The sequence below is a fragment of the Falco cherrug genome, chromosome 8 (genome assembly GCF_023634085.1).
Source record: "Falco cherrug isolate bFalChe1 chromosome 8, bFalChe1.pri, whole genome shotgun sequence".
Taxonomy (NCBI): domain Eukaryota; kingdom Metazoa; phylum Chordata; class Aves; order Falconiformes; family Falconidae; genus Falco; species Falco cherrug.
Genome location: NC_073704.1, coordinates 39,607,929 through 39,752,107, shown reverse-complemented (window position 1 = coordinate 39,752,107; position 144,179 = coordinate 39,607,929). Strand labels below are relative to the sequence as shown.

The following is a 144,179-nucleotide window of genomic DNA, read 5'->3' as shown; positions in this document are numbered from 1 at the left end:
GCTTGCTACTGGGTAAGGGTTGTCATCATGAGAATGCCCTCCCTGCCTTAATTTCTCTGCTTAGTGAGATGGTAATTAAACCAGCAAGATTTTCAGTGTCAAATGTGATCATGTTCTTTCCCTTTCCTCCTGTGGGGTGGACAAGTCTCCATTGGATAGTACCGTCTTCATCCCTACTTTCTTCATGGTGGCCATAACAGGGAAAGTCTTTATGATTCAGAAGCTCAGTTTCCAGTTCTTGGGGTTCTTTATGGAGTACCTGCATGAGGAGGTAGTTTGATAATTCCTGTTGCTTGAGCACAGTGCTCCTGTAATACCTGAGAAAATACTGTAATATAATGTAAGGAAAAAACTGGCACTGATGAGTATTGCCCTCTCCCCTAGTGACTGGCCACCATTCTATGAAATACAGGTAAAACATTGAAACCAAAGAGAAAACAGACAAGAAAAAGACACTGAAGGTTGCCTCAATATTGTTTTTAAGGATGAAATTGTCAAATATTCATTTTCTCTCACTGCTAAAAGGAACCAAGGAGTGTGCCAGGTTTTGGTGTTGCTAAAGGGGGGAGAAAAAGTGTTCTGTCCATATAGTTTTTCCCCCAGACAAGAGTCCAAAATTTGGTATTGGTAATATTCTTTTAGGTTTTTGTTGTTTTGAAGCTTTTTTTGTTTGTTTTCTTCCACCTCCCCCCCCCTTTTTGATATTGGTAACTTTTAGAGGAGACAGTGTGCAAGACCATGGTTTTGCATTAAAATAGAGTTGTGCTGATACATATTTATCTGCATATTTTAAAAGGGGGTGAAGCATGAAGTGAAGCATGTAATATACTTCAGAACACACAGGTACAACTAAATGGGAAGGAAAACAATCACTTTCCACTCTTGCTCTATTAATACTACATAGGAAGGACTACCAATGGCTGGAAAACAGTTTTCCGAACTGAAAGGGGGGAAAGGAAGATGGAAAACTCCCACATTCCCATTTCCATGGTTGTAAAAACCCACATGAAAGTGGGCAAAGCAAAATTCCTAAAGCCAGAGAAAAACACCCACTCCAGAATACTTAACAAGCCAGGAATCATTGCACGAATAGCGTGAGATATTGTTTCCAGTCCCCAGCTACAGGGAACTCAAATGAAGGTTTCTCTCGCTCATCCATCCCAAAGCCGTTCCATCCTGCTATTTGTTTTAATTAAACACAGAGATTCACAGCTCCGGTAAGTTCCCTCATCCTTGGGCAAAAGCTTTGGTCTTGGGCTGTGCATAGAGTCAGCCATGGAGGGCGTCCAACTGGAAAGATGGAAAGGGAAGAGAAAGATGTAGGACAAGGCACAGCTGCCACCGAGAGAGGAGTAAGGAAGGTCTCCCCCTTCCCACGAGCCTGCCCTCGCTGCCCCGCGGTTGGGCAATCCTCTTGCAAAAGAGGAATGATCTTCCACAGTTTCGAGCTAAGACGAAGAGTCCTTTCCTAGAACTGGGGAAAAAAAAAATCATCCCTGGTCTGAACAGGGGAATTTCTATGAAAAGAACTTCTGATTTCAGGAATCTGTAGTCTCCTGATGCAAAAATCACTTTGCTGAAAACTTTCCAGCCAGCCTCTGTGATTTTAATTAAATAGCAAAGACCGTGTGTCAAAATTCACAGTCTCTATCCCCATTTACTTGTGGGTGTTGAAAAATGACATTAAAAAAAAAAAAGTTTACTCTTTACTCAGCAACTTGAACAGATTTCAACTCATTTTGTAGTTGGGAGGAATGCTCACAGACAGAGATTTTCTTGACTGAGATCATCAGAGCCCAGAGCTTAAGCAATTGTGCAACTGAGAAATATATTCAGGCTTATTTCACAAGAATTATTTATTCTTTAAACTATTAATTCACACCTACGAGGGAAAAAAAAAAGTTTCAGAGAAACTCTCTGCCTCCCCTGATATCTTCAAGATGATTATCTGAACAGAGGGCTGACTTTCTCCAGCAGCCAAAGGCAGGAGAGTGCTCGTCTAAGGCCCTTTAACTCAATGGGCCCTCAAATTGTGCCTTTGCATCTGCATAGCCTGATACTTGCAGGAGGCAGAGACTGATTTTAATTTTCTGTACTCTGACTTCCTAATAAACAATAAGCAGATCACCACCTCCCTCTTTTGTGCGAGTGAAAATAACCATTTTTTTATTATTATTTTTTTTAAATATTACAAAAAGGGACAATATGCTAAAAATATGCAGCGAACAAATATCATCTGTACAGACTGGAAGAGAACCTTCATAAATTAACCTTATTAGTGCATTACTGTAAGCGAATGCCAAAAAAGCTCCTAATTTGCATTAAGATAGATTTTTCAGGTTGGCTGCATGATTTAATTAAAGAAAAGATTAAGAATCATTAAACAAGCTGCTCTACCTTGCAATAACAGAATTTATATCTGATTCAGGTTAACGAAAACACAGATGGTGATTCAGTAACTGTTGAGTTGCTGTAACAGAATGAAAATGATCCCATTAGTTCTCTGGAAATGTGAGGGAATTTGAAAATTAGCATGCAGATACATTGTATGGTGCTAGACAGCTTGGTCTGCTTGGATCATCACTGATTACTCTTTGTTTGGGTTGGCAACACTGAACTTAATAAATGAAAAAATGTTCCAGTATACCACAGTTGGAAACTGTTCAAGGTTGAAATAGGTGTGCAGACTTTCAAGAAGAGAGAGTTAAGTAAACAAATGTCAATCAATTTGGGGCTGGCAACGTTTTTTTCTTCCAGAATGTCTGTTCTTGAGAAGCAAGTGTCATCAAAATTGAAATCCTTTGCTTGATACATATGTTCATGTGGTATTTATTATTACAAAGGTATTTTAAATGCATATCGTTCATTTACAAAGGAACCTCTACAGTGTTTTGATACTAAAAATGGAGAAGAGCTCCCAGGAAAATGGATTAGGTTATGTATGTTACTGACAAAGAAATCAAACTTACCGCAAAAAAGGTTATAACAGAAGGAGATGTAAAATATAGGTAAACCCCCTTCTAAATATTTCAGCTAATTCAATAAGGCACATAAATGATCATTGTCACCCCATCTGCGAAAGCGGCGCCTGGGCAAGTGCAGCAGTAATTTCGTTCAGCATATGAAATTTTGAAGGCGCTCTCACAGAGATAACTGCATTATACAGTTTATAATACCTGAATCACAGCAACCTTACGACTCCAAGCAGGAGATTTTTATGATGGATCTCGCTGAGCACAGAGCACATACTAAGATCAGCACCAAGTTTTCCAACGTATATAGTGACTCATTTTGCTACATGAACAGTTAAACAGGAGAACAGGAGGGTGTCTTCTCATTCTAAGAGGTTATTTTTCCTTTTCTTTTTGACTTCTGAATTTTATTGCAAGTGACTTCAAGGCCAAAAGGTTGTGCATAGGGTGTTACAACAAAAAGGAGGTTGTAACACTCAGACTTTTAGGTTAAAATGTTCTTTGCTTATCACGTGTTAAGATCTTTCAGAAATGATGTAATGCACCAGGGACTATGGTGCTACATTTGCAAACCACCTTTTTTTTAATCGTTAATTGACATCATATAATAACGTCCAGCTCACTACTCCCAAAGTGATGGTAATTAATCTTGTGGAAAAAAAAATGACACTTTTAGCTTTTAGCATAGAAAGGTCATAAACAGGTTGTCTTTGGTTTGACTGGATTTTAACCATCTGATCAAACTTTTTTTTTTTTTAACATTTCTTTAACATTACCTTGTTTTTTTTAACACTTACATATTTAAAGATTGCATATGAGAGATAGCCTCAGCAACTTGGCAACATTTGAAAGCACACGTTATTACAAACAAGTGTGTCTTAGTTACAAATGAAACCTTTGCTGTTCTTCCATGACTAGCACTTTTTTATGGCTTTAGAAACTGTTCGGTACACGATGAGTGATGGTACTGCAAAACATTGATTTTATTTTTTTTTTTCTTCTCCCATTTCTGAGCCATGGTGTGTTCTCAAACAAGGTAAACCACAGGGAAAAATGTCATTAAATATTTTCTCAGCACTCCAGCTTGTCATATACTGGCTAAGCGTCCTGTCTTTGTACTGATCACGCTGCTTGCAGTTTTCATATAATTGCAAATCCATCTCCCTCCTTGGCTCCTCGAGCAAGAATGTAAAGGACTGTGAATTGTATGCAGTCTTCCCTCAGAAACTGTACAACCGAGGAAGATGTTAAGGGGTTATGCTGTGCATGCCAACGTAGAGTGTTAGTTGGAAAGGATTGGATTACTGACTAAAGAGAATAGATCAGGATATTAACTGCCAGCTATCAAATGATCACAGGATATTTTGGTAGTTGCTGCTGCAAAACTGAGCAGATCTTTTTAATATTCTGCGTTGTTTCCATGAAAGCTACAAAGAGCAAAAGAGGATATTTGATTTATATTTGTGCATTTTTGTTTGGATGAGAACTGTGAGAACCCAGTGCTTTTGGGTTCTTGGGAGATCTGGCACATCGCTTTCTTGGTTTTGATTCAGGCGGGTTCACATCCCTCGAGTTTCACTTTGACTTTTGAGTTTGAATAAATCCAAAAAAGTCAAAACAAAACCCCAATGAACCAGCTAACTTTCACATGGTTTCCACCCAAAATTATAAACTTTGCCCCCTTCACAAGTGGAAGACTACATTCAAAGAGATAAGCTTTCCAAATGCCATTAATTGGAGTTATTTATATGTCAGGAGAGGAAGATGACCCAAATTCTTTTGATTTCTCCAGGATGCGGAGCCCAAACATCCAACCAACGTTTGAAATCCTCTTTACCAGAGAGGTAGTTCTGCACATAAGAAAAAAAAAAAAAAAAAAAAAAAAAAAAAAATCAGAGCAAGGAATTGAGTCCTCTCCTGGCATATTTCTTGAGAAAACACATCTATGTCATTCCTACCTCCACCCTTAAATTCATTTGCACTGGGCATTTTGGTGACGGGTTAAGCAGGGCAGACTCTCTGGCCAGAAGATGCCATTCCCCTAAAAGAAAGCTTTCTCACATTCTGTGGGGTCATCTAAAATGGATGCTTCAGCAAAGACTTTTGGATGCTTGACAGGACCTTCTTGTAAACGATGTGTCCTTGGCCAGATCAAGAATACCTCCCATGTGAATATATCACAGGAAATCATGCATATAGTTCTGGCCCTGGTTAAAAAAAAAAAAAAAAAAAATGAAAACCAGAGAAAACTCTGAACATTCAGGAATAACTTTCACAAATATCCTCAAAGGAGAAGATTACATTTTCCAAATCAAATACCTCTGGGACCTACTTATATCAGTAGGTCCCTTCTTACAAAGCAATATTCACCATTTTCAAAGCAATATTCGCCATTTTCAATGCATGCTTCTGCTAAATCTTATTTTATCATCAGCTGATCAGACTCAGATAAGGTTTACATTTTTATTCTTTCTTTCTTTTTTTTTAATATTGGATTTATATATTTCCTCAGAAAAGTGATCTAATACTTATTACAATGGACGTTTGTTACTGAAATCAACTAACTCACCATTCTTTGCTGTAAAAGAATAGTGTTGCGTTTACCTTTCCTATAAGGAAGCAGACGTAAAGACCTCATTGTAAAGCATCAAGCTGGACTACTTGGACACTTTCTTTATCTTACTTGCTCTCCTTTTTTTTGGGTTGTATATTTTTTCCCCTTTTCTTTTACTTTCCTTGTTTTGGCAGAATTGTCTTGGTATCTTCAGGGTGTTTGGTACTCCTGAGTAAGAAATTACAGCAGCTGGCAGCTCTGCCCAGGTTATCACTATGCACCTACCTCTAGATATACAGCTGACATTTCACAGGATGCTGGAATCCGCTCCATTATCTCTGTGGAAGCACTTTGTAAACTTGGATGGGATTCATTTAAGGAGCCAAAAACAATACTGTGGAAATTACCTGACCAGTCAAGTCTATAAAAAGTGAGTTACAAACAGCATAAGCAAAAGCCAATAATTCTTGCAAATATTCCTTGAGCATTCCATAAGTTAAAAACTATGTGATTTAGTGTAATGAGAACATTTTAATATTTTAATGTGACTAAATAACAAACATATTGGCTATGTTTGTCTGAAAATTTGTCAGCTTTTAGTACTTGAGCCAGCCTGATTGTCCACGTGTTTGGGATCTTGGACACTGGCAAACAGCGTGTAACTTTACGCCACACACTGAAACAACCCCGTGGGTGGATTATGGGACCCAGGAGAAGCACCAGGCAGCACCAAGCAGAGCTACCGGATCAGACCTCGGTTTGTGTTCCCATGACACTCAAAGGAGGCAAAAGAGGCACATTTTCCGCAAGTCTGTAAACATAACATAGCTTCAAGAAAAACCGATGAGAAAATTTTGGAGATTTTTTTTTTTTCAGGCATCTACTCCATGTCACTGGTGGGAGCTGGGAAAGTAGAAGTGTTGCAATAAAATGGACCATAGGCTCCTTACGAAACAGGATGAAATGTTTATATTTGGCTATTATGGTGATGGCCATTTAAAAAAAAATAATAAAAAAGCAAACTAAGATAAATAAGTATATTAATTATGTGTCAAACCACAGGATATCTCTTAGGACACTGTGATGGGAAGACTCAAATACTAGAGCTAACTTTGCTTCATTTCAATGTATTTCTTGATGAGCTTTATTAACCTTTAGGGACAAATGAACTTCAGAAATAGTACTTGCTACTGTGACCTTCTGTATTTCCTCATCATGCTTTAAGAGCGGATGATGTCCATCCAGCAAAGAATCTAGGTATTGGCCATGCATGGGATCCTTGTGACTTAAATGCATCCTTGTGCTCAGGGGGGTTCCAGAAACTAGTGTCCCTGTAACTAAACTGCACTGGAGGCAATTTATTTATGAAAGGACAAGTATTTCCCTCCTTTCCAACCCCTACTGAGAGAATTTTAAATTCAGTCAGCTCATTCCCCATAATTTCTCTCAGTAGCCCAATAAAACAGATACTTTTCTGTTTTTCAAAATCAAAATTCAGATGGAAAATGCAGCCACATTAGAAGGACAGAAAATAACTTTCAGATTCTTCGCTCCAGTGTACAGAATAAGTCCTTTCATTAAAGGAACTCTCTGGTCAAGCTGACACTTCCTTTTTAATTGCAGCCTCCTGTCACCCTGTAATTTATTTTATTTTAATTCGTTAGGGTGTGTGAAAGTTTCAGAGTGCCCCAAACGAAATCGGGGCTGTCAGAAGATGCGATGCTGCGTCATCACGTAGCTGATGGCCAGGAGCCAGCTCTGTCAACACTTGGCTTTGTACTGTCTGGGGGAGAAAAGCTGATTCTTCAGCAGTGTCTAATCAGTTTAAAACGAATCTGGAAGATGTTACTAGAAAACAAGATGAGATCCAGGCCACGGCAGTCTCTGCATACAAAGAAGTGAAGGATTTTGTTCGAGATCAAAATTAAAGAAGTGAAAACAACACTTGACAGTTTCAACGCAATTATAATAGTGAGCAAGGAGTGCACTACTGGTTTGGGAGGTGGGACTAGTGGTACCTAGCGAAATACCTCGCTATGTCCCCTCTGTTGTAGCAACCAGAGATCTCAGAGAATTAGATCTCCCATTCAGCAATGGAAAATTTCCTGTAAGTTCATCAGATCCTGGCTAATTCTTGAAAGGAAACCAAAGACAAACAAGTTACAGTGTAAAGATGACAGGAACAGTTACCTAGTAAATCACAGGAGGTATATATAGGAAAAAGGTAAACACATACTTTCAGTTTATGGAACAACTTCCACTTCGAGGAACTTTGAGTCCCTTGAAAGGTTTCAGAAATTAAATGTTTTCATGCCCACCATCGATATCAGAGACACTTATCTTTCTAGTGCCTCATCTGGAAACCTCCTAAAAGCCCTGGATCACACAGGTATGCTTGAAAATGAGAAACTGAAGATTTTCTTTGGGCTGTTTTTCTGGGAAACTCCATTTACCTCTGACACAATGCAGTAAAAGTGTGACACAAAGGAATGAAGGTAGAAAGCCAAACTTTCTTTCCCAACATAATATGACATACTCTATGTGATATGACCAAGGCGCACACTTTGCCCCACCAGGATTCAAGTGCAGGGACAAACGTTTCATCTCAGTACCTAGAGAGGGAATGGAAAATTAGAAAAGTAGTAGTAGAACCACTGGCATCTACTCTCACTGCTCCTGAGAAGGCTCTGCAGAGGTAAGAGAAGGATGCGTCTCTGGGAGAGCCATGAGCTGGACTTACAGTAGAAAACCGAAAGTAACACCTAACACACTGAGAACAGTCAGATGAGGACTCGGAAAACAGCTGTTACTGGGAAAGGGGAGGGGAGGAAGGAAAAAAAAGTTGTAGAATTTCTTGCACCAACCTGAAGGAAGCCTTCCATTGCTGTTATGTGTTATGAACCAGTGGGAAGGAGCAGAAATGTTCTGCCTTTCTCCCAGCTGCTCAGTGGGAACTGCAAGTTTCCATCTTCTGCACCAGGACAGATAACGCCTCAGAAGGCCAGGCAGCAGCATCTCTGAGACATGCCGCATCACCCTTTGCTATTCCCCCACCACCCCCCCTTCCCCATCCAGTATGCTATAATTATGAGATTTCATTTATTTTCTTCTTATGACAGGGAAGCACAAGAACTCCCAGCGAAAAGAAAAGGCAGAGGCTCAGAGTACTAGGGTGTATTCTTCTTCCTAATCATATCGGGGGGGGGAACCCAAAAAACCCCACCACCACAACCAAACCACATTTTTCCCCACATTTCAGGCATTTTACAGTATTTGGTCCCAACTGTCTTTCTTCTCTTAGAGATCTCTTCCCATATTTCCCTCACTTTGATGACTGCCCATGTTCTTGATGGCATGGGCATTGGCTCTGATGCATTACAGGGAGCAGAGTTTATCCCTTGGCCCGTAGGGCTGCATCTGTTAAACCTCCCCAACGTTATCTGGGTAAAGCCTGGCGACACATTCTTTTGTGGGAATTAACCTGAGATCTGAGTTGTGACAAATTCCCCTACCTCTCTGTAAAATGCTGCAGTTCGTTTTTTTCACCTCACATGAGGATTTTTCTCATGGTCTGTGAAGCCAGTCAGATTACCTTAGATACTTTGTCGGTAGGTGAATGGATAGGATATTATAAACTCTAATTTACAGTTTCCTGTAACTTACTGTATATAAAATACTGGACAATTACAGATCCACTTCAGTTAAACCTCTAAATGTCTGCGTGCTTAACCAGGTTTGGTTACAGACTCATTGCTTTTAAGTCCTGCAGAATCCCTGACCTGACATCTCCAGAGCAGTGTGGGCCATATAGTTTGAGCTACCCCCATTTTCCCAGTGAAGTCCTGGGCCACACCTGGCTATTTTGGAATCTTGAATTTTCTTCCTTCTATTGCCTGACTCCACACAACATGTCAAAACTTACTCCAGCAACCTCTACAGCCACTGGATTCAAACCAGATTATATATTGGCAGCCCTAAATATTGGTGTTCTAGCACCATGGTGCATGTTTTAATTAGGACAGGGCACTGCAGCATGCTTTAATAATTGCTTTCAGCCCCTTCTCTTTGTTCATTCCTTCAAATCAGTAATTTCACTCCCTTCTCTTTTACTCATTTCCACTTCAGTGTGTCATCAACAGCAATGAACAGAACATGACCATTTGGAAGATCTGAAAGCTTTGTTCACTCTCACTTTCTCCACTCTCCTCACTGTCACCAAGATTTAACAATGTCCACCACAATGTCTTGGCAGGGCCTGGCATCCTCTTCATCTGCTTTTGAAACTTGCCTGTCCCAGGAGGTGCAGGATCTGGCCTACCAGGTATGAAATACCCTCTACCAGCACTCTGAGTGCTTTGTTTCAAGCCATCAAACCAGCTGTGGACCCCTGAAGCTGCTGGAGCAGCTGCAGTGGAAGCTGGGGAACTGGCCAACATGACAGACCTTCCCTGGGAAGTGAACGGGAGATCTCCGTGCCGTTCCCTGCAGAAGATTCCCACCATAAAACCTAACACCACAACTGATGCTAATTACAAACTGTGTTACTAAACTGAATTACAGCCCTAGCTGAGGAAGCAAGGAGAGAGCAGACACACGCTGTGGCAGGAATAACGCTGGCTGCTTGGTTCTTCTCACCCCAAATCAAAACTCTCCCAACTGAAGCTACGAGGCCATGCCACCTGCATTGCTGACTTTGGGAAGAAACAGAGAGGATGCTACAACCTTAGCTGCATCTCTCAGTTTGGACTACCACATCTTCCTCATCCTCATCAGTCACTGAATTCTCTGTGATAAGGAGCATGGGCTGATTTAAACTGCAGTTCCCAATGCAGAAACAGTTCTGCAGATAAAGACCTAAGTCTGCAGCATCTTCCACTAGCACAAAGCATACAACTGTGCAAGAAACCTTTTCATAATCATGAGGAAAGAGAGAAAAAAACAAGCCAGATTCTTAAACATATTCAGACTCAGCTGCAATTCGGACCAAGAGATGGACTAGCTCTTACTTATTGCTGAGGCACTTTCACCCATCTATGTAATTAAGCTCTTGGGCTGTTTTGTTTAGTGTTGAGAAGCAGGATTTGCCAAAAGTCATCTGGCTTTCTCCCTTAAAACAGTGACAGGTTTTTTCCCCCCTTCTTGCTAAAGAAACCTTTCAATTTCATTGCTTATGTGCTTTAGGTATAATTATTATTTTTTTTTACCTTTCACAGTGTTATTTCCTACACATAAAATTATACAAAAATGGTCATCAGTGAGCCTGCTAAAAGACCAGCCACCATACATTGCAGAGAATAACCTTAATATTATAAAAAAATAAAGACCATACTTCTTTTAAAGATCTTGCTCTAAACAAACTGAATTATTCATGCATAGAATTGTACAGCATTAGAACACCTGTTTTCAATCATGCATAATGTAAAATCACTCATTACCTCACAAGAGCCTCTACATCTCCAGCAATCAAATGGCATTGAAACAGCAAAACAGGTGCTTGGCAGGTGGATCCAAACAGATGTTGTGGGCTTGGTTGTCTTTTCTTGTACAGGTGTGGTGATCTTGTTTTCAAAGGCATAATTGCTATTTGAATAGGTGATATTTAATTCTTACGTCCTTTAATATTTATTTTTGCTTCTTCAATTCCTTTTTCCACTTTGCGAACTGCACGAGTTCAAAGCAGCTTCTGAGATATGTGAAAGCTCCCAGCTGAAATGCAAGGCAGAGCCATGCAATGGAACATACAGTTCTTTTTACTCAGACCATCATCCACACATCCTTGTCCATGAAAATTAGTCCCCTTTCTAGACAACTTGTGCAGGACCACTGCAGAGACCACCAGATTCTCAACCAGGGGCTGGGGTTTCCTTCCTGAAGGATATTTGAATGTTGGATGTACAGAGATAGGACAAACCTTCATGGAAACTATTCAAACCTGGGAATGGAGAAGATTTCTGCATGTTTTTGCAGGTCTCAGTGATGCACAATTTTAAGGTGCCAGCCGCCCTAGCACCCTGACGATGTAAAGGAACAATGCATTACAAACCTTGGCTGTGCTTCTGCCCAGACTTCTGCCTTTCAGGTGGGCTCCGTGGGCGAGTAAGGCAGAGCAGTGGCCTTTACTAAACCAGCCGGTGGACATGGCACCCTGCAGGAGCTGCAGAAACACTGAATCTGCAAGGGAGGAAAAAAAAAAACCCAAACCAAAACAAAACACCAGCCATGGAATTTACAGAAAATGAATCAACAATGGCCAGAAAGTACTTTGGTGCTTATTGCTTTCAAGCACTGATTACTGGTTGGCCAAAGCAAACCTGTTTCCACTCCTACTTCAGTTTTCAGCAATAAAGTGGCAAATCATTAGAAACAGCTTTAAACTTGGCACCCTGTCTAGCATCTCAGCAGACTGGCCAAGGACCGACAAGCCATGGTGGCAGTTTATTGCTCTGACAAGTCACTTGCACCCAGGCTGCGTCGGATCCTTGTGGTCTGACATCTCGGGGACAGAGAGAGAAACACGGGATGCAGTGACCCGCATCAGTGCATCACGCAGGTGGATTAAGAGCAAAACGATCTTCCATGGTTAGCGTATAGTGCTTGTAGGGTGTAAACAACTGACTGGTCTTATGTCAAGCTGTTGTGTACTATGGACCAGAGCAGTAAAGGTTTTGGAGCACAATGTGCCACCATGGGATTCACCCTGATCACACAGACAGTGCTTCGCTCCACATTGACGTACCCTAAAAGATGTGCTCCAGCTCAGCGCAGAGGAAAATTGGTCTCTGGAGTGAATCCCAGTACATGGGCAGAGGGAAAGAGCTCTTCCCAGACAGGTGAAGACTATCCAATAATACGGGGGAATATTTCATTCAGGATGCCAGTGGACTTCTCTCTTGAGACAAGGAACTTCAAAATCCATTTTTGGCCTAGTCTCTGTGTATCATAGTCCACTATTTAAAAACAGTCACATGGTGGGGTAAGAAAGAGTAGGTTGTATAAATTACAGTACTCAGATATCACAAAGATAAGAGTGATTAAGAAGCAAATTATACACAACGTAGTGTGTTTGCCTAGGTAGCAAAATGACATCTCCCTTACGTCTACCATGAAGGCTGTCAACATCTCATGATGTCCAGCTTCACAGTTGTGTATCTACAGGAACATTCTTTTGTTCCTTTTGTTAATCTGGATGCATAAATAAATAGATGGAGGGACTCTTAGTCAGAGCATCCATTGGTCCTTGCATCCAAAATTTCTTCCTCTCCTCCCACTCCACCGGGCTGTGGTGGAGAGCAACACACAGCCTGATACTGCTACCAGAGAGGTCCTCGCTCCAATAGACTGGTATGTCAGAATCACATGTACAAATAAATCATGTATATATATATAAAATACTAAAGATGATAACAGCAGTATTCATGGAATATGATCAGTTCTTCTGCCAAGATATAGAAAATAATTTGTATAAGCACAATAATTCAATTATTCTGCCTCAGTATACTACAATATTTAACTGCATTTTTCAGTGTCAGATATCTCATTTTGCTTTGAGTTTAGGCATCTTTCAGTATTTACCAGCAAGAATGGTGAAAGAACCTGGAAAATTAAGGGATTTATTCTGGATTTACTTCAATGAAATAGGTGCTAAGATGCCAGGGTAGAAGGAACAGTTAATTAATCTGTCCTGAACCAAGTATGACAGAATTTAGGTGATGCAATTACCGTAACAAGTAGGATACCAACACTGATAACAACACATAAATATGTACATGTGTATATCTATATAACTCACACTTACACAGACAAGAACTACATCCAACATTATGTGCTTATTCATCTGTAGCAATTAAAATACATAGAAACAATCTGAGAAAAAAAAATTCTACTAGTACATGATGTCTTCTTACCTATCCAAACTGAGCACAGGCCTCAAACCAGAAACTCCTCCATGAACGGCAGGTGCCCACAGCAACCTCAGTGGACCCCCCTTCACACCAGTCCTCCATCCTTCTCCTGGGGCTCTGTGGTAAGCGCACAGACAGGAGGCCCCAGTCCCGGCTGAAAAGCTGAATGAAGGCTTAAGCTCCAGAAAACCTTACTTCAGCACATTTCCTTAGAGACTGGGCAATCCTTGTCTTCCTGGGTCAGATAGGTGTGATTCCTGATGTAGACAAAGTTACTTTAAATGGAAGAACAGCATAGAAAAACAAAGGATCCAGGTTGAAATTAAAGCTCAGCAAAAACTTCCTAAATTCCCTTTGTGAATCATTTCTGAACATATTTATTTATTTTTTTTAGCAGAAAATTTTAACACTTACATTTGACAGAACAGGTCCATCTCATCAGCTCTGGCACAGCCCCAGCCTCAGCATCTACAGACATCCCCCAGTGCTCCTCCTTTGACCTCCCATCCAGCCCCAGGTGCTGGAGCTCATCCTCATCCCAGGATGAGGTTGTTGTGTGGGGTTTTTTTTTAACATTTCCACAAAGGACTGTTTGATCTAGAGTGTTGCCTTCAGGAAACGGAGCCGCTCACGTCCTCCTCGTAAGAACTTTTGACCAAATTTTGCTGCAGGATCTTTTCCCACATCCTTGTCTCTGTGTCCGGGCTTCAAAGGACACCGTGCTGCTCTTCCCTTTGACACCCCTCGCCAGCCACGCTGCTTGGCTTGTGATGGGTCTGTGCAGTTTTTCTCAGCAATATCCTTCAGTTCATGCCTTGTATTTAGTTTGTGTCTCAGCTGATCACAGAGGCAGCATGGATTGGTCTCTCCAGGATGCTTCTGATCAATTTTCTTTTCACATGAAGCATGAATTATTAACAACCACCAGGCACTCAAAACCAACACACTCCCAAAGTTTCCCCCAGCTTACAAAAAAACCCTAAATAAATTAATAACTCAAACATTTTCCTCAAAAGATCAGTAAGTGTGGGGTCTGTAAATTCAAGGTGGGCGAGGAACTTCTGAGATAAAGAACTTCTAATGAAAAACATCTTTTTCATTTATGGGCCAGTCGTAGCTCTTTTTTGCCTAAGGACAAAGAAGTCATTTAATATTGCTGTGACTCTGTTTGTTCACCAATAAAATGCTCATATTGCTCCTCTCAGAGAGATGTTACAAGGGGTTTATGAAGTATGTGGAGAAATTAAAAGGTTTTTGCCCAGGTGCAATGAGCTGTTCACATCCCACTTGTCTGAGATATGCAACGAGCAGTTCCTTCACTCAGCTGTGCCTCCAGAGCATGGCAGGCTCACGCTCATCCCTGTGGTGTGAGCAAACCCAGTAGCTTACAGATATGTTGGGCTGGGTTTGTTGTTGGGGTTTTTTTGTTTGTTTTGGTTTGAGTTTTTTTGTTTGGGTTTTTTTTATGATAGCAGATGGCATTCAAACACAATGCGTCAGTTTGGGTTGGCAAGAAAGGATGGAGCCACTGTTAGAAAAACCTCAAGCTGGACTAACGCAGGAGCTTTTCTCCTTGTAGTTTTAGGTAGTGGGTGCTGTGGGGAGCTCAGATGGCAGCTCAGAGGGGCTAAACACAGGTCCTGTGCATGCACCGTTAGAGCACTGGGAAATATGAATGGATGGGACTCATCCTCCAGAATCCCCATCACGAGGGAGCAAACCGCTGGCAACTTTGCTGCTTGCCTGCCCTGTGCTCCCAGTCCCCTCGCACAATGCACCAGGTTTGCAGTGGGATAGGTCAAACCCTGGGGCTGGGTTTCCTATCTTGCAGCACAATTACTACCACCCAAACCTCACTTACAACCCCTGACAGGCAACCTTGCAATCAGTGTAAACATGCTTCGGCCCTACACATGTTGCTGAAGTACAGTTTACTTCTACTGGAGAACAAAATTGCAAGTCACCCAGAGGAATGACACAGCTTTGCAAAACTGAGGCCAGCCTGTGACATCCCAGGGTTTCTTACACCCGTTTACATGGGTCTGCACCCTCTGTGCAGCACGGGGATGCCAGGTCTCCCCGTGGAGACCAAAACCAGCCACTGGAAATAGTTATTCCAACTCTTTAGGTGAGCATAGGTGTGTTTGTACGCATGTTTGTGCACACATGTATACACACACACATACATAAAAGAAATACATACTAAAACCATAGATTTACATAAAAGGGAATGCAGCATTACATAGGAGAGTGGGTGGAAGCCCCGCAGCCCAGACCCCCTTGATTTTCATCCCGTGCCGGGGCGCTGCGGCTGCCAGCAGCTCACGGCACGGGGCCGGCCTGGCAGCTCCACTTTCAGCCCGACAGCTGCGGATCCCAGGTGGTCTGACATTCGAGCTAGGGGCTGCGGGTAGGATTGAAGGTGTTTTAGGGGAGAAGGAGGCTGCAAATAACAGTGAGCCCGCATCCAGATGGAATCGTTCATGAAACAACCTGAGATACTCTATTACTGCCCATATGTCTCCCAGGTCTCCAAAGGCATACTCAATTGATTTATTAGAAATCTGCCTTTTCCAGAATTTCTTTCCAAAACAGAGTATAATGTGGGATTTACTAGCATCTGAAACACTCCTTTTTAAAAATCAGGTCTTCACGTAAGCTAGTCCTCACAAATGCTTCAATAAACACCAGCTTAGAAAGTAAGTGTTTTGGGATGGGAGCCTCCTCCTCACGTAGCCTTTAAACAAGTTTCTTCCTGCCACAATGAATGACAAAACATTTTATAGGGCATCTTTATGAGAAGTAAACGGCTGAAGGTACGGTACAGCTAGGACAAAACCCACCAGACACAACTATGCTAACAGTCTGCCTTACACTTATTTCTTCCTTTGCATATAAGCCTGGAAGAATTATTTTATTGTTTTAGCACTGCAAACAGTTGTTATTAGTGTATCTTATTTATAGTCAGTTCTTTGAGGCACTATAGTAATATAGAAAAATGTCAGTTATTTCATCACACTGGTGAATTTAATGAACCTGAAGGTGTGTGTTATTTTAGCACTTGCTGTAGCTCCTGTGAAAACCCAATGGTGCTAAAATCTGTAAACCTGTCACTGCTTAAGTAATAACCTTGTTAAAAGCATCTTCATTTAACTTATTTCAGCTTTTGCAGAATGCAGGTTTTATTTTATCAGTGCAGGGAATAGGTGTTTCCAACCAAACCACTTATTGTAAATATACTTAATTGTAGTTCATTAATTTATTCTCAGTGTTATTGCTTTTATTTTAACACTTAGTTTAAATTAAGCATTGTCTAGAATTGAGTTCCCATTTTCGATTTTTTTAAACAAACTCTTAATTTATATAAAATATCTTTGGTTAGAACAGTAAATTTTATCCTGCAATATGGAAAATGCTCTTTTCATTCATTAATATCCCTTTATGCTGCAAGAAATGAGCTTTCTTCCTTAACAGTAGACAGAAAAACAAAATGAGATTTTTTTTTTAATCTTACACTGTGAAATTGGGCTTCTTTCTTTCATTTAAAAATAGAGAGAAAATGAAATATTGATGGCCTGTGTGTTCCAAATTATCAATCGATCCCTGCAAATGTACATGTACAATTATCGAAATTCTGGTGATAAAAAAAATGGGAACTCCCTGCTATTTAGCACCATTCAGCAAAAGAGAAGTGTAATTTGCACCATCACTTTTTTATAGCACCAATGATACTTCCTACGTTATTACACTGTGGAGTTGTTTGTGACAAATGATAAAAGTATCAGGTTCCTAGTAAATTTTTACAAGGTGGGCAATTATCCATCCATTAATACCTTTTTCTTTGAGACCTGCTATGCTACTCAGTGCTGTATGGCAGACACAACGCTCCTCAGGGATAAAGTCCTCAGTAACTGATGCTGGATGCCGATACAGGGCCCCACTCTTGAAGGCAGAGAGACCGCTGTAGAAACCCACATGTCTTGGCTGCTTTGAAATAATTATCAGAATTAGCTATCCAAGATGCTTTTGTTACATTACTATTTCATTGGGGGGGTTATTTAATTTTTTTTCCCCTCATAATTTAGCTCTCTTTCTCAATGTGTTTCTGTTTTGGTGTTCATTGATCCACGCCTCAGCATGGGGCCGCGACTAACGTAAATCAGAGCACCATCGCCAAAGAGAGTGCGACAACCCCAATGTGCGCTAGGCACAAAGCTGACCTTGGCTATTTAATCTCTCCCATCATCAGAAGTTTCTGGCCTAATCAGTCTTGATTTTATTTTGCAAACAAGTCAAAAATGTTACTAAACTTCATCCTTTCTCCTGGTTTTTTGTGCCAAAATCCCTAAGAGGGGTGGCAGTGCAGTGCTTTGTGCACCGTGCTGGTACCTCTGGGTGGGTCCTGCACAGCAAGCAAGGCAGATGCTCTGGAGTTACTCTGTAATTGGATGTTAGGAAGCAAGGATAGTTGAGGACAGTCAGTGGGCAGCCTCTGAGATGGAAATGAGGAATAGAAGTGGGATTGAAGGCATCAGCATTCCCCAACGGCATTATGGGCATCTCTATGCCAAAACAGGAGCACATAGATCTGTGCTGGTGCTGGGGAAAAACAGCAAAGCATACCAAAGAGGTGAGGAGGAGGAGAAGAAAAGACACACTGCCTATGTGCTGTGTCTACAGCAGGGTCATGCCACAAAAAAGTAGGTCTTGTCACAGATCAAGAGTGTGAACGTGCCCAGAGAGCTATGGCCAGAGGAGGAGGAGGAGGAGGAGGGAAGCTAAGCTGCCAGCTCCTGTGCCTGACCATAGGATCAGGATTTCAGGCAGAAGTTAAGATGCTTCAAATCCTGACAGCTGCAGTATGTCTTCAGGATCTGAGAAACCGGACTAAGCAACTGAAAAGGAATCCAGTTGTTTAAGCTTAGACTGGGATTGTGTTTGTATTTGTTTTGCTTGTAACCTTTCATTTCCAGCCTCGCAACTAAAAGCCTGACCTTACATCTTGTTTAATAAATGTTTTGCAAAAGCTTTGTTTTATCGTTCAGCTTGTCCCATGCTGTAGGGAAGATGGATGGGAAGGAAGGGCTGAAGCTGTGGTGCAGAGGCGCGGAGGCACGTCCCGTGGGCGTCGGGTGGGCAGCCGGGCTGTGCCTTGTCCTGCCTTGCTGCCACAGCCCAGCCAACGATGGGAACTGAAGGGGAATGCTGTTCAGCACAGCCATAGGCATTCCTGGTTGGTATTAGACAGTTAAGAGAGATCCTGTGGCTTAAAGCATCTCACAGATACTCCTTATAACGCATTCAGTTGAAAGACTACAGATACCTGAAAGTGTACCTAAAACTAGATAGCGGATAATGACCAAATATGATTTAGATCTAAAAGTAAATGCTCTGCAAATACATGTGTTATTTTGGAGTGGCACGTGGGGCAGGAGCCCTGGGAGCTTCACTGCTGCAGAGCCATGAGTCCATGAGCCCAGTCTGGTGGGGGTCAGCATCACCATGCCTCTGGAGATCCTGCCTAACTCCTCCTCATCCCTCCCTAACAGTGTTTTTGAGGACTTCGGCTGGATGTGCTGTTAAAAGAAACCTTGTGCCCCAACACAGGAAAAAATTCCCGTACCAAATATCTGGCTTGTTTTCAGAAGCCCTATTATTCCTCCTGATGCTGTATGCTACCATAGTCCACATAGAAACAAGGCAAAGCCAACATCTATAACACACAGACACCACTGATGAGAGAGCACTGCATACAGCTACGGGAGGGAGGATGGAGAGAGGCAATACCGGCATCACCACTCATTTGAACCCTGCACAGCAGGGAAGTCCAGCTGCAAACTCTGGAAGGTCTGAAAACCAGCATAAAACTGCCCAGCAATAGGTTTCATACACATTTACACTGTATTGACTTGGGCTGGTTTATAGCTAAAGCTATAGCTATTTATCCACAGTACGGAGAGAAAAAATTATTCCAGGTAGGGTTTCACATTACTGATCTTTTCTTTTTAAAATATAAAGCCAGCGTCACATAGTTCTATATCTATTACTAGTACCAAACTGGAGCTAAGTCAATATTATGTTTATGGCTGTAGCGTTAAAAATGTAAGATTAAATTTAAAATTATTGAGCAGAAAATTTGAATTTAATAAGATTTTTCGTTAAACCAGCATACATTTATCCCTCACACTGACACCACAGTAATAACAATTTGACCCACATAACTTTTTTGTTTCTTAAGTTGTACTATTACAGACCAATTACACATTCTTTAAAGAAATGTTATTAATTATTGAAACATTAAAAAGCTGAAGTCATTGTTTTTGTGCACTTAGCATAGCTTTTAAGACAGATTATAGAGAGAGAATCTTTTGGTAGATAGTCTTAAAATATTCACCAGTGCTGGAACAATTTAATGAAATTCACATTTATTTCAAGGATTTTTTTAATTAAATCTATTGGTTGTTGGTATCCGTAAACCCTTAAGAATAAACACCTGCAGTGTTTTATTATGTAAAAAGGTAGTTTAATTGCATCATATTTATCACAGACAAATCAAGCCCTATTCAGAAGATAATAATGACACAGTAATTGGACCAGTAATTGGTTCAGGATGATTCAATATTGTACTAATAATCATAAATACTACTGTCTCCTGCTTTGGTACAAGACTGACACTATATTATAGATTGGATTTGGTGCAATAAATATTCGTGAACTGGGTCCAGTAGTGCATAGTTCCTTAGTTCAACTGTGTTAGTAAATAACAGGTATCAAATGATGCATCCTACTTGTGCAATCATTCCTGGTGGGCGTCACAGGGAATATTGTGCTTTTTTCTGCATCTAGAAAGGACTGGACGAGGCATCCTTATGGCAACGATTATTTTGGCTCCTTGCATTAAGCACTGCCATTTGCCTTAGAGATATATACGTCCTTTCTGAGTAAACCTGGTCATGCTCAGAGCCAGTTGTAAAGTAGATCCCTTCAGTTCACATCTTGCTTTCTTTGGCTTTTTGCCTATTTGTTGCTATTTGTTTGCATTCCTGTCAAGGGGGGAAAGGGGATACTTCAAGGAGGCCCAATTTGCAAAGAATGCTGAGCATCTAGCCTCGAAGGAGAAATAGGAGGATGGTTAAGGTCACCCCAAACTGGTCACCGCAAACTCCACAGTAAGTCAGGGAATACACATCATGTGGTTTTTGCCCAGCGGGTTGTGCACCCCTAGGGATGGCCACCAATGAGCCCCTGTGGGCCACCAGACCCCAGCAAACCTCTGGCATCTCCTGGCCTTATGTTCCCCCCAGAAACCAGTATTGCTTTCTTTAACTGTGCATTTTTCATACATTTCCAATATTTTCTCTGTTTGGCAGGTCCAAGGAACTACTATCCAAACGAGGTGTGTTGACCTTGGTACCTGCCTCCTGCACACCATCACAGGGGTCTTGCTGCAGCATTTTGGCAATTTGGAATGGTTTTCTTTCATAAAACCCATGGGGTTTTTTGCTCATGAATATGCCTCTGCAAAATAATCATGATAAAAAGGCCTTTACTGGTTCCTTATTCTTACTCAATGTGACACATTAGCAATTAGGTCTGAGCTTCCCAAACACAGATGGCCCTAAATAAAAGTACTTGGGTTCATACTTTGGCAGGTAAAAAGAGTTGTCACATTTTCAAAGATGCTACAGCTTCACTGGATTCCACTTGGAGCTTTGACCAGAGTTTTCCAGACTGTTCTGATATGATTTGAGCACCTGCTTAGTTTTTTGCCATCGTGACTTCCTTACCATGTTAATAAAAGCCTTATTTCTCCCAACTGTACAAAATAAATTGATATAGTGGTACCCAGCTGTAATCTTTTTTTTGTTGTTGTTGTCTGTTTCTATTTGTATGTGGTAATATACCATTTTTTATTTTCTTTCTTTTCTTGACTTGTGCAGGGAGCGGGGTGGGGTGGGGAATCTAATCAAGCAAACACAACAGCATTATGGCAAAGGGTGGATGGTGGGAGGTGGCGGTCCTGTAGCCAGTTGCTTGTTTATCGTGGGTTGATACAGTATAACATGGCGCACAAAACCACTCACATGCCATTTAATGATAACTGTGAAAATCGTGCCTGTCACCACTGCATTCAGCAGACACTTGGCGGACCTGCAGCACTGTTTCTTCGCCAGTGCTGTGGTCTTTCAGAGAGAGCCAAAAGGGAGTGGAGACTCATTATCCCCGAAACAATGATCCTTATTCACTAGGCAGAGAAACTTGCTTTTCATCGGCACATTATACAGTGCGGAGCTGGAATAGAGATAACGTATCCCCTTTATCACCAGAACAAAAGCTCAGGGTCTGTGCTCCTGGCTTGGAATAATGCCCTCAGTGGCCTAAACCGATGCATTTGTAAGCGTCTACCTCTTTTCCTTTAATTGCTTTGCACTGGAGGGATGATGCAGCGAGGCCCAGGTACCAACTGAAGACGGACGGTGCGATGCTGAGCTGCCATCGCTTCCGCAGAGATACTGCGGCGCTGCCTGGCTCCGGCTTTCCTTACCACCCCACCCCACTTGTTGACATTTCTGCTCCAAAACAGTACCTGAAGGATGGAGGAAGGGAGGGAGATGAGGGATGCAGACAGCTGAAGAGACAACTGATACTGCAGAAGGTACTTAGGGAAACCTTTTAAGACTATATAGCAGAGCAGCCCTAGTGTAGGCACTAGGGCTAAAAGCAATCTGTACAAATGAAATGCCATGGCAGAATGGCATCAGGGGACCAGTTCACTCATAATGGAGTCAAAGTAGTGGAGCCCAAACACACCGGTTATGCACGTGTCCTGCAACGGTGGCAGCTATGAGAAGGCACACACCATCCCTTTTACAAATATTTTTTTTTTCCCCTCAGTGCTCCATCCCCAAGCCATTTTTTTTCACTTTGCCTGAGTGTCTCTTACCTTAGCTTCATGCAGGGAGGAGGGAAAGGTGAGAAGACAGGAGAGCTATCACTGTGCACAGCCAGGCAGGCAGGCAGCAGAGGTAGATGAACAGAATGTGTTGAAAGCATCATGATCCAGCGCCAGGAAATAACAGTTAGCATATCCCTGAATGACATTTACAGGAAACCTATGTTTCCTTTTCAGGGCCATAAGCTTCAACAAACTGGTGTGTTCAGTCAGCCCTTCCCCATGTACAGTATGGATGCCACAATTTTCTCAGCATATGCTCAGCTGCGTCCTTCTGATGGCATCCATGTTGGCGCCTTTCCATCTATAGGCATGGAGGGATGTCTTCATCTTCTGCAGGAGTCTGGGGCTACTGCCAAAGGCAGGGATCCAAGCACCGCAGGCAAGGAAAGTGGATCGTTTTGGTTCCTGAATAAGGATTAGGCTTTGCAACACCTGAGCAGTGAAAATCCTGCAGAGCCTTCATGGCCAGAGCCAGGAAACGCCATGGTTCTGCTGAATATTGCTGAGCGGAGTCCTATTTAACCAAGGTGAATGTTTGCTGCAGAGCAAATTACAGAAAATTTAGGAAACAAATGGCAAATAGGCAGCCACATGTAATGTCCACATAAAGGCTTCAATGGTTTTGGTTCTGACGCTTTCTCAACATGTAAGAGATAATACTTGCATTATCTTAGCTCACTTCCAGCTCTCACCTAAGGAAAAACCACATAGCCCGTGCCTTTACTTCAAGAACTGATTTACTTACGTGATACAGAGATCCTTTTGATCTTTTGTTATGTGCTGCTGAAGAGCCCAGTTATACACCATCCTAAGCAACAACACTAGTCAAATCCCTTTATTATTTACTTCTTTATTTTCACTCACAAACTGGAAAGAAAAAAAAAAATCCCCCTATTTTTCCCCTGGAGCTTATCTATTTCTTGCCTTTTCACAATATGCGCCAAAGCGTACTCTTCTTACTTGAGAAAGGAGGATTTCACTGAAGTAAACAGGATACCCAGAACTAAGGGCAGGATTTTGTCTACACACTGTTTTATCCAATGTACATTTATCGTATCTAATAAACTTAGGAGAGGAGAAGGGAATTTATTTGGATATTAAATGGCCTTGGAAATCATTCTCAACAAGGAATAAAACATTCCCTTTACAAAAAAATCACATTATAGAATAAATGTTTAAGTTAATTTAAGGAGAAAATTTAGAAAACAAAAGCCAAGTCACAGCCATACGCAAAGTCACACCTCTCCTGCTTGAGTAAGAGAAGCTGAAATATTTCCTCTCCTCCTCTCTGATCAGCTTGTTTTACTGAAATGAGAAGGCAACCTTATTGATTAGCAGTGCATAAAAGCCAGGCATACACAAAGCAACAAGAGGTGATACAGAAGTGAATTAAAAGCAGTTTTATGGCTCTGCACCTGATCAAGAAAAAAATCTTTTTAGCTCAGCCACAAGAAAGAAGTTGTCTCCTACTTTTGAGCCATTTTTCTGCTTCTTCAAACACGTGCCTTTTCCAAAGAAATGATGACAACACATGGCTGATTAACGACAAAGAATAATTTAACTATAGCTACAACTATCTACCTTTAAATCAAAGGAAGAAGTCAACCAATAGTAAAATTTAATCTGTCCTCTGGGGCTGGAGACAGCTTACAGGTTCAAGTCAGATAGCAAATGTAGCTAAATGGCAGTCAGAAAAGATCATGTGACTGGGGGCTAAAAACTAATTAATCTCCATAAAGCTGTAAGTGAGGTAGGTAAGATGACTTGAAATCTGATTACATTATTGCATTTAAGGAGGGAAAATGCAGCATGTATTTTTCATGTTGATTTTAACCACCTGAGCCCTTAATGACATTTCGTACCTTGAAAGAAAACTCATATTTCATTTATATTTAAAAAGATCTACAAAGACGCTATTGTCATCTGCACAGAATTTACAAATTTAGTCTAAATAATGCTGCTATGAATCACAGAGAGTGCATTTCTAAACTTTTTTTCCCAGTGTAAGTCAGAAGAAAATTCCACATAACTATGGGAAGCCGTAAAGCCAAACATTTAACAAAAGCTGAAATACATATTAGGGAAGGAATAATTTTACGATATACTCCAATACAGAAGGAAAAAGAGACCCTGAATTCTAACTGACGTTTGAAGATGTATGTGTTTTGCTCCTCTGATTTGTAAACAACCTCCAACGCTAAATTTTGAATTAGTGGGAACACAGCATTTCTAATGATTTCTATTATTTATAAATAGCTACAAAGCAACGAACAAACAACAAAAAAATGTCAAGCAGACGGGAGACCTCAATTCAATGAATCTAGTCAAAATATGTACGAAATAGACCTGCTTAAACTTAGCATTTTTGATTGTGGAGGAGAGATGCTGGAACAGAAAGGGGGAGAGAGGCAGCAGAAAACTGCAACCACACACCGAGCTGAAACGAACCCTGAAGTTAATTGTGCAGGTTTCACTCATGGCTATGGGCCACTGTGCATCATCTCTGCTGCTTCTGTTGCAGCATCCGTATAAATATTACAGAGTGGAAAACATCAAAGACCAAAAAAAATAAACCCAACCAAAAAACCCACTTGCATTATTGGAGTCAATTACGTGTTTCTGAGATTCGTTATCAGCAGCACCTGCCAACCGCCGCCGCACTGCAACTGCCCGCATCTGCAGGGGGACTGAGACGGGGACAGCTTTATGTGATGAAAAAGCGTACTTTTAAAATGTTCATAATATACTTGATATATACTGCTATACAAGTATATAGCGGCAATAAATAAACAACATTTAAGTTAACAAGCACACGTTTATAGGTATAATAATGGCATTTTGCACTGCTGCAACACCTTTGATCCCAGAATTTCCAAGTCCTTTGCAAGGATTAATTAATTAAGCTTCAACACGCCCCTGCACCAGATGTTATTAAAATACTTTTTATGGCTTACAAATTCTACGAAAGACATGCTTGTATTTCATGTCTTGTTGTGCCTCCTATCCAAAGCAATTACTTTCCTCCTCACTTGGCTATGTGGTGGATGGGAATGATGGTGGGGTCCCCCTGCCCACTTGGGCTGGCAGATGCTTTTGCAGCTTTTAGCCTTTAATTGCTGACCAGGAAACTCAGGGGTTCACGTCTGCCTGCACACCCCTTCCCTGAGCAGCTCCTCAGCTTTGCCTGTCTTGCTCCTAAAGCCTCAGATCCCTGTTCCCTGCCTCCTGTGTTGCTTTTTACTATGACTGATCTTCCTGAAATGTTCAGGGATTTTACAATTTTGCTATTTAGAGTTAGAAAGACTTTTTTTCCCACGTGGTGAAACTGCCATGTGGCTGTAAAGTGCCCCCCACCCCCCCCACCCCCTCCCACTTTGCTCTCAGGAGCCAAATCATTATACTTCTTACATCTTTATTCCCAGTTTTGCCAGAATCCAACAGGAATTACAGGTCAATACCTACTTGCTTGTGATTTAAAGTAGAGCAATTTGGCGGTAAAACTCGCAGGATGAGAGCGTGTGTTTGCAAAGTCTGGCACAGAGGGATGCACCTCCTCGCAGGAACCCTTAGCCTCTGTGGGAAAAGGCAGTTACATGGGAATTGGCTCTCAAACCTAATCCTCTGTTTATCACGCTTATCTAGAGCTGGCTATGCATCCTTCCCTGGACCGTGATTAGTAGAAAACTCCCACATGAAGCAAAATTTGGCCCTATAACTTGTCAGGCTTAGGAGAAGCCACGCAGACACTTGAATTAAGTATTTTATTACTGTCGGGCAATTTCTAACTCCTCTTTCCTCCTGCTTCCAGAAAAGGACTTTCAGGTACCTAACAACAAGCTCACAATGCTGGTGTGTGAGGACGTTAATTCAAGTCTCTCTACCTAATTTATTATTTTCTGAAAATGGTTGTGTCTGCTGGCCATCAGCCAAATTTGAGCAAAATCTGGCTGAGTTCAATTACTGGATCATATAACCACCCACGTCGATAGACAACCTCTCTTCATGCACATCACCTCCTAGAAAACATGCCTGAAAATATTTTAATGTCACTCACGTATGCCAGCCTGAGACTGATCTTCTCTTGGCCTATCTATATTTCACCCTGAAAGGTAAAATACTTTCTCCAAAGCTGTCCACGTCACTGTTTCCAGCTGTAATGGGGCTCTTAAGGACAGGTAGTATGAATGAGCTTGAAACTCTCCCTGAGTTTGCCCTTTAAGTATCAGTGACAACAGGCCCCCTGCTGTGCCCATGGGTACCCAAATTCCTATAAGCACCAGGAGATGGATCTCTTTGAGACCCACCAGCCACAAACACTCCGGTGACAAAAAATCCCTCCCCAGAGCGATAGGGTCTACTGGCTGTGACCATGGGTGGCTTGGTGACACACGTACACAATTATCCAGGACATTTTTATCGTGCCACTGACAAAGTCATAGTTCTCTCACTGAGCAGATAACTTTTGGCGTTTCCTTACCAATACCATTTTTTCTCACGGTGGTCAGCACAGTCTCAGAGTTTCCTTTCTCTGAACTACGTCTTTGCTGCTGTAAGAATGGCTCACCAGAAACCAATTTTAGGTTTCCTGTATTATCCTCCAGACATTGAACATGAACCACGTCACCGCTCGCACTCCTAACAGATGTGCTGTTGCTCGGTAGCTGCAGCGCTCCTTTAGACTCAGTGTTTCCTCTGCTGTTGCACTCCCTTATTCAGGCCATAAAGAGCAACTGTCTGACCGGCGGACATACAGAGCTCAGCTTCAAAGCATGGGTTTGTTTTCCTTTTCTATAGCGCAGTGCCATAATGTTTTGCTATGTGGAGTCTTGTGCCAGCTACTTTTGGGAAATGTGCTGCTACCAGCGTCGTGTGGAGCTTGTTCCTTAAAAAGGTATTTTGTGGAGCCCTTTTTTGAGGAAATAAAATCGTTCCTTTTATGGTGGAAGGAGAGGGAATCCCCAGGCCAGATTTCAGATTCCTGACATAATTCTCCACCTACTCAACTGCAGTCATGCCCCAGTGCAAGCACGTTCCCACACAGTTCGAGGACATTGCAGCTTCCATGTGCCTACAGAGAGCAGCACCCCCGGAGAGCAGGAAAGGCAGAACCTACCACCAACGTGCATTTTCCTTCAATGAAGAGAATCCTTTAAAAATAAACTGTGAACTTACCTTTTTCAGGTCACTTAGATAATGGAGCTGAGTCCAGCTGGGCTGAAAAAGTATTTGTACCATATGGATGTTGATACCACAGCTCAACGTGCTTAAATTTTTAATTACGCTAAGGTACTATACAACCAAAATACCTTGACTTAATTTAGGTTACATCTGCAAAGACATCATTTAAGATGTCAAGTGGTGGTTTTTCTAATTTTTTCTTTCTCTCTTTTTATAAATCTGCAATTTTTATTCATAAGTTTTAAGGTATATAAAATTCAACTTTTTTTTTTTTTTTTTTTAGATAGAAAGATAATATTGTCATCAAAGGATTGGCTCTTGGACTGCATAGCCCTTGGTTTTATAGACTTGAGGCAAAACATTAGATACAAATGTATCTGAAGGCTCTTTAATAAGAAAGATGGCAAGCAAATTCTGGTTTAATATAAAAGCCAATTCAACTATTAATCATGATTACAGATAATTCCTAATGTGGCATGATATCATTTAATTTCCAAAAAACCAGAGGAAGTGACAGCACAGATTTTTTTTTAACCACGCCATGCCATAATATCATGCAAAGAAAGCCTTTTATAACATATTCTGTTCATAGGTCATAAATTACCAATCAGGCACATAGATCCCATTTAATATTTTAAAGTCTCATTTTATATAGTCTTTTTCCTTGTTCATGCTTTGTCTTAACAAATACACTTGGCCATAATGAAAATAAACCTGCTGAAGTCTCTGTGGCCTGAGACAAGCTATAACACATTTCTGCACCACGGGGTGGGCTCATGGGATACCTACTGAGAAAATGCATCCCCTCTGCGCATGCCCAGACTATTAAAATGAATTGACATGTTAATGCTGACAGGAAAAGAGCACAAGAGAGCTTGCTAAATTACTGCTCAGTCAGGCACTAGGAATTCCTGAGTGGCTAACTCCTGAGCAAAACCTGCAGCAAGGAGACGGGGAAAAAAAGAGAGGAAGAAAGGGGAGGGGGGGAGGAAAAAAAAAAAAGTGGGTGAAAAAAGAAACTTTATTGTCAAATGCAACAAAACAAACAAACACTAAGGGGTTGTCACGTTAGTAATGCACCTACTCATAAATCATATGGATTTTAATCATACCTGCCACCTCAGCCTGCTTTTCCCCTGAGAAATTGTTTTCTTTTTGCTCCCTCCTTCACTCGCTTTCAATTATCTGGAAGCTGTTTCTCCTGTTTATTTATTTATCTAAAGTTCACATACAGTATGCATGCACAAATTTCCTCTGGGGGACTGAGACTAGGCAGATCATACAAGGATTCGGTGGAGCGTAGCAGCTAACATCTCAGATGAATGTACTCAGTCTCAGAAAACCTGCTTTGGACCACGGTGACAAGAGAAGGGGAGGACAGAAAGTAATTAGTGTGTGTACAATGATGGATTATGGCTTAATATTCAGGCATTTCACCTTTTGACTGCTATAGGTAGGCCCACAAGATGACAAACAAAGTCCACATTCTTGCCAATAAAAAAAAAAAAAAGGAGGCAGAGGGGAAGGACGGGGGTAGGGGAAAAATCCCAGGTTTTCAATCTTTTAGCCTTGTCCTCTGTTTGGTGAATAAATTGTCATTAGTTGTTTTAGTTGCATTTCAGACCTTTTACAGTTTGGAAAATGCTGTATATATGCATATACACATCTACGAGAAACCTGAAGGACAGCTGCTTGGCAAATTTCTGACAAGCTGGCATAATATTGTTTTTATGTCTCACAGCTTCTATATGTAACTTTAGTACTAAAAAGCAATTCACTCTCTCAAATTTTAAGGAGAGAGTGAACTGCCAGTGACCTTTTCTCAGCTCTGGGAGGTGAATGTGTAGCACAGATCCATCATGACATGAAGATCTTATAGACAACTTTTTTAAAAAAAAGATTATCATTTTGATAAGCCGGATTGAAGGAAAAATAGATGAGGAGAATTTAATAAGGAGTTACGACTACAGGTTAAATAGAGTTTTAACTCAAAAAATTAGTTTAGAGCCGGTTTCAAACTGAAGCTCTGTGTGTGTTTGTGTGTATTAGGTCTACAGCAGCTTTTTAAGGGGTGTTTGAATCTATAGTTGCTATGCAGGGCATTGCTCAATTAAAGGAACATCTAGACAGCTCTCCGGTTTGGAACACTTGTAGAAATTAAATGGATCACATGCAGTTTGACATTTTGCAAAATAAAAGAATAATTGGGGCACCGTATTGTTTTTGCCTTTTAAAGGGAAGATTCAAACTCACCCTGTGAAGCTTAGTTGGAACCAGAATTCAGAATTTGGGTCCAGATTTCTTCCCCCCACTGCTTTCTCAGAAAACAAATGATGCTAGAGTTAACTCTTTCACCACTACACACTCCTCATTGGACATTTGATGCCCTTCTAGCCCCACATTTTGAAGTACCAAGAACTTCTTTAGTCAAATTTATATGAGGCGAACTAGTTATCTGGTATGGCAGACTCTTCAGTTCAAAATTTTCCTCTGAAGGCCATGAGCTGGTTATGAGACAAGTCCTGTGCTTCATCTTCATTGAATAAAGACTTTCTGGAGGAGTTCAGCTACCTGCCAAGGTGAGGTGGAGGGTGAGGGTGGGTTTCTCAGAACCCCCAGCCTCCCCTCCACAAGCCGAGTGCCCCCACAGACTTGCACATGGTTTCTGTTCCTGCTCAACCTCTGCCAAAACCAAATGGACCAAAACCTAGAGATCAAGGGATTTCTGGTGTCCTGTGGGGCTCCAGTCCTTTAATGTATGACATGCCATGGACAGAGCAGATTTACCAGATGAGGAGCCACAAACACTTCTGTATGTGCCATCTTTCAAACAGTTTAGCAGCCCCATTAAATGTTGTTGCATAAACTAAAAATTAACCGTGAAGATACACTTTTTCTCACATTCACTACAGCTGAGCCTGAAACAAAATCCCAGATTTTCCCAACCTTAGTTCAAAAGCCATCTTGAATCACTATTCTCCAGAAAATTGTTTCAAAAGAAATCCAGGGAGATATCCCTTGTTCTGATTTCATGGACACTGCCAGAGGTTGCAGTGGCGTTGAGGGACCTTCAATCCAACACACCATAGACCTTTAGTCCAACTCAGGACAGCCGCTCTCATATACCTGTACATATTTGGAGGGTCCATATGCTCCATAAGATCCACTGAAGACTGCAAAACACAAACAAACCATCCTAAAGACACAGTGCTCCATGAGAAATAGTGCCACGGTAGCATTGGTGCCTGCCCTGGGTCACAGTCATGGCCTCACAAGGAGCCTCTTTCCCTTTCTCTCTCCGAGCTATCTGAGCCAGAATATATCACAGGTGGTTTCCTGTGATCACAACTTGGTTTTGAAAAACCACACACACTTTCTGCCTGCAGCTTCTTCCACCTGAAGATCAAAGCCCTAAATTGCGTAGAGTTCACTCCTCTGAAATGCTAGCTTCCTTGGTATAAATGAAGTATTGCACATTTGGTATAACTTTCATTTCATTTTGTATTTTAATTTGCAAACTCAGGTATCAAAGAAAACCAAACTGACAAAAGCCAGCTTGTAAACCCATTCAAGTGGAGCTTTCAATGGTTTACAGAAACTAACCCATAATCTGCTTTATTTAAATCTCTGGATGTATAAAAGGTGCACTTTGTCAGAGTAAGACAGAATCATAAAATCATAGAAACATACAGATGTCTATTTTGGAAGACCTTTAAGATCATCAAGTCCAACTGTTACCCTAGCACTGCCAAGTCCACCACTAAACCGTGTACCTACGTGCCACATCTACACGTCTTTTAAATTCCTCCAGGGCTGGTGACGCAATTCCTTCCCTGGGCAGCCTGTTCCAATGCTTACAGCCCTTTCAGAGAAGATTTTTTTCCTACTATCCAACCTAAACCTCCCCTGGTGCAGCTTGAGGCTGTTCCCTCTGGTCCTGTCACTTGTTACCTGGGAGCAGAGCCCGACCCCCCTGGCTGCAGCCCCCTTCCAGGGAGCTGTAGGGAGCGATCAGGGCCCCCCTGAGCCCCCTCCTCTCCAGGCTGAACCCCCCAGCTCCCCCAGCCGCCCCCCATCAGGCTCGTGCCCCAGCCCCTGCCTGGCTCCGGCCCCTCAACACCCCCCTGCAGCGAGGGGCCAAAACTGACCCCAGGGTTCGAGGGGCGGCTTTACCAGTGCCGAGTATGGGGGGGCCATCGCTGCCCTGGTCCTGCTGGCCACACTCTGATACAGGCCAGGATGCTGCTGGCCTTCTTGGCCATAATTCTTCTATGTTAATGAGAATACAGAAGAGTAACACGAAGCAACATGAATCAGTTCACAGCAATAGGACATAGACTTGTGTCTCTGTTAGTTGCCACCAGTCATGGTGAACCCCTTGGCATAGCTGTCCCCTGCGGGGGTGGAAAGTGGGTCTGAAGGGCTTATTCCAGCCCAGCAATCACTCGCAAAAAAGCACCCAGAATTAATTGGGACTTACCTCCACAGGATAGGTGTTTCTCCAACCTGGTCATCATTTGGCTATATGCTCTTCTACCAGCTAGTGCTCCAAACTGGGAACATCACAATTTTTTGACTGTTTTATCCTCAGGGACCTATAAGGGATTGTGAGTTATCAGTCACCCAAATCTTTGCAAAAGTAGCATCTCTAGCAAATAGTACAGGTAAATAACCTGGCAGCAATAAAATTATACAATTTGGGACTTTCATGAGATAAATAGATCTAGACAAAATAAAAATACCTTACCCTCAGTTTCATGTTACTGGGATGGCAGGAATGAGTGCCAAAGTTTTGACAGACCTTAAATTAAAACAAATAAACAAACAGGCAAACAAAGCAAGAAAAAAATCAAACAAAACCCCTAAGCTCTTTAGTTAGCTTCAGTTTCTCCCAACCTTGCAGTAATGCGAGTTTTCCTTATGCGGCTGGGGGGAAAAATGAATAGTTACCATGGAAATTGCCACAAATCTTTTTATTTCAGCCTCCTCCAAGCTACAGAGCACGTTTATGAAGACACACAGAATCCACTCGTCATTAAAGCTAGCGATGAGAAGTTAGGCAGCAATATAACTATGATGTTTTCCCAAGTTTTACAGTGTATTTCACAATAATTTGCTCTGCTCTCGTTCTCATTACAAAGGCAATATTAGAATGATAATGACTTACATGCTCTGTCATACTATACTACTCTGACCTTTTCAGTATGCTGCCTTTTGAAAGCTTGACGAGGCCACCTCTTCTGCACACGTTAGCATGGCCGAAAACTGGGACCAGGGAAGGGGAAGGAGGGAGAAATGGATGGCAGCAATAGACACTCTGCCAAATTCTTTTAAGCTTACTCTAACTCATCGGGTTTTGTGTGTGTTTAAACAGATTTCCTGTCTTTCCTCCAGCACTTTGTGTCCCTGGAATTGCACCGGTCATCCAGCACAATGACTTATCCACAGTAGGTGCATTGCAGAGTGAGAGGTCTACACCCACACTCGGCTACTTGGATATCAGTTTGGCCCTCTGAATTATTCATCAGCTCAGGAACAAAGTCAGAATTTGGTCCCAGGTGACCAGACGTCTCTTTTCTCAGCATGTACAACTTTTGTTTGTTTGTGGGGTTTTTTTTCCATGCATATTGTAGACACGAGGCCTGTCCCCTTACACGCACGCAGCATTTACTTTTGTAGGCTAGAAGATTTTCTTCAGCTGCACTTGCTTCTGCAAATTCCCTCATGAATGATCAGTAGGTGAAGGAAGCTCCATGTCATGGGGCTGGTGCACAAGCATGGAGTCACAGGGAACACCGCACATTGAGTGCCTTCCTCCCAATGCCTCGTTTGCTGGAGGATAGAGTCAGAGAGGGGTCCAAAGGAGAGCCATTACCAAATCTCCTTCTCCTTGTGTACCTTTTTTTAATGGTATAAAGCCATATCATTCCTTGAAATGAGTGCAGAAAAGGGCAGAAGCCTCTAAAACCACTGGAAACCTTGTGATGGAGGGAACGGCTGCAGGGATGCTAAGATGTGTGCAGTGGATGGGGCTCCTTGTCTCCTTGGCTGGTCACTCCCCATCCCAGCTTTTTGATGTCCAGTACTGGAATCAACCTGAGGAGCACCAAGACTGGCATTAATCTGCAGTTTTAGTGATTCAAAGGGAGCCCTCAGCTTCCTTTTGCTTATCAGGGTTCAGCCTGACCTCCCACAGACACTCCTCTGCTACTGTGATTCTCCCTACCTCCCTACAGCTGAGATGGGGACTGAGAGGTTTTCAGCCTTTCCTATCTCAATCTCACACCTGTCCTCTCCAATGATATTTGCAGGTGTTTGAAGAAGACCCATACACACTTAGGACTGCCTTTTATTTTTTCCCTTCCATTTCTCTGAAATAGGTTGCCCTGTACATTAGATCTGCAACATTATGCTCCTCGATTACACCGCTTCAATAAAACCCAGGGCTTTCACCACTTTCCTGTGGGATACTATCCCACTGCTAGGCATGTGCTTTGCAAAATACCCTGATACGGTAACTGAAGAGTTAATAATCTCCGAGCCTACTGCTTGAGGATTATTTAGCACACCAGGTGCCTGCTGCACTCTCACTGGCGAGGAGAGCATGGGAACAGAGATGAATCATGGCTGCAGCTGCACGAGAGAGGGGTCTGGAAGCTGGTGAGGGAGCTGGTGAGACAATTGCAATCTCCCTGGGACCCTCTTCTATTTACACAAATACGTAGCATGTGCCAAGCAAACCCGTGTGGACCCCCGGCCACCCCAGCATCCACCTTCTGATTGCACAGACAAGTATCGCTCAGCACCAAGGGTCCCATCTTCCTGGGGAACGCCACAATCCTCGCAGTCTGACAGTCCTCAAATACGCGCAGATGCTTATCACGGTCTTTTACACGTCACTTGTAAAGCTGCTTTGCTCAAGTACGAAGACTTTTTGTATCTGTAGGGAAGTATAACAATTCACTATGGCTTTCAGTTCTCCTAATCTTCACAAGAGTCAATACTTCCAGCCATCTAGAGGGTCCTATTGCTTGTCTTCAGAGTCCTCTTCTCCAAAGGCATCTTTCTTTGCCTTCAGGGAACAGCTGGTTTGATTCTGGGGCTTTTTGGTGGTTTTGGTTTTTTTTCTAAACTAATACATAAAGATATAATTCAATACTATAAATAAGTTATTTTTCCAATTTTCTTTTTACACAGGAGTGCAAAACCTGGGGACAATGTGACATGGATAGGAATGCAGGGGACACCCTCACAGGGCACCAGGGACTGTAACTAGAATACCAAAAGGCATGACGGTGGCAAAGAGCCAGGTGTCTTTCTTAGGTACAAAGCTCAGGCACAAGGCACTCAAGAGAGAAATGAGCCATCCCAGAACTATCCCAGGGCAGTGAGACTTCACATTATTTTTTAATCAGGATACACTGTTTCAGAGACAGTGAAAAGTTATCCTCAGATCCAATCCAGCATGGTTTTATTTGTGTAATTCATAATGTAAACAACAAATCTGTAGGGTTTCAGTCAACTTGCCAAAGAAAATAGATTTTTTTATTAAAGGGGAACCTACCAAAGAAAGGGGAATCAATACGGAAAAGACATTATAACACTAGTAGGGAGAGAAGTTTTTGACCCATCTGAGCACTTTTCCTGTGCTTAACTGTATCAGAGAAATCCATAGCGATAACCCCTTTCTCTCTATAAAAAGTTTGTTCTGAATGAGATAAATATGTTTTCTCTGTTACACCACCTCCTTTGTCCCACAGAAGCTAAATATGTTACTTACAGAGAAGGCAACGCATACCTCCTTTGCAACGAGCAGTCTCATAAAAAAGCATCTCTACCTACAGCTCCCTTAGCCTGGAGGTAATAAAAAAGATTTCACGTCAGTGCATCAGGTATGTGGGAGGGAAACTGTAACACTTCACCTCCGCTCTTTTCTGTTCCTTCCCTGACTTATGAAACAAGCAAACAGAAATTAATAATAAAAAATAAAAATGTAAAAAAAAAAAAACCCAAAAACCAGACCCAAACTTACTCCACTCCAAATGCTGAAAGAGCAGAAAAGAAGAGAGCAGTGTAACACCACAGTCCTTTGGGACTACCTGCCCACACACAGGACCATACGTACTCTTCCCAAGTGTGGCTGAATGACATTTGTAGACACCTTTCTTGCCCACATTTGATACCCCAGAAAAGTGTTCCTGCCTCCCCACTACCCCACAATGGATGCTGCTGTATCATCAGCTGCTTTCCCCACTCAGCAGAAATGAGGTCTTCCCTACAGCTGCTGCTGGGAATGAGGTAAGCATTCAAGGTACATCCTAAAATGATGCCTAAGTGACTCTTACCACCATGTATCCCGTATCCAACCCTTTTCCTTCGCTGTTCTCTGCTTCATGAGTTTCTTTTCACTTTCCTCAGTGTTTACTGTACTTTGAATAGTTATGTGACTACCATCCATAGGAGAACCATGGGAACTGGCAGGCAATGAATGACTGGCATGCAAAGGGGTTTGGGCTGTGTTTTTTTTCCCCCTTCTTCTTCTACTTCTCCTTCTTGAAAACAACCTTGGCTAGGCATCAGATGAAAAAATCTATTCTTCTGCCAGCTCCTGCCCAGTGCCAGTGTCAGGCTATTTAAAGCTTTCTGAGAAGTGTTTTGGGGGAAGGTAACATCAAAACAGCATACCGAGCTGCATCTTTTGACTCTGTATCAAAAAAACCCCACCAAACCCAAAAGATGCAGAGCTCTCTTTTCTACCCAGACTTGACTTAAGTTAAATATCCAAGCCCCTGACATAAATGTACTCTGTAGGAATCCATAATAAGGTACCGCAGTAAAAACTAGCAACTGCATTTTCGAGGCGAGAGCATAATCCTCATTGTTACTGGGGAGTCTGGATCTTGCCACAACAGAGGGGGTTTTGTTATATTACATGCCTACCAACCAAGTCCTTTTCTTTTATAGCTCCCTATGGTAGGGAAAGGAGAAAGAGTGGATTTAAGTTTCCAGGGAGCTGTCGGCCTTTGTAATAAGGTACATGGCTCACTGCTAGTTCACAAAGGGGGTTAGCACTAGAACTGCGGTGAACTATTCATCCTGCCAGCGAGCTCAGGTGAACACAGCACTCAGAGCCAAACAGGAACGCTCGGTCCCATTCACCCAGTAGCTAGATAATGTACCACAAGCTGAAAACTGTTCATTGAGCCAGCAGGAAATTCAGACGTTTAGCAAGCGCTGGAACCAGAGCTGCTGTGAAGGATGGTAATATCCAGACCTCGGGAACTGTGCAGCGATGCCGGGCCGGGCGTGGGGTGGGTGGGCTGCCATGGCAAGGGAGCGCAGCGCTTTTGAGAGCAGCGAACAAGGCTGGGAGACACGGGAGAGCAGGCTGAGGTGTTCCTCCTCTCCTCCTTCCTGGGAAACTGCAAGCAAGAAGAGATGAATTTGATTTATTTCCCATTGTCAACTACTGGGAAAGGAGCAAAACTAAGAGCAGAATGCACAAACAAAACAAAAGACTTAACTCTAGGAGGGAAAATGCCTATTCCCAGGAGGGAAATGTGATACTCCCCAGCTTGCCCACTATCAGCACTCCGAGACCCACTCCCAGCTGCTCCGCATTCTTCGGTTTCATCACTCAAATCTGAATTACAGGAGAACATTAACTCTGGCCGTGCTGCTCCTGCTGCTCTTCTGGTGCTGCCCGTCAAAGCGATGCTCAGCCATTTACCAGAGCAGTGCAACCTTGAGAGGTCAGCGCCCACCACAGCAGCAGCAGGCAGAGAGGCGCAGACACCCGGCAGGGCTACTGACAGAAGTCCAAAACCCAAGGGTCCCAGAGCATACAAGATTTCTTGCAAGGTGAAATTCTCTTCAAAAATGGCCAAATAGGAAGATTTAGCAGTTTTGCCTCCTTGAGCTGTTGGGTGCAGATTGAAAGCAGACCCATCAGAAGCCTTCTGACTCACACCAGAAGTCCAGAAGGAACAGGGAGGAGAATCTGGCCTGTCCACTGCAGCACATCAAAACCTTTCATATTGAGGTCCCCCCAGCCACCCTTGATGCCTCTGCTTCATTTGACAGCTCTGAATAGATCATTAGAAATATAAAGGCTTACACATATTAGTAGTGTACAGGAAATACAGCACCCTGCCCTGTGGTTCTACAACATTTGTCATTTGATGAAATAAAATAACTTGTTATTTGGGGAAACTGAGGCACAGTTACATTAAGAGGCTTGCAAAAGTAAAAGGACGAATCACTGGCTACCCACTGAGGGAATTTGGTAGGAGCTGGTGATTTTCATAGCTTCCACTCAAATGCACTCAACCCCAATCACACACTGCCCAAATCCACCACGTTGCTCAGTACTATTAATGCAGAGATCACCTCTAAGTGCAGGGGTAAGTACTGCTCGCACAAGCACCACACGCTGCCAAAGCTCTGTCTGAACGTTCTCCCTACCTGCTGATCTTAATTAACACTTTCCCCCAGGACTGTGAAAAGCATGCCCATAGCTTCGGCATCACCTCTTCAGTGGCTCGGCACAGCCACATCTACCTTCCCAGAGATGCCATGCCTGCTGAGAGGGACGGCCATCACCCTGGCTGCCGCTGCCTCTCATCACCACTTGACCTCCCTGCCTCTCCGCTATAGCAGTTGTCCATCCGCTGCCAGCTCACAGGCAGCACGTAATGAAAAGGGTAGAGCAAGGAAATCCGACAGTGACCCAGAGCTGGCAGGGAGCAGGGGAGATGCGGTTCCGATTCCAGCTTCGAGCCTTGGCTGTGGAGTGGGATTTACATAATAATTAACTCTGGTATTCTTGGACAACTCACTTTCTGTGCAACAACTGCAGATGATTCCCCCGTACACCCTTAAAAATCTGTCTAGCTAACGAATCCAAAAATCAAACACCTGTGTGTCAGCACGAACAGCTGTACACTTGCCACTGCTCCTCTATCTGCAGAGGATGCCACATGCCAGTTGCTTTACTTAGAGCGTGTGGGGAGGCCAATCCATTAGAGAGAGAACACAGCATAATTAAGAAGCAACATGCTTTCTTGTTCCTGCTGGCCTAATTTTTTTTTCCCCTCTCCCTACTTACTTTGTTTAAACTACATCAATTTTATTATGCTGATCTTCGAGCTTGCAGGGCTAGTGAACTTGGGAGGCAGGGTCTGTTTTCCCAAGTTCTCACAGCACTCATCAGCTGGCGTGTTAGGGTAGAGAAGCTTCCAGTTGAACTACATTTTTGCATTTTTTTCTTTCCTTTTTTTTTTTTTTCTTTCTTTTCCTGAGAAATATCCTCAATAAGAAAGATCTTGGAATAAATAACGGGAGACGCGAAGAGTGCAGAATCTAAACACATGCATTCCACACACTGTGTGAAGGCAACAAATGATTACATCCACCCTGAAACATCCACAGACGGTCATGTTTGTTTTCATTGCATTCCAGATATCAGTTGCACTCACTCTCTATATATTTCTTTCTCTTTCTTGCCTGTGTATGTCTGTGTTCCCTTTATACATGGAACAGAAGAAACATTTTGCTAAACTGAGCTTTATCTTCAAACCCTGTGTTCCGTGTGATGCACACTGTGTATTAAAAAGCAAGCTGAAAAGGGGATTTTAAAATCAAGCTGAACATCTCAGGGTCCGTTTGGAGCCATAATGTGAGTTTATCTTCATAGGACTAATTTGCACTACTAGCCCTAATTTGGCAAGCAAAAAGTGCAGCATAGCTTCACAAGCCATAGTACCTTTGTGCTCTTAATTCTCTAGGGGCTACCTATACTTGTCTTTCTGTCCATTGGATCACTGCTAGTGGAGGTCTGAAAAGCATCTCCAGCAATCTTTAATTCATGTGATTAAAAATTCAAAAGAAGCCCTTGTACCAGCTGTTAAACTATGTTAGTAAGCTGTAATTCAGAGTTCAAATCCCAGCAAATTGAAGGTTAGGTTAACAGGATCACTCAGTGGAACTGCATTATATCGTAGCAACTAGAACAGTAGGTGGACTGTTTTATACATGCTCATTTGCAGAAGATAAACTAAGGATGAGCAAACTCGTAGCACTGGAAACCTTGCCTTGGATTTATTTTCCCCCTCTCTTTTTGTGGCTTGATTTTTTTAGAGCCTGGCAGTTGAAACCAACTGTGGGTTTTGTTTAATCTTTGCACAGATAGAAGCAGAATAAAATCAGCATGAAGTGTTTTGTTTAAGATTATCTGGAATCTGAGAAATGTGTTTTTCATCTCTGAGACTAATTAGTTTAAATATTACAAAGGTGAAATGAGTTTGATGGTCTTAAGTCTACTGTTCATTCTCCTTCAGTAAATAAAAAAATATATGAGGGAAAAAAACCCACCTTATTTAGCACAGTTTGATATGATTATTCTCAGCTCAGGCTGGTCCCAAGATAAACTTACCAGGAAGTCTGGAAGAACCAGCCTTAAGTGGAAATAAAGCTAAAAGTATTATGTATGATTACAATTATTATTTATTATTACCACTACAATAGTCATTAGTCTTCAGCTGAGAGCGAAACACTATCGTGGAAAGCGCAGCATAGAGAAGTGCCAGTATTTGCTCTACAGTGCTTGCTGCCTCTGCAGCTTTACAGAGCTTGCAGGGAGAAGGTGAGAAACAGGATGTAATATCATCTTTAGTTTGCAGATGGGGAATTATGGCACAAAGTGTCTTTCCCAAAACCACACAGGAAGCATGCAGAGCTAGAAGCTGAATTCTGATCTCCTGAAGGCTTTAACCAAAATACCATCCTTCCTGTCTATTGAAAGACTCCCACTTATTATAGAATAGGCTGTAAAGCCTGGAGCCCAGACTCCAGACCTAAATGTGGTCCTATGCCTATAGTATCCATAAAAAAAAAAAAAAAAAATCGGCCCATTTAAAATATAAAGTCTACATTTCTACATTTCTGTTTCTGGAGACTTTGGTGAGGTAGGTTTTGTACAGTAGAGGGAAACGCTGAAAAAGGAAAACAGGCTGGTGGAAAAGGCTAGGAAGGATTGACAGCTTGCTCGAGGTGGCAACACAGATAGTGGAAAGGAGCCTGTTGGGATTACTGGAAAGGTAATACTGGGCAGTGATGCTTCCCCATAAAAGCAATTAAGAAAACTATTTTTTTTTTCAATTTTTCAAAATTTTCAAATTCAGAAGATGCCAGATAAGAAAAAGTGATGAGGATGAGTGTGTCAGGAATTCTGGTAGAGCTGAAGAAATAGGTGAAGAGAAGCTTGGTAGGAGAGGAGTTTTAGGGCTACAGCACTCCTGCCAAAGCACAAGAGCTTTTGCATAAGGTAACAAAGGAATACAAATTAAAAGAAGACTGAAATTTTGCCTCCTTGTTGTTGGTAAGATACCAACTATTGAAAGTCCCAACATACATGCAAGCTGTCCTCCCAGTGGTGTACTCACAGGTTTGAAGACAGAAGACATCTGTTCATGCATCTTTTGGCCATGGTGCCTGCAAAATTGTTCCTTCTCAATTCCCACCTGAGACTGCATTTCTCCTGAAATAACTAAAAGTCCTAGCCATTCTTCCCAACCAAGGTTTTCAAATAAACATAAAAAAATATATATTGTTTGTGACCAGCACATGTTTTCCTGTATGTGAATGGTGTGTGGTTGGTTCCTACCACTAAAACCCTCCGTTGACAAATCACTCCCACTGTGGGTCAGATGTCATGTCTATACACATGGCACTCCCCAAACACTTTTAGTGCTACATCAAATACAGTGTTTAAAAATAACTTTGTCTAACCAAGGACTGAGTAAAACTTGTGAAGGACTTGGCCTCGTAATTTAGAGTCATCATCATCAACAAGCTTTCACTTGGATAGCACCTTTCATTCAAAGACCTCAGAACACTTAATTTAATTAAGCCTTTCAACAATGCCGTAATGCAGCCAAATGTTATAATAACTGCTTGTAGAGGTTTGAATCTGAGACAAAGAGAGGTTAAATGAGTCTCTTAAGGTCCCAGAATGAATTAATAACATCGCCAAGAAAAGGCTGCAAAGCCAGACCCGTAGCCCTCTTCCTCACCACAAGCCACGCTCCTTCCCTGCTCTCCCACCCTGATACACAGACATGGGTGGGTTTCTGCGCACGCTGGGCTGTGCTGGGGGTGCCACTGGACCTCCCTCAGCTTCCCAGGGAGGCTGGGGGCAGTCTGCATGAAAAACTAGCTGCAATTTTTCAGCAGGCTCTAGCTGTACCCTGTAAAGGAAGGTGGCAATGGGAACATCCTCCCCCCAAAAAAAGCACAAGATGAGAAAAGGTCTCATGGTGCTTTCCTCCACACCACCACTTCCTCTGGGTTACCTTGGGAAGTGGGATTGTTTGCTGTTTTCCCATGGCTAAGACCTGCGAGATCTTTTATAGTGCATTAGTGGTCTATTTTATAATCCACGTCATCCAAAAGGCTAGCGCTGGGAAAGCACACAGTCACCTTAGCCCCGCGTGGGGAATTGCTTAAGCCCAGAGGGAGGAACATCTTGTCCTCGTACCGACACAATATGCTGTACTCTGACTTTTTCTAGGAGGTCTCTTGCATTGAAATACTGACTCGTCCCGATTCCTTTAGCCTGGGAGATCTGAGGAGCATACAGGCTGCAGTGGTATGGCTCCAGGCCATACAGCACACACTAAGCATTACCATATGTCACAGAGGCAGCTAAACAAAATCTTCCCTGAAATGCGAAGAGGAGTGCTGGATACATGTAAAACTTCGCTAGTTTAAGACCAAACAGCAAAGGTTTTGTAAAACAAAATCGGTTTACTGCTGAGCATCAGCAGCTGCTTTCAAATGTACAAATACATTTACGTTCTACAGAACATAAATGAGAAGCAATTGATTTCCTAGCTGGCTGCCAAGACCCGAGATGGGGATTTGTTTTTTCCCAGGCATTGCTGCAGGATTTCATGCACCACGACCTGCAGGTGGAGCGACCACTGGAGCACCGGGGTCCGCAGCTCTCACCCTGCTACCGAAGGAGAGCTGGATCTCATTGATGTGAAACACCCTGTGCTCTACGAGAAGGATTTGGTCTTAATTGTACCCAGGATTTCCCTGGCACGGGAGGAGCTCCAAGATTAAATACTTGGCCCTTTTGTTCTGGGGACTGGCACGAGGGACAATGCACTGCAGGAGATGCATCATGCGCAGGGCACGTGGGGTCTCGTCAGAAAAGCCACATCACATATTCTTCCAACTCTATGACCTCATGAATGCAAATATTTAACGTCCACCCCAGCCCCAGAGTTGTCAAAGGTCATCTGTTAACTGCTTTCACTGGTTCCCAAATAAGCTATTTCCATGGCAGGGTCGATGCCGCCCACGATTGACACAATACCGTCGATTTGAGGATAAGGTAGTCATCTGGACTAATTTTCTTGTGGAAAAACCCTGTGTAACTGAACAGTGTTGAAAACAAGTGGGGCTGAGCAGAACTGCAAACAAGGCCTGCCTTGCTGATGGTACCCCTTTCACTAGTGCAATCTAACTAAAGCACAAGCTCTGGGAATCAGATCATGCTTAAACCCATCAACTTTTGCTTTTAAAAAGCAGCCCCTGGTCCTTATTATCAAGAAGTTCAAAATGTGAGGTTAAGGCTGAAAAATAAAAAGACAAAGAACAATTCCAATTGTATTTTTTAAATCTAATTACTTCAAGCCTGATTTTGGAACGTTGGGCGCTGGATGCAACAGTGTAAATTACGCACAAATTCCTACAAAAAGGAAATTATGTGGGTTCAAATGGCATTATAATGGCTTAAGCTTATCTATATTAATTAAGCCCAACAAAATAATATGTGACTTTTAATACATAAAGCAACATTAAAATATAATCACTGGTTTTTTTTAAAGGTTAAATGGGCTCAATTCTTTGCCTGTGCAAATGAGTGTCATTGCATTGCATTAATTGCCATCATCTTGCTTGCTCATGTTTCTTGAAAATGCAAGTCTGGGAACTTTTAGCAGGGGAATTTAGCTGTAAACTCCTTGCCATAAAGGACCCTGGTCACAAGGTGACCCGTGTAGGTAGTACAGAGCCTGCAGATGGACCTTCAGTACTACACAACACCTGGCTGAGCTTACAGGCTCCATGGAAGATTCTGAGCTCTGCAGATATTTTCCTCCAGCATTGTTCATAGTCTTTAAAACACACAATGAAACTTGCATTTTAAATTTATTTTAATGAGCTGAAACCCACAGTCCTAATCGGTGTACACATAGCGTGTTTTTTAGTTACAAGATAAACAATTTACTCTGGTATCAAGGAAACATCAGTTAAGATTTTACTGGATTCCCAAATATGTATGATAAACGCACCCCTCTGTTTGTTGCAACAGCTATGGTAAAATAAACTCCCAGCCCATACTGCGGTGACCAAGCCGAGCTCTTTGTCTCAGCGCGTGGAAATGTGCCCTGCTCCCACCCACCGCCCACTGGCCCCGCCGCCTCCACCAGCGCTTCGCACCCAGCCGCCGCACGGAGCTTGGCAAAAATACCGTCTGTGCTCTTACAGGTGTTACATTTTTTGCTCCCCCCAGTGACCAGTAACAGTGCTATTGGCCTAAAATAATGTATCTAAAAACAATGTGCTGGCATCGCTGAGAACATACATATAAGGCCACTGAGGTCCACACAGCAAGGATTGCACAATAACCCATTAAAATAAACATTTGCAACCACAGATAGCTGGACTGAAATCCCTGCTCTGATACAAATAACATCTGGACAACTTTTGTATGCATCTTCCAGCATAAAACACCCTTGAGAAAAAATAGAAGGCAAGCTAAAAGACAAAGGACCACTAAAGATTTTATTATGCTATGGGTGTGGTGCCATAAATTTGAGGGGATTCAGGCAAGAGTTGCCAAGCTAGAATTTAAACAGCATGTTGTTTTTAAAAGTTGTAACATTAGTGACGAACAAGTCAGTATTCTTACATAATTAATCCAGTGTGAAATAGAGTGACTGGAAGACATCCAGTGGTTTAAAAATAACTCAATCATCTTTAAGTTCCACAGTACTATAGGATTTAACATTAAGGCACAGGAAGTGAAGGCATCTTGGTACAGAGCATGCTGTTTTAATTCCACAAAAGCTTTATGAATTCAGCTTAACTGAGATCACTGTACAACAGCCCTGCACCATGCAAAGCGAGGGAGCTTCCTCTCCAGCGAATCCCAGGTTTAATGACTGGGTTTTTTCTCTCCGCTGAGTAGAGTTGTCTTTAGCTGGAGATGCCATTAAACAGACAAAAATAAGAGTGCTTTTTTCAAAATGGTAATGCTTAACTGGAAAGACTGGGAGAAAGACAAAGATATGTGGGAAAGCTAATGAGTGTATTCAGAAGACCTATAATCGCGGTATGAATTTGAATGGACTTTAACACCCAGTGTTATTCGTTAGTGTTGTTTCCAGCTGGCAACAAGCACAAGTAAGTGCAAACTGGAGACACAGTGTGAGTGGGGCTCAACGTAATGATAAAGAAAAATAGCCAAACAAAACTCTCATTCACTGTGCTGACCTGAAGTTGCCACTTACATTTGCAAAGCAAGGGCGCGATTCTGTGATTCCAACTCAAATCTCCAGCAAAGCTGCCTGTAGAAGTAAAACACGGTTATAGTCACTGTTCCTGCAAGCAAGCAGCAGGCATAGATATATTTGAGCCCTCCCCTTGTGAGTCCAAGACCTGCATGGGGAAGGTCCAAGCAGAGCTGTCTCTGGCTATACTTATTTTCCAGTTCCCAAATGGAACCGGTGCACCTTGCAGCACTTTATTTTGGTGCAAGGTCCTGGGCCCCACCCAGCTGTCCTGCCTGCACTCAGCTCTCACCCAAGTGCCTGCCAGTGCTGCAGGAAGGGATGCTGCTGCAAGGCGGACACCTGGGGCAGGGTCTGGTGGATTGGGAAAACTCTACAAATCTAATTCAGAAGGCACATGGACATACAGAGTGTTACATCCATGCCAAAGATAAGGAACGTCTTCCTTGCAGCATATATCACCCATTTGCCTGACCCCGCTTAGAGAAGGGCTCAGCACAGTGTGTGCTCACTCTGGAGGCACTAAAGACTTGTTGGGATCAGGTCCCAAGTGAATTTCCATTTCTGAAACATCACAGGCCTGCCCCAAACCCCCAGCCTGCACAAGTATATCATGTTTCTTGTAGCACAGAAATTGGTGGGGGTCCAGAAGAAGCTAAACCCTTTATTTGAAACCAGTCTCCAGAAAGTTGCTGGTTTGGATAAAGTAAGATCCAAATTTGAACCACTTTTGATAGAAATGGTGCTCAGCCAGATTTCAGGCTGACTGTCCCGTATGTGTGTCTAGCTACAGGACAACCAGTATTGCCTATGGCCACCAGCCTGGCATGACCACCACATCATGCTTCCAGGTCTAGCTGGACATCTCAATGGCATTTCATCATTCACTGCATCACCCAGCCCTGTGAGAGCCCACCAAAACTAGGTTTTCCCCAAAGAATATCTGCATTCCTGATAAAGGGAAATAAAGAATAAAATAAATAAATAGAAGGTGACTCTTCTTTAACAGTGCATTTCCTCTTTGCCTGGCTTGACACACAGGATGAGAACAAATACATCAAAATTGTAATCTTGAACAATCAAAATAAATCACATACAATTGATTTTGACTAAAGTAAAACTAACTGAATACATTTCTGGAAACAGTACTTATGAATTAATAATAGTGATTAAGATGAATTAAACACACAGACTACATTCTGCCCTACAACATGCTGACTTCCATGGAAACTGTGCGTGCATTTAGGGTCTGAGTCTAGCAAGTTAATTCTGAATTATTTTTATCTGTTGAATCAAAGTAGTATGTTCAAAAGAATTTACGTGACTAAACAACATGCTATACTTACCAATGTTTACTGAGCTTTGAACATTATTTTTGCAAATTAACAGTGTACTTGCTTAACAATGCAAAAAAGTGGCTTTGTAAAACCCATTACTGCTGGACTGTAACAAGCCTTAACTAAACAAAGGTGCAAGAAGTGTGAGTCAAAACAGAAACTTTTATTTCAGTGGATAAGGACAAATCTTTTTCTTTTTTTTTTAAGTTTACCTATAAAGAGAAGTCTGACCCACAAAGTCTCCCTCCATTCTGATAGTATTATGTCCCAAGTTTGACCCAGTAACATTATGACAATTTTTCCCTTGAAAAAATCACTTATACTTTTGTTATATACTTCTCTTTCTATAAAGCTCTCCTTTTCATAAATATTTATATTTATATGCACACATACATTTTTACATGTGTAAGATGTATTTTCTTATATGCATTTGTCTTTTTGTCTCTATAACAGATTAATTCTTTATGGCAAACTTGTTCTTGAACTAGAAACTGCATGAAATTCAGAGGGAAACGAAGTAAACTGAAATGCACCATGTGGCATTTCCTATAAAGATTTAAAGAGGTACATTTGAGAAAGAGAAAAGATTGATTCAAGCAAGTTCAAACCCATTAGGTGGATAAACAGTGTTTAATACTGGGCATAAGTACAGAAAGAAGGAATAACTATGGATGTGGAAGCAAATACAGAATGAGCTGTGTTGCCATATGGGTTTCTTAGAGGTAGCATGTGTCAGGTTAACCTTTCTTTGCCTGGTAGCAGTTCAGATTAATTCAGACAGGAACATCTGCAAAGAAGGACTTGTAGGTGAGCAGAGAAGAGAGTCTGTATTATCAGAGGAGATTAAAATAGCTAGGCATGCTCAGCCCAATAAACTGATGGCTGAGATGCAATTTCTGTCTATAAATAAACCAATGGGGTTAAAAGAAGCGGGGAGAAGATTTGCTATTAACACAAGTACGAATGGATATCATCTGGCAGTTAATGAGCTTCGGGAAAAGCTTGATGAAGGGACCTGACAATGTGAGCTCTCCAGCAGCCGTCCCGCGAGGGCACCGGGATGGGGAAGGAAGAAAACAACAGCCCCAGAGGCCATTTAAGATGGAGCTTGATTAACTCATGTATGGAATTATGAGATGTGGGCATGAAACCCAGCGCTCAGAGGGTCCCTGCCAGTCCCATGCTGTTAATATAAAATATTTTTTTTAAAAGTACAGATCTGTAAATTTTTAACAGACAACAAACAAAGCAGGACAGTTTAATGGGAGTGGTGAAATAATATTTTACCCGTTACAATATTCCCCTCAAACATTTTGATTGCCAAAAAATACTTTTCCAGTAGAAAACTCTCTTGCATTTGCTTCTAGAGGCTCAAGGCAGAGGCAGGCAGGATGTCTGGAAGGAACTTAGACATTTATGCCTCACTGCCACTGGCTGACCTCCTCCAGAGAACCCAGGGCATGCTTGGGTTAGTCTTCATATTTCTGGTGATTAAGCAGCTCTTGGTCTCACCTCTTGCTAATTCCTAATGACATATGACATGGTGCCTCTCTGCTAGATGTTAAAAGGAAAATGCACTGTTTTCTCATCCATAGGTGCCTGCCAAAAGGGAGGTCCCAGTCCTCCTTTTTGCCACAGACTGGACAAGGACAGGGTCTGGCTCATGGCAAGGACATTGGGGGCAGGCACTGGAATGGTTTCTTGGAGACACTGAAGGCTCTTCTATGTATGATCTGAAACAACAGGTTGGGCAAATATCTGCTGCTACATACTCAATAGTTGATCTTACCTTAGGCCAGCTGGGTGCACCAGATGCTCTAATTAGTAGACCATATCAGAACTTCTCTGTTGAAATTGCTTTTCTAATAGAAAATATCCTTTCCAGGAAAAGGTTGTTGGGAAAACAGTAGTTGGTTTGAAGAGTTTTCTTTCTGCATTATTAAAATACAGCTTTCTGGTTAATTGGCTAAAAAGTTTTAAACAAATTCATTTTTATCAGCAACTTGAAAAATCATTGTGAATTTCTGAAAACATGATATTTTTGGAAATCCTTTCGTATGAAAAATGTTGTGGTTTTAAACTTTCATCCAAGAGTTGGATTAATTTCTTTTCTAAAAACAGAAAATATGTAATGGGAAGGGATTTCCACTTTCTAGCCACCCATGGTATTTAGTGGTATTACTACAATTAGTTACTTTCAGTCCTTTTATGTATAACCATTCATAAATACCCTAAATTGTAGCAGGGACTACACACAAGTAAAAAACTTTAAAATGAAAACTTTGGTTTGGGGTCAGAGCTTGTATGCAAATACAATTACTGGCCAGGCAAGAACATATTAAAAGTAAAGCTTTATAGCGAAATAGCCAACCTTAAAGTAATTAAATGCATTTCAATGTTCCCAACTTCTGGAAGTTGCTGTCAGGCAGCATAAAGCAAGTAATACCCTCAAAACTTGGCCCTTGCTCTTCAAGATGTTGAAGGCGCTCCAGTACAGTCACTAGATGGATACAAGCTGTATCTGACAGAGGAGATTGCTGCTAATTGGTAGAGGCCAATGACAAATTAGAGAGAAACATCTGACATCCTGATAAAATAATCCTCCATTTTCAAGACTATGATTTTGATTACTCCTTGGAAACAGACAATGAGAAAAGAATTTACAATAACCATGACCTGGACCTTGCAAGTAAACAGCACAAAGGAACTGCTTGGAAATTAAATTCTTAACACTGACCTGGAATTTAAATGCCATGGTTTGAAATTCCTGTGTCAATAAGTAGAAGAAATGCAGGAGAAAGTTCCCAAATGCAAAAGGCATCGCACAGTCAGAATGAGAAGCATCTGAAGGAAAGTGGCAGCAGCTGGAGTTCCTCAAAGCCACACACCTACACGCATGTTGTGGGTATATCGGATGTTAACCCAAGTACCCGCCATAGGAGTCAGCGATAACCCAGGTGTTGATACTGCATCTGGATTCCACTCAGCAAAACAGTTGCCTGCAATTGTTTAATATATTGTTTAATAGTATATGAAGCTAAACATACTAGTTAAAGAACTATATAGGCTGATAGCTGGCACAAACACACATAGATATATTTATAGTTTAAGTTTCCGTAATCCTGGGAGTCCATAGGGTAGATGGACTTCGACAAAATACGTGTGTTTTAAACTGAAAGAACAGCATTAAAAGGTTTGCTTAGGCTTGTAAAGGCAGGATTTCTTTCCCATTACCTGTGTTCTTCTTATCATAGAAAAGTTCCCCTTCTCCTCATTTGCCAAAATTTCTAGGCCACAAACGTTATATGCAGCATAATGAAATCCATCTGCTGTCACCTGATTGCATAGCAGCTCAGTTGGCAACCTACATCTTGCATTAACATGAAGATGAAATATTTCTTTTCCTGATCAAAGCAGCATACAACTATGGAACCTCTGAATTAATGTGGTTAATAAAACATAGATAATGTGCACCCCAGTGCTGGCACTGGTTTTGGTGTATAAATTACTCACTGGACCCCATATATACCAGGAGCTGGTGCTATCAAGGCTTTCTGTCCAGCAAAGAGGAGTTTGAGAAGCCCATAGGAGACTACATATCTTTAGAGGACCAGCCAAATTTCTGGAGTCATGGGTGAAAGGGAAAAGTAAAAACAATAGTCCCCAGGATACAGAGGAATATATTCAGTCAAATACCGTATTGTCTCTCCCATTTGCAACGGGAAGACACACTGCATGATTCAAGCTGTAGCTTCCCCATACACATTGTAAATACTGTGCACCTAACCTTTGTTGAAACTTGAATGAAGGGGAAAAAAAAAAAAATCAGTCCAATCATTTACAGATCATTAATGGAAAAAGTGATTATTTGCCTTTAGAGAAGATACCCACTGAAAAACGATGACATTATGCTCTCTTTAAAGGGATGCTGCGGCTTTTATAGATGCTCTTGGTACAATTCATTTCTGTGAACTGCATGTGAGAAGGTTTTACCACTGTCATTACAGATAAGTGCTATGGCTGGGCTGGGAACACGTGCCTTGGCGCTGCAGCGTCTTTTGGGTTGCATCCCCTAAATGCAGCTGAAGTGCAGCTGAAGTTAAGTGGGAAGTTTGGTGGTAAGAAGGAATGATAGGATTGCTTCTGCCTGGCTGAAAGTAAAAATCTGAGAGCTCTGAGCACTGAAGGTACACAAAAGGAAATGAACTTGGCCTATGAATTGGGCCCTGGGGTTTGCAGATAAATCCAGCCACTGCGACTGCATCAAAAATTTCAGCAATGTGGCAGACCTACTTGTGCCTCTGCAATCCAGTGCTCTGTTTCTCTGAAATAATGCAAACACCCTGTGTTTATTATCTAACTCCAAGCTATACAATTACATATTTGGCTCATATTTAAAAATTGCCCAGGAGAGCCATGCTACTCTTTCTAAACATGATAACATTTTTAAAACATAATTGCATTATTATCCTTTAACTTACTCATATTTAATAACCAAAATATGGGTTTTTTCAACTCTAACACTGACATACTTTTACACTTTCAGTTTTCACTAATACTAAAGTCTAGAATAGCTCAACGCAGCTGAGATGAAATATTTCATGTGGTATCAGCTTTTTGGTAGCCATTGAATTTGTGTACCCATCAAAACTGCATCTTCTGAGAAGAGAAAGAATTAAGAAAAAGTCATTTACCCAGTTAATTCTGTAACTATCGATTTCAGCGTAACCCCCTTCCTCTTTATAAGATTAATTTTGTTCTTTCCATGCCCCACAGAAAAAGCTTGTGCCCAGAGAAAAGCTGCTATGAAAGGGATACAAATGAATCTACTTAGATAATTGTAATTCCAGTCAGACACTGGCACCATGTAGTTCATGTTTTATCATAAGGGACCCATTTCTAAGATTTAGCCATTGGTCTAAAGAGTACAACACAGAACTCCACCCCCAGTACTGCAAAGACAGAGTTGGCTCTAGTCAAGGAGAGCATACTGAGGACTTTACTCAAGACCTTCAAAAAGTGGACGCTTTTGCACTCTGACAGTAACAGCACCTGCATCAGCCTCATGGTACTGGTGTTCAACGTCCATTTGCTTATAAAACCAGGGCCCCTCGCCCCTTCGCTCCATCAGCAGTGCCTTTGGAGGGGTTGCCAGGACAGCGGCCATGCAATCCTGAATGCTGCATTACAAAAGCCTGCCCTATATTTGAGAAGAAACATCAAATAAAACCCTCACCAGTTTCATGTATTTTGCAGTTGAATCACAACAGAAGGATTTCCCCCTCCTCTTTTTTCTAATCAAAGACCGATTAATTAATTCTCATTATCTCTATCTCTGTCACAAAGATAGCATGGTGACACTGTCAGAAAGCTGTTGTAATTTGCCTCAGGCATGGCTGTAATTTGGTGGTGGTTGAAGTGATCACTTGCTATTTTAGTAGGTCTCATCGCCCCCATGCCCACAGAAGTATGCTCATAGACAAGAGCTGTGGAGACCAGTAGGATGGAAATAGGTATTAAAACCAGTGCGAGCCTCATGCTATGCAGCCTTCAGAAGAGCAGAGCTCAAAAGAATAAATCACAGCCTCAGGTACTTCCACAGTAGCACCAAAGGCAGCTTCAGACCAAGTCAGGACAGAAACCAACCTGCAAAACAAAAAAGCCCTTTTTCCACTGCAAAATGCAGTCAGGGAAAACTTTTATGCAGCAGCTGTTATCAGGGCAGAGGGAAGAATGAATAAACCCCCCTCTCCTAGCAGAGCAGCAGCCCGCTAAAAGTGGCCACATCAGGAAACAGTCCTCACCACAGCTTCATCAGGGCGAGCAGTGACAACATCATGAATGTGGGAGACCAGTAGGACTGATCATTACTGGCAGTGTGCAGTACAAACTGAAAGCATCCACAGACAATTGAAACCACATTGCATGAATCCCCCTCAAATCACAAGGTTAATGCAGATCCAGCTTTCAACTCAGCGAGCTACATAAACCAGATGAGGTACCGCGAACAATGGTTCATGCGGGTGTCCCAGTTTCCACCAACAATGTTAGCCACATTGGTGGTGACTCAATTTGTTTCCATCATACGCTCTTTAGAGTCGCCTCTGGCAGCTTTAATTTTCATGTTCCTTTTCCAAATGAACATTATCCAACCGCAGTAAGATGAGTTGGCACCCAGCAAAAAGCATACGAAGCTTCATTTTCAGATCATACCTAATGATTCCAGGTTTGTGAGTTGTTCCTCTTCCTCTTGACCCTTCTGGCTCAGACTCAGAGTTCACCTTATAGCATAGCATCTTCCTGTACCACTGTACTGTAAAGCAAAAAACCACAGCAACAGCTATACATAACATTAACACCCCCCCCCCCAAAAAAAAACCCAAACAGTTAAAAATAGCTATTTATCCCACATATACATGTACCTGCCTTTTATATAGAGCTGTACTACATTGTCTTTAGTGCAGAAGCAGCAAAGCACTCGGAAGAAATAACATAAATATACACCTGACCTCAGTGAAAAAAATCTTCTTTCTCAGCGTAACATACCATAACTTGAAGTTTGCTCTCCCAGCATTATTTGTTTAATAGAAATATTTTCTGTACCACCTGGTTCTGGCAGAAAGTCAGAATTTGCATTTATATGAGGTAGTTTATCAAATATAACATACAGAAGTCTGTTAAGTACACATTGCATTTTGTTTGTGAGAAAATCTGTTTGTATTTAATGTAGTTTTTAAATTAACCTTAATGAAAGCTTCTGAAAATCGTTGTTCTAAGCATTTGAAATATGCAACAAGAACTAGTGGAAGACATAAACATGTTTTCCATTATATGTTATCAGATAGTCCAAAATTACTACAAAAAGAATGTGGGACTATGTTAAATTAGAAAGATAAGCAAGCATTTAGTTAAAAGGCAAAGGTCTTTAGAAGAGTAAAGGATCTGACAGTTAACCCCAACATCTTATGATCTCCTACCAAGAGTAGTACAGCACTCACAGAATACAGTGGGGTGTTTCAGTCACATCCATGGCTAAGAGGGAAAAAAAGGTATGTTTCACAGAAATCCCGTGGTGGAGGTTTGTTCAGTCCAATACTTAGAGAGGGAGTGCGCCCACAGCCATTCTTGAACATCTTACTAAACCGGTATCAAACGTGATTTGCCCACATTTTTCTCTTTGAAAAGAACCAACCTAAACGTATGGCCTTTACAAACAGGTTTATAAGAGAAACTTTATACATAATCCTTTAAATTATCAAAATACTATTTTCCCTTGTCCTCTGCTGATTCGATTTTTACCTTTAGCATACAGACAGGTTGTTTTCTGTTGATAGTTACACCAGTGACTTCATGAAGAGCATAACATAGGTAGCAAAAAAACCTTTGGCATTATGACTTTCTTTCCATCTTTTCCTCATATATACAATTAAATTTATTACAAAGAATAAAAGGGGAGAGTGGAAAAATTGCCAAACAAGGACAGGCATCAACAGGACATATAACGTATCATGTGAGAAATGAGACTAGAGGAAAGCGGTACCTAAGTAGCTTGCTTATGAGTTGTTGTAACAATAATCATTCAAATAACAGCAATAAAAGCATCACTGGTAATGATCAAGTAAGGGAAGGAAAATCTGACTAATGACTTTGTCTTACTATTCTGGTAACCCTTTGCATAAAGAAAACTCAGTAAAATCAGGTTTTAATCAGGGTGATATTTTTCTGGAAACTCTTTCTTCCCAACACATTCTGGCACTTAACCAGTGCTTGAATAACATTCCCATAGCAAGTCCCGAGTCAAGCTCCTTTTTCATAAGCAACTGCTCTGGAAAACAGGAAAATCGAAGAGCTTTTCTCAGAACACCATTAACGATTCTGAGATATAAAAAAGGGGTAACACCCAGTTAGCTGGTTATACAGTCACAGTTTTTAAGACAAACAATTGTAAGCTCTAGGTTCTGGAATTGTGTAAGAACCTGCCCAATGGAAGAGCCCCAGGTTTTGCCAAAGTGCAGTTGTGAAGGCGACCGGGATGTGCAATCCTTATGGACCCCCTGCACAGACTGAATTTCAGAGCAAGCTGAGCCAGTCTGTATCGAGCTAGGCAGGCCACCTCCACTGAGCATCTGAAGCTTCTCTTTAACTTCATTAAACCTATATTCTCTCACTAACACATTGGAAAACTGGGTTATTTTCAGTCTTATTTGGGAGCATAGCATAGGCAGGGCAGTCTAGCTGTCATCTAGGTCATGGAATACTGGAAATCCTGTTTTGGATCACATTCTCAGTACCTTGTTTAAAGGGAACAATTTCCTATAACTGAGTTACAGATCGGTGTGCTCATAGGGTGGTCACAGAACACCAGATCTGCCTTGCATTAAAAGTGGAGCTTTTAAAAGCTGGGGAGGAAAAAAAGAGAATAAATTGAGAAGTTGCAAAATTTTAATTTTGCAGTAGAGACCAATCCTAAAAACTATGTAGGCTTGTTGCCCATGATGTCCAGGGCTCCTGGGCTCCTTTTTGGCTATATCAGACTAAAGGTAGGTTGGAAACAGGAAGTTTGGAAAAGCCAGCCTCCCAGAGACCTTTGCCCTTTGGCTTTCCCAAGATTTCTTGGAGACTGTTAACTAGACACCTACAGCCATGAGAAGCAACACAAGCTCTTTGATCCCCTTGTGCTACAACTTGCAACTTGAATGTAAAGAGGACAGAAACTCTAAAAAATCCTACGTTTCATGCTTTCAGCTCCATAACTGGGAACCTGGAAGGTTTAAGAGTTTGACACGGTTTCTCATGTTTGAAGGCTCCAGACCATAGACAGGATGGGGGATCCTGACTTCCCGGGCATCGTAAGGAACGGAGCTGCTGTGGGAATGCCGAGAAGCCAGACTGGGTGAGGGAAAGACCTCAGAACAATAGCAAAGAGCTTGAGGACATCTTCCATGAATAAGAAAGTTCTTGGCATACATAACAGCCACACTTAGGAAAGTTTCTTGAGCCTTTCCTAAATAGCTAAAGGAGATTCTTTTTAGGCTTTTTTTATTTTGAGAGCTGGAATGAACAAAATTTGCATATTCTTAGGACACTATGGGGAGAGAGACGGAACTATGCTTTTGTGGAAAGGCCAAAAAATAATTAAGGCAATTATATACTGTAAAGGAATACGCTATGATATTCCTAAAGGAAGACTTTTGGCCAGATAGAACTTGATTTCTTCTTTATCCATTAATAGTCCTAGCAGGCAGTATTAGAAACATCAGTATTTATAGACAGTATTTAGGATGCCACTTTGATTAAGTTTAGTGCAGAAGTTTTTCATATGTTAATATAATACATGTCTGTCTTAAGAAGATACTAAAGCCTGCCTGATGGCAGACTGTGGAAAATAGGATGAGGAGAAGTTTGGGGCAACTTTGCAAAGGTCTGGGGCTGCATTGCTAAGACTAAACCACGTAAGCTGAACATAATGGGAAAAATATACCTGGGGAAAAGGCTGGAGCTGAAGGGTTATGGCCCATGACACAGAAAGGATACAAAGATCTTTGAGCAGGAAACTATCTGGCAGCCTTTCTGCCAGTTGGCTGAGAGCAGTGAGGAACTAATATAGTCAGTGGGTGGGAGGGGCAGCTCTCAGTAAAGGGTTGAGAAACCAAAGGCAGTCCCAGTGAACTATCAATAAATATAGTTTCAAAGTTATTATGTAACATTAGGGTCAAAACTGAAGATTAGAAGCTGATGCATCACAGCGTTAGCAAACAGTCAGTGTTAATATGTTTGCATAGATAAGGAAGATTTGGCGGAGTGTAGGGGCATAAAAATGAGGAGCCAACATGAGCTGAAACTGAGCTCAGAGCACCATTGCCAAGAGATGTAATTCTTGTCTTCATCTCCTTTGAATATCAAGGTTTATTTAGTTTACAAACATATGGGTTTTCAAAGCTATTACAACTGTGACATCGATTTAGAAGCTACAGACATGCAAGAGGTTAAGATTAGAGCTGGCCAGAAATTTTCTTACAAAACAGAATTTTGCATTTTAGCCAGGATTAGTTAAGACAACTGAGCCTTACAACATCATCCTGCCAGGTGAAAAAATGACTCACTTGAGAAGCACAGTACTGCCGAGAAGAGTACTTTTGAATTGTGTATTTACATAAACATTTATGGAGTGTTATTATTATTAAGAAAAGATGTGCTAGGGACAATTGCGCCTTTCAATTGCTCAGGCAAGGGGAGGGCACTTTGGCAGCCACTATCTTCCTTGGATTTATCAAAGTGGCGAGAAAGCTCTTCTCTGTACAACAGGGTAGCTTATGCCTTCAGGTCATGCCCTACACCCACTATAACCTGTGCTTTTTCAAAAGTTCATCAAAACTGAAGCACAAATGTTTTATAACCAAACATAATTAAAATTAGCATCTAAAAAAATGAATAAAATATCAAAATCAGAAAAAAAAATCTTTTCTCAAAAAATTCCCTGCAGGCTATGAAAGTAATGCCTAAATACAATAATCATAACAATCATGATAGTAATAAACCATGTCTGTAGACCTTTTTGCACACCAAAAACCCTGCCACAAAAGTGAAGAGTCACACAGATAAACAGTGCAATCCTTTGCCCAATCACTACTACCTGCTCAATCAAAGAATTTTGAACTTCAGCTGAATTCACTTAGACCCTGAGGATTATATGGGCAGAAACTAGATTACAAATCAAAGAGCACTGAATAGCACATGTATATGTTCCAGTTATGAAAGCTGCTTAATGATTAAAGTCATCTATGCTTAAAAAAAAAAAAAAAAAAAAAAAAAGAGCGAGAGAGAGAAAAGCAAAAAACAAAACTGACGTTGAGATCTGAAAGTATGTCTCTGGATTGACAGGTCATAGGTTAAGTACAGATGAGGGTCACTCAAGCCTGGTGTTAGTCTAAATGAGAACAGCATTAATGCTCAAAAATCCTCACAATGAGCTCACCACCTGTCTGCAGCAGAAATCCGACAGTGTAGGTTCAGTTTAAACTTGCTGTTTACTTGCATTTACAATACTTACACGCTGCTAACTAGGGAGAATAGGTAATCTGTCTTCCGATTTCAATCACTGTTCCTATCCTTAAATTACTTTTGCCTGTTGCCTTTTAAAAAAGGCACCATCTTTCATCGCAAGTGCAACAGGATGCTTGTGCTTTGTAACTATGACAGAGAGCAGTTTCAGTACAGCATAACTTTTAATAGTAAACCTTGTCAGGAAAACACCAGAATCTAGCTTCCTTGTTTATTTATTTATCTATTTTCTGATTTACAAGGTGTTCATACTGCATTTTTACGAGAGAGGTTTGAAAAAGATAAAGGAGAATTTGTGGAAACTGTAAATTGGCAATCATAGCAGTGTCAACAATACTAACACTTAGGTGCTGATCTCAAATAGAAAAATGTCTTATTGATTTAGAACTGCGCTTTGTATAACATCAAGGGGTTAAAATAACCAACACTTAAAGGAAAGAGGAACAGATTACTTACTACACATATTCTACTATTTGCTTAAAACTCATAGGGTTGATGTAAGCCTGTTATCATTCCCTAAAAGATAAAATTTGTTGCAGAAGGTACTCGTTTTGCAAGTGTATATAACAGCTAATCTCAGACCACTAATAGATTTAACCTTGCACATTCATACATATGTAAAAGTGTTACGGTTTGAAGGTCAACTCCACTGTCTTACAGTAAAAGGAAAGCAAAGAAAGGAATAAAAATTAGAAAGAATTAATTCTTCAAAAAGTTTTTACAAATCAAAACCCTGCAGTTTCACACTGAGAACAAAAGCAGCATATTAAACACCAAAGTTTATCAAGACAAATTAGGTCCCAGTTTCAAATTTTCTTTAATCTTTTGCATCTGAACGTTTTTTTGCCTCATGCTGTTTTCCCTAGTTAAATGTTAAAATGAGTTCTAGCCAATACCATTGACTTCCTCCCTTAAAAATATTGAGACACATAATAAAAAATTAATTACTTCCCCTAATTTCCGTGTGATTCTTTAAAAAGATGTAAAATTCATTTAAAGTAAGTGGTGACTTTGTCTTTGAAGATCACGACAATTAACATGGATCAAAGCTTAGGTTCTGTAACGATGATAGCTTATTAGCATAATGAAATTAACTTAGAGACAAGAATCTTTAATAGGTACAACAAAAACGCTTTAATAATACTTGAAGAAAATTATGTATTTGCTAGAAGTACAGCAGTTTCAGACTTTCTATCCAATTAATAAGTTGTTAATTAACTCCTTTTCCAAACAATGTGCACTTTAAGTTAACATCTGCCATTGGATAACACTTTCCTATGGTGTGGTTTTTTGTGGGCTTTATATATATATATATATATATACTATACAACTGCAACAGTGTTTTACTGGGAATTCCTCACAAGACTATTCTTATACAAGGGAAACAGGACCCAAACATAGTAATATGCTTTCTATATCCAACCAATTAGAAAAAGAGAAGGCTTATTTCGCAGATGGGGAGGAGGAATGGGTATTTCCTTAATTATGGAAGCATTGTTTGCAGCAGTGTGTAGTTTCAGATTTCTTTGCATTTTCAATAGAAAGTATTTTATGCAGTTTATGTGCCCCTGCAAAATGGCTCTTTGCTGACTAGCACCATATATAGACTTGATTTGGGAGCAATTTTAATATTTTTTTTTAAATATCTATTTTTAGTTCCTTGTTACAAGATTTTACAGTGTTATTTATAAGATTATAAATCAATAACTATTGTTTTTGAAGATACGGAGTGGGAAGGTTGTTCACAAAACTTTAAAATAGAACCTTATGTATAAAAAGAGTATTTTAATAGTCTTTGCTTTGTAGTGTGGAATAATAAGGGCTTTCAGCACTTTAATTTTTAATTAAAATGACACATTTTTGGTTTAGGGGCTTCTGCCTACATAGTGGTTCAGGGATCAAAAATTTCACAGAGCATTTTGAAAGTGGATTTGGAGAACACACGTGACTACACTGCACCGATAGGCCTGCAAGACTCAGCGCAGGCTGCTTAGGCCAGCGGTGGACCAATTAAATAGGCCTTATTTGAAACAAATGAGTTATTATATTCTATTGGGTCAAGGATTCATGTTTTAATAAATCCCTAATTACAGTAACTTTTCATTTAATCTGGCGAATTCTAAGCAAGTTAAGAATTTATGAGAGTTGGAATCAGCAATAAAAAATATGCCTGTCTGCCATTCTGCTCAAGGCCACACAGGTTGAACTCATTTTGAGTAGCGTGGAAGCCAGGAATGTATCTCCCAAACAGGGCACTGCAGCATGATTACATCTATATGTGCATAAAATAATATTATATAATAAACCATATATAAAATGTGTATAATTATTACATTATTATTAACAACAATAACCTGGAAATTCTTATTTCCCTTTTCCAGAAAGAAGAAAGAAGCAACAAAACCAAAACAAACAAAAGCACCCATAAAACCCCCAGCTTAATCATGAAAACATTTTTGATGTGAGTTGGGTTGGTTTTTTTTTTTTTTGCCTTGGCAAACTTTTCTACCACAAACCTGTGAGTACACAAACCTTTTTGTGCCACATCCAGCCCAAACTCTTCCAGTCACTACTGGCTAAGTTCAGGGTTTCTATTTCTGATCATGTATGGCTCTGGCCAGACTCCTCCCAGCCGATGGTATGTGGTTGTCAGAGTACAGACACCTTTGAAAAGAGATTAAAATGAGTCCTGGTGCATGCCTTCATATGAAATTTTTAGCGTTAGAATTTGCTGGTTCAACACCACCTTAAACACATGTCTGCTAGCCACAGCCAAACCTTCTCTTCTCTGAAACAACATCCCCTTGAGTAATAACTAATTAATACTCAGCACACACATGTAGCCCAGGCTTCACTGTCCACTGAAATGCCATTCTCCTTGGGATGGGAACAAGGTGCAATTGATAACTCAGCTGGAGACAGCATGACAGTAGAATGAAACTGAGGAACGCGCCATTTGCAATACACAGAGACAATGCCTCTATTTTGCTGAAGGTTGTTGTCTCTTTACCAAACATAAATATGTAAAGTCCTAGCAATTACACGTGTAGCTGGTTGATTTTGTTTTGTTTTGTTTTGTTTTGTTTAATCTGTCATTTGGAAAATTCTTAGTTGTTGATTTGTGGGGTTTTATTTGTTGTTGCAGATCAGAAATGATCATATTTCAAAATTTATCCTAAAATACCAAAGGCTGAAGACCCTTATTTGGAAACAACAAAGCGCAAGAGCTGTGCACTGCAAGCTGCTCTCTGGGGCCCAGCAGCAGCTGCCCACGAGCTCACCACAGCCCATGACTAACAAGAGCAATGGGGACAGCACAAGGGGTGGCAGATGTGGTCCCTATTTTGGTCAACAGTTTCGAGGTCTACCTTGTTCCATGGTGCTGGGGCAGTTTTGCCACCAAAATTGCTCTAAGTATTAGTAATATTAAGAGTTCTGTAGCCAGGAGATCCTTCTTGGAGGAGGCTAACCCAAATGCTGGCAGGATTTGAGGCCATGCCCTGGGGAAGTCCCCATTAGCGATCCGCGCGGGTGGCTGAGCTCTCCAGAAACCTGCTTCCAGCAGAATCTGTCTAAAAACAAAGATGTTTCCTTTTAACTTCTTGCTTTTGGCACATCAGGATTTTTGAGGTAAAACATTTCCAAATTGTAAATCCATCAGATAATTCCTCAATTCCAAGTTCCTCGGTATCCAAGAAATACAATACGACCTTGGCTGGGAAGCGCAGTCAAAAGAACATCATCACCTATTGCCTTTCCTGCATGCTTCCATGGCATACCTATTTTTCCCTGGATGACTCCCAAACTAAGAAAAGTCTGTCTCCTTGCTTAGTAAAATCCAGTACCTACGTTGTACAAGATACTATGCGTGCAGGCCAGAAACATTACAGGTTCTAAGTAAGACATTATCCTTTACAAGAGGAAAAATAGATCAGGCTCATCTCTGAAAATGAGAAACATACTTATTGTTCCAAATTTTGAGGCAATCTTCAGAGTTAGGTTATATATAAGGTTCTGCTGGAGTTTTACGGGAGATTGATACAATGCCAGAAGATACTAAATTCTCATTTTTAAGTGAATGACCACTGCACAGAGCTGCCAACCAAGAGTTTCCTTGATGGTAATAAAGAGCTTGCCAGGATAACCTCAGTAAAAAATTGACGCTGATAAATGCATCGGTTTAAAGATAACCAACACAGCACTTCCATTGTTCACACATGGTTTTATTTTTTGGGCCGTAGAGTATATTTTCCTTGCCCAAGTTCTCCTTCCAAGGAGGTACTTCAGTCTTTTTCCTGCTTTGGAAACAGAATACTCTATGACTAAATCATGAGTACACATGCAATGCTGTCAGTCGGAGTGATACAATGGACACACATGAGGGCAGGATTTGGCTGTTGAGAAATGGCAGCGTAGCATGTTTTTCAAATTATATAATAGCTTTCTTCATCCATCCTATTCCAAATTATCTCTCTAGAATAATAACCAAAAAAAAAAAAAAAATGTAGACCCATTTTTCATTGATTATTCCATTTGAAATATAGCCCTTCCCTGTTAATGTGGTGGTGTTGGTTCCAGCTTTCTGTGATTTCTCTCAGTTGTGCCCAGGATCTGGATTTCCCTTGATGGCCCTGTTCTTTCAATGCTGCTGTTCCTGTCTGTTTTCAGAGTAATTTCTGTTTCACACTTCATTTGCACGTTTTCTCCACTGCATGGGAAAAAAACAAGAACGAGTTTCCTTCTCTCCAACTTCACAACTGAGCAAAAAATATTTTCCCCTTTCTTCCCATTCCTCCTAGCCTGCTGCAGAGCTGGAAATGTTGCTACAGGCGTTCATGTGCAGCACTGTGGAAAATCATGAGCAGAAACTCTGGCTATGAAGTGGGAAAGTATGAGCAGGTAGAAGAGCAACAGGTATCTCTGGGATATGACAGCTCTGGGAGTGCTGCTGGTCCTTTTTCTGGAGTAGCGCATGCCACAGAGGAGGACATGGCAGCTGAATCACAGTAGATGATGACCTGAGGGCCACACACCACTAGAAGAACACAAACTACACTGGCTTCAGGTAAAGGCATAATTTCATCTTTTTCAATTCACATTGTCTTAAAATCTTTAAGTTTTAGTTGCAGGTTTGGGTAAGTACCTACTAAATTCCACCTTTTTAAATAGATGGGTTTCACCATTGCTTTTGCCTGCATCAGCAAGTTGAGCTTCTTAAATTTCAAGTGCAGATGCAACAAACTGACACAAAGGATGAGCTCTGCTGTGGGGTCACCCTCAATTATGTTGGTTTTACTCACCCCTTACAATTTCACCCTCTATCCCCCTGCAAATACTACAGCACATGCTGAAAACTTCATCAAGTCAACAATCACACATGGCTTATAGAAAAATGACATCACACATTAAAAAAAACAAAACACAACAAACCTAGAACATAAGGCACGATAGAAGCACATATTCAGAACTGTGCTGTGTCTCTGGTGCTTGTTTTAAAAACTGTTGAAAAGTGAGGAAAGAGCATAAATATGAAAACAGGATTTAGGTGCTGAAGCAAAGCCACAGATATTCCTAGAAACATTGCCTGATCCCTCTTCTCATTTATAAACCTTTAGCAGTCAGTCTAAGCAGAGAATCATTTCACTAGTTGGGGTTTCAGGGTCTTGCCCAGTGGTTATTAGTTGTTACTTGTATTATATCAGCAACAAAAGGCACGCGAGAGCTTGCTCCATATAGCACCCCTCGCTCCTGAATTACAACCCAGTAACACAACCCACAGCATTATACTACTCCACTTGGCCCTCATTACTGAGCACTTAGCATTCACACCCGGGTTGTCTGGTCTTTAATAAGAAATAAAGTTGTTTGTTTATTTTATACCTATTTAACTTGTCATTTAAGATTTGCAGAATGCCATCAATCTTTGCCTCAGTACATTGACCTCACTTTAATTGTTGGGACTCTAAATTCTGCACAGATGTTATTACTATGAATTTAACTTTATATAGCAAGAAATTCAGTACTGCCATATGCCGTCTTTTATGAGCTTGCAGTTTGTAATGAATATCCATGACTAATGCTTTTGACCCAGGTAAGTCCATGATTATGGAAGGTAAAAAGTTTACTAAACTTTATTGCAGTGCTTTCAGTAATTTTATCAACAACCAATGCACACATCTCCCCTGCCTCTGTATCGATATAAAAAATTGCTTAGCTCTTCATAATACATCTGTCCACATCCAGTGTCATTAGTGGACTCTGATGAGTCAGTCAAAAATTTCTAGATTTATAGTCACATATCAGAGGGGATAAGATTATGGTCTCTGATATCCCAGTACAAGTCAGACATTTGTCAACGGTTTGTTTCTGTTGTTGTGTAATGGGGTTGTTGTTTTTTGGGTTTTTTTTTTTTGTTAAATAAATTGGGAAAAAACTTTCTGAAGCTCAGTAGGAATAAGCCACGTGCTAGAATTCAAATATATCTATTAAGTTTGTGGTTTCAAATATTGTAAAAAATTGCTATATAGCAGTAGGGAATACCTATTTGTAAGTAACTTAATCTATATTACTCAAGGATATGAACCAGATATTAGCTCCTGTCTAAATTAGTTTTTAAAACTACAACTGGTCTTATCAGACAGCAAATTTAGAACCAAAAAATAAACTTCCAAAACCAGAGAAGTACATCAATTGTGCAGTCCAGTCAGCTACTCCCCAAACATGGAGAGGACCTCTGCCTGCAGAGAGGTGCTGAGCTGTGGGCTGCATGCTCAGCAGGGCTGGTGGCAGTCACAGTGACATAGGAACCAAGGAAATGTAAGGTGGCTAGGGCTGCAAGGATTGTTGCAAGAACTTGTTAAGGTTTAAATGAAGGTGATCTGGCTTCAGCAGCCTGTAGATGTACTGAAATCCAGAGCTGGATCCTCCTTTGGAGGGAAGATGAGATACCACTATCCCCACAATTAATTTAATTCATATTAAATAATGCATCTTTCGTAACTGTAGGTGTGTCTTTTCTAGAGTATGGACTTGCATCCTTCTCTGTATGGGGAAAGTCCACCAACATGGAAGGTAGGACTCAAGATGTCAGCAGGAGATTTGCCCTTCTCCTGGAATTATGAATTAAGGAGCCAACTTTTTACAAGGGGGTTTAAAGTAACTCAAAATACATTGACTACTTTCCTGTAGATCTTTTTAGTAGGTAATTAGAAATCAAAGCAAAAGAGTAAATAGGAGATTATGAGGCCTGAAAGTCAGATTTGACCCACTTGGCATCAAACAGCTAACACCTGAGCATGCTAGAGGTGACTTACCAGGGCAGCTGAAGGTCACATCCCACACTGTAAACATCCCGACTGCCATAACATCCTCAAGTAAAATCAATGATATGTCCTGTTAGAAAACGACACTGACAACCAAAAGTATTCAAAGTCTTTACCATGAACCATTTTCCATGCGGCAGCTGAATATTAACTATCATAGTAAAACAAGAGCACAGAGAGTTGATATTTTGTGTTTCCATTAATCAGTAAGAGACTGAAGGTGAGCTGAGAGTAAATACTTGACAGTGGTAATGTGTGAGTCCATTTATTCAGTGCTGTATAACATTGTTCTTCTCAAATATCAATTAAAAAGGACCTAAGTGATAGCAAAGGAATCCTGGTCCTGCATCATTAATTTTTTGTCAGTATTGCAGGAAGTGTATCACTGATCCTATTACTGCCATTTTCCAGTGTGCTAAATGTTAGGGAAGGGATGCTCGTCTCACCGTACAACTAGCTGATCTCAATCCTAGCATGCTCAACAAAGTAACACGAGACAAAATTCATGCAAGGTAAGAATGAAGTTTCTGGCCATCAGTCTTCCCTCTTATTCTTCCCATGTAGTCATGCTTGCTCTGCTAAGTGAAAGTAATAGTTGACAAGATGGTAACAGAGGCTGAGTCTCACATACAACTGATAAGCAGCCGAGCCTTCTCTGGTTCACCTGATCTGAAGGTATAGACCATAGAGGCTTTTTCATTCCTTTTTTGAACACATTTGAGCCTTTTACCCTCTATATAGGACAAATAGAACTCAGACCCATAGTGACTGGTGACGGAGTGCCCCTAGGACATCCTTAGCTAGTATTAGTACTATAGTTTTGGAAAACCACTGTGCCAGGAAAGAGTTACTAATATAACACCAGAGACATGGCTCCCTTGGAAAGACTTCACTGCAGCTACAAAAAGGCTATCCACATTATATTCAGACATTCTTCCGATGAATTATATCAACTGACATCTGGGTCTAGTCTCCTTTTTTTCTGCCTCAGATACTTCAGTTTTAATGTCTATTTTGTTTCACCATAATTCCAACTTTTTGTTTTATTGCTGCCTTGTTTTCACTTAAAGATATGCATTTATTCTCAATCAATTTCTTTTCAGAGTTAATAGTCTTATCTCTTGTGAAGTCAATGGCCAAATGTACCAAAATCAGCTATTGAGATGAGGGACATTTATGCAGTACAGTTTGAATTTAGCACAAGAGGAATTAATGCAGGACTCTACCACCATGACTATGGTTTAGAAGACATTTTCTGATTTTGGCTAAAGCAAATAGCGAAACAGATTTTTATCCGAAGCTCTGGAATCTGGAAAGCATAATAAAAAGATAAACCACCCTTATTAAATTCCATTTCCTGTTTGAGGTTTACTGGACTTATCCTAAACCAAATTCTGCTGTCTCTCCTCAAGGCCCTATTATCCTCTTCAATGACTTCTTCCATCTAAAGAACAAAAATGCCTGAGTTCTCTCATGTTTTTACTGGTGAGGGATGAAAAGTGAATTTGCTGTCCCTTTACAGCTGACAGAGGTTTTGGCATCCGCAACAGAGAAGCCCAAGTCTTCTCTTACTCTTGCCTGTGATGTTTCCCTTGGCCTTGGTTTCTAGAGAGACACACAGGAGACACCACACCACCAGGAAAGAACAGCAAGGCATTCACCTCAGCTTAGGCGAAGGGAATGGGAGAAGCGCCACACCTGCAGAAGCAGAAATGCTCCCTTCTATGGAAAAAAGCTTTATGTATTTTCCAACTCCTCGTGGAGGACATACACAGAAAAGAAGAAAGCGATTCTCTGTTTCATGCATGACAATTGTCACATTTTTATCATCAAAATGTATATACACATAAATCAGTAATGTTGAAACTACTGCTTTACCCTGCCTCCTGGGATAAGGTGGATGAAGCTGCTACCAGTGTCACATAGACACAGATTCCAGGCCATGACTTGAAAGAAAGGCTAGCAGACATCTCTGCTGTTGCCATTTCAGGCTAAAGTCCCTTTGACACAAGTGAACACTTCATCTGAACAAGGGTCTCCACGATTAGACTCAGTGGAAAGAGTTTCTTGCCCCTGGTTCCAGCCAGAAGTAGAAAAGCCAGAGATACCTGAAAAAATTAGGAAAACTTTTATGAACTGTGATCTATCATAAACTTCTTAAACTTCATTCCACCCAACACAAGCAGGAGGCAATGAGGAGAACATACATCTGAATTTATTAGCTGATAACTTTCAACTATTAACCTTTTAAAAAATGCAGCATGATTGCAGGGTGCATCAGGTGAATTATTTCCAGAATGAAGTGGAAATGTCATGGTAGAGGGAGCTGGTAGAGCTTTCTCTGAAATAAAGTGTGTGGTGAAGTTTAGTTGCAGTATAGCTTCAGTTTATCTGAAGCTCCAAGAAAACAATTCACAGTTAGTGAACCTATTGTTCTGTAAACACCAGGAAAGAGGAAACATTATTCCATCTAAGGAGCAATCTGGAAAACAAGGAGTAGGAAAAAGAAAAAAACTAGTGGATATAAATCAGTCATACATATATTTCCAATGCCAAGTAGGAGGTCTTCAAACAACAGAGAACTGAGGCTGTGATGCATTCTTACTGCAGGAATGGAGGAATTGGAAAACCTAACATATCTCCAGATGTAACTAGCTAAGTTTTCCAAAGTGATTAAGTGAAGTGCAGCAGCAAGTAGGGGGACGTGAAGATCAGGAGTTCCTCTCCAGACGTATTTCTATGTCCCTACTCAGTTGTTTCCCTTAACCTGGCTAAATAAATTGCTCAGCTATGAGCTGTCAAGCAATAACAAACTCTCGTTTATTGACACAAAACGTATCACAGCCAAAAGCACAGCAAAAAAAGTGAAAATGTCAATAAATCTGAAGCACCAAAAAGTTAAAGTTGCTGTTTAACAAGTAGTACTACATTTGCAGCAGCTCCTATCTTCACAGCACCTCGGTGTACATCTACTGAGGCAGCTAACGAACAGGAATTGGAGCGTTGCTCTTATGAGTCACTCTGTTTGTAAACCTTTACATATTTAAAAAATAAATAAATAAAATAAATAAATAAAAAGCCCCATGTGTTAAAAGTATCTCAGCCAAACATGCTATTTCTCTTAAATATACAACAAAACACAACTGTCCTCAAGGTAAATATCCTCTGTTTTATTATCTTAGGTCACTTTTCAGTGCTGCAATCATGTCATTAGGATTGCAGTTCCTGGCTTCCGAAGAAGCAACCATTTAACTATAACCTTCTGTTTTCCCAATCTATTTTGTCTGTGTCACTTTGCAGGGACAACCAGAGTTCGGTGGGTCTGAGCCTACCACTGAATCCGATGGCAGTAGGCTTAAGTCTCCTTGGTCCATGCTGTGTCCAAAGGAGACTAATTTTCTTCTCAGCATTGCAGTTTCTAACAGATGCTCAGACAGTTCGAACCTGGAGATTCATATCAGGAGATATGTAGAAAGATACAACTGGAGAGCTGTATCAGGAAAAAAAGTGTTGGCAGGCTGTGCTACCCACTGATTTCCCAGCAGCATTTCTGCTGGTATCACCAGGGGATTCTGTGCTTCTGGTATTTTCTTTTGTATCCTAAAAAACATTGCAGGGGAACAGGGGAAGTGTTTTCCTTTGGCCTATAGGTGGAAAGGGGTTTGGACACTGAATCACTGCAATTGTTCTTCTGCAGGTCGTCGTAAGGCCACCGCAGTGACTCCCAGAATCAGACTGCTTCTTAGCTTTTACTCTAAGATTTTGTACCTTACTGTGCAATATCCTTGAGGATAAGAGCTCAAAAACTTGGTTTCAGCCTATTATAGTTAAAACAAGGTTAGTATGGGAATTCCAGTTGTTTTGTTTTCATAAAGTTTTGCAATATGTTACGCTCTATTTTCACTATGTCTGGAGCCAGAAAAGTTGCATCTGTCATGGGTAACTTCTGCAAAAAATATGATAGTGGAGACCAAAGAGTGACAGAAATGCTTCCACACTAAAAGGCCTCTCCCTACAATAACAGTATTCATCAATAATGGCAACAGCAAATGGCTGCAAGACCTAAGTGTCCTTAAACTACCTTTATGCCTCTCTACACAGTTTCACTGTCCCATCCTGCAGACGAGGTTGGGACCTCCCTTGTGGTAAGGTAGCTGCGGGCCAACTGTGTGCAAGCACTAGGAACGTAACCTCTCAGGTGGTCCAGGAGTGTGCAAAAGCTACACTGACAAGTGGTAAGTAACAGGCCTGTAGACCAAACCAGTGTAGCATAGCCCCAAAAGATGCTCAAAGCTACTTTTAAGCATGAGCCCTACAGCTCATGATGGGCTCACCAGCCCTAACCTACCACAGATGTGCAGACTAGAGCTCCCATAGCCCCTAAATAACCATTGTTTTATTTATTCATTTTTAGAAATAAGATTGCAGATACAAGATGATACTTCAAAACCCTAAGTTATTTTTTAGCTCTCCATTGCGTGTCTATATTTGCCATGTTTCCTGAGGTCAAATCAGTGGCAGCTTTAATTGCACTTACAAGGAATGTTGCTAAAATGGGCACAAACTCCTAAACTTAAGGTTTTTTTCATTATTTTGCAACTTTGGGAGCCTGCCAACATCGTTGCGAGATTTGGCATGCGTTTACCTGGAAAGAATGAGACTTCATATTCCATTTCAGCTTTGCAAGGTTTTCTCCAACCTACCTCCCCTCAAAAAAGAGCAAGCAGAGGAATCAGAAACACAGTCAAAGAGTAAGGCCGATCCCTTTGCCATTGGTATAGGTCAACATGGCTCAACAAGCTTCTGAGAAGCTCCCCTTGACAGCAAGAGCAGCTTCATCGCAAGTGACTACAACTTTGTGGGTAGCCAACTCTCCACTTTCCACAAATCTGGGTGCGCAGAGAATATTTTTACCTGCTCTTCCACCTAAGGCCAGCTTGCTATGTGAGAGGTTCGTCACACTTGGATGTGAAAGGATGAATTACAGAGGCCAAGTTGATAACCTTACCTGCAGCCTAGTGCCTTAAAGCCAGATCTGCATTTAAACTCCTGGTTTAGACCTTTAATACAGAAAATAATCCTCGTGGAGTTACTTGGTGCTTGGAGGCCATAGATGGCTTTGTGCTGACACTCAAGCTTGCCAGACAGCTAGCAGGATTTTGTTAGAGATGTATATTAGCTATTTTGATGTGAAATATTTTAACAGCCTCAAGAAGGGATGGATGTAGCGGTTACCACCACCCATATCCCACCTGAGCCGCTGCCCGGCTGATACCTTAGCAAGTCATGCTTCTTGCTTTTGCTCCCTGCCTGGGGCTGCTTCAACAAGGATTCAACTACACCCACATAAAGCAAGTGCTTGCCTTTTGCTAGGTTAAAACAACAGCTCTGTAGAGTTGGATCCCCTCTGGAAAATCACAACATCGAAGCTGGGTTTCTCACCAACTGGGATGGTACTTACACAGTGAAGATGCTGCATGGGAGGAGGGGGGCTCCTGCCTGCTGCAAGGTGCGAGCCCTTGCCTGGGGATGAACTGTGAGGAAAGAGATACCCACAGCGGTGCTGAGAGGTGGACATCTCTTCCAGCAGGGTGCTTTAGCTGTTGAATAAAAGCATTTTCCTGGTTAGATTCCCGGAGCTGTGCTTCTCCCGTCTGCGATGTCTAACTTTCTCCATACACCCTGCAAAGACTCGCTAACTCCTATCTCAAGCTACGGTAATCTACCAGGCCTACAATTTAAGCATAGCTATGTCAAAGCCCTTTTGTGGATCTGGTCTTCCCTCTGCAGCTGCCCCACTAAAAGGATTAAGCTATTTGGGAAATGAAGTACTGTTCGCTGTGAATAAGGATGTCAGACACCAGTCCCAAAGAAGCGATGTCTCAGTATATTTTGGTTTAATGTTCTTATGTCAATGACACTGGTAGGAAATGGAAAAAGGTAAAAACTCTGTGAGGCGTGTAAAACGAGCGTGGACAAGGCAATAGGAGTGTGACAGTAGGAACTGGCTGCGTATCAGCACAGGGGCCAGCACGGCTGTCACCGGGGCTGGCAGAAAGCATTCCCTACGGACCTGAAGCGCTTCCAGCACTCCCGACCCGAAGAGTTAAATTTTGCTCTTCGCCTGAGCGGTATAAATCCGTAGCATTTTGACTGAATCCCATAAAAGTAAATCAGTGTAAGTGAGGCCAGACTGTGGCCTAGCAATCCTGCAAACCAACGCTGAGAAAAAGACGGCAATACCAGTTAGCAGCAGCTCCCACCACGCTGGTAGCAGAATAGCACAGAGTCAGCCAGGGAGCAGCTGGGTGGGAGCCAGATGGGCAATGAAAAGGGCACAGCAAGCTCCTCAAAACCTAGTTTTTTAATTGTAGGAAATTTTGCAAGACATCCCTGACATAAAGTTGAATTATTTTCATTTTTGCTCAAACAGCAAAAATGTAAATGCTGCCGTTTGCACAGAGAGGGGTTTTTCAAGTTGTTGTTGCAAGGCTGCACTTAAAAGGGGGCTGGTATTAATCATCTCTTCTTAAGGCAAGTTTAAAGGGGCATATCAACCAATTATTTGAGGCAGCTGATGGGCAGTGGTCTATTTTGCTGGCTGGTGTTTTTTTGGAGCAGGTATCAAATGGGTCCACGTGGCATGAACAGAACATAGCTCCAGATGGGAGAGCAGTTCCCATCTTTTGCAGAGTAAATCTGCTGTTTGAGACTATATTATATGACTGAAATTTTATACATATGACTTTGTTGGAGCTGGGATCCCTTCCTTTGAAAATGTGCTACAATAATAATTGCATTTACCAGTTGCCAGTCCTTCTCGCAAAACATTTTTTTGTTCGGATTGTGAAATTAATTGTCTCTAGCTAATATAATTAAAAACAAACACTTCTGATTTCAGCAGAGGGAAAGGAGAAGGGGGGGGGGGGTGGGGGGGTGGGGGGGAGGCAAACTGCAGCCCTGATTTTCTATTGACAACAAGAAAGCTCTGCCATCCCCGAACTGTTTAATTATTGAAATGAACTGTAACAGTACACTGGATTGTTGCCGAGGTCACCGAGTAGTACTGGATGTCAAAAGGAAAGCAGCAGCTCCGAGAGCCCTCCAACGCCCCAGGCTCCGTCTAAAAACCCACACACTTTTTCTCAAGCATTCAGCCTCTGATAGGTAGCCTGATAGCACGGCCGATTTGCTAGTATTACAGAGGTCCAACGGTGCTTGCTTGTTTTAAGACGAGCCAAACTATGCTCTGGTGACCACCGTGACGCTGTGATTCCCATGCCCTATCGCATTCCTCTTTCTCAGATCCCAGGCATTTTTTTTTTCCCCTACGTGCAGTCCAGGATGTAGACAAATGAATTCCAAGTGACCTATGTGGGGGTGGACTCTTTGGAAACAAACAACAAAAATAAGATATCTCCTGTCCTCACTTTTTCATTTGCTTGTTCCCTGGATACAGTTTATTCATGGCAATGAAATACACATTGTGTCTCTGGAGCTAGATCCAGCAGCAACATCTTTACCACCCCCTAACCTTGGCTGGTTTTTTTTATTATTATTTTTCTCTTCTTTCCTTTCTTTCCTTTTTTTCTTTTCTTTCCCTGACTTCCTACTTCAGCATTTACAAAAGAGGTCTTGTTTAGCATTATCTGCTCCTTTGGAAGTCAGTCTGCCCCTTAAAGCCTATCGTATCAAGGCTTGCTATTGATTTAAATGATGTTTTTTTCCTAGAAAAAGTTTAGGAAACTGGAAGCTTTTAAAAATGCTTGTACGAATCTTCACTGGCAGGAGGATCTGTTGTGCTAGTAATCACTGTGTTTGCAGGGAAAGGGAAAAACTTCTTTTGTAACTTTCAATGTGAAGAAAATCCTGTAGGCACAAAAACTGTTAAAAAGAAATAAAACTGCAGTTGGGAAACAGACAATAAACATTTCAGATTGCTTTATGGCACACTATTACAGGCAACTATCTTGCTTAAGTAGGCATAACATTTTTCACAGTATATATTTAAGGTTTCTTTATGGTTTGGATTAACAGCAGGAAACCATTGCTCATGAAGGGAGAGGAGAAATAATTTTCGCCAGTCCAGTGTCCTGATAGGTAGCAAAAAAATTATTTAAAAATTACCTGAGAAAGGCACTGTGTGGTCAGGCACAAGCAGCCTACCCTGACACTCACATTGTGGACTGCATGCACAACCCATGGGTGGGAAAAGCAAGAAGTGACCCTTGGGATCAGTTCTGGCCCTGCAAGGCACTGGTGTAGCTGCACTGGTTTCCAAGACTTTCGCTTTAGGGGCACCTATGGAAGAGGCAGCCCTGAGATCTGGTGCCGGCAGCGCCAAGTGCAGACGGTGCTGGGAAGATGTTGTTTCTGCTGTCAGACATCTGTGCTCTCGCGCCACCGGCGCGCTCGGAGCGTCGATGAGCCAACTGGCAGCAGCCCCTTGTTCTTGCTATCACTGTAAGCCTGCCTTGCTCACCAAAGTCACTGCCTGATTTTAAGGCCAGACATCAGACCATTTGGGGCCACCACAGCCTCTCTGTGGACTTCAGCCGTTCTCTGGAGCAGCTCTCGAGGACAGCAAGCTATGCGGTGATATCTCCTCCCAGGCTGCCAGCTCCCGCGAGCTTGAAACAATGGAACAAAGAATGATGGGAAAAGAACAGTCCACAATAATGCATCCAGCATTGTCCTGCGTCCCCTTTGGCTTCATTAAAATCAGTGACGTCCTTCAGTCCTGGGTGCACCAGACTGCACAAAGCCAGCCCAACGCCACAGAACCCTGCCCAGCAAACAGCTCTCCGCACTTCTCGCCTGCCCCTGCTGACACGATCAGCTTTGCAGCTCTGGAGCCCCAGCCCTGTGTGGGGAAACCACGCTGCAGCCACCTTGTCCCTTGTCTCCTTCTCATTCCTCCTGTCCCAGGGGTTCAGCTGGGAGCACAGACCCACGCCTGCAAGCTTGCTGCTTGCAGGACATGAAGACCTGTAGATATTTCATTGTCTGAAGGAAATTAGAGCAAACTGATCTTTATCATTCCCCATAGTAAAACAACTCACCCTGTTACCCAATTTACTTTTAACTCCTTGGAAACTTACACCATTTACCCCAGACGCTCCTGCAAGTGGCCAGACACTCATGGGCATGGGGGCAACAAAACCGTCCCTGGAATACACAAAGTTTCTGCACAGACACAAGGAGCTAAACTCTTTGTAAATTATGTGCACTGAAGTAAGCGATTTAACAGCTTATTCCCTCAGGTAGCCAGTGACCACCGTCCCTGTTATTTAATTTCACAGTTAACCTTTTGAAGGCTGGTAGTCATTTTAGATTACCTTTTTTATCTTAAAAATTAGTAAGCAATTTTCATCTGGTTAATTTTTTTTTTAATTGTTAGTTTTTCCACGTATTTCCAGTGGTCATCTCATCTACTAAATTTCTTCATCCTTCTCAATGCATCACTTTGTGAGTCAGAGTAGGGCGGGCAGAGGAGGAGGAAGGGTTGCTAAGAAATTGGAAAACATTACTTAAGTAGGTAAGATTAAGTATTTGTGCTGTAGTTTACAATTATAGTAAAATAAATTTCAAAACTATTTCATGTATGAGAGCATGTACATTAGAAGAAAATATTTCTGTAATAGATAACCATCTTCTGAACACTAGAATGTTAGCAATTTGTCAGTTTTTCTTTTAATTAAAACTGTGACTATAGTTATGCTCTGTTTGATTCAGTGCCAACATTTTGGATGGGGGAAAACTGATTTCCTCTTAAATCTGTTGCATTTCTCAGGACAACTGATGAAGTGTGCCTTAACATTAAGCTCTTGAACCCATGAGGTTTGCTTGTTTCAAGATCAGTAAATCAACAGATATTAGAGTAATAGCTCTGATAAGGCTCAAGACTTCTAACACTTCTGTAAATTCTCTCTTTACCAAAACTACATCCATTTTTCCTCTCAGACAACCTGTTTTAATTCATTGCATCATTACCAAATTGGTCCACTGTAAAATGAATTAAAATTATGCTAGTTAGAAGTATCATTCTAATTATTTTTCTCAATGCAACCCATGAAACATTTAAAGAGTCTAAACTTTTTGTCTTTTAAACAGCACAAAAATCTGCCTGGTCTTCCTCCACATCATTTTTTTAAGTCATTGTTATTTTCAGTCTTCCTTTGGGAGAATACGTAAACTTGCATGAATTAAGGATATTTCTCCAAAAGTAGTAAGTATTAACCAGGGAAGGGCTCCAGTGACATCTTTACCAGGGCAAGTACAAGTGGCTTTGACCCTCCCTCAATTATTTCAGTCCCTCAAAATACACTGTAAGAAAAGTGCTAATTCAAAGAACTGATACACAATTTGAAGTCAGCATCCACCAAAAAGCATCTGCTGGGTTATGGTTCATGCACCACAGGATGCTCAGGTGATCTGTTCTCACCCCTTGCCATCAGCTTAGTCTGGGGTGGGTAGGCACACAATACCCACGTGTTACAGAACTGGCCTCAAAATCTGACTAACCCACACAAAATACAAGTGGATTTACACAGTGTGGTAAAAAAAATAAAATCTAAAAAAACTTTAGATAGAAGATCATTTGTTAGGGGAGTGATTGTCATTGGTTTTTAAGAGTGTCTCCAGTTCAGCGTGTTTGCCAGTTAATATTCAGCAGAAACCACTGTGGAAAGTCTGATTGAATTAGGATCCCCAGCCCTCATGCCCAACTGAAGAAGTTCATTCCACCCCAGTATCAAAAGAAAAAGGAGCTCAAACTGGGGCTTGGTCTGGGGAGGACCAGGAAAAGTTTATTTCAGCAGTTGCCAGGGATGAGTCCCTTTGCTCAATGGCTGAGGAGCAGGACGTGCTGTGCAGGCAGCTGCAGCGCTAGGACCAGCTTGGGTGCTCTCAGCCTAGGTGCTGAAGCAAAAGCCAACCTGTACCTTGTGCATAAAGGTGAATGCATGAATAATTTTTTGCTGTAAAGAAGGGGACCGTGGGATACAATATATATTAGGTATTACAGTCTGCGTCCCCATGCATTCATGTCCCCTGTTCCCCTACCACTGAGAAGCTGAGTTAAGCCACACAGAGAGTGGAAATAATCACTACATTTCTTAAAAGCACTCATAAGTTACCATATTTAGCTCCAAGCTTTAGTTCCTTCTACCTTGCTGATTTTAATAAATACTCAGGGAACTCAATAAAATTAAAACATCGATGAACAAAACAGATCTGTATGAAATTTTCCCTAGGGATTAGGAATGGAGGGGAAGCACATCTGGTACAGGAGAGTCATGTTGCTTAGCATGCTATACTTCCCCACTGATAGGGGAGTACAACAATAATCTTATTTATCTGTAATGTACCTGAATGCTTCCTGGATCAAAGCCGGGGAGATGCAAAGGAAAAGACTGAAAAGTGAGAAACTCCACTCAAAAAAAGATAGTAACTTTCAAACGAATAATGTAATCACCATGGTAGTGAAAAAGAGCTTGCGCTTGCTTCCCTGGGAATTACCTCAAGACAAACATGGTGAGAATTACTTTGGAGAGTATGCGAGGAAAAGCACACCATGAGAAAGAGGAGCAGATGCATCTTTAGAGTTCCGTATTCCTCATGCCTCTAACTTCACATGCCCTTTACACAATCTTCTACTAATTTTTCTACACTGATAATCTATAGAACCTAATTACACAAAGTTTTTTTAAAAAATATCTTCTATAAAAATCATAATGCCTGATATCTGAGTCACAAGCACAGTTAATGTAATCTAACACATATTGCGGGAACCTACTGCACACAGATATTACCAATTAGCACATGATTTTAACAATCAACATTCATGCAATTAATAGAACACTTCATATTCCTTCTAATTTTGAGCTCTGCATGAGCATATGTTATCATGACGGAATGTGGGATCATTTATTTATACTGGAAGCAAGGCTCCACATAGAAAGCCTAGATGCTGAAAGTTAGCCTGAAAGTGAAAAGGCTCAGTTTTGTATTGAGAAAAGAGTATTTTTAGTCTGATTTCTAAAAGCTGAGCTGTGTCCTTACCTTCTTGTTGATCCGTGCTGTTAGTGAACTTCTGGAGAGGAAACTGCCCTGATTACAGCTGGGGAACACAACTATCAATTAATCAACAAGCGGGTAAACATTTTCTCTAGAATTAGAAACTGCAACATAATCAAGACTCATGAAAAAGAAATAATCATAGTCTTGCTTAAATATATATATATATTTATTATTATTTATTTATTTACATTCAGAGACAACAGTAGCTGAGCACCTTGTTTTCCTTAACATGTTTATTATTATACTCCATTTTGAGGAGAGAAGAATTATTATTCTTGTAGGACAGATGAAGAGCTAAGGTATAGAGAGATTCAGCCCAGATCCCCACAGTATTTACATTGAATTCCATAGGATTTAGGCATTTAATACCTTTAGGATCCAGTCCTGTCTTTTTTCACTGCAGCAGAAGCAGCCAGGAGCTGCACGCCTGTTTCCCAGGGCCCCAGTGCGAAGCCTACCTTCCTTGTCTCTCTCCTTGCTCTCCAGTGCTAACATAAGTCAAAAGCAATAAAAACTTACTTTAATTACTGAAGTCATAGATGTGTTACTAGCTCACTGAGGAGATGAGGTGCTTACTAAGAGGGTGGTTTTTGCACGTAGACTGCAAGGAATCACACTGCACTGCTGCAGTAGCTGGAACTGCTATATTCCCCATCTATCGCCATGAAGAATAATGTCAAAACACAGGGGTCGTGCAAGCCTTTGCTCCAGAACATCCTCACATCTTCAGCTGCCTTGTTACAGAGATGTCCCACGCGTGTCTCCAATGACTGAAGACATTCCAGCAGGCCTTCACAGCTAAGCACACCCTCCAGTGACTCCTGCAAGCTTGAGTACAAAGGTGTGCCGTGCCAGCGCCCCACCGTGCTGACCCTCCCTGTGGTTTAGGAAGCTACCTCCTCTAATCCTGCTCTCAATCAATTCTAGAGAACACAACAAGAGTCGCAGCTGGCAGGGAGTCCTCTTCCACTTGCAAAGTGGCAGCAGAGACGGTGCGAGATGGGGCATCTGGTGGCAGGAGCAGCCTCTGTCCTTCAAGCCGCACGGTGGCTGTCTGTTCCACTCCTTCCCAGTGGGTTAGCAACAGCCATAGGTGTCCTTGGGCTTGTGCTTCAGGAACTGCTCTAAGCCCCTCCGTCAAGAGGCCATTGATGCAGGGAATTCTCCTTCAGCAGCAGGGACCGAAGCAGCTGCAAGAGCTGCAGATGTAGGCTCTAAATCATTGTGTCTTTTCCTCTTTTAGGACAAGCTCCTGAGAGAATTTGGTTTACCACACATCTGACGTGTATTTATGTGTTGCAGAACAGGAGTAAAGTAATGATTCTCTGGGTATAACTGTATTTCTGAAAAACATCAGAGAAGTATTTATGTCCCCCGTTGCTGCAACCCCTCTCGAGGAAGCCTTCATGAAGCATCACCTATTGGGTTGCTGCTGTTTCAAACAAGAATAGTTTATAACAGTCTATAGATGACTAAAGAAAAGAGAGATTTCACCTGTGAAATCTCATACTTATCTCATGGTATGAACCTCTCATACTTATCTCAAGGGCTCTTCAACCAAATTCTGGTAAGCATGGTAGTAAACATTCTCCGACAGTCAGTGTCCAATGGTGTAACTTGTACAGTTCGAAATAAGTATGTGGTGAAGTCAGTCCAGATTTCCATGATGACCAGGGGAGATGCACAGCTCTAGAGAAATAAGAGGAAGAAAGAAAGATCTCAAATTCAGTTTGCTTGAGTAACTACAGCCATGATAATAGAGCAGCATCAGTGTCACTCGCAGGGAGGTAAACTAGGCGTAATTTTTTTTCACAGTGACTATGTACATTAGGAATGACCTTCCTGTCACACACACACAAAAAAAAAATCAAGATATACTTTCTTCTGTCAATATCAATAGCAAATACATATTTTTCTTAACCATTATTTTTACTAAAGGCTTTACTGCACAAAGAATCCAGGGGGAACAGAAAATTGTATAATTGTGCAGGTTGGGGAATTCTCTAAAAATACATAACCATGGCACCCTTGTCATTACCAATCAAATAATCTTGATAAAAAGTAAAGTAATTAGCCTTTGAGAAGAGCATAAAGCTAATTAAAAATGACAACTTAGTCATCTCAACAAACAACCTCACAGAACCAGTCAGTAGTTCTAACTATAGCACAATGCGATAACCTGACCTGCCAGAATGGCTTGCCTTCAAGCCCGTTTAAAGAAGCCACAGTTCATGAGAGTGAAACCTTGATAACCTTTTCTTTTATTTCAAAAGTTCAATTTCCTTCATCTACCATCCAATATTTCCATTTGCTTTCTCTGTTTCATCTTCCTTTACCAAGATTTTGCCCACCTATCAGTGACTTTTACAAATGAAATGATGGAAACTCCTGTAGTCTGCTAAAAGGGGACTATAAAATGTGAAGTATGAACATACATGTTGTCGAAAAGATTTACAAGTTGCAAATAATGAGTTCAGTCTCATAAAAAAAGTTGCTTGTTCAGAATCTGTATATAATAACCAGAAACGAAAAGACACCACCGGTCTCTCATTTATATAGCAATCTGAGGGTCTGTCCTCTCATACATGTTAATGGCAAAGTTTTAAATAATTTCTATGGGAACAAAAGTGAATTTTTCTTTGTTTCTTGCCATCAAAAACTCCTTGAAATTCAGAAAATTTTCACAACTACCAACACCTTCCTCAGCAGGTATATATACTCAGGTTGCAGATACTGAAGGAAGCAAATCACTCTCTTTTCAAATCACAAGACTCTACTAAATATTTCCTAACACAAATATATATATGTATTATATATATAATTACACCCACAAGTTACAGCCAGGAGTCCATGGTACTATATTCCTTAAAGCTGAGAGCCCATTTGCTTTAAGAATTAAAATGTCCTAATCTAAGCGGCATGCACACAACTTACTCTCCATGAAGCTTTGATGCAACTCCTGAGCCCATACTGACAGGCTTAGATTTAAAAAGGATGAATTGGTACTGTCATGGGCCAAGCCCAAACATTGGTATCTTAAACAGATCCAGCTGAGTGATGCTGACACTTAATCATGCTGATATACCTTCTTCAAGCCCACAGAGAAATACAGGTTTGATCCTCGGAATAGGGATTGACTGGAATAGGAAAAGAGGTAGAAGAGATTATGATTAGGTTTTGCCCAGCCCGTGCTAATCTTTGACTATAGTTTTGGTTCCTTCTTGCTAGGAAAGAACAGAATAATGATTTAGAGAAGCCCTTAGGCTGCTGAAACACAATGCATAGGAAGCAACCTGCAAAACAGAATGATTGCAACTCAATGCAAGAAAGTGAGAACTTAAGCTCCTTTGACTTACAGTATATATGAATACATGACTTGGTAAAATGGTTACAGATGTGTATCTAAACCAAATGAAAAGACCTTGCAGCCATGGAGAAATTATGTATCTGCTTGTGCTGCACTACTTCCACTCTTAGGAAAGCTTGGAGCAGAAATAAAATGTTTGCTTATATTTTGAACAAACGTTGAACGAAACAAAATTCTGAGCAACCATGAACTAGATAAAGACCTTGATCCTGCTCTGTAATGCATGGTAAGGCACAGTTCACGAAGGCCAGCTCTGGCTTAGGAAAGCAAGTCTCCCTAAGCTTTCTCTGCAGTCGGTGTAGACAGGGATCATCCATCCCCAGCTATTGTAAACAGGCGTCGTTCCATTCCAAGCCAGGGAAGCAGACCAACACATACAGGCTGAATATCTTAGGCTGTGATCCCAAATCTACAGACCTGCACCTCTTAATAATTCTTCATATGCTAAATGTAATAAAAGTTGACAACTTCTCTGAGCTTCAGTTTGCAAGCTTTTCACTGAAAACATTTTCAGTGTCACATAGTCCTCCAGCTGAATTCTGTATCACAAATTTGGTGCAATTTTGGGTGATGCCAGGGTGCTTTTTCAATTCTTTAAAGTATTTGCACAAATGTATTTGTAAAGTTCCATGTCTCTTTTAAAAGAAGCTTTCTCTAAAAAAGTTTTTAAAGGTCTTCAAGGAAACACAATCCCTCTTCATAGCAGGTGTTTTGCTCCACTCTTTGGTGTTACAGGACATCAGGGAAGATAAGAGAAGTGTTGCTTTTCTCTTCCTTTTTTGCTTTCCCTGAGCAAAAATTAATTTTTTACGGGGATGAGGTAGTAATCTACAACACCTGCAAAGACAAAGTATCTACTTGATCTTTTGACATGTCATTACTTTATGTAAGGAAGGTGGAGACAAAAATGAGATATCTGTCTAGTAAGGAAAGAAGAAAAGCGCAAAATCTCCACTTGCTCTTGTACCTCTCATCAGACCTACAGGCTCTTAAACTTAATTCCAAGTTTAACCTGGACAAAGACATGGAAAAAATGCACTGTAGGGAGCTGGACTGCATTGGCAGTGGAGTGGATTCAATGACTTAATAGTTCTTTTTCCAGCTCTGATTTCTTTGATACTATTTATAAAAAGGAAACAAAAATGATGGGCCACTCCAAACAAATTGTTACCATAAACCAATAACGAACATCAAAAGTGACAAATGCCCCTTTAAGACTTGCATGGCTCATGGAGCCAGGGAGAAGACTAATAATGTACCTCTCTGAAGGTCCTGGACTATGTTTATTTCCCGCATTTATTTAAAAGAAAATCAAAATACTTTTAAGCAAGTCGGCTGGTTCCAAATTTAAGAACAATTGAACAAAGAGGAATCTGCTAATTCCAGATGGAGTGCATATAGTCCCCTGGCACTTGTTACTTACCAAATGTTTCAGAAAGCAAACACATGACCTAAAAGATTTTGTGAGTGTGGGGTCCTCAAAAAGTTTTTAACAAGTCATGTATTTCTAACCGTATTTACTTTACCCACACACAAAACCCCACTTCGTTTTCCCTTTTTTTTTTTTTTTTTTTTTTTCCTAAAACAGACAATACTCCCTTTGAAGACTATTTACGTACAACTCAGTTACCCCATAAGGCAAGAGGCTCTAAAGGTGTCTCCTCTGAAAGGCTTCAGCTGCAGAGCATCTGTTCCCCATGCAAGGGCCACCTTCCCCAGCACTGTGGCTGGCGCAGGTGTTTTGCTAATGTGGGATCCTCCTGTCCAGAGGTGCAGGAACGGGCACCCACAGATGGTTTCTCATCTCAAAGATGCAACATACTTTTCTGGTTTTTGGTTTGGGTTTTTTTGTTTTGTTTTGTTTTGTTTTTAATCTGGTCCTTTGCACATACCTAAGCTGTTCACCAGCATCCTCTACATGGGTGCCAAGCCACCCTCAAAACACACCTCTAGGCAAATTAATAGAGCGTCGCTGGTATGCATTCTGTATTCATTACTGAGATTTTGTATTCATTTCACAAGAAAATGAGGGTGGTTAATACAATTAAGAATGTTTTTAGCAAGTATTATATTCCATTTTTATAATTGTGTCCTCCCCAAATTAAATATTTTGAGGGAAGAGTAAAGTAGAAAATTTGAATTTTGAGGCAGTTTGGTGAAAGTTAGCCGTTTGGCAGTTGCTCTCCAACCCAAAGAGCACAGAACCTTACAGAACTGGCGGTGCCATTAGGTCCTGCGCCCATCCCAAGCTGCCGTAGCTGGTGCACAGCAGAACGTGTAGGTCCATGTAGGCAACAAGCCTGACCCATATGGGAGCTGCTTTGGGAGATCTTTGCTAAACCCCTTCGCTGTGAGAAGGTGGGAAGGTTTCATTTCTATTCCACTGCACAAACAGAAATACCCCAGGGACAATTTTCATAACACAGACCACAAAAACTTCAAGACTTCTGCTGCTGGTTCTCTTCTGCTGGTTGGACAAACCCAGTCCTGCAAAAGCGGCAGAACCAAGGAGAGCAGGCTACAGAAAAAATGTTTAATAAACAACAGGCTTAATTATGAACTTGGAATTTTTTTTCTATTATTACTTTCAACATTGTTCTAATAACATGTCTTTTCATAAAAGGCAAAACGCTTACCCTGTTCTCAAAGGGGGAAAAAAAATACGTTAAAGACAGTGAGTTGTGACTAAAAGAGACCAAAAAGAGAAAGCACTTATGATAATATAAACAGGTCAGGTAAGTACAATTTAGCCTTGAGTTTTACATGAGAGATATCTCTTCCCTTTAATATTTTTTTTCCTCTAATTCTGTCCCTTATTTTAAAAGCCTTACTTTCAGTTATGCTGCAATCCTTTCCTTTGGACTTCTGTGGATGTCATTTTTCCATAGCCACAGACTCAGACCAGAAAGAAACTGAGGGCAAATGTTATTTTTTCAATTCAAGTATCTACAAAGGGAAATTTATCTGCTGACAAAGACATACACCCATTCTCCTTCTCCTGCAACTCTCTTCTGTGTGCAGTGTGATAGTCCCCAAAGTTTTACTGCTGCCGGCATTTCTCTGCAAATCCTTAAGCTGCACCAGCAAACTCCACTGAATGTGTTACTTCACATTTTTAACTGAAATGCTTTTTGTTTTTATTTTAATGAATCCCCTAACTCCAAGGTTAATTAAACTCATGTTTTTTTAATTAATTACCAACAAATGCAAATAAGGCAAACTACACAAACATGCATTCACTGTTCACTGATAGATATATGGAGTTGTTTTTTTTTAATCCTGAAGTGTCAGGATTTTAAAATCTCAAAGTCTTGAGGGTTACAACCCAAAAATTATTTTCACTTGGGGCTTTATGAGAATATCTTACTAGTGTATGACAGGGAGCTTAATTGCTTAAAGGAACAGAAAGCGCACTGCAGGTTCTTAAGCTTTACCCAAGTTATTCTTGCTAAACAGTAAAACTCAGCAGAATTAGGTCTCTACATACATTATTAGAAGAGGAAAGAAGAACACAATAATTTCTCCATCATAATTATGTTTAACTGCCCTAACAGCTGACAAATACTGACTCATTAAGTGCTCTTTCTGATTATTTAAGTTCAACTACAACAGAAATCCTCAAAGGAAGAAACAGGAGTTCAAGCAACAAACTCCAAATCCATAAACTCCAAGAAGGCCAAATTTAAGAGATGTAATACACTCATGTTTAAAACTTGAAACCGTCTCCTGGTACTTGCAAGTAGTGACTATTGCTAGTGCCTGAGGACAATACACGGCCGAATTGACTTCTTTACTATATAAGCGTTACTATTTTCAGGAGAAAATATTTCAAAATCTCATGAAATATTTCTCTGAGGAGTTGCTCAAAATTCTCTTAGCCACTCTGATGACTTTTTCAACTTAAAGCACTGCAAAAAGCAGCCTGTCCCGAATACGTGGAATTATTGAAATCATTAAAGCAGGAGGCCAGAAATATTTATTTCTGTTCTCTTCCTAGGGCTGACATGGATGAATTTGGCTACGACCAAACATCTAGTTCAGCTCACTCTCACAGTCCCAGAATGACTTGAATCCACACACAGAGGTCTCGAGCTTGCTTAAAGCCTAAACCCGGTGCTTGAGCTCTGGCCCTCCTGGATCGCTGCCCAGAGCTCAGCCCCACGTCCTGGCCCTCTGCACCATGGACACAAAGCAAAGCCAGCACTGGAGTGCTCAGCAAGACAGTCCCCGGACGCTGTATTTTCCCCTCAAGTAGCAGGTAAGAGTTGCTTTTCCTACATGGCAAAAGGATTTCTTACGTGCAGCAGAACGACACACCGATGGAAAACACATTCTGGAAGTGTTGCAAGCCTTTGTGTTTCCACTTGCTTTTATAACTACATTTAGATTACTTTTTGCGACATACTGGATATGTTTAGGTACATATGCACACACATATACCTCTAAGTACATATATATAGTACCTCTTCTACTTCCCCTTCCCCCAAAATATCAGGCAAATTTCTCCACCTCTTACCATGGGCTGGAAGGAGCAGGTCAAAGGGCTGGCACTAAAGTCCCTTTTCCTCCACAAGGGGTTTGCTGCCCCATAAGATGCAAGATGTGATTGCACAAGTCTGTGGTGCTTCTTTCCCCACCAAGAGGGGAAATAAATAACTTAGAAGGGAAATTAATAGCTTAGAGACCTGCCTATGCAGATAACTTTTGGACTAGTGGGATTTTTTCCAGCTCTCTGTCCCTCCATATCCCCAGATGAAAAATGGGAATAAGTCACCCTTAACAATCTTATGCAAAAATTTAATTATGTTTAGCTTATCTAATTGATATATTTTGAAGAGGCTGGCTAAAAGATGTCATATGTGCAAAGTTATTTGTTGTGTTTAAAGATATTTGTGCTCCCATCCTTGGGAAAATTCTTCACGTTCCCTGTCCTGCTGCACTTAGAAATGATCCTATCTTGATTGCTTTCCAGTTACCCAGCATCAAAAATAATCAGGAATAGGAAAGATAAAGTGCAAAAGTGTTCTGTGGAAGGCTGCAATTCCAGTGACTCCTCCTTGCCCTGCTTGTCTAGCCTCAACATATGTAATTCTTAGGGGGAGAACAAAAAAAGCAAACAAAAAAGCAGCCAAAAAACCCAAACAAACAAAACCAACCAAATAAAAAAAAATAGCAGAGCAGTGTCCACTCATCTCCTGAGCAGTTCCTGCAGTACGATAATCTGTAGGCAGCCATGTAAGATTTATCATCAGAATTTCACAGCTTAAGAAAGTCCTTAAAATATCCCACGTCCCCCAGCCAACTCCTTAAAAAACGAGGAAACCAAGATATTCCCTCCTTTGATTTTTCACAACTTCCTTTCAGCCCGTACGTCGGGAGCGGCGAGGAGGATGCCTGCACGCCGCGCTTCCTTGCACTGGGCACCCGGAGGTGCACGGGAACCTGGGCTCCCACCCAGCCGGCCCCTGTCAGAACGAGCTTCGGCAAGAAGGGGTTTTCCTTGCTTAAGAAATATTGCAAACAGAAGATTCCCATGTTTGAAAGGTCAGAGGAAAAAAATATAATGCACTCATGAAGAGACAACCTCATTAATCCTGTTGTTCTTGGCCCAGTCAATAGAAGAAACATAAATGCTGTCAACACTGTGCTGCTAGATAAAGGATAAAAAGTGGGAATGAAATGTTTTACTGCAAGGACTGTTCTTATGGTTTGAGAATATTTCTGGAAATAACCTGAGCTGAGAAAATGTACCCTAGGAGGAATACATGCTGTGGGAAACTGTGTGGAAGATAAAGTTTGGTCAGCGACCTTCTCACTATCCTCTAATCGCACAGCGTACACTGCTCCAAAGAGAAAAAAAAAAAAAAAAAAAAGAAAAAAGAAAAAGGGATACTGTGCAGCCAAGACACTTTACCTTCCCCACATTACACGAACTGAAGTGGAAAACACGAGTATCATAAATCTCTGTTTCATGCTTTCAGATACTGTAGTGAAATAAGAATCTACTGTAACTCGCAGGAAAAAATACCCCGTGACTTTTGGTTTAGGGCACTTCAACAGCACAAAATGCAATACACCTTCAGTGATCGTAAAAACAAATGACTGGAAGTTGCTAAAAGGGGAACATGCCTTTTCGTCTGTGCAACATCAGAAATAGAGAAAGATCATCACATTTCTCACCAAAAGCAGGAATGACAGAGAGGAGGAGGACACAAGGCTACCTCTCCGGTGCAGGCAGTTCCCAGGGGTGATACATTGCAGAGAAGCCCAGTTTAAACACTTGCACGTTAATGTACCAGCAGCACTCAGATACTGTATCTGTGCAGGCAGAATGAGTAAATATTAGCATATGTGGTTACTACCGGGAAGATTAAGGAGTCATCAAATATGGATGTCCCTAGTGCTCCTCACACAGCGAGGGTATTGGAAAACTCCCACCTTTAGATATTGGCGAGGAGTATCACTTTTTTCCTTATTTTCTTTTTTTTATTATTTATTTATTTTTCCTTTAAAAAACAGAATTACTGTAATTACTGTCAAAGGTAGTTATGTGAGGACTGGTGTGGCATGCACACAAATGCCAGAGCTTTTTCAGCTTCTGTAGCATAAATCTCAGAAATACAGCACGATCTTCCTGAAATGGCATTACTGGGGTAATGCCACAGCATAGAAGTTGGGTAAATATTTTCCTTGTGCTCATCAGTTACTGGCTGTTGACAAATACACTACCTAGAGTGGTAACGCAGGGTAATGATATCATTACTGGGGGATAAACAACACAGCTGCAGCACATGCCTATAGCTCTTGCAGATTCAAGGGCTGGGAGTGAATTATTTGTGGATCCCAGATCTTCCAAATATTTCACCAGTCATTGCAGAAATAATTGCAAAAGTGATTGGTGAGCTAATTCAGACAAAATACAGGCTAGCCTGAACTGCTCAAATTAGAGATGACCCTTTTTTTGAACAGGGTTTAGGAATAAATGGAACGGACTAGATAGAACAAGGGTTCTTTCCCTCATCTCTACTTGCTGGTTTCAAATCGGACATGGAACAGAAAGGCTGCAATAAGCCATTCTCTTCTTTTCCTTCCATCCATCTGGAAACAAGAACTACCAGAAGTCTGACAAGAAAGCCTGATCTCCAGCCAGATTTCTAGAAATGCTAATACGAGTTCCTTATTCAAAAAGCACCTTTAAAACTTCTTAACTATCAGGAAGAGAACCTCAGATGTCTCATCATCTACCACAATTATTCCTGGAAAAAGACCAAGAAGTGCCCTACAGAATTCTTCTGCTACTGTCTGTAACGAAACCCACATACATAAAAATACAGAGGTGTTATCGTACATATACATGACAATGCTGGTGACTACAGATGAGATTAGGAATAAAACCTTTTGGAAAACCTCAAGGGATGGACAGCGGGGAACAGCAGCTTAAGAAATCTTCTCTCATGGGTTTTGCTCAAAATAAATCTATGGAGGGAGCCTATTCCCTTTGCTTAGGTGTCAGCTTAGAGCTTTCCAGGCACAAACCAGAAACATCTCAGAGACTCCGTGATGATGGGGGAGCATCTCCAGCAATTCAGTCGGGTACGCTTCAGCTGCAAAATGAGCTCAGGACCGCGCAGAGCCTGCAGAGGCTTGGAGGGGTGGCACACTGCAACTGAGGGGAGTCACCAGCAGAATTTCCCTGCTCCACTTTAAGCAGTGCAACTTAATGGCATATCGACATCTTCTATGATATACATCCTGTGATCAGTGCAATTACTGCATGTCATCACCACTGTAAATTTACCCAGCCTGAAACCATTTTAAACTTAAACTGCATACTTAAGAACTACTATCCACCTCCTCTTTGTAAATTAGCTATATGATTTATCTGTGGGAACCATTTCAAAAAGTATACATTCAGAAATACATATACCACATGATGTCTTTTCCATATGGCATCTCATAATTATTTTGCTGTGTGTGAACATGATGAAAACAGTTTCATAATTCTCTGAGGGTTAGAGTAAATTATTTCAATTAGACATATTTCAGAGCAAACATTACCTTAGGGTTTATTAATAATAGTACCTGAGAAGGAACAGCTGCCTTTTAAGCGGCAAGAGCTGTCAGCTTCTCACTGCCCCCCTGTAGCACCCCTTTTGTGACTCAAAAAAAATGGCAGATTTTCTCATGCTTTACCTAAACAGAGAACTTGGCAGCAGAGACCTGGTTGTAATCCTCAGCAAGGGAGCTGGTGGGTGGATTTTTTCTCTATAAACTCTTGTATAAACCACACCAGTCTCCTGGTATTTATTTTGTGTAATGTTGGAAATCATACACAGATCCAACAGGCCATGTAAAGGAGTTTTGTAACTTCCTGAAACCCTTTCAGGCAAAATCCTTTCTCCAACAGCAGTCCCAGGTCATCAGGATATTATCACCATTTTTAAGGGCAAGGTTCCTTGGCCATTTGTAATAGTATAGCATTGAAAAGATGAAATGCAAATCTAAATTAGATCAGGTCATTATTAGGAATTGCTATTAGCATTATTAAAAAGAAAATTAGCTCCATTGTCGAAGTCTGTGGACTGTTTTGTAAGCACGGGGCTTACAAACAGATTGCTTTGCAGCTTTATGTGCTCTGATCGTCATCTAGCTGGTTTTCCCTATTAATACCATCATATGACATGCACTGATTTTTGAGCTACCAATTCTGTAACAAAACCCCTCTGCACAATGTAGCCCATCTGCTTTGGGGCACCACACCACTCTGCAAGTGCATCTGCCTCTTTGCAAGGAACGCTTACATTTTGTCACACAAATGCCTAAGAAACACCTAGGTTCGTGCAAGCCCCTAAAACGCTGAAGTGGAAGTGAGCTGAGAGCCAGTCAGGGAACAGGCATGGAAAATCCCTGCCTCTCCTCGCCCTGCACAGCGCGGGAGAGGTGAGTGAATTGACCCTGAATACACAGTCACTAACGCTGGGTTGAAAAAAGGGACAGACCTACGTCCGTTGGCTAATAAATAATGCAGGTACAATCACAGAGAAGGCTGCTGTGACTGACTACTTGTAACAACTTGTGGGCTGGAAGAAAATTGTTGTGGCGCTGTAGTGGGAGGTGAGGGCATCAGCCCCCCACCAATCCTGCTTATTCCAGCCTCATGCAAGGAGTGGGGCTGAAGGCACCCAGCATGGAGAGAATAAAAATTTAAACTGGAATACCTGTAATAACATCTGTGAAGAGTTTTAAAATTAATATGCTGAGAATTGAGCTCTCACCTTGTCAGTCTCTGAATCCAGCAATCCCTTTGTGCCTAGGAAGAGCGGGCTTCTAATTAATTTAGCATATCACAAATAGATATATACACACACAAACAGCACAAAAAGAGAGAAAAAGGGTGTATTTGCATGCATAACTGTAGCTATAACACACATGTACAAGCCCACGTTTGCTTGAAAGCCAAAACCAGGATATCCAAAGCTTAGTTATCACCTGGCCAAACACGACTGTTCCACTGCATCGTTATCATACTCTAATCTTTTCATCTACGCTACAAGAGGAAAAAAGCATTTCCAAAGAGAAAAAGCGATTAGTAAAAGGCATTCAAGCTATAAAATATTTCCTTTTGGTTCAGGTCCTAGTATTTTTGCCTGGCTCAAGTTCAGGAAGCTCTATAACTTTGCTGAATAATTTCCAAAGGCCTCTTGCCTGTATCTTTGTGTAAGAACACTCACACTTCGCCTTGAAATTGCCACCTAAAAGAAAAGGGAATTCATTTGCTTCTCTGACTTCTGTGGTATAATGAAGCCCATGGATTTCTACAGAGCTATCTGCCTGTCACTTCTGCAGAGGTCACTTCTGGTCCCAGCCCCACAAAGACCTTCAGCTCTGGGTGCCCTGTACTCGAAGGTCCGGGGGCAGACTTTCTTTCCCACTTGTGGATCCTGCTCCAGTGTATAGAAACCCATAGTAAGCAAACAAATGAGAACCCTGAGCCCAAGGCCTCTTTAATAAAATGAATAAACAAGCTTTTGTCTAACGTTTGGTCTTTGAAACTACTACCTCATTTTGGGAAGGCTATATTCTCAATCATGGAAACTTCTAATCTCTTCCTCCATGTCATCCAAGGAGTGGACTGACCTCTGACCTTTGCTTTCCTCTCTACTTAATCCCATTATTTATGCTCTTTCACTCCATAACCAGACAATCTTTGTTACAGTTCAAATGCTTTTATACTTTTCAAAATCCTACACTTTTCCGAGTTCAAATTTTTGGACAACTGTCCTGCAGAAACGAAGCTTATATGTTGGCCACGTCTGCCAGACCTTTTATTCCTTAGCCATTTGCAAATTCATTGGCTTATTTCAATCCAATTCAATAGAGAGGTAGAAGTCCTGAAGATAATTAAATTCCTGTAACTTCTGCAAACATTGGCAGCTGGAGACAGGGAGGGGATGGAAAGGAGTGCCTGTGCTGCGGGAAAAGCTGCAATGTGAGGCTCTGCAGTAACATTTCTGCTGGCTTGGCCTTGGCCAAGAGGCACATGCCTGCGCCTGGAGAGCTCCCAGTCTCTCGTGCAAACAGCAGCTCAAGGGAAACTGAGGCACGCTCTGTAGGCTGTATGGAGGGGACTGGAGGTAGTGCCAGAAGGTGAAGCCGTTAGTACCTGGTGGGAGAGTAGGGGGATGAAAGACCCAAATCCACAGGCAATGAAGCTTCAGCAGCTCTGCATCTCACGGTACAATGTTTATTTTGCTGTTCTCATTTCCACAAGTGCTGATTCTTAAATCTGTGTTTCATCCTGTCTTTACAGAGAAATATAAGAACAAGCAAACTGACGTGGCTGCCTGGTACCCAGAGAGGAGAATTTTGTAGCAAATTCAACATCCACACATAAAATGTTGCCATTTGCCTGTAGCTTTTGAACCTGAAATCTAATGACAGCAACGAAGCAAATGTTTATACTGGTATTTGTCTTCACAGTAGTTTCTGGTATACGGCCCGGCTCACGCTACTCTTGTACCTGTTCACAGTGATGTTGCATGAGTGACTTGGGTATATACTTGTGCTCAACAATTACGCAGTATCCTCTGTTGACAATGGGACTAAGTTGGGAGTCAGGAGACAGACTTCCATCTGTTTGTAAAAGGTTGTGGGACCGCAGAAAGTTTTCTTCTTTTTTTTTTCCCTCTATCCTTCTTTTTTCTTCTCCTATACTTTGCCTTTTTTGTTGGTTTGAGCTAAACGTCCTGGGTGGAAAGACCTTTTTTTTACCAGATGTTTGCATGAGCCTAACACATTGGGAACCCTTTCTTAGCTGAAGTCCAGATGGCCTACTGAAATGTAGATAATAACAAGACTCCAGCAAATACTGATGTTCTTATATCTGTATGACAACATCACCTTTGCAATGGGAATGCTTGTCTGTATGTTTTTACTTGTAAAAAAAAAAAATAAAGTAAAAGAATACATTTTTACTTGTGTATTTAACCATAATAGCCCCACTAAAATACAAACATGAGACCTTAAAAGTATCAAAGTATCTCCATCAAAATTAATGGACAGTTTGTCAGAGATCAAACTTGTTTTCTGCAAAAATATTAATAATTCTAAGGCATCTGAGATTTTTCCATGCCTGTCTTGTTTCTCTTCTACTGTGTTATGCTGTGCTGCATGCTGTACCCTGCCTGTTAAAAACCTATCTTTTCCCTTGCTCAAAAAAGAAAGGCTGGACCTCTCGTGAATGTTGTCTACCGCCCACAAGTCTGGCTCAAGACCCATCTATAAATTTCATTTGCCTTTTGAAGAGACAAAATTTTCCTTGACGAAGGTGATTATCAGGTATTAAAGGCTAATCTTATAATAAATTTCTGAATTAGTAAGCTTATTTCTTAACTAGTCAAAAGCAAATCCCTCTTGCTCATACCTTGTTATGCTAGCATTGCATGCTATCGTATCACTGGTATTTAATCATTTGTCAGGGGGAAAAAAAAATCTCAAGCAGAGATATTCACTCACTGAAATGAGCTAAGGTGGCTAGGTTACTCACCATAATGTGTTTTTCAGATTTTTTTTTTTTAATTTTTATTTAATCCCAAAGGGCTTTTATTTTTTGTCAATTTGTACAATAAAGTTCTGTTTTATGAGACTGACTTTGCTCATACGTTGTTAGTGCACTTAATTAAACTCAGAAATGCTTAATTCTTTCTAGGGCCCTAATTCTGTTCTGAAATACAAACAGTGTTATGTGCCCTCAATGAGAGAAAGTCAGTGTAATTTGACACAAATTTCAAAGACCTCCCCGAAGCCTTTCTTTCTGTGTCGTGCAAAGGAGAGGGGAGGGAAATGGTTGAATGCTGGCTTTTGAATTGCCCCCATTTTGAAGGTGAGGACAATCTGCAATACTTGGACCTGCTTCTAATACCCCTGTAGTCTGGATGCACGGCTTGATTCAGGTCCATCTGTACCCAAAAGCAGGAATAAATTATGCATGTGAGGGGCTGCAGCAGCCTTCACATTAAATATTGATCTGCTGGTCCTCTGCCACTCTGCAAGACCGTGCATCTCCAGATCCACCTGTCTGCACCATGGTGACAGCAGCTCCCCGAGGAGGGGCTTTAACTTTGCACACAAAGCCCATTGTCCAAAATAGGTGGATCTAGAGCAAATTTCTTGAGCGCAATTTATTCCACGCCCTTGCTAGCATAACAAGTGTTCCTGAGCCTCTGTAGATATGTATTCAAGAGGGAGCTGTCTCTCTACATTTGATTTTACATTTCCTTCAGCTAGTTCAGAGATCCATAAGCAAAATCCAGCACCCAGGGACATCCAAGAAGACTGTGAATTCATAAACAATAAATGGTTTACAATCATACATTCCTTAACATTTTGATTTCTGACAGGTAGGGTTTGGATAACTGCTTCTGGGCAGCATGCAGACTCTGTGTAATACAGCTTTATTCACCTACACTGCATATTTCACTTGACTTGCTTCTAAGAAGGATTGCATGAGAATGAGGAAACAAAAAACCTGCCCAAAGGGTGTTCAGGTGCTGGAAGCAGGGAGACATCACCTATGCTCTCCCAACAGTGGTCTGGCAGGCAGAGCTACCTTTTAGTAAGAGGGAGCACATGCAGCACCCTTTTCAAAGGCTCCACTCATGCTTGCCACCCAATGAGACTAATGGAAAACCTCTTTCTAATCCTACTGCAGCACTCCTCGACCTCAACGTTGGGGGCCACGCTTTGCAAACGCACTGTAGCTTACAAGTCAGATCACACCAAAGCAAGCCCTGCTTCCTGTACCTTTTCCCCAACTCCCCACAACATAAACTGGCCATGTGTTTGATCCAGAGGAAGTTCTGGAGCCACACAACACTTCTAACCTCTATGGTAAGGTACCCATATTGCAAAGAACTGCTGCCTCAAGAGACTGGTAAACCCCCGCGAGTTAAAGGCTAGATCGTTACATTTGCCTTCCAATATGACCGAAGACACAGGCATCAAAGAAATACCCTTTGGGGGGTCTCCCTCCCATCCTGCAGCATTCTCCTACCTCCAGACACAGGTCCTTGACGTACATTAGAAGACCAGAAGCAGATGCCTTCTCCAGCCCACGTGCTTATCTAATCCACTTGTCGATGTGTTTGTCGGTAAAGGTGCTGACATTTGCTTGAGACATCAAAACTGCAAGACTGAATCAGACCTGTGAAGTGTACAAATAACAGAGCGTTAAGTAATTTCTTTTACAAGAAATAACTGTAAGCCATTTTCCCAGTATTCCTTCACTACATCCAGATTTCTAAGTTGCAATGAGTCATTAAAAACATTCCCAGTTTTCTTCTTATTAGACACTCCAGACATGTTCCAACAAGCATCTGTGTAGCCCGACCGTGTAAGAAAGGCTGGAAGGGTGGTATGGTCAGGACTGAGATCTAATAGCACCCTTTAGCTAAACATTTCCCAGCAAGAGTCACATATCAAAGTTTTTCCACAGCTGAAAACATAAAGTCTTACTGAAAGTTACTTAGTAAGGGTTTAGTGTGGTGTGCCCATTGACTTCGTATTCCAGCCAGACTGAGAACTCTTACAGGCTGAGCCTTTACTATTGTATTTCCTTTTTCTTCCTAATTGCAATGAAGCCAAGAAAGCACAAGGTAGGAGAAAACAATGCAAGAAAAATGTAGGAGAACCATCCCCTTGTCTTATTTTCATAAAGAAAGATTTGGATTTAGCTTTTGGGAGGAGATTCAGCTCAGCTGACATTTTCACATAACCAGTACATCCTTCCCTATCTGCTGCACTGAGCCGAGTTCAAAATAGCTGAATAGAAATAACTAGCAGGCCAGTTGTGGATCTGACATTCAGAATTAAGCAGATGGTAAGCACAAAAATACAGTCTGGGTTAAATATTGACCACATTTGCCAGAAGCACAGACACAGAAACCCTAGCCACATCCAGATCATAGGCAGAGCACATACAGATCTACCAAAACAGTAAGAGCAGAATTCAGTATAAATTATTCTGTGTTAATAGTACATGGACATCTGACAGTATTTTTCTTTTATGCACTTTTTTTTTTTCTTCAAAAGGATGGAATTTCACTCTGTACTGGACACTTTGGCCAAGATCTTTTTCCCAAATGGATGCAATCCCCTTTCTGATCTGAGTGCCTAACACCAGTCTCCTACCATTTCATCCAGACACGCTGCCCCCGCCACGCTGACGGGTAGGAGGTGATATTTAAAGCAATGCCAACTGAACACAACAGGGGATAGGCATAGCAGAGGCAACAGAAGGAGGATTTTGCAAGAGCTCACTAGGTCATGTTAAACTCCTTCTCTGGCCACATCCAGTGTCCAGCCCGTATGTCTGAAGAACTTGCTGTAAGCCTTTGTTATTTATTTGGAAATTTACTGTGGCTGTGGTTTGACTCTGTGTTTTGGAGCTATTCTTTAAGTGATATAGTGCACTTCATCCTTCATAAACTATAACCAAAAGGTGTCAGTGCCTCAGACGACAGGAAGGCAGATGATCGATACCAGTGGATGACCTGGTCTCTATAAGAATGTTACTTCTATGTCAAAATTTCTACTGAAGAAGAGAAAGCAAGTGTGTAAGAGCTGTATTTATCAGGTTAAGAAACTCATACCTTTGGCCAAGCATCAATAAAAGCCTCATAGACAAACTTCTTTGTTTCTGGCAGGAATAAATATTTATTATTGCACTGGGAAAAAATATTCTCACAAAGCCTAAGTATTTTAATAAAAAATTTAATATGTTTATTTCTTACAGACAGGAGATAAAAAGCTGTCAGAAAAATAATGGTTTAAATTACAGTGAGATGTTTTCTTTACCTATTCTTTCTTTTTCTTCTTTCCCAAAATCTATGCTGCGTGCTCAGAATTTTTATTTTTAGTAAGAAATGTCAAGGAAACACTTTATGGTAAGTGGCTGCTCACTATTAATTCTTTTGTTATCAAACGTGGGAACATTAATTACCATTAAACGTTTTGGCTCTAATATAGATTTCCCACAAGAAATTCTTTACACACATATACAGACCCTATAATCTAATCAAGCAATTTTCTCCTACCTACTTGGAAGGGAGAGAAAGAGCAAGATTGTTATTGTTATTTCTAGGTTTTTTAATTCTGAGGAGGAGGAAGTACAGGAGAAACTGGTAATGGGACCTATATAAGAACAGAGAAAAACAATAACTATTCCTACAGCCAGTGTATGTGCTACTCAATTGGTAACCATACGTTCTAAAAGGTAAAGTACCTTAATAAAAGGTAAAGAAATTCAGTAAGAAAGACAGAAGTATGTAGCTCTAAGTCATCAAGCAAATGTATTGCTCTGCAAAAGCAGTGGTAATAATAATACTTTGCTTTCCCTCAAGACAAAAAAAGTAACGTCTGAAATAATTTAGCAGCGATTAGCACAGTGCTTTCTAGCGTATCTTGCATACAGCCCCAATTTCAATGAAAGTTCACATTTAGCGACATAAACATAACAGAAGTTTAACGAGATAAAGAGGAGTTGCAAATGCTGGCTGTTGTGGACAAGGTAGTCGTGGGAGCTTGTGCTGCAAACTGTTGGTTTACACAGGATAAAACGGGGCTGCTGAACTCTTTGTAAAGATGCCATCATCAGATTTACTGATTCTCACATTGGCAGGTACGTTCTCTAAACCACTGGAGATAATTTTGCAGAATCAGGTTGTTATTGCTCCTCAGTTGCCCCAATTTGAATAAACATGATGAATGAATATACTGTACTTCTCAGAACAAACAAGCTGCAAGCTCCATCTTAAGCACAGAAGCTACAGTGTGACTGATTAAGTATGTATGCTGCTTGCCAAATCTCTGCAGATCAACACAGAACTTAAATCTCACTTTCACTTTTAGACTTATAATTATTCTCAGAATGAAGTTTCCATAATGAACAGTTAAAACCATTTATTTCAAATATTGATTTACAACTGGAGGCCTTACATTAGCATGTGTCTTTGTCACTTTGGGCCCTTACGACTAATCAAGGTCTGTGCAGACAGAGGAGAAAAACTCCATGTCGATACCCTTCCCCGGAACACGGTCCACAGATTGCACTTTGAGGTCCAAAATCACTCATCCAAAATCCAGCAGCAAGACAAGGCAGCCAGATTCCAGCAAAATCCTTTCCTCTCACTTCACATTAGATTTAATTTTTTTAGTCCGTTCTTGCAAAACTTTAACAAACAGGTTTTAATCCCTGCACTCATGCCCTCCCACTCCAGACAGCTCCCACCATTCCTGCCTCTGAGCTTCAGCTCCTCTGCATCCTCTGAGCTCCTCCACAAGCTTGCTTTTCCTCCCTGGGACTCCGGTGTCCTTTCACTCTTCTTGCAAGTAATTCCAGAAACACAAGTCTTTAATATAAAAATTCAGTCTTCTCAGAAAAGACAGTCAAACATTACTTTTTTCTTTCTTCCCCCCTCCCCCCGCCCCGAAAAATCACTGAACTGACATAACTTCACAGCTTGGTCAATTCCTACATTATTTTCTATTTCCCTTCCTCAGCCTAACAGGTTTTTACAGATTGCAAAGCAACTCAGAAGTATTTTTACGTAACCTGCAGCACAGGCAGCTGCTGAGGTGCTGCAGAGGTTCTAGACCATCTATGTGCAATGGTGCATGGCTGGACTCTGTTCACACACTTCCCTTAATGAAATCCTTTAAGGGGCAGAAATAATGGGACATGAGGTCATTGCAGGTCATATCAATTCCTTGATGATGGAAATATTTTAAGAAGAATAGTTATTCCAGTATTTCAGTAGTTCCCATAGATGCACGGAAACTCTATGGAAAACATCAGCTCGGATGCAGCGTGCAGTCATTTTGATCTGCCAAAAGCATTGCTGAAAGATCCTGACTTCCCATCTGCTCGGTAGATAAACTGCATCAAGGTCCCTCCAGTAATGTGCTACAGTGTGGATCTAAAAGGGCAGGAGTACGAAAACATCCCTTTTCATTCTCCTCCATCCGCCAGCAGGACTGAGGGCTAACCTACTTTCTCCCAAGGAGTCCTTCTCTCTCAAAGGAGCACACCCATACCAGCAGCTCTCCAGCACAGTGACTCAGAACGCAGAGCGCTAACTCACATATATTATTTGATCACATTTTAGCACCAAACTGCTTTTTCTACCCATCAGCCCACAGTTTTTCCTCCTCCCAGGATGTCACGGAGTTATTGACATTGACAGAACCAGGTTAACAGTGACTAAAGGAACACTACAAATTCCTGCCCCTAGCACAAGTGATTGAATAATCCATTTTTTTCCTTTCTTCTCCTTTTTTCCTTTTTTTTTTTTTTTCCCTCCTGATGTAAAAGTTTGCAAGCTCGGGACAACAACAGGTTGCAATACAGGTTATTTAAAACCACACCGCAAATGTTCATAGCCTTTTTGCAACCTGACTGGGTCATCCAGACCCCTCTCCAAATTCCTTTGTAAAGAGTTAAATTCTGACAAGTTATTTTCTTCAGCTGCATGAAACCCCGAAAAGGTAACATGAAATTGCATAGCATACCCACGTACTAAATTTTGAAAAAAAATGCAGGGTTTTTTTCAATTTATGCCAGAACTAGTGAGAGCTACCCTTATCTCAATATTAGTCAATTATAACCTGAAAAAAAAACCACAAGCGACTGTCATAATTTCCAGTACTGCATTTTAGTGTTTTTGAGCTATTCAAATGTGATTCATTGGCTTATGGTTACCTTCTGGGAAAAAACAAATAAATAAATAAATCTGATAATTTTCAGCTTCTACTACAGAAGAGACAAAATGCCTATGACTTAGAGAACCTGTCACAAGTTATAAGCATAAATACCGCACTTTTATATCTTCGGGAATAACTTCAAATACACAGAACAGCCCCTGGTTTTATCTTATTTTTTCCATTAATAATTGACCTACATAAGCAACCAAATCCTTGGTACATTTTATTGGCATAATTTACATTTCTCTTACGTGTACTGTAGAGTTGTCACTGAGTCCCTAACCAATCATTACAGAAGACTGAGGAGTGGAGCAATGCTTTAGTTGCTGCAGTATTTAGGGGAAGAAGAAAAAAAAAAAAGATAGAAGAAAGAAAAAAAAAAAAAAAAACCTCAAGAAATGAACAACCTGGTGGAGATTTCAATCCATTAGCAGCATTGAGCTTGCCAGTTCTTTACTGCAGCATTTGACAAGGCTCTGAGCCAGAGATTAAGGCACGTCTCCTGAGGAAGGAAAAGAACAGGAGCTTCCACACTTCATTAAGGATATGTTTTATTTGCAAACTGCCAACCTACAGAGTGGCACTGACTTTTGGGTCATGGAAAAGGTTGCCGTTGTGCACTTGAACCGTGCCAAGCTGAGTTGGATAACACTCTTAAAAAAGAAAATCAAAGAAAAATGATAAGAAAAATAGGGAAATCCATGACTGCAAACCACCTAAAATAGGACTTGAAATGTAGCTTGTGCTCCAATCAGGTTTTTCCTCCTTAAAAATTGTACTAGAGCAGGACAAGTGCCCAAAACAACAAGGAGCAGTTAGCTACAAAATGCATATTCATGCTGGGTTTTTTTATAATTTAAACATACATTTTCAGATTTATTCCACATTGATTGCTTTAAAAATGTTAATATCCCTATAGAGTCAAGCCTTATCATTATTTGATCCTTTGCCAAAAACTGTGCTAGCATTCCACAACTGTATACATTTTACTAAGCTATTGTTGCTTTTTCATGGCTTGTTTTTCAAAATCCAAATAGAAATGCAAAACTTATATAGTTTAAAGTATAAATCATAAATCACTCATCATAAAGGGCCAGTTCTTGGAGTCTTTATTTGGTATTTGCACTGGCAATTTCCCAATCATTTTCAAATGGAGTTGTTGAGTAAAGACATGGATGCCAGTAAAGGTAAATTTTCTCCATTCCAGGAAAAAAAAAGCTTTAACAACAATTTTCTCTGTTAGGTCCCAGATCCTCTTTACATCAACAGGATAGTCTGCAACGAAAGGCGTTCAGAAGTTAAAGGTAAAAAAAACCAAAAGCGATGTTACTGGGAAACTTGCCTAAGAATAGGTAAATTATACTATCATAATACACATGACCTATTTTCTCAATTTCAAATATACATATATGCACTAATAGTGGTCATCGACAGAGCTTTGAGCTGCTCAGCCTGTGCAACCAGCTGGTAGAGTTGCAATCGCTACTACAGGTATTGCAGTGGGCTGAGGGCAGCAAGTGATGCCAGCAGAAGGTGCATTTCACTGAGATAAAAATCAGAGCTTATGGTTATATATCACCTTCAATACCTAGGGAAAAGCAATGCAATTACAATTCCTTCTTTAATCTGTAGCTGAACTAAAACCGCTTATGGACAGAAAATGTTCCTGCTGTGTCTTCTGCTTTTCTTCATTGCCTATGAAAATATGAACCTGATAAACTACAGATGCATAAAGTAGTAAGAATTTTTTTAAAGTACCGCAAGCTCAGCAACCTTAGTAGAATTTCTCTCTCTTTTTTTTTTTTTTTTTTTTTTTTTTTTGGTAATGCATGCAGATCTCATAGTATTCAAGTTTATTTCACATGTCCATGCATGGGTCTATCAACCATGGCTGAGTTCTACTTCTCCTGATAAATTTCCTGATCTTCCCCATTTCACAACCTTTAATGAGAATTTCAAGTAGGACAGGTACTTTCCACATAACCCAAAATGGCAAGATTTCATGACAACTGTAATTAGCAGCAAAAGTAGCAGCCTGCCTCAGACCTGGCAAAGGCTTTGGTAAGCATCTTTAATGAGATCAATGGAAGATTTGCTTTGCTCTGTTCCCAGAACTGCTTTGCCTTTCCTCTCTGTTACAGTCATGCAGAGAAGGGAAAAGTCAACAGCTGTAAAGATATTGGTCTTTTTTGTCTTATCCATTCAGGATCAACAATTTTCTGACCTTTGAAGGAACAGCCAAGCTATTTGTAAAGCTGAGGTGAAGGCTAGATTAGGATTCAAACTTCATGAATAAAATCATCAGCCAAAATAGAGCATTCATCCAGAGAAGTATGGCATCTTCTTTTGGTCTTATGAGTTGAGAGAAACGAGTGATTGGGAAAAATAAATTTAAAAAAAAGTGCAAGAGAGAACTTTTGAACTGTTGGCCAACTCTGCTTTGCTCCTATAAATCTTCTTCACTTGCCATGCTCCTTTTGCAAAGAAAAAACCCCAAAAAACTAACAATAAAAACCCCAAACCTATAAACATTAGTTAGCTTTGTGGTAAGGTGTTTGTCTGCCAACCTGAGGTTAGAAGCAGAGCTGGGATCCCAAGAGCTAGGCTTTGTATTATAGTATTGTATTTTTGATACGGTAGTTAAGAGTCAATTACTGTTTCCATTATAAACCCTGTTTTCCAAGGGTTTATACCTCAACCATTTTCATTTCCATCATGCTGAACTTGGCATACAAGCAGTATGGATACACATTTTTTTAAATAGACTAAATGAGGTTGACCCATTTTTAGATACAGAGTAGACAGAAACTGGCAGTTGGTTTTGACTTTTGATTCTTTGAATTTCACAAACTATAGTTTCACTTTTAAAAGTAGATTACTTCAGAGAATTAGTCTCTGTGGTTGGGTCTGATACCTCATCTCTTCTAAGGAAAATTTATTTGCTTTTTTTACAAAAAATATGGAAGCCTGTTGAGAAAATTCTCCCTTTAAGAGCTGATTTTCTATGTGTAATTTCAGATGCTAAGGCCCCCAAGCCATATGTCCCAACAGTGACTGGTGCATATCAAGTCACTTACAGCTCAAAAGTGGATTTTATCCAAGTAACGTACCTCATTTTGTAAAACTGGGGGTGATGCATCAATCCAGAGGTCAACATCTTCAGTAATGATCTTTCCAGTGACTGCAGGAAGCTTTGGGCCTGACAGATTCAGTGGAACTGGCTCACGGCTTTCCCCACCAATGACTCAAGGTTGACAGTGCAACACGGGGCTGTCTCGCCGGCCAGGTGAAACCCAGGACAGAGCGTACCCTTGGTAAAGACCAAAATCCAGATGGCCACTGGCTGCCGGAGCCCTCTGTCTGGGGCTGCGTGTCACTCGTAATTGCACACAGCAGATGCCAATTGCTTAAAAGCTACTTCATCTTAGAAAACTCACTTTGCCAAGGCCACAACAAATACTTTTCTTTGACTTCAATTTCCATGCATTCCTTCCACCTGAATTTCCTGCATTTTTTTTGATTAATTGAAGATAGCTGGAATCACAGAGCAATGACACAAAAGTTTCACAATTTGCCTTTACCACTGTTAGACTGACTCATACTGGGTTCATCCCTGTAAATGTTTCTAGAAAAAAAGGTTTGTTTCCTCTGAAGTACAAAAAACTCCAAGCTAATTTTTACTAGAAAAGTTTCTGATATTCTTCCCCCAACAGAACTGCTCTGCAGTCTAAAAACAGAGCAGCTCCCTATTTTTAAGATGACAAATAACACCCTGAACTTCTAAAACACCATACCATTAGCATCTCAATTTTTTTTATTTTTTTTTTTTTTACAAATCCTTTTTAGAGTACACCAGTAAGACATGCAAGTTTGATTGTACTAATTTTACTCTTTGGGAAAAACAGTCACAGCTTTACTGTGACTCACCCAAAATCGCACAGAGGATCAGGGTCAGAGATAGGAGGAGAGCAAACATCCCAATTCCCACTGCCATGTTTCAGGCTTTCAGCGGGTTGCTTTCCCAGCGCAGAGACTGAGCAGAAAGCTATTAGGTTCTAATCCAAACTTTGCTGACGGTGATTGATTTCAATAAGCTTCAGCTCAAAACCTTATTTCTCATTTATTCTGGAGAGACATGCATCTAGTCTGTTGTATGTAACATCATCCAACGTTGCCACCTCTCCGCACACCCCGCATCGCCGCAAGGCGAGATACCAAACTGGTAGGTGTAGCACTAAGCTTCGTTGCTGCCACTGTTTGCGTCGTGTTGTTAGGTTGATGTAATTTTCTTCATGCATAATAGATAAGGCATATTACAGGGGTGAAACGTGCACTCTTGGGTTACTGTCTTCCCTTGCACTGTCTACATACAATCACCATGGGCTGTATGTTCTGAAAGAGCACGCTCAAGATCATGTTTTTGTGAACACTGACAACAACTTTCTTGAAAGCTATCAGAGCCATCCTCATTATCCTTTATGGGCTGTGTAGAAAATGTCTCCACTATTAGACATTTAACTGGAGTGCGGCAGAATGGTTTTGCTGGCCCCCTCCAGTTCTTCGGGTAAAAGCTCTGTTCATAAACAGTTTCTGCTTTTTTTAATGACCCTCAAGCGGTCCCTTCTGGTACACTTCAGTTCCCTTTCTAGTGTCCCATTGATTTTACAGACTTTAGGAACTTGCTCTTAACCTTCTGCTTTTTTCCTGGATCACTGCTGAATGATTAGGCACTATACAGCCTTTTGTTACCCCGTACACTGAGAGTGATATCTGGAGAATTAAAACACCAGTTACAATAATATTTGCTAGGGAAAGAGACCGCTCTTCTCTCAGGGCTATTCACCCTATTTATGTGCATGATTTTTCTAGGAGAACAAGAATTACTTCAGACTCATAGGAAAAAATACAGGACTATCTGCTTGAGTACGAGACTGAAATTCACTCAAAAGCCTACGCTTGTACTGTGGATTTTAGCAGCAGAAGCCGAGGCATTTAGTGTTGGGAAGGGTGGGCCAGAGCCTGGAATATGGTGGGCAGCATGTAAGAATAAAAAGTAGACATTAAAAAAAAGAAAAAAGAAAAAAAAAGGATTTTAAAGGATTTTCCAACTAAAGTGTTTCCAGTTATCTGATTTGATTCACATGGAGCCACATCAGTGCCAAAAATGCATATTTGTTGGGGCTGGGTTTTTTTGAAGTTAGAGGAGTTTGAGTAATACCTTTTAAGACATGCCAGGTAAATCCAACAGAAGGATGCTTGGTGCAAGGACATCCTCCTAACCACGATATAGCAGTGGCACAGCCTGTGAGTGAATGTGCCATTCCCCACGATGACCCTGACCATTCTCAGATGCTCTCCTTCCACCGAGATCTTGCTGCAGGAAGGACTGATCTTCCCTCGGTGATTATAGGACTTTTTCCTCTGCTACATCCTTCCCGAGCATCATATCAAACTTTTTAAAGGTAGATTAGTTCCTTGAAAAAGACAAAGGACAGAGCTCCTGTAATACCCTACAAACCTGAACCCTTTCCCCCAGTTTTTCCAGGGGGACCAAGTTCAGGCAACTCCATTTGCATCAACAGGTTTGAACGGCATGTGGAGACGGTTGCAGCCCAATTACCGCCCGCTCTCAGCTTCTGCTGCCTAGCTGAAAGATGCTGGGGGGGGGGGGGGGGGGGCCGGGAAGTGAAAAGCAACCTTTTAAAACCAGGAAAATAATTCGCATCGTTGTTGTTGTTGTTGTGATGCCAGCTGAAAAGGAATCATTATAAAGAGGTTTCTACTTTCAGGGGGAAGACAGAGGACTCACCCGAATGATCCTAGTTAAGGGCCTTAACAGAGAGACGGCTTAACGTCTCTTTGAAACTGGTGAGTCTCCCTGCTTGGCTGAGTTTGAATCGTGTGCTACTGCAGTAACATTTCACAAATAGGGATACCCCCTCCTTTTAAAAACTATTCGCTCCTGAAATAGCAACACAATTTAGCAATATTTTGTATCAAGACAATTACATTGTAGTATTATTGTAGTCTTAGTACCTCATTAAAACAAAAAAATGTTAAATCCTTGTTTTGTTGAACACAAGAGATGAATAGTAAATATTGATTTAGAATGAATGCAAACATTTCCCTAGGAGTGGATAATTACAGCCTTTCTATGCAAAACACTTATATTTGAAGAAGCACTTCACTTACTTTGCCATGTGGTATACATTCTTTAGTACATTTTAAATTATACGTTGTCCTGGACAGTGTCTGCTCTATAATTTCTTGTGTCTCTACACCAGAGTCAGTATGTAATTTTAAACTGCAAACTTTCTGCCAACTAGAAAGGGAGAACAGGCTTAACTCTTTCCCTTAGCTGGGCTCAGAAATCAATTCAGACTGCACACATAGTCATAAGACCAGTGAGCTCAGTGCTCAAGCAGCAAAGAACAAGTTTGGTCTAGCTGGAATTTAACAAAGATGCTGCTCCCAGCAGTCCTCGTTTTCACATGGCATTTTCTGATTATGTATGAGGCTTGATGTGCTCTAATTTCTAGCCAGATCACAAGGAGTCCAAATGTTTGAACAAAAACTTTACTTCCAGAGAATTCACACATGAACTGAACATTTGAAAAAGAGCGCCTAGGTTGAGAGCATTCGAACGCATATTTGAAGCAAATGATTTATTCTACTCATTTTGGCATTCAGATGTGTAGTTCATTTGCAGACTGACATGGGATGTACCCGGCTCTTTCCAAGGAGGGTCAGGCATTTGTGTGGTGCCTCACGAAAGGAGGGGACAGAATTTATGCTCCAAACCCTATAGCCCTTGTCAGGCATTTTAAACTGTGTTGGTTTATTAGGTTGCAAGACTGGGACATAAATTCATACACAACTTAATCAGGCTACATGAATGTGAAGACAATATGCCCCTGTAGTAACTTGAGAGATTAATCCAAATGACTTGTGAATTTTGTTATCTTATACAACCACAAACATCCTTACTGCACGTATTTTATCGGTTGAGTTTTCCAAACCTGGGACCTTGCACCTAAACGACTTTACTTTCATAAATATTCACATCCTCATCCCTCCATTCCCAAAACAGAGAAAAGCCCAAATGGATATTTAAACTCATCCCAGATTAAGCAGCATTTAAAGATGCGTTTACAGCCTCTTGACATATCATGCAACGAGAAGCTCATATGTTTGGCTGGATACAGAAACTTTAGGTCCCACAGAAGATTACTGACTATGGTTAATTCGTTGCAGTAACGAGCACTACAATGGTACTCAAAGGAAGAGCAAACAGGAGCTGAATGTGATTCCAGACATTGACCACAAATTGCATCGAATAACCCAGCACCAGCACACTGAATAAAAGCGTGGCGCTGGTAGGAAGCTGTTACACGTGCCATATATTCTGATTATCTTCAATGGTTTTTGTAAAACATAAAAAGCAGCCTGTAGCTACAGGTCTTACACCCTGCCACACACACTGGCACACTCGTGTTTGCTCACAGAGCAGATCCCACTATTATTCCTGCTGGATTTTTAGCCTGGAAATCCATTGAGTATCTACGACTGTACATTAGACTTAAGCATAGGTTTAAGGAAAAGTTTCTGTATTAGTGGAGAGGGGGAAAGAAACTAGATAAATTTAAATGAAAATAGAATTCACTATTTCAAAATCATTTCCCAGCCAGGGAAAAAATGAAATATGAGAAAGAAGAAGAAAATAAAAGTGTAACAAAATATTGCAAGTGTTAATCAAAGCAGCAAAAGCTGGCTGGGAGAAGAAATGCAGCGCTGATGCCCCATATTTTCTCCAAGATATTTCTCATGAGCCCCACACTTCACCCACCACCAGACCCTTTCCATGCAAAAGGTTTATTCGGCAGCTGGTTGTCTAGAGATACATTTCCCTAACATGTGTTTCCTAAGAACCAGCTTTGTACTTCCAGAGAAGCTTAGCAGAGCATTAAGGCAAGAGACTCCAGTCCTGTGGGCAAAGTTATGTGTCTACAAGGAAAATATTCAGCTTCCCCACTTGGCACCTACCCCTGCGCTATTTAGAAGTAGCCACATCTCTACCACAGCACCCAGGATAGTCCTGCTCAGAGCGACGGAAGAAACCTTCCACTGGAATTTACTTGCTTTAGAATTAGCTCTTCCCCTTGCCCCCTATCCTGAGGATTTGCATAACCATAGGGGAAAAGATGACACGAGATAAAAATAAATTTGGCTGCTACAGATCCAAAATCAAGGGGAAAGTGTCAGAGCACTGTTTTGCTTTGGGTTTTAGTGGAGACAAAATAACTGAAACTACTAGGACAGATAACGTATGACTAAGAAAATTCCCTGAGCAATCAGAGGATGTGTTTTCAGCTTTTTTACATTTTAGTTTTATTTTCTCACAGCAATGAACTAGGATGAGATTGGAGTCCCATGACCAAGCTGGCGCAATCCACGCACCCTACCTGGATAATCACAGATTGTAAATCATCATTTCATAAGAATTTAACTTTTCCGCTTCCAACATAATCAAACGTAGTGGTGAGGGGGCCACTAATCATGACAAAAAATATACTTCAGATTCTTTCTTGAAGTGCCAACTCCAATAAGTTCTCTGAGTAAAATTAAATGTGTGCTCTCATTCCAAACCACAGTTTTCCCCTGGGATGGACAAATCTCAAGTGGGGGCTGAAAGGCCAGTTGTACCACAGCCCAGGGTTACACCCATTTTTGCAGTTTTTTTAACTACTGCATGTAGTATAAATTGTATTCCAGCCCACTCAGTGACTGCGCTTTCCAGCATCGGTAATAAAAAAATATGTCTTCATAGTTTCCACATTCCAGCACTAACGAGTGGGCCAGTCCATATCTTCCCTCAGTTTCTCACAGTTTTGTGTTTGTTTGCTTTAAAGGCTTCTCTGCGAAGCTAAGGGCAGAAGAGAAAGAAAGATCTGGTGTGTGGTGTAAGCGACGGTTGGCGCCAAGTCTGAGAACAGTAACAAAGAGTCATTTTAGAGTAGAAATTAAAGTGGAAAAGACTTATTAGTCCGCACACTTCATCTCCCTGCCAACGTGAGGTTGCACCACAGAGTGATGCTTTTTCGCAGGCTCAGCGCTGAGCCCCGCTCCTGCCACCAGCATGCTCCCGCCCTGAAACAGTGCCATTTGGGCCCAAAAGGCAGCCCTCGACATCCCAACACTGCAAATCCTCGAGGAGAGCACTTCACCTTCTGAAGCCTGCCAGAAACTGAGCATCTCCATTCCACATGCCGCCAGGAGGACCTGCCCCAACCCATCCTCCGGCAAAGGAGCCGACCACGGTGCCACTGTGCCAGTAACTGCCCCACCACCACAGCAGCCAAAGCAAACAACATGCCATGCAAATTTATAACCAAAAGCAGAGCAGAGGCCAAGCAAAATGCCCTCCTGGTGGGAGTAAGTATGGAGACAAGACTTTTTTTTTCCTTTCTTTTATTTTTTTTTACCACCCCCCCACCCCCCTTCTCCTTGAAATGGAGGAGAAATGTTTCTTGGCTCCTCACCATGAAATACAGCATGGGCAAGGGAGCAGAGGCAAATCTAGGCACTGGCTTCGGCAGATATCGATCTCTCTGCACGCTGAAGTGGCTAGTGACCTTTGACAACCTCACCCTCAGCCAGAAAGCAGATTCAGGGAAGACTGTCTGAGATAGAAAGAGCCATTTTAGTCACTTTTTAGCCTAGCAGTCCCTCAGAGGATATGAAACCCTGGAGAACATACTCTTTCTGGTAACACAGGAGAGAGTACAAGACGAGCAAATGCTGCAGCAGGGTGGGCAGACTGGAAGAAAAGGGTGGTGTGGGGTCAAGTTTTCCCATCCTGGTTCCCAGATCATCTCCAGAAAGCTGATGGCATAGAAGGGAGCTAGAAAGGATGAAGTCCTTTGCTCATGGCATGAGTCAGATGCAGAGGCAGAAAAAAACAGTGGAAGCGCCAACGGACTCACGCTATTTTTTTTTTTTAAGAGTAATTTCATTCTTTAACAATACTGGCAGTCAGGAAAGATGCCTTTTTTGAAAGTTGTCGTGTGTTTAGGGCTCCAGTATTCCCCCCCAGACACATCCATCCTCCATTCACAGGACTGATGGCCAATGCATTCACGGCTAACTCGGCACATTCCTGATCCCTAGGACCGCTCTGCGTGTGCAGAAGGACTTTTCACAATGCAGGCAGTTGATCCACACACACTGCGGGCTTTGTCCAGGACTTCTCAGTGTCAGGCATCCAAACTGGAGCTGCTGAAGTCCGGAAACAGCCCAGACAAATAACCGAAACACTATTTCTCTGTATGCAGAACACTTTTAAGCAGAATAAGTGCACTTGGATTATCCCAGCTGTGTAGGGGAACAACCTTAAAAGTCCACGATGCCACTTTAGTGGACCCAGCAGACAGGCCAGCTAGGGAACAAGTCTCTGTATCAAATGATAACCATGGGTAGGTGAAACAAATCCGAATTTCCTAAGTGCAGAGAACGCTTGCAGGGCTGGTGGAGACTGTACTTACCATACGAAAGTGTTAACAAGCAGTGAAAGAACTGAAGCGCATCTAATTAAAAATGCATACCAAGGCATAAAGACAGAGTATAAGAGTAAACAAATGGCAGAGACCAGATTTGTTTGCAATAAATGAAGAGGAAAACACCACACAATGCAAACTCATCCAGCATGGAGGATACGGAGGGAGGCGAGCAGGCAAAGGCACCACTCTGCAAAACCTCCCAAAATGAAGTACAAGGCAAGTGAAAAGTACGTGGCATGCCCAGGCACAAACAAGCGGGATAAAGAGTCAAAGTGGTGCAGAGATATGGTCCTAGGCAAGAACATTTGCCATTTCAAAATAGGTACCACATTGCAATATGCTCAGACCTAAAGATGCTGCCAAGCAGAGCTCCAGCTCAGCATACAAACAGGCCATCACAGGACACAGAACTAAACCAAGCTTTCGGGGGGGGGGGGGGGGGGGGGCAGCGGAAGAAAGTATATTTTAATATTTCTGCTCTAAGCTATCTAGAAAGATGCTAGAGTTGGGCTGGACAGTTGGGGTTGTCCCCCTCAAGCACCTTAAAGAGCCACCTCTGTTTTAGCAGCTGGATGCGAGGAGCTGATGGTCATTACGAGTGTCGCTGCCTTCTTCGCATTGGGTTTTCAGAAATACCATTAGCAGAGCTCTTGCAGCCAGGAAATACTGACACCCACTACCGCTAGTGTGTTAATCATTCCTGATTCTGAACAACGCCAGAAAATAAAGTCCAGCTGCTCTGCTAAGACTTGTGTATGTCACACCTTTACCACAAGAAAACTGTGGCCTGTCCAGAGCCGGCAGGAACTCGGGGACATTGGCAACAGCTTGTCCCATCTTCCCTCGCCTCAGTCACGAGGCCACCTTCCTTTCTTCAATAATTATTTTTTTATTTTTTTTTTACATCCTGCAGCACTGAACAATAGTGATCATACTATTTCTCAGAAGCAGCGTTTACTTGATTACTGCAGAGTACTGTCATCTGTTTGTTTTTTCAACACATGATAGGCCACTGTGTTCATCCTCTTGGGATTCCCAGCCAAGCGCAGTTCCCATCCAAATGGGGATAGAAGTTCAATTTTATTTCACGGTTTTGTCTTCCTTACAACAAATCTTTTCTGACAGTGTTTTCTGACTGCTAAACTGTTCCGTTTTGAGCGATTGATCTAAAACATCTGTCTGTGAGATTAAAAACCAACGTTGAAGGGATACTGCGACTCTACGCCGAAGGTGTGGAAGATTTCGAACATGAAACTAGTAAGCAACAGGAGGAAACTTTTAGGCAAATTCGTGCACTGCACCGCGTGGATTTTGAGGCGTGCATCTTTCCCCTGAAAGTTTTGCCAACTGCCACATAATACAGGAAGTCATGCTTCAAAATATTTAAGGTTGCATTTCTCACCATTTCCTTCTTATCTTTCATAAGACTTACATTTTAAAATGTCAACTTACATATGGGAATGTTTAATCTCAAGGATGCTGATCCATCAGGAAACTTTTAAAATCTTCTCTGAAAGTTGTAGGGGTTTGTGTTTTTTTTCCCCCTCTGCCTCTCCCTTCTCTTAATGGATTGCTTCTGTTTAGCTTGTACCTGCTCTTCCAGCTGACATCACCCCCCAGACTCGAGCTGTTCTCCCCTTAAAGCAGAGGGAGTGGCGAAGGGACTGATGTACATGTTTAGTAATACAGTTGAGGGGGGAATATATTCTGGCATTTTAGTCTTCCAAGAAATACCATAAAATGATAAACCAGCTAATTTCACTCAGAACAGATTTAAACTGTGGAAGTTTGTGTGCAATGAATGCACAGAGTGTTAGTTCTGAAGTAAGTCTGAATACCATTCCCCATGCTTGCAATTACATTTTTGTTTAAATTCCATTGCTTACAATTTTGCCATGTTATTATATTTATTTTCCATATATATGTTCCTTACTGCCAATGTAAATTCATTTAACATTAGGCATAAAACAGCTTTTCAATACCTTTCCGTTATTTGGCTGTATAATTAGCTTCCTAAAATATGATTTATTTCACTTGATTTAGTTTTGGCAAGGAAGTAGGGGGCATGGGGGGTTCTTCAGAGCAAGCACAAATTTACTACTGGCAACACTGCTATGAATGGCATGGAGACCAGCATCAGAAATCCACCTTATTCACAGAAAGGTCAAATCTATTGGGGATTAAGTGTAGCCCCTCTCCAGCCTCCCCCCTTCCCTGCCCCCCTTGGCTACCCTTCAACATTTACCAGCTCGTGGATGGGACTGGGACTTACTGCCCAGTTCAGAAAAAGTGGCTATTACAGAACACCACCAGTTCCAAGTGTGCTGGATTGTGTCCAGGCAAAATTTGTTCTTTTCTTAATAACAACATCACATCTTTCTAGGCCATTAATAAATAAAGGGTTTGAAGGGGCAATAAAAGGATTTTTCTTTTTCTTTACTAAATGAAACTATTACTATAAAAGCCCTACATAATTTGCAGTAACCTGTGGTATCATAATAAACTGTGTTCTTTGGCCCCAGCTCATATAGTGCTTAAGAATATGCTTAACTTTGAGAGTGAATGTGACTCCCATTTAAATAAGAAAATGTTTCCCTGCCTTTTGGGAGGAACATATGTGCTAATGTCTGCAGATATTTAGGCACCTGTGCACCTTGACTCCTGGAAATAACCATGGTGAGGTCAGTGGCAACCAAACATATCAGATTCTGCATATTGTAGAAATTATTTTATGCCAGGTTATTTCTATTTCTTCAGAAAGCTCCTAATCACTTCAGGAATAGATTAGGTACATGTTCCCCCATAATGCCAGCAGACCAAAAGCAACAGACAGGATAGCCATCTCTAATAAGTGTTTTAGACTTACTCCTTCAAGCTAAAGGACCTGTCTGTGTGGGTGTGAGCAGTCCTGAACACCAAACAAAAAGCCAATCTGACAGAAAAAATCCATCAGTGATTCCAAAAGCTATAATGAGATATATGCTATTTGCTAGAATTAAACTAAAAGATGAGATACATATGATGATATATAATGCAGTGAGCCCAGAGGAGGGCCAGAAAGATTCTCCTGGGAAGCGGGGCTGGGGGAGCTGGGGCTGTTCTGCCTGGAGAAGAGCAGGCTCCGGGGGGGCCTTAGAGCAGCTCCCAGCACCTGAGGGGGCCGGCAGGAAAGCTGGGGGGGGGCGCTTCTTACAGGGGCACATGTGACAGGGCACGGGGGTGGCTTTGAGCGCAGAGAGGGCAGATGCAGGTCAGAGATCAGGAAGGACCTCTCCCCATGAGGGTGGCGAGGCGGTGGGCCAGGCTGCCCAGAGCAGCTGTGGGTGCCCCATCCCTGGCAGTGCTCCAGGCCAGGCTGGATGGGGCTGGGAGCAGCCTGGGCTGGGGGGGTCCCTGCCTGGGGCAGGGGGGCTTGAACTAGATGACCTTTAAGGTCCCTTCCAACCCAGACCATTCTGTGATTCTGTTCTATAATGGCAGGTACATAGGCTGGGTGTAGACAGACACCTATTCCAAATACCAGTTCTTTATCAAGGGTTGTCTCTAGAAGAGATCCAAGAGACCTGATTGGAGCAGATATTTTTCTGTGAATATTTTTCTGTTTCTTCTGATAGCATTTACATCATACTGTCTGATGTACTAAAGTGCTTTGACAGACTCCTTGGGACAGCAAACAAAAAGAATACGTATCTAAACCCCATCACCATCCCTATTCCAATCTTGCCTTAATGTCAACATTAAATAGGGAAAATATATACAGCCTTGAAACTGTGGTGTCTGGGCAATTTGACGTTATGGCGGACACAACATGGATCTCAGGATGCATGCCTTCCTCTCTGTTTCTTGCTGTGATGAAGCACTAATGAATGAAACCCCTTATCTTTTGGATTATTAATCTACATGCAAGAACGCAGACCTGATCCTTCAAAAAAAGTCAGCATCTTATTGTTTTAAGATGCAATATGACCACGCTGAAGCCTTCCCTGCATTCAGCTCATCCGACCCTTTAGAAACAGGTGAGGTCTCACGGTGCCGGGGTGGCCCAGGACTGGGGTCAGCTACAGCCTCTCCCAGGCTCACCTTTCCTATGGGAAAAATGGGGTGTCACTCAGTGACAGCAGGGGAAGCCCCATCTCATGCCTTTCCCCTAGCCAGGCTGAGAAATGGGGACACTGCACATCCTCTTACACCACTCAGCCATGAAACCGGTGCGGGGCTTTGAATAATTAACAGCAACGGCTAGCCTCGCCTGCTTACAGAAGTCATCAAGAGAGATTAGCTAGAAGCAAGTACTGATGCTCTTAAACTTCTTAAGTCTACAGCTGGCCTTGTTTTTCCCCCCTCCCCATTTCATTTAGCACCAAATCCTCCAGGTGCTTATGGGGCAGAGCCAACATGAGCTGTAACAGGGGCTCATCCCCACTCCCACTGCAGAGCCAGGTCCTTCCAGGTTGGCAGTAACCCCCAGCTCGATGGGATCAAGCTCAAGTCCCCACAACTTTGCTTGTCATGTCATAAAAAGGGCATGGGAGCAGTGGTCCGTCATGCTAAATCATCTTAGCACCTCCATTACCCTACATGGACTTACAGTGCTGAGAGCACATTTGTATTTTCCTCCTGCTACTTTGGATTTATACAAAAAATGCCCCAATTTCCATTTATTTGTGACAGAATATTGCCTGTCTTCTTGTTTTATCTTTTCAACTTAAGAAAAAAAACATAGGACATGATCGCCACTAACGAGATGGCACATTCTATATAACTTTTCCCACTGTGTTGTTTTATATACCAGCTTTCACATCCCTAACCTTCGTCTCTCCAACCTCCTTTTAAATGAAAGGATCCTCTTGTCACTGTGAAGTTCCTATCATCTACACTGGTTTGCATGTTAAAGTTTCAGCATCGGTTATTCTGCTTAATGACTCCTATACCCCTGTTAATACTGTTTTATCTGGCTCTAATATTTTAAGGTCTTGTCTAATATTAATGCTAAATGCTAATATCAAAGATTTGCTACTAATATTTTAAGCTCTAGCTGCTCGTATACTAATGTTTGGGGAGGTGCTTGGGAGTTCATTGTATTGGAAAGGCTGCCGAGTAAATTTTAATGTCCTTTATGACTATTGCATAGAAATCTAGGCAAAATACATGGAATATAAGAGGAGATTTTAGCGATTTATTTATGGAATATCCTGCCAGCAACGAGCTCAGAATGAGGTTGAATATGTATATGTGTGTGGGCACGTGAGTGTGTGTGTCTCTGCATCTCACCGATAAACCAGAGAGAAAAGCAGCCACCATGCGAGCAGAGGTGGGGGACACATCCCACCTCTCCTCCATCGGGTTATAGTGACTGCTGTCACCCAGGGTGACACCACAGGGACAGGAGATGGCTGCCACCCCCAGGTGCCAACCCCCAACCCTGAGTTACAGTTCCTCCAGTATTGCTATTTGCCCACTTAGAGTATCCAGCTACAACCAGTCATGTTTATCTCGTGGCAATATAACATCCTAAAAATTTACAGGGGACTAGAAAAAAACCCAAACCAAACCACAAACCAACCACCAAAGCCCTATCTTAACATCAGTTTATTAGCACAAACCTCCACCACATGCAGAGGGAGACTAGAATCCGCTCCTTCTCTGAAGAACAACCTCTCCACTAAAAATAAAATATAGTGCAGCATTTATTTCACCACGGTTTAAGAGTTAATGAAAGATTTGCACCTGTACAGCTGTTGCAGACTGAAACTAGCTTGTGGAGCGAATGTGTTTTCTGGTTGAGACAGTTGTAAATGCCTTGAGTAAAAACACTGAGGACTGCTAATGGATAGGTTTATTTTAAAGCATGCCATCTGCTATCAATCATAGAGAAGTATAGGAAGCAAGTTTGGCTGTGCTCCCTCCTTGTGAGCCTGATAAAGATAGGGCTGTGGTACTCTGGAACATTTAGTACTCAAGAGAATAAAACATCAAACCTACTCAGCAGCTCCACTAACAATAATAAAAATGCCTCTGCCTAAAGGTGACATTCTGAATTTACGATTATTTGTGTCTATAAAGTGTATTCTTTGGCTCCTGACTCATTCTGACTGTCTCACTACAAGAACAATACATTAAGCCTGCCTGAAGTAAATGGAAATCCTATCCTTTTATTAAACCAGCAGCCAGTACCTGAGATGTTCTAATGCCCTGTAGGACCCAAAGAAGGTTTTCTGCTCTAAGTGTTAATTCTTTTGCTAGGATTAAAGTCAACTGCAGAGAAAATGATTATTTTGTGCACTCAGAACTAAGCCCTTCTGCAGGTAAATGTAGTCTTAAAAGAAGAAGAATAAAAACAAGAAAACCCAAGGCAGATTCTGAATATGCAAATGATCACAAAGCAAAGGCTACAAAAGTTGCAATTCACCCTGATAGCTCATATTTTATGCTACTTAGCATTTGAGACAGGAAAAGCTTATGCTGTAAGAACCTGCCTAGGAAAACCATGCACAAAACGCCCGAAAGGTGTGTGCCAATCTTCCTTCCTAGCAGTGAACTTCACATGTGCTTAGATTCTCCAGAAGCAAATCCAGGGATTTTTTTATTTATTTTTTTTTCTCTCTCTCCTCTTTTCCTACACTGCATTTTCCTCAGAAGAGACAGTTGGAAGCCGCAGAGCTACTTCCCCGAGACACACGAGCATTTGGTTAACTTCAGAGATATGAATCATTCCCCTGGCTTACGCCACATCCCTCATCTCTCATTTGCCCTCTGGTACCCTGCCGATCAGGGGCTCTTGAGCCTGTCTGCTTAAAAATAATTAAATATATAATGCTACCTGGCAAATTCACTAGATATAAAAAACAGCGATGAAGCACTCCATATCCGATAACATTAGGCTCCTATCTGCAGCTTAACAAAATTCCCCTGCAAGTCTGCTGCTGATGGAAAGCATTGCTGTGGAAGCTTGGGGAAAACCCACCTGGTGATCAAGCTCATGAGCCTAATTAAAGTTAGTAGAGAAATTAAAAGTGGGCAAAAATTGGAACGGCAGTGGGGGGGGGGGGGGGGCGGGGAAAGTAAGCACTAGGAATAGAAGGAAGATAAAAAGCAATGGGAAAAGCGAGTTTTCCTTTGAAGTCTGTTCTGGAAAGTGACGGCGTTGTCTTTCTTTGCCCCCCACACCCTAAATGCTTTACGCAGTGGGCCATAGGTCCAAGCAGAAAAACAGAAAGCAGAGGGTTATGCATATGAGGTTCACAATATTAAATCAAGGCTTCTTCTGCTCTGTATTCATTCTTTTGGTCCTCAAGAGCTTAACCGTCTCTAAAGTCTGTGGTCAAATGACCACTGATTTCAAACTGCAAGTTCAATCTGGTGACCAAAAGAACTGAGAAATAAGTTTCTCTGTAAGGATCAAAATTAGTGGATATTTGAAATAAGTAAGAAGAAAGATTACCAAAAAGTTAGGAGACTATGAAGACAAAGGAAAACTACATAGGTATAGAAGGTTGTCCTAAGGAGAGATGAATCAGCTCTGAGTGGGCTGGGAGCAGTCTGCATGGTCACTTGGCTGCAGACACACAGAAATATTGGAAAGAATGGAGGGATATAGGAAAACAAAACTCAAGTAAGAGAAAAACCTGAAAAGAGGCAGTTATCGAGGCTTCCATGCTCAGCAACACCTGGGAAATAACTCCCTGGAGGTAGTCCTTACCTCTAGGTGAGAATTTCCAGGCACCCTTTCTGCTCAAGAGCAACACCCCATCTCATAAGGAAAGAAATAACTGTCTCTATTACTGAGCTCTGTACCAAACCCAGTTACGTGCTTCAGGAAGAGGGACAGTAAGTCACATGACAGCACATCATAATACTGAGATCTCAGACCAGTCATGACCGTCACAACCTCCAGAAAAAAAAAAAAAAAAGTTCATCAAAATTTTATTCATCAAAAATCAGAATAGCATTGAATCTTTCGCAAAGAGGTACCTGTTTCCCAAAAAAATGTCATTGGCTGGATATTTTTATTTTAAGTCTGAAATGAGGCTTTTGGATAACAGGACAGAAGAGAACATCAATTCTGACTCACCCGTAGCCTGATGGTCACACATCTGGGGCTGGCAGGAGGTCCAGGTTCCAATCCCATCTTTGAAATGCCCACATTGAAGATGGCGTCCAGCAAGGAAGATGCTCTCCATAGCCTTGCTCCATAACACTTCGACTTTGCAGGCAAAAAAAAAAAAAAAAAAAATCCCAAGGTTTTATTTTCTCTCTCCTGAGAAACGGAAACAAATTAAAAGACTTGAAATTTTTTCATGACACAGACTTCTTGTTTCTGGCCAGCCCTAACCACCAAACTGCCCAGAGGTTCAAAGGCATGTTGTTCCTACCAGAGCTGATATTGTGAACTCTCCAACTTTTGCATGAATTTAACAGGTTCTTTTTAGATTTGGTCTGTAATACACACAGTACATTTTCATATGAAAGCTTGCAAGCTCGGAGCAGCTTGCTCACCAGAGTTCAAGTCCCTGGCACACAGTCCATTGCAGCTCTAATGAAAAAGCACAATGATTAGGCCTGTGTTGCTGAGATTAGACATTAGTGGCCATATCAAGAAGAGAAATACCTGCAGATTAGCACAGCAATTTGCTGCTCTAAATCTGAACCTTCTAATCTCTTTTTTTTTTTTTTAAGTAAGTAGCAGCCCATGAATATGGGAAAAGAATTAAAACTACATTTACTAAGTGATTTCTAAAATACTGCAGCATGTGTTTTAGAAAACTGACAAGTCATTAAAATATAGTTAATAAACATTATTCAGAACTCATTGCCTTAGATTAACACTACTTCAAAATCACAGACATTCACTGATTCAGTCAGCACGCTGCCGCAAGACTAACTCTGACTGGTGTTCATGCCCTGTTTAATAAAGTATATGATGGCCAGCTCAGAGTTTACCTTGTATTTGTGTTTTCCAACTGCAAAACTATTTCAGAAATATTTGCAGAAGTCTTTAAAACTTTGCATCCTGGCAAGTGAGGGCATGCACAGAAATTGCTGTGCAGTGGCGCGTGGGAGGAGGGAGAGCCACGCTTCCACCAGCAGGTTACTGAGAAGCATCTCCTCCCATACGGGGCAGCTTACTAAAACCAGACACAGCACAGCCCACAGAAGCATCACTTGAATTCAAATGTTTTGAAAGTGAATTGCGGTTTGGTTGGGCCTAAACACACTCTGAGCAGCAAACGCACCAGATCCAGCCGAGCGGCCAGTTTGGCCAAGCACTCACCTCCAGCCTAACAAATGCGCATCCTGTGCTGACTGATGCTACCAGCTAAAGGCATCCTAAACCTGAGTCAAAAGAAGAGTTTGCTGTATCAGCCTTCCTGGTAAAATGAACTGTGTTTTTCAGATGTGTTGGCACAGGCCAAGTAAAACTGATTGACACATTATGAAAGGCTGAAGTTAGAAAATAGTGAGGGTAAAAACTGGGGACCACTACTGCTTGGCTCTGTGAGATTACTGAAGACGCCAGCGTAGTGGGGCTCTCACTGAGCCAATACTCCTGCAATAGGAGACTGGAAACAAAGGTACAAAACATGAAAAGGTTCAAGGGAAAGCAAGGGGTGGAAGCAAAAATAAAATAGGAAAAAAAAAAGGTAGCACTAATTCTCAGTGACCAATTCCAAAGAACCTGAAACCATGAACCATTTTTAATCAAACCAAGGAGAGAACCATCATGCATGACTTTCACCGATGACAGCTTTTCCAAATTTATTATGTGACTATCAAGAAATTTCCCCTTTTAGAAGCTCTGTCTTGAGCCAACTGGAGCTGACTGCTTTTCCTAAACATACTTTATGCAACCACCATCAGCTCAGATACTGCGGGTGAAGCAAACTCGTGCAAAGCTCCCAAGTCTGAACAGTTGCCAGTGACCAGCAGCCACCAGGTGAGCCTGTCCTCACTGTGCAGACGGTGGCAACCTGCTCCTATTGCTGGTTTAACATTGGGGAAGGATTTGGTGAGACTATTGCTGTTTTGAGAAGGGGATGGTTGGACTCTCTTTGTATTAAAATCCCTTCACCGTCATGTTTTTTCTCTATCCTAGTATGTACACTGCAGTTCAAAAATATGACTTGAAAGGGCTGAAACTGAGAAGGAAGTCAACGTATTTTAAAAATTAAAACATTGCTATTCATAGCTGACTTAGTAATGTAGTTAAAAGAAAAAAATGATGGCTTAATCAAAATTGTGTCCATCTAACAAGCTAAGATAAACATTTGCGAATGCTTTTCATGACCATTTTTAACCACTTGTAGGAATTAATGGGCAGCTTTCCTTTGTTCCTTTTTTTTTTTTTTTTTTTAATAAACTATTTGATAGTCAGAGATGTCTGTAACCTGATGGATGGCTTTGATTTATGACATCTGTCAGACATCAGAATTCTGGATTTGAAAGCTGAACCACGAGGGAGACCCAGGATACTCAACTGGCTGTATTTTTCAACCCTTTAAAGTGATTAGGAGTTCAAAGTCTTTCGTTCATTCCCCTTTCATACTGTTACTTATATAGGAGAAAGAATAACACTTTGCACAGACCTAAGATCATTTGAATGATACCAGCAAGTTTATACTCGAAGGTTCTTATGAAACATGCATAATTAAACCCCCTTTTACCTGCTTTGAGCCAGGATGCCATATTTTGGTGCCACAGGTGTGCCAAGCTCCAAGAAACCCCATAAACCTGCCCATCTTCTCCTTGCAGGACAGCGGTCGCCACCACTGTGGCTTGGGCACATTTGCTGCACAGGGCTGAGCAGAGCAAAGCAAAGCAGAGGAAAGCATGTAGCCAGCTCCTGCGCAATGCACTGTGTTAAACGTATTAACTGAGCAGTGCTGACACGAGGTGAAGCTGTAGAGGAGCATATGCAAAGAGAAAGTGCAACGAGCAGGTTCCCTGTTCCCAGGGCAAGCACTGCCAACATCAGCAGAGCAGCCCCAGGAAGGGGAGCGAAGCAGGGAAAGGAGTTGCCAGTAGGGAACAGCCCCCACACCTCCCTGGCAGCTGCGCAGGTCAGAGATGCTTTAGCAGGAGACTCTGAGATACATGGTACGCACATGAGGATACTGGGTCAGTCAGGGCCTCCCTGGAACAGCCTGGTGGGGGGCGAGTCCTCCGGCGGCACATCTTGAAGCAACAGGGATTATTTTTGAGGCTGCAACTGCTCTGAAGTCTGCAAGGAAAATAACCTGTTTAAAAATTATTTAAAAATCTTTAAGAAACTCAGAAGTGTGGATCAAGCTCTTGTTTACCTTAGCCCAGTGGCAAAGGAAAACTGCTGTCAGAAATACAAGTATTTAAACAGTCTATAACAGCAAGGAAGCAAATTACTACATTTGCCAGTGACCGAGGAGAGCTCAGCTGCTCTCTGCAAGCCAGAGGGATTTGCATCCAGCCCAGAGCTGGAAACACTCTCTGGAGCAGAAATCCCTCTCCTCAGCCTCCCCAGTGCCTGTCGCATCAGGCATGGATGAAACCTCGAAGCTCCTGATCACGCGACTCTGTTCCCATCTGGATCGCTGCCGCCTGGTCCCACACGGCGGGTGGCAGGAGGAGGACCCACTCGGCACGGGGCTGAGCCACCATCCTCTGTCTTCTTCTGCGCCACCGCTTCCAGCAGTTGAAAACGAGCCATGAGTGCATAAATATGTGAAAATATTTATCGCCCACTCCTAGCCATGTTGAAAAGAAACCTGTTGTGGTTAAATGACTCGGTCAGTTCTTTAGGGATTTTCCGAAGTTTCCTATAAAAAGAAATCTGTGGGAAACGAATGGTTGCATAATCACTAACACATGCCAATTCATATAAGCCTATTATCTTTTATGGCATTTTGTACTCTATTGTCCTTACTCTGGTGAATTGCTGTCTTACAATTCTTTTCCCTATTAAATTATTTACACATTTTGCTCTCTCCGACCCTTTTGCATCAGTGAGATACTTAGCATCCACATTAGGAAAGAAGGCAAAGACAAAGGGTCCCTTCTCCTCTTCTGACGTCATGTTTTTCCCACCTTCACAGGCCTATCCAAACAACAGTCTCAGTCTCCTTGAGAATGGGAAGGACCTTTTCAAGTGAGAAGAGGCAATAATATTAGCTGTGTCTTGATGCCACAAAAGGTACCTTTTTTCTTAAAGAAAATGCATTTTTAGAGAGGGCTTGCCAAGGTCCCTGATAAGAAATGTCCCACATTCATAATTTTAAAATTACATATTCTCTTGAAAATACTGAAATAGGTCATCTAAGTGATTCTTAGAAATAAACCCCAAGTATCTTGGAAGTCTTAATTACACTGTATTTCAATTGGATTTAGGTTACTAAAACACAGACTTTAATAGGAACTTCAGACCTTTAAAAACCTTCTGGTTTTAGCTTTTAGGAGCCTGACACTGCCTGAAAGCCAACCAGAACTTCACCTTTAGAATCACGTTTTCAGTGGCGTTTTTCAGTTTTACATTCTTCCCAAGAACAACTAGCTAATAAATATATGAATCATGGCTAAGCAGTCACTTTTCCAAAAGATGTGGCGTCCAACATTGCTGCAGTTTTTAATAAGTAAAGGAAAAGCGGAGAAGACCTGTGTGTCTACATAATATATATAATCCTTTACATATATATATATATAATATATAAATAATGTAAGCCTCCCCCCCCCCCCAAAAAAAAAAAGCTATAACCTTTTTTTTTCTCTAAAATTACCTAGAAACTGAGAGCAGTTATCATTAACTGCTACTAACCACAGAGCTGTAGGACCAGGGAAGAGCCCAAATTAGCTGCAGCAATCTTTAGATTAAACTGAGAGGTAACGCCCTATAATCATAATATGTGAGAGAGGACACTGCACAGCAAAAATGGGTCCTAGGGACGTGCAGGCAGGGAATAAATGAGCTATAGGTTCACAGCACAGCTACTAGTCCTAAATACATGGTAAAATAGCTGTCCTTTGGCTATACCACTTTCATTTCTGCACTGCAGACAAGTCCAGTTCTTCAGGTCAGATTTATGTGACTTTTTCCCAGAAATGCTACAGGAAAACAGGAGGGCTGGGGAGAGACCTCATGTCTCCTGGACATCTCAGTTCTCCACCTCCCATGTACTGCCCATGCCAAGGGGTTCAGACACTTCTGCAGGGCAGTTTCATCTTTGGAAAAGCAGCAGATCTGAAAGGGTAGCCTAGAGGTAAGTTTGGAGGTCAGTGGAGATCAGACCTGGGGATGCCAAAGACGAGGAAGCAAGCCAGCAATGATCAATTACTGAATGAAAGTGCAGACAGGAGACATTTCTGTTGTTACACAACATCCTCCCAAACATGTAAACCCTTGGTATTCATGCAGGGACTCAAACAATTGCAACCCAAATCAACTGCAGCTTTGACCTCTTTTGCCATTCTTGAGGTATTAATGTCTTAGATTCCATTTCCCTCTGAACAAGGAGGCAATGGCCAGCAGCTCCCCAATTTATCTGACACATTTTAGAAGGCCTGCCAGCCCCAGCAAGTCAACATGAGCTCCTCTTCATTTACCTCCGACTCCCAGCAAGCAAGAGCAGAAAAGCTCTCTATCAAGGGCAGAAACATGCCAGGCCAGCAAACAAGTCCCTGCAAACCATGTCAACCTTCCAGAAAAAGATTCTTTCCGTTGTCAACATGAGCTGGCTTTTACAGACAAAGATACCCATTTCAGTTCTCCTGTGCTATTCCACTTATTTTAGGTGTTTTCTTTAATGTGCATTTTTCTGAACCTAGATTGAGTTTTCTTTTAATTACAAATAATTTCTAAAACTACTTGCCAGCATTCACACCCTGCAAACATTTGCTTGTTGTCAAGGGCTTCTGAGGACCTCTAGCACCTGTCATCTTCTGCCAACATCAACCTTTCCATATGGGTCTCCAGAAAAGATTACGGAGAGCTGTAAAACACACTCATCTTAAATCATGGTTTCTCTGATGTGCGTCAGGAGTTCAGAGAGGAGGTTCCATTCCCTTTTGTTCCTCCTCCAGTGTCTGTATCTTCCTTTCTTGATTCTCCCTTCAAAAACAGATTTACTCTTATTTCTACCAGTCTTGCAAGATCTACTTTGGTTCTACCTCTTCCCATTAGCTAGGAGACCAAAGTATTCAGTCCACTGGTAACATTTTAAAGCATTTTATCAGCCTATATAATTTTATCATCATTGTGTTATTTTCACTAAGAAAAAAATGTAACTGATCAGACACCTAATGCTACTTAAGTGTGAATAGATATTTTTGTGGTTGAATAATAACATCTGTTTTGATTTTCCAGCCACAAAAGTGCTTTTAATCTGGCCTTCCTTTATTTGAACTTTTCACATCTGCTCAGGCCTGCTTCCCATAAACTAAATACCAGATCCTTTCACAACGTAGGAAATTTACCTGCACCAGTTGCTGTCCTAGCTCCAAAGATTTCTTTATAGGAGCCAGATAAAAATGTCAGAAGACTAATAAATATAGTCTTAGTGCACTGTATATTTATTAAATGTTACTATTTATTTTCTCAGTCCCAAATGGTTGGTATTCACAGATCTAATCCCACAAAACTTATTTTCATGAATGAACTCATTAACTTTTATTGAATAAAGTATGTTATAGGATGGTGCCCCATATTTCACACAGAATTTAGAGATAAACTTGTACAATACATTAAAGCATCAGTACAAATTCAATCAATCAGAAATTATAGGGATGGGCCGATGCACTGTGCTTTCAGCAGATAAAAAAAAAGCCATAAGGGGGATTTCATACAGCATTTTCAGGGTTACCTCCAAAGGCTTGGTAGTGGATTATGAATTTTGACTTACTCTGATCTCTTCAGAGGTGAGCAAAGTCAGGAAGGAGAACAATCCTATCAAAAAAGCTTTCCCCACCCACCCACCCTTTTTTTTTTTTTTTTTTTTTTATTAGGCATTTGGTTTCTAATTGTAGCTCAGATCCTAAAAATAGATATGTTTAGGGTTTGGTTTGGTTGTTTGTTTTTTTTTAAAGACAGAAAATTAAAGTGAGGGGTATGAAACTTCAACTAAAACAAAACAGGCTGAAGGGTTTTGCTGCTGACATCACCAGGATGGGAAATGCATCCCGGGTATCAAGCAAACGTTAAGGATCATTCTTTAAACTCAAAGCTAAACTACAGAAGAATTTTGCAAAAAAACACCCTCTCATCAGCCTCTTCATAATATCTTCATCTATTCAGCATTTCTTTCCACTGTTAGAAAGATATATCTGGAGAACTCCTACGTCCCTGGGCCCCATGCAGCTGAGGCTGTGTCTGCAGTAAAACTGCAACATTAGGCTGCTTTTCTTAGGGAGATAACTCAGCAGATAGCTCTTCAAAGCAAAGGAGAGCACTGTTTGCAGAGCAGCCGAGAAGACAGGTTTTCCCAATCTCGGGGTGCCAGGAGCACTTCTTTTCAAAGTCTCCTACCTCTGCAAGAGTGAGGCAACAAGGTTTCATCCTTTTATTTTGTTTTGAATCTTCAACAAAACTTAGGCTCTGTGATTTGGCAATCTCATTAAACATAGATTTATCAAGTGAAAACACTCACCAGCACCAGTTTTAAATAGATGTGAGGTGGGAAAGTACAGCAAGGACCACAGTGGCTTTGCAAAGACTCGGAGAAAAAAGGCAGAATCTACGTGCTGCCCTTGATTTACACCTTGATTTTTTCCATCTGCAAAAAGAAATGGAACTGCGTCACGATGGAACAGTTGTGAGAATCACAAAGAACTTAACAAGTCAGAAATGGATTAAAAAGCACTTTATGGCTTGTTAAAGAAATCCCCCTGTTCCTCAGAAGCATTTTTAGCATCTTATTAGTGGTATTTGATCTGACTAACATATTGACTAGTCATTTGAATAGGAGATGAATCCTTTTTGATGGACCACAAAGGGAGTATAAATTCAAATGAGGCACTTCTCCAAATTTTTATTTTAGTATAACCCCAAACAGCCAATAACTTCTGTAAAGGTTTTTTCTGTGCCCCACAGAAGACAATCCTAATGATCTTTTAAATCACGTATCTCTTTCTTCTTTGAAAGTAACTGTTGCATTCGTATTTAACTCAAATAATTGTGAGTTGAAAGTTCTCTTTTTACCTGCTTTCTGAAATACCGGGTACCTATTTGGCCTAAGGAAATACTACAAGTCAGTACCTTCTTCAATCTTTTTCTTAACCCATCCATCATCAAACCAGTACGCTGCCATCAGTTGAATTCACTGTCAATATCTTTCTCACACCAAGTAGTTCAGAATTTGACAAACGAAAAATAAGAGGCATATCAGAGAAATATACGAAAAGCCTGGGTGCTTTCAGTTGAGCTCTGACCTGAAACGCTTTCCATCCATTCAATCTGGACTGTTTAGGACTAGTTTCAGTGTCACCAGTACGGACACTGCTACAGAGTCCATGGGCTGACCCACAATTATCTTCTGCTTGGCAAAAGCCAGGAAACTTGTTTCTAGTCATTTCTGAGCAGTTTTATATTATCTAAGATTTTGCACTTAGAAATAAGTTGGAGACCTCCAGCTCATTTTGAAAACAGTAATTTATAGCTACACAGACTTTATGATTTTACAGTGTTTTGATAGTTACGCCTTCACTATACACATGGAACATTTAAAAACAGATTAGAAGCCATTAATCTCAGAATATATGAGGGATTCGTAGCCTAAAGAGGAACTCGGAGCATTTGCAGTCTAAGTCTTTGCATCTAGGTGTAAGGTTTTATGAAGGTATTATATCCTATTAGAGAAGCAGGTCAAGAATTAGACAACCATATTCTGGTAAAAGCGCTGTATTACAAATCAGGGATCTGAGTACTTTGTCATACAGTACAAAATACTGACCTTAGACAAGTATTTAGGTTGGAAATAATTTTAGGCAGTTCCTGTCTCTTGTTGCAATCTCCAACAGCACCTAGCGCGTTGAATCCCTATACGCCGTTTCATCCTTCAGGCACAACAATAACCGTAGTCTCCCACTTCATTAAAAGTCTTTAATTTCAAAATTTAAATACCTTAAAGTCAGAGATCAGGTCAAATCCATTCCTTCTATTTTCCATACCTATGCCTTGAAATATGGGGGAAATTGACTCAATCCAGACCTTTGCAGTAGGCCATTAGTCCCACCAGAGCCTGACCTCCAATGCTAGGTTGAAATACGCCTACCCTCTGGTGAATGTCAGGTCCAAATCCAAATCTGGATCCCAAATTTGCGGTATGGACCCATCTGTACTTGAAAGCAACATTTTAAAGAATGAGGAAAGCTAAGATCATGAAAATCTCTATTGGAATACCACACACAATAGATTTATGAACCTAAGCAACTAATCTTTTTTTTCCTGTGTAAAATCAAAACTACCACAGGATTTCCCGTCCATATATTCCACATGCTTTTACCAACTTTGTTTAAAATTCTCAGTGTCCCAATATTCTGAAACTTCTGAGCATCCACTGTTTTTCTGCAAGCTTTATCCACTCTGAATACTAGGCCATGGTCAAGAATTAATTTTTGTATAGGAAAAGTGATTTTATCTATTTACTTTTGCAATATAGTTATGACTGGTGAAAGCATAGTACACAATAAAACCCTTGGGTAACAGCCTGAAATATGATTAATTCTCTTCAATGACAAGTTTGTTTATTTCTGTGGAGCTGACTGTATACATTGGGTCAAGACGCATGCAAGACCAAGCCCCGCAAACTGCCAGCGCACGCCTTGCAGGATCTTCGGAGTGCAGTCTTCATTTAGAGAACAGTCAGGAGCACGTCAAGTAAAACACCAACAGCACTAAAGGGAACTTATAAATGTTTGCAAATTCGTTTCACGGATTAATGACCCTACATATAAGAATTGACATTTCCAGGACAAATCACTTCTTTATCCTACCAAATATTTCAGCAGTTTTTGCTTACACCAAAGCAGAGTCAAATTTTTCCTTCTTCAGATCAAACGAGATCTAAAATCTGGGAAGATTTAACGGTAAAATAAAAACAATGGGGAATGTAAATGTTAACCATCTGCAATTGTCATTACTGCTATTTCTTATTAGGTGATATCTCTATCAATGGCATTATAATTTTACTTTTGTTATCTCTCACAACTTTTCTGTCTATTATGGTTAATCATTGATAAACAAACACTTTGACTGACTTAAAAAGTGGCAATCATCTCATCTAAATTTAACTGTGTAAAAGTCAAACACCTACTCCAAGCTACTCGTGAAGGCTCCTTCTATAGATAGTGGTGACAGATTGGCATTTTCAGAGAGAGACTTATCCTACCTGTCTTACACACTTGTTTTAAGATGGGATTAATCACTCTTTGGAATTACTTTCTTCTTTTTCTTGCCTTGGACTGACTTCAGTAAAAAGAAACACACCTGTTTTGACAAAAAAAAAAAAAAAAAACCACAACACAAAAAAAACATCCAAAAGATTATTTTAGGCCCTGATCTTGAAGCCACAAAGGTATTTAGCCTCAAAAGCACAGTTCCTTTAGGATGCAGAAAGCCTCCTAAAGGCAGATGGGAAGAAGGAAGGTGGAGAGAGGCAGAAGCACAGTCTTCACAATTACACTTGTTACCTGCCCCAGTTCTTTTCCTTTAGGGCTGGTGAGAAGAAATGCTTAGGAGAACCAAGGCACAAGGAATTTATTATTATTATTATTGTGTGCTACTTAATGTAAAGAAACGGTGGGGACTGCCACAGTTTCACCCTTGGTGGAATTCCAGTGACAGAAACATTTTCCAGGCTTTGGCAGGGGAAGGCGACTGGCCAATAGCTATTCTCCTTCAGCAGAAGCAAAGCAAAACCAGCATCTCCTTTTTTCACATGAGATCAGCTCAAGCTCAACACAGAGAAGGACCACACACCAACTGTTGCTTCAGGACACGAGCCTTAGGAACCAATTCAATGGAAACTTCTAATACCCTTAAAATCATTCAAAAGAAAAGATGCTGATGCTGATGAGGGAAGAAACATTCTTCTTGGCGTCTCTCCATTTCAAATTCTGCTACAGTGACAGTATCTGGATTAGACTCCAGGACAGTATTTCTGAAACAGCAGGAGCCCTGCTTACTGCATCAGTTTTAAATTATAAGCCTTCCAAAGATGTCAACACCACTTTTCTGGAGACTTTCCTGAAATTAAAACACTGAGCTTTTCCCCTGAGCCGTCACAGAATCATATGGATCCGTTGCCCAGTGCCACCATTTGTATTATGATTTGCCTATGTTGGGTCACTGCTACTTCTTCATTTCTGCTCTGTAGTCTGCCTTGCTCTTTGATGTTACTCAGTCACTGTTTCCTTTCCCTTTACTTTTATCTCTGTCCTGGCATTCTTCCTTTAAGCATCCTCTCTACCAGATGGTCTCCATCTCTCCTTCAGAAGTGCCCAAAATATTCCTACTGCCTCCTCTTGATCTTCCCCCAGCAGCAAACCTCTTCATCCTACAGAGCTCAAATACCAATGGGTTTCTCCTCCTTGCTGCTCTGCATCTTTCTCGCACTTTGAAAAGGAATTCATTGGAAGCAGCTAACCTCCCGTCCTCATTATGCACGATGCACTCATTTATAAGAGCTTACCCGGGAGAAAAATTCAGACGGGATACACCCTGGTACAATTGTGTTTTTTCAAGTGGAAGTGCATCTGATGTCTGCGTGCCAAACTGGAGCTCTAGTTTATAAACAGGAGCTCAAACTTTTTCATTTGGAAATCCATATGGATCCTCTAATCTGAAGGTCAAAACAGCTTTCATGAAAGATACTGAAAACAACGATACTTTATATTCACCAGCATAATTCTATAAAGATGGTTCAATATCATAGCATCATCAGAGGATTCAACAAAGTCTCTGTATTATGTATTTTTAAGATGGGGTTTAGAGACTGTAAGATGAGGCTTCAGAAGTTTACAGAGAGAAAAAAAAAAATCTTGTCACAATTTATATCTTCCTAATAGGTCACTGAAACTCTGAGGATAACAACTGCTTTTGCTTGCAGTTGGCAGTACACTATTATCAAGAATAAAGCTCCAGATATTTTCGTGGAAGTACAAGCACTTACTAAATGCAGCAGCATAATAATGTATTATATATTATACAAATACAGCGAGGTAGGATTTGTGTTTGTCTCTTTGTGAAAGAAGAAAACTCTGAAATGACCTTCTGTTCATAAGTTTCTTTGAAAAAGGCTTGGCCTGAAACCACTTCACTGCTATTGATACAGTCTGGGTTTTGTACATAAATCTTAAATGTAAGCATTGCTTCAAAAATAACTAAGCAATCACAAAGCTTTACTTTTCAGATTCAATTGCCTTCAAATCCTTTACTGAAGTCCCCTTGGCACTGTCACTTCAAAATCAGGATAATGCTGTATAGTGTTTCTCAGTTTCAGTAAAACAAAAGCCTTATTGAATAAATATGTGTGAAAATGCTGAAAACAAAACAGTCTCAGCAGTCACCACCTGACCGGCTCACGGTGACCCTCCCTGCTGACCTGTGGGCTCAGCACACGACTTCTTGCCATGTCGCAGCACCATTCAGTTTCACCGTCTTTGTCCTTAAAAACTGTAGCAAAACACACGTTTTCTTCGCAGAAACCTAAAAGCAGGCTTTAGACATCAAGGAACAGCAAGGTGACCTAGGATTTCCATATGCAGGAAGCTGATGATCAAATAATATATCCTTTTTTAATCTGCTTCTTGTGTCATGAATATACAGAAAACCTGGTGGGTTCTAATAATCCCTTAACTCCTGGGTTTGTGAGGAGAGTTTACAATGCTACCACATCACAGAAACGTAAAGGCAGAATGAAAAAAAACTAGTATTTACTATCTGGTGCCTCGTTCTGCTCTCAAAAAGTATGACTCAGGAACAGTTTTCTTTTTTTCCACAAGTCATCTTCCAGTATAGCCTGTGCTTCCCTGCAGTTAAAATATTAGCTCAGCCCCATAGATCCCATTACTGCAGTAAGACAGCAGCGCGTGCCAGCGTCCCAGTGGTCAGGTTGCCCTCTCCTCTCAGGGCCATGTATCCCAGGTGTCCAAGCCACAGAAACTGGAATCACCCAGCAATTAGTTGCTGCCTCTCTGGCACTCAGTATTGGCAGGAGGCACCGGGCTAGCGCTGGTTCACAGCTGACTGCACCAAACAACTACCAGGCAGGATAAAGTCTGCTTGAATTAGATTCGATTTTGCTTTCAAAAAGGTTCTCCCTCTCATTAATTTGCTCCAGCCTTGTATTTCACTTTGCTATCAAAGAGCTGCAATAGTCTTCAAAAGCTCAAAGAACCTCATAAGAAAATATATTTTTGTTAGCAGGTGAAGTAACAGGGTTTTTTAGTTGTGAAAGATTAATTCCAATAAGTTTGCACTAAAAGGCAAGATTCATCAGTTTTATTCCTGACTCTTTAAGTTCATTTAAACTAAAAAAAAAAAAAGGTACCAAGTAATTATTAAAAATCAACTTGATAAGCTACAGAATAAGGAACAAAACATGGGCTGTTTATAAAAAAGTATGAAGAACTGTGAACCCTGTAGGTCAAGTACCAAGAATGAGAGAGACACCAAGTACCCAGAAAAGATGCTGTTTTCTTCTGGAGACTAGAAATATCCATCAGGGATCACAGTACAGACCAACAGTTGGGCTGAGGCACTGCAGTTTTGCTTCACCTGAACACGAGGTGGTCCCAGCTCTGCCTGACACCCTGACACCCATGTACCTGTGAAGCCAGTGCTGGTTTTCCCCCCAGTCATGCATTGCTAAACCCTCCATACCTCATTAAACCCAGTCTGTGACAGCTAGTGCCCAAATCGGGTGTGCAGAGCCCGGGGAGGTGGCCTCAACACAGGCAGGGCAAGGAGGGCAGCCTTGGCTTAATGCTGGGACCGCTACGAATGCCTGACCCTCCTCACTTCACATCACTGTGTGCAGCAGATGTCCAACTCCATGCAGTTGGAAAGGGCAGATAAAAAAAAGGAGTGAATAAACGCTACAAATTGAGGTGGGGTTAGCTCTGCAATATAGGAGATCAGACTAGACAGAAGCAAAAATATTTTTTTCTCAGATTAGAAATGGATAAATGAGAGAGAGAAGGAAGGAAAACACGCAATACAGAAACGAAGATAAGAAAGAAATTGTTCATCTTATGTATGGGAACCAACTGCTGTGCATGTATTTCCTGTGCAATTTTAGTAACTACCCCAAGTTGTTAATCTGAAACACTTTGCAGGAAGTGGACCATCTCTTTAATTTAAAATTTTGTTTGGAACACTACAGGATTTTTAGTTAATTGAGCTAACACACTGGATTCTCGATCTGCACAGCATAAGGGCTACGGCCAGGATTTTCACACATAGATGTAGATGTTTCACTGCAGAATACGACATCTAAGCATTCAAGTTCAATCATTTATATTTGCATACTTACACAGTCTTGTAAGGTAACTGTTTACTGGCAATATCAAGTATAAAATTTCATCCCGGTGACATACGCGTTACTGTGGACATACAATCATCCACCACAGTTAGCCAGGGTGAGCATACACTAAGCCCAAAAGTAAAGGCTATTTCCAAATTAATTAATATAAAAACAAATAACCTGTAAACTAAGGTGACTGTTTGTTCATAAATTAACACAGAACAGCCTGGCGGGAATGCAATGTGTGCAGTTTTCACACATGGCAAAAGTTTGCCAGTGCTTGTATCCTTTACAAGGTGAAGGCTATGTTACCAACAAGCACGTTTTCATCTGGCCTTCGACTTCAAAATAACAGTAAAAATCAAACACAAACAGTTATTTTCTTTCTTTTGGGATTTGGCACATGTGTTATAACAGACATAGATGGAAACCTCTAAAATAAATTAAGAAATGTACTTGTCAGTTTATTAATCAAAGTTTACCTGCTTCACATTACATGGAGACAAATTAAACAAGCTACCATGGTACTCAGAAAACATCTGCTAACAAAGTCAGAAGTAATGATAAACAAACTTGAGTTCCCTTTGTGGTTGATTTCCATCCAGCTGCATTTAATTATAAAAGAGCTATCAAAGAAAGCTCCCCATTAGCAGCTAATTCAGAATGACTTCAGAAGAAAATCCCAGATCCTCCAGTGATATCTTCCCAACAACTTTCTCATCTCTGCAAGTGATTGAGAAGAGCTGAATCAGACCAGTTTAGTGATCAGTCCTCCCACTAACTATTGGAATAAAATGAGGATGATCTATCTTTTCACTACCTGTGATCGTCTGTTTTCAAAGCACTCTTGTTGGTAGGACCTCCACGATCTAGCAGTCTCTTTTGTGGGCAATCTCTGCCAAAAACATCAGTGCCAAAGAGCAAGACAGAGGTAACTTTGAAAATTACTGTATGCATTTTCTAAAGCAGAGCATCTGCTGATATCACTGAGAATATTTGTTGCTACAAGCTTTTTAATAATGCCTCTTTGACTTCGGTATTTCTCACAATGAGATTAAAGGTGTAGTAATTAATAAATATCTAATTCTGGTTTACATCAGTCAGGAATTTTTGTGTTGATATAGCTAGAGGTCTGTGTAGTCCCAGACTGATGTTCTGAACCAGCATGGCCACACCTGAATGTTATTAAAGTATAGCAGCCACTGGAAAAAAAAAAAAAAATAAAAGCAAATACATCAGGGTTTCTCTGTTACTCCTTAGATTGAGAATTTTTGGTAATTCTATGGACAGGCAACCTGTCCATCAAACCAAAAAAAAGTGAAAATTTTGCAATGCACCCAGAACTACCAACAATTTTTATAAAACTCCATTAATTCCAGCAATAACCATGATTCCCCAAAAGGGCTCTGTGTACACCGTGTGGTAACGCACAAGCAACTTGTAACATTTTTCCATTAGAAGGTTTGGATAATGGCAAGGAGACAAGTACAATAAATCATTGAATGATTTTTGGTTTTTTCCTCTCTTATTCTTTTTCTTTAAGACAGTAATGGGTGATTCTTCCCTGAAACCTAGCTGCTATCTGGCCAGCAAGCAAATATGAAATCAAAAACCCAGTGTGCCAGATATGCACAGCTGTATTTGTGCTTCTGCAGCTCCCAGAGGAAAGCACACCACATGTCGGTTACTTGACTTAGGGTGGGTTGGTGAGGTGTAAGTTAAAAGGGCAGCTGTACACTCTGGGAAATTTTCCAGATTCATTTTCCACCAATTGCTTTAACAATGCCACAAGCAACAGTGAAGAGGTAGGGATGCTGGGTAACACAGGTAGAAAATAAGAAAACTTTTCCTACAGCTTATTTCTTATTTGGTCCCCAGGCTCTCTTGAAAAATCTGTAGGCACTTTATAGAGGATTTTTTCCTTGCAAGAATAAAGGGGTTGGCTCCAATTGCTGCTATTCTAAGAGGTTAAGGGAAGAAAAGACATTATAATATATCCACATGGTAATCAACCAAGGTTTCGTGTAACTATTCCTGTTGATGTGGTTGTTCCTGGCTCTTCTAGAAAACAGTTTATTGGTGTACCTGGCCTAGAAGTTTGAGAGCCGAAGGAAGAAAATGATAACACAGTTTAACAGACCCTTTGTTTACGTAAACATCCATCCACAATCTGTGTCTGACAGGGTGAACATACGGCTTTAATTTTACCCTTGGCACATGGATCAAACAATGTTGCCAATATCTATTGTTCTCCTCATAACAATATGCCTGGTGGTTTCAACATATCCTCTCCATTAGCTGGCTTCAGATCAAGCATTACTGTGTATGTGCTTGTGTCTTCATAAAACTGGAATATGGATAATTTTTTTCTTCTTCTTTGTACCAAATGTGTAAGAAGGAACACAGTTGAGAATGGTGGTCAACCATCCCTGTGAGTCATGAGAACAGCTCGCTTCATGGCAGAGCCGACACGCGGGTGGGAAAAGGGGTTGGATTGGATTTGCAAAGCCCTGGCCATAGAGCTCAATTTTTTTTCAAAAACCAGAGGAAGTGGTGAGTCAGATCCTTATCCCATTTTATCTGAGCTTTAGCAAACCTTTCTGGATTTGATCCATTTCTGATCTGCTTGAGCCCTGCTCTGGAGCATCCACACACTAGGTAGCTGTGAGAAAGGTGGTTTGGGTTGCTTTTTCTTGCTGCGTCCCCCCTCCCCTCCTTACTTTTTCAGTTTCACTAGATCTCTACTTGCTGCAGAAGACTATGATAATGCTCTTTTTCTTTCATAAATATGCAGCTTCTGTAGAGGCAGCATAACAGAGGAGATTTGGGGGTCTGGGGAAAGGCACAAGAAGAAACCTCAGATGGGCTTACTGAGCCAGAGTAGCTTGTCATCTCCATGCTAATCTTCTCAGCTCCTGCCTCAGCCGCTGGATCAGCAGCACTGCTTTCTTATGTTTCCAGCAGCAATCAAACTTGACATTTCTCCTCTACATTGTGCTGCATTTCAGCCTGTACTCACAAATGTTTGGTCCAAAATTCACTTAAGTCAATGGAAGGCATCTCATTGCCTTGAATATACTTTGGATCTGGCACCTTCTTCCCACCTGATCAATAACCCCTGACTTATATTTGTGAAATTGGTGAGAAAAATCCAGCCTTCTGATTTCTCTGGTGCCATTTCACAGTAATGGAGAATCTTTCACTAAAAAAAAATATCACTTAGTAAAGACAGCAACTATATTTGAGCCATTCAGGGAACTTACGGCATGTTTGGTGGTTTCTATGTCCATGATATTTTGTTTTTGAAGGCTGATACATGATATTCAAGAGGGACTGGCTGGGAAGAGTTGATGGTACCCCAGCCATTTGTCCTGCCCGGACCAGAAAGCCACTGCTGTGGGAGGCAGCGTTCCGACACCTTTGGGTGCTCCGAGACCCTACGTGTAGCATAAAAATGCAAGTGAAGGCTTGTGGGAGCGTGGGGAAGGAGGCAGCTCCAGGAGATAACACAGTGGCGATTAGCATCACCAAAAATAGGGATCTGCAGGCCTTTTTTTCCCCATGCTCTCATGATCCTCCTCCTCACTGGAAGTAGTAATCTCAAAAAGCTTTGGTTTTTATTCAGTATTTCTGTTTTCTTCCTACTGCACAGTTTCTCACTTCTCTGTTTCTCCCCGACTTCAACATTTTACCTTCTGAATGTGCTGAATCTAAGCCCAGTGCTCTGAATGATTTCACTGACCCTGTAATGCTGCATACCAGCACAGATACATATCTTTTAGGTTTACTTTTATCTATGCTAATTTTCCTTCCCCCTCACATTTGCAAGTAGAGAGCAACTGCAAGGTTTCCTGCGCATCACAGGCTACAATTTAAGGAGTTTAAGAAGAATTAGTCTGGATGCTGCTTGTGCACTCATATATATGCAGCACAGCTTTCAGTCTCTTCGCTACACGTGTGCTTCAGCCTGTTCTCAACTGTCAGAGCGCTAACATTTCTCTATAAACTGATTCATTAAGACTATCAGAATGCAATTATCTCTGCTGTGCAGAACAAATGGAGGTTTTCCCCCAGTAATGGCATGGCAAGAGACAGAGAAAAGGGGGTAGAAAACCGCTTCTTTTATTTTTGGAATTACTGTTTTTCTTAGAAAGCCAAAGCAGTTCTAGCATTGCTCTGAACACCCTGGGAAGCCTAACAGTGACAGCCAAGTCATAAGCCTTAATGCCTGAACCCACGTAGAAACAGAATCCTTCCTTCAATAAATCATGTAGTTTCTGTATTGTTCTAAGTTTTTTGGGTCAAAATAAAGCTAAAGAAGTGGTTCCCCACAAAAACACCTGCAGAAGTTGGGAAGGCTGGGAGTCAGCAGGAGAACAGACATGTATGATTTAAGCCTTATGGGGAAAAAACCCCATGCATTAACCTCGAAATTGTCTAATACCACAAATATGAATTTATTATACAATTAATTACCGTACTTGAAGTGACACTCATTGATTCATGATATTTTGTCTAATTCTCTATTGTGTATGAAAATGCAATATATTGTAATGTAAATTGCAGCTATTACTTTAAACGCCAATTAAATCAAGGAGTTTTGACAAATGTAACTATAGACCAATTACTTTTTTGCCAGTATTTTATGTCAGAAGTTTGTCAATTTTACTATCACTCTGGTTTCATACTGAAGTAGCAAATTATCACCATAAAAATCCTTTTGTCCCAAATCCACACAGTTAGTTTTAAAAATGCTTTATCCTTCCTGGCTATTGTCACATTAAACACAGGACATAATTTGAGTTTAAATGCAGGGAAAAATCAAGAACACAGCTGTCCCCACAAACACATGGGTCAAGCAGCAGAGTTACAACAGGGTTGCATTTCACTTGCCTCTCCTGTCTGTGTCCAGCTTACCCTCAGCAGTTTCTGGAGCTCTGCTCGGGGCAGGTTTGGAGGCATCTCTGGAAAGAAGGTTTCTAACCAGACATCCCTGGCAAACTCCAGAAAAGACCTGCTAGTAAGGGAATTAAAGCAATATTAAGCCAAACTGAAGCAAATGCTGGCTTATAATTAACATAGCATTGTCAAAGATACCTCATAGTTTAATTTTAGTGTGGAAAATATGGTATCTCAGATACCATGATATGGGTGTTTGTTCACAGCCACTGTACCTGTCAACTATTATTATATTGATGCCGCTGTGTTCCCTGAACTGTTTTGATTTCTTAACAAGAAGAGAATTTTCTCTGATGCGCCATCTGTAAGGTACAGTTTACCAAAGGAAAACTTTATCTCAAATTTTTAATAATTTTCTGTCAATTCCAATAAAAACTGATATATTTTTATAATACTTACAAAATAATAGCAAATGTGACTCACCACATGTGCCACTATTTCATTTGATATTCCTCTTCTCCCACTGACTTCTCTCTCCAGCACAAAATGCAATTTAAATGTCAACTTGAACTAAAAAAGTTACATTCCTGTGGAGATTGCTAGTATCTCATACAATCTCAAATAATTCAGCTTCTTTCCAATCCTTTACCTATTTTTTTTCTATTTTAGTATCTCATTGTGCAGGTTCTAAAAATAACAAATGGTGGACGGGATAAAGTAATGCACAGTTTGTTTACATTTAAGTGACAGGACAAAATGTCCTTTAATGCCTAAAAAGGGATGGTCCCAGTCCGTCACAGGATCCAAAGTTCATGTATGGAATATACCAGCACACACTAAAGGATTAGGACGTCTTTAGCAATGCCACTGCTAGCTGCATAAAATGAGGAATATAATCCAAGGGGGAAAATGGTAGGAACAGAAAAAGTAGGAAGGATATTTATTTTATATTTAGCATCTGCTTGCCAGTCAAGTTCATAGGCAGTATAGGAGGTGTGGGTCTGCTTTGTTCTGCCAGGAGTCTTTATGCTTGGGAGATTCATTAAAGATTGTGAGGATATTTAGTCTTATATTTTGGATTTAGACCTTGCTAAGACTTGCAAGTTCCCCTAGGAAAGCTGTCATCCCTATGTAGGGATGTTTGCAGTCTCCACAAAGGTCCTTTTCATTGGGGCAGAACCACAGTTGCTGGGCACAAGCACCACCAGCACCACAGTGCTCAGCTCGACTCTCCCTCCTGGGATGTGGCACAGGAGGGGTTTTCAGCTCAAGCTCACTATCATACAGTCAGGAAACAGTGACAGCAACCAAGTGTCCTGCCTTAATGCTAGAGTTCAAACCCCTTCTTTCACTGCTAAATCTGTACACGTCTTTTTCACTTCCATAAAAATGCCTTATTCATAAAGCCAGAGAATTTGCATCACCTTTCTTGCCTAAAGATCATTTTTTCTCTGCACTTCCTAGGAAGACTGCTGAATGTCATTCTCCACTCCCCAAAACGTTGTGAAACAGGCATGGGAAAACAGCTTTGTCTGCTGACATCAGTTAGACGTCAAAAAGTTTAGTGCTGGGAAAACTAAGCCCTGAGACTTAGCCCTAATCTCTGTGTCTTAGTTCCCTAAGTGCAACACTACTAGCGCTCACCAGTTTGTGAGGACATACAATAAAGACTGAGACAACTGGTTCCTCCGTGACTGGCATCACAGAATTAACTTGGACTGTTCCACTTAAGCAGAAATAAGGCAAAAATGACTGTGGTATTGCAGCGCTTTGCAGATTCGTTCCTGCCTGATTTAGGATGGAGTTGTCTTAGAATAAATGTAAATTAGAGGCCAAATTTGCCAAAGACACCAAAAGCACCACAAAATGTAGGAAGCACAGCCTAGGGGTCAGAAGGAACTCAAGGCTCACCTGGGATAGCCATGTAAACCAACTGCTGGAAGAGGCATCTGGAAAAATGCCTTCACCAGGAGTTTTCAGCCAACCTGCCTGGGCCTTTCAACCCTTCTGAAGAGAGAATGTTGTTATAGACACACAAAAAATCCAGCTGTGCCACAGCAGATTTCCAGGGTCTTGACGGTATCTGCAGTGATGGGCAAAGACCTGCCATAGAGAGGTGTGCCACGGGAGATTTTCAGAACTATTTTCTAGTGAAACTATTGAAAATATGGGCTAGAGTCAAGTTCTATGTATTGACACTGACTACAGGGGCTGTTAGCACAACCGAAAGCTCAACTCTTCCTTTCTTTCTCTGGAAATCTCTGCATCACCCGCTGTTGTCATGGAACTTCAGCAGCAAACAGGCAAAGACCTCATTAACTCCCCGATTTCGACTCATTCCTGTGGCCAAACCCATCCTTCGCACTGCACGGGGGATGACCCTGCAGGAAAGCATTTTTGGGTGACATTTTTTTTCTCAGGATCTGACCCTAGATTTGATAAAAAGAGATGTATTTAAGTTGCCTTGGTTCTGTTTAGATCAAGAGCCCCAAAATAGGCTCCATCACTGTATTAAGACTCTGGATCTTGATTAGGCTTGCACAAGCATTTAAGTTAGTGCAACTTGTAGAAGCTTCAGGAAAGAGTACTTTCACCAAGTGAGCAACAGGTATGCTGATTAAACTTACCTTTCCTTTTCCAGGACAGCCACAGAGCTCTGTGTTCTGCCTTACCACACTTCCATCCAAATTCCCCCCTATTAGAAAGGATGCAGAGAGAGAGTTTCCATGGATTTGTTTCAAGGAATAAAGGTTTAAAAGGCAAAAGAAGAGACAAATAGTGCAACTCCAGCTCTGGTAAGTGGATTTCATTGACCTGTTTTTTTAAAAAAAGTATATATAAAGGCAGGCAAAACCCCACTGTCAGCTGCACAGCACGTCTGTGGGGTAGAGTAGGTGCAAATCAGTAAAGCACTGCTCTCAGATTAGCATCTCTGCTGCTCTGATGATCATATAAAAAGTGAAATCAGATAACCAGCAATAAATCAAACCTAATATGTAAATATTAGGCACTGATTCTACATATTATCACAGGCTGTTCAAGACTAATGGTGGCAGAGGGAAGCTCTCCTGCAGCCCCTGTATATTTCAGGGGTTCCTAGGGTTGCTCTGCTCCGCACCTCATACTGCACCATACATACCTTGCAGAGGTGTTAGAGACCGTAATTAATTACCATTTGTAGAACTCACTGAGATTGTCAAAGAAAGGCACTAGAGAGCAAGTGGCATTATAAATTATTACACTTGAAATCATTCAAACTCTTCAGCCTTCCACTGCTCGCCTTCTCACAAACTTGAAGCATTTCCTTTTTTTCTCCTGAAATAAAATTTGCCCTCTTGACACAGAGAAACCATTAGAGAGGCTGTATTTACAAGCACCTAACAGTATTTTCTCAAGTTTATTTTGACATTGACTTTTAATCAACATGATGATGATTGAAAAAGCTAGTCCAACATTTCACTAAAAAAGGAATATTAAAAGTACATTGATTGTGTCTACAAAGATATGCAATTAAAAAGTATGAGTGCTGTTATTTAACACTTGACTTTATTTGTTTTGAACTCTTGTGGCCCTGTTGTGTACATGGTTAAATGCGCAATGCTGTGTGTTTCAAGTAAATCGTCTGTAAGCAATTTTATATTTTAATGAAAATAATTACAGTTTGAGTAATATGAAGTGTATCTGAAGTATAACCCCTGATGCTACTTCCCCAGAATTAGCTGTGATATAAATTATCATGATTTATTATGGTTACTCTGTGCTTTATGTGTTTATAGGGGATCCTGGCTAGCAGTGATGATTCTTAACTAACAAAGAATTGCATTTCGAAAGCAATTTTTTCTTGGATCTCATCTGTAATTCTTCCACAAAAGTGATATGATTTAACTATGCTGCAGTATGTGATATTGCAAAGATGGCATTATTGTGCTGTCATTTTGACAGCTTACTTTAATTTACACCATTTAATGGGTGAATGCATTTTTTAAAAAATCTGGTGTTATTCTTTCTTAATATACCATATGCCATCGATCCCACATACACTTCTTTGCATAAGCGCACCAAATTATACAGTGGTATAAAGCAACCTATGTGTCATATACAACCTGTCTTTTGAGTGACACATCTGAAGCTGAGGTCCTGTCTGTTCAAGGATACTGTGGGTCCTATGACATTTCTGAGTCCCGAGCTGAAACACGTGATGCAGTACTTTGTGTACTGATTAGCATCTGTCCACCTCAGAGACAGGCACTTCTCAGATGCACTGTACAAAAATAAATTTATAAAAGTAATTTGCCTTGCTAAAAGCAAGACTATAGAGAATGTAAAGATTATTATAATTAAATTACTGCAAAAGCTAATATCTGCAGCAGCTGGTTTCATATGCAACCACTATTTTAAACTATTTTGTCAAACCCTTCCAGTTCCTAACACGTTTTTCCATCTAATGATAACTACCCATCAGTACATGCAAAGGTTGGACAATCATTCCCTTTGTCTTCTTCTGGGGAGGGCAGCCCAATCATTCCTCTGGTAAGGGAATTACAGGGTCATCTCCAAAGGGAACAAAGAATACACCGGTCTGACCCAGGCCCAGCCCCACCTGTCCCATAAACGAACACCTCAGCTCAACAGAGCTTCCACATGCAAAATCCTTTATTTAAGCAACTTTTCTAAAGGAGACAGACACTCAGGCTACTCGTATTTCAAACTGCTTAGAAGTTGCGCAGCTACATAGGATGCCACTAAGCTCAAGAGACCAAGCCCTCCTTCTCAGGAGGGCCCATTACCCCGGGTTCATGTACTTTTCAGATGTGAAAACATCTACAGGGCTTCCATGTCACACCTGTCTTTTATCTGTCTTGCTTGGACCTGTCCACAAAAACCTTTGTCGATGTGCTTAGCAGAGCCTGAAGTCCTGGCACAGGAGTAATCTCTGAAGACTTCAGCAAATCTGCTGTGGGACGTTATGTCAGTGGGGGAAAATTTCATGGTGCCTTTGGGAAGCAGTCTGATTTAAAGAAAAACAATTTCATGACAGGGTTTAAAGCAAGCTGATGATACCTTCAGAACTTAGCTTTATTTGGTAGACTTTTTTTCCACTTTCCAAGGACACCTAAGAGTTAAATAAGTTAAAACTACAGTAAAAAAAAAAAAAAAAAAAAAAAAAAAAAGCCTCGTCATTCTATTTTCCTGTTACAAATATTATTTTTGGACAGGAATGCTGCAAACAAAAATGCAGTAAGAGCTAAAGGTTTTCAGTAGGAGGTATCCAAGGTTGAAAAGGATTTTGCTGACGTGAACTAAAGAAATACAGCATACCTTTATACTTACTTAGCTCTTTGATGTTATACATGATACCCAGTATGGCATTACAACCAACAGTACATGTCATAAAAATACAAAGATTCCATGTGGAGTAAACCTGCAGTGAATTAATACCTCTGTAAAGGTGTATCCTGTGATGTATTAAGCTATCCTTACTTCAAATTCCAGCTCACATGCTCTCTACAACTCACATGACCGAGAACATGTAAATGTTCTGGCAGAACCAGTTTAAATTCCATCACACTGACTACCAGCACATTTGGAATAAGAAAACACACGAGATATTTAGAAAATTATGTGCTTATTCATAAATGTTAATTATTGTGGAAAAATAAATAATTCCTTTTTTTTTTTTTAATGATAATTTAAGGCATTAGCATGCTGACTCACCTAAAAAACTGTTAGGAATTTTGTATGAGCAGAAATTAAGTATTTGCACATAACCAAGAAACAGATATTGACAACTGACACTTGCTTCCAGCACCTACTGAAAATTATCAAGATTTTAAATTATCTTCAGATGCCTATTAAGAAAGCTGCAGACCATTGAACAACAGATCAAAACACGGACGCAAACGTGATTTTTTTTTTTTTTTTTTAGGAGACATCTCTGAGATAGGATTTAGCAGTTTCATTGGGCTTTGTTGTAGAGGTACAGAAGCTACATCTTTTAAATCTCTGGTAAAAGTCCTACAGTGTGGAAGTGGCAATGGACTCCAGCTCCCCCCCCCTCCAGTGTGAAAGAAGAGATGAGAAACTTTACAAGTTGGATGTGTGGCCCCTTGACCTGCGTGATACTGGATAACCCTCTGCATTGTCAAGCAACGGATCATCTTACCTGCTGCTGGGTGGAAAGGACACTTGCCTGTCTCTGAGACAGACCTCCTCCCATCCTACTTAACCTATGGAAGGAAGGAAAAAAAAAAAAAAAAAAAAAGGTGGGGGGGAACCCAACAAAAGAAATAACCAAAAAACAGGATGAAGAGAAAATTTCTAGACAATTGAAGGCAAAACCGAAAATATTTCCCAAACCAGCCTTGAAAAGGCAAATTTCTAGGCACTTCCACTCCTCTTTCAGGGTAGGAATGGAGCTCTGGAAAACATACAGCAGGCTTCGAGGCCCTGAGGGAAAGGAGAGTGTTTCTGGACACCAAGAAATGCACTGAAGCAGACTGGTATGGAATCATATTCATTTCTGATGGATTTAGTTGGTCAGCCCTTTTCCTCCTTCCATACAACACAGGCACGCTGATCTATAGCACGCACATATGGACACCAGCATATAGGCAGCAAATGCCAGATATAGTAAGAGTAAATTTAAGAGGTTATAAATGTTTTTTCATAATACTGTGTATTCAATATTGTCACTAATGTAAGAGTCCACAGACACAATTTGAAAGCTTTTCTCCTCTCTTATGCAACCATAACATAATGAAGGAAAATCACTTCAATTCAACTTAGTAATGGCTTTGCTCACTGTCATTAGAAGGTGATTAAAAAGGCAAAACAACTTCCAATTTGAATCTCTAAGGAGAACGACTGCCATAGTCAAAATTAGTTAAAAAGGTTCATCCCTGCCATTTGGTCGTAAAAAGGCAAAACGTTTTGAGGGGGAAGGAGGACATGGAAGAGAGGATGAGGAGGACCATGACACTGTTGGTACAACATAGTCCCTGTCACACCGAGGGGGAGACTGAGGCCTTGTGAAATCAGTGCTATATCACCTCTACAGCTGTGTCCAGCCCCCTCTTTGTGGTTTCAAACAAAAATCTAGCATTATGCATCTGCAACGAGCCTGCCACAGAAGCTTTTTGTTCAAAGGGATGATGAGATTCACTTTATCAGCTAACACTACAGTCCTGTCTAATGTGGCACAGGGGGACTGCCTTAAAAACATTCTGAATTTCTTTTTATGCCACCCACATACGCAGTCATTACTTTGCTGTCCTGAAAGACAAAACTGCGTGTGGCTTGGGTGTACTGCAGACCATCTCTACCCCTTGCACTGCTGGTGGAAGTCTGTGGAGGAATAACACCGTCAGCCGGTCGTTCCATCAGCTGTGAGGCTGCCAAGTGCATGGAGCCGGATTTCCCCACGGCCTGCCTTCCCTTTTCGGCACGGAGCTTAGTGCACTGAGTGCATTTTGGGTGTTCGTCTCAGTAAAAAAACCTGGCCACAAGATTTAGAATCAAAGGCACTGAGTTTCCAACCCTGCTGAAAATCTGGCACTTGCTGAGATGTCGGAGTACTTATGGTCAAAATATGGCCATAATCACTAAAATATACAATTGCAGTTCATAATCGACAGTATTTGCTCACACAAATAGTTTCATTGACTTCAGTCGCAA

General features: G+C 41.2%; 1 protein-coding gene across 1 annotated transcript; it reads right to left on the bottom strand.

Moving 5' to 3' along the window:
• Positions 1–77,100: 77,100 nt before the first annotated feature.
• On the bottom strand, positions 77,101–143,909 carry LOC114017806 (uncharacterized). The gene is made up of 9 exons (XM_055718417.1): positions 143,769–143,909; positions 142,669–142,723; positions 139,133–139,200; positions 136,524–136,623; positions 124,731–124,856; positions 120,228–120,359; positions 117,197–117,328; positions 93,864–94,013; positions 77,101–78,633 (listed from the first exon to the last, which is right to left on the bottom strand). Exons 1-8 carry the CDS (start codon positions 143,907–143,909, stop codon positions 93,934–93,936), a joined length of 834 nt encoding a protein of 277 aa, XP_055574392.1. The 3' UTR covers positions 77,101–78,633; positions 93,864–93,933.
• Positions 143,910–144,179: the final 270 nt, after the last annotated feature.

Excerpts from the sequence above, each read along its gene's own strand:
- LOC114017806 (XM_055718417.1), bottom strand. The coding sequence starts at position 143,909 with ATGCACTTGGCAGCCTCACAGCTGATGGAACGACCGGCTGACGGTGTT. Across the intron at positions 124,857-136,523 it reads AGCTCCAGAAACTGCTGAGG|ATGGAAAAAATCAAGGTGTA; the intron begins GTAAGCTGGACA and ends TTCTTTTTGCAG. Across the intron at positions 120,360-124,730 it reads TCTATTTAAAACTGGTGCTG|GTTATTTTCCTTGCAGACTT; the intron begins GTGAGTGTTTTC and ends ATTTTTAAACAG.